At 34.3% G+C, this 121,896-nt stretch overlaps 12 protein-coding genes, 1 long non-coding RNA gene and 1 pseudogene across 15 annotated transcripts; 7 read left to right on the top strand and 7 right to left on the bottom strand.

The window, feature by feature from the left end:
• Positions 1-1,641: 1,641 nt before the first annotated feature.
• On the bottom strand, positions 1,642-3,123 carry LOC112420250 (uncharacterized). The gene is made up of 2 exons (XM_024779003.2): positions 2,523-3,123; positions 1,642-1,709 (listed from the first exon to the last, which is right to left on the bottom strand). The coding sequence occupies exons 1-2, from the start codon at positions 3,121-3,123 to the stop codon at positions 1,642-1,644; spliced, it is 669 nt and encodes a 222-aa protein (XP_024634771.2).
• Positions 3,124-4,879: 1,756 nt separating this feature from the next.
• LOC112419814 (uncharacterized) lies at positions 4,880-6,695 on the bottom strand. The gene is made up of 3 exons (XR_003009874.2): positions 6,578-6,695; positions 6,243-6,427; positions 4,880-5,398 (listed from the first exon to the last, which is right to left on the bottom strand). It is a non-coding gene; the product is annotated as an uncharacterized lncRNA (long non-coding RNA).
• A 2,124-nt stretch (positions 6,696-8,819) lies between these two features.
• On the top strand, positions 8,820-12,099 carry LOC11421651 (putative RING-H2 finger protein ATL21B). The gene is made up of 2 exons (XM_003602173.4): positions 8,820-9,904; positions 11,539-12,099. Exons 1-2 carry the CDS (start codon positions 9,184-9,186, stop codon positions 11,982-11,984), a joined length of 1,167 nt encoding a protein of 388 aa, XP_003602221.1. The 5' UTR covers positions 8,820-9,183; the 3' UTR covers positions 11,985-12,099.
• A 7,382-nt stretch (positions 12,100-19,481) lies between these two features.
• Positions 19,482-24,716, top strand: LOC11425190 (phosphomevalonate kinase, peroxisomal). The gene is made up of 10 exons (XM_003602172.4): positions 19,482-19,722; positions 19,803-19,956; positions 20,033-20,130; positions 20,808-20,917; positions 21,017-21,069; positions 21,405-21,785; positions 22,152-22,256; positions 22,677-22,904; positions 23,347-23,469; positions 24,194-24,716. The coding sequence occupies exons 1-10, from the start codon at positions 19,715-19,717 to the stop codon at positions 24,458-24,460; spliced, it is 1,527 nt and encodes a 508-aa protein (XP_003602220.1). The 5' UTR covers positions 19,482-19,714; the 3' UTR covers positions 24,461-24,716.
• Positions 24,717-25,315: 599 nt separating this feature from the next.
• On the bottom strand, positions 25,316-29,228 carry LOC11441466 (protein PSK SIMULATOR 3). The gene is made up of 2 exons (XM_003602171.4): positions 29,072-29,228; positions 25,316-27,676 (listed from the first exon to the last, which is right to left on the bottom strand). Exon 2 carries the CDS (start codon positions 27,617-27,619, stop codon positions 25,841-25,843), a length of 1,779 nt encoding a protein of 592 aa, XP_003602219.1. The 5' UTR covers positions 27,620-27,676; positions 29,072-29,228; the 3' UTR covers positions 25,316-25,840.
• Positions 27,623-42,701, bottom strand: LOC112420249 (uncharacterized). Its single transcript, XM_039832092.1, is given in 4 exon segments — positions 27,623-27,676; positions 35,664-36,781; positions 36,784-39,122; positions 39,382-42,701. Coding segments are annotated over 4 exon segments (6,831 nt in total).
• A 7,312-nt stretch (positions 42,702-50,013) lies between these two features.
• Positions 50,014-56,244, bottom strand: LOC11443469 (mRNA cap guanine-N7 methyltransferase 2). The gene is made up of 10 exons (XM_003602169.4): positions 56,002-56,244; positions 55,828-55,925; positions 55,667-55,738; positions 54,935-55,044; positions 52,484-52,606; positions 52,295-52,387; positions 51,917-51,985; positions 51,692-51,780; positions 51,481-51,578; positions 50,014-50,444 (listed from the first exon to the last, which is right to left on the bottom strand). Exons 1-10 carry the CDS (start codon positions 56,195-56,197, stop codon positions 50,313-50,315), a joined length of 1,080 nt encoding a protein of 359 aa, XP_003602217.1. The 5' UTR covers positions 56,198-56,244; the 3' UTR covers positions 50,014-50,312.
• A 3,653-nt stretch (positions 56,245-59,897) lies between these two features.
• On the top strand, positions 59,898-65,526 carry LOC11428193 (uncharacterized protein HI_0077). Its single transcript, XM_003602168.4, has 4 exons — positions 59,898-60,145; positions 60,233-60,352; positions 63,071-63,301; positions 65,006-65,526. Exons 1-4 carry the CDS (start codon positions 59,963-59,965, stop codon positions 65,366-65,368), a joined length of 897 nt encoding a protein of 298 aa, XP_003602216.2. The 5' UTR covers positions 59,898-59,962; the 3' UTR covers positions 65,369-65,526.
• A 4,814-nt stretch (positions 65,527-70,340) lies between these two features.
• LOC112420248 (uncharacterized mitochondrial protein AtMg00810-like) lies at positions 70,341-71,642 on the bottom strand. Its single transcript, XM_024779001.1, has one exon. It carries the CDS (start codon positions 71,640-71,642, stop codon positions 70,341-70,343), a length of 1,302 nt encoding a protein of 433 aa, XP_024634769.1.
• Positions 71,643-74,861: 3,219 nt separating this feature from the next.
• Positions 74,862-80,443, top strand: LOC11417417 (spermine synthase). Its single transcript, XM_003602167.3, has 11 exons — positions 74,862-75,021; positions 75,870-76,090; positions 76,196-76,240; positions 76,734-76,810; positions 76,892-77,014; positions 77,409-77,513; positions 77,586-77,658; positions 77,791-77,862; positions 78,911-79,106; positions 79,693-79,822; positions 79,965-80,443. Exons 2-11 carry the CDS (start codon positions 75,901-75,903, stop codon positions 80,028-80,030), a joined length of 1,077 nt encoding a protein of 358 aa, XP_003602215.1. The 5' UTR covers positions 74,862-75,021; positions 75,870-75,900; the 3' UTR covers positions 80,031-80,443.
• Positions 80,444-82,001: 1,558 nt separating this feature from the next.
• LOC11417416 (cyclic nucleotide-gated ion channel 1) lies at positions 82,002-89,991 on the bottom strand. Of its 2 annotated transcripts, none has more exons than XM_024778387.2 (8): positions 89,754-89,991; positions 89,492-89,617; positions 88,559-89,120; positions 88,114-88,326; positions 86,730-87,019; positions 84,810-84,921; positions 83,649-83,885; positions 82,002-82,942 (listed from the first exon to the last, which is right to left on the bottom strand). In XM_024778387.2, the coding sequence occupies exons 2-8, from the start codon at positions 89,518-89,520 to the stop codon at positions 82,244-82,246; spliced, it is 2,142 nt and encodes a 713-aa protein (XP_024634155.1). In that variant the 5' UTR covers positions 89,521-89,617; positions 89,754-89,991; the 3' UTR covers positions 82,002-82,243. The 2 variants fall into 2 exon arrangements, with proteins under 2 accessions (XP_024634155.1, XP_003602214.2); XM_003602166.4 differs by having other exon boundaries at positions 89,492-89,607.
• A 2,498-nt stretch (positions 89,992-92,489) lies between these two features.
• LOC11417415 (dehydrogenase/reductase SDR family member on chromosome X-like) lies at positions 92,490-99,576 on the top strand (annotated as a pseudogene).
• Positions 99,577-100,997: 1,421 nt separating this feature from the next.
• LOC11441465 (probable protein phosphatase 2C 76) lies at positions 100,998-107,332 on the top strand. Of its 2 annotated transcripts, none has more exons than XM_003602164.4 (9): positions 100,998-101,299; positions 101,401-101,668; positions 102,495-102,622; positions 103,435-103,533; positions 103,758-103,916; positions 104,294-104,380; positions 104,924-105,015; positions 106,028-106,102; positions 106,872-107,332. In XM_003602164.4, exons 2-9 carry the CDS (start codon positions 101,406-101,408, stop codon positions 107,061-107,063), a joined length of 1,095 nt encoding a protein of 364 aa, XP_003602212.2. In that variant the 5' UTR covers positions 100,998-101,299; positions 101,401-101,405; the 3' UTR covers positions 107,064-107,332. The 2 variants fall into 2 exon arrangements, with proteins under 2 accessions (XP_003602212.2, XP_024635500.1); XM_024779732.1 differs by having other exon boundaries at positions 101,041-101,299; positions 101,406-101,668.
• A 4,304-nt stretch (positions 107,333-111,636) lies between these two features.
• On the top strand, positions 111,637-116,178 carry LOC25489781 (uncharacterized). The gene is made up of 3 exons (XM_024778517.2): positions 111,637-111,788; positions 111,884-112,015; positions 113,554-116,178. Exon 3 carries the CDS (start codon positions 113,663-113,665, stop codon positions 115,772-115,774), a length of 2,112 nt encoding a protein of 703 aa, XP_024634285.1. The 5' UTR covers positions 111,637-111,788; positions 111,884-112,015; positions 113,554-113,662; the 3' UTR covers positions 115,775-116,178.
• Positions 116,179-121,896: the final 5,718 nt, after the last annotated feature.

Here is a 121,896-nt window from a genome sequence, read left to right as displayed (position 1 = left end):
AGCGGTGAATTTAGATAAGGAATTAGGGTTACATAAGATTAAGGTTTAAAGCTTGGTTTGATTAGGATTATGTCATTAGACTTATCCAACAATCCCAAGACAAGAGAAGTCTACTCACTGACGTTCATCGTAGACAAGGAGAAGAAGAGAGAAAGCATAAAAGTAAATAACAATAAAGTAAAATGAACTTTTATTAGAAAGACAATTGTCACATATTGTATTCCAAGAAAAGATGATTATTTGTGATGGCTAGGTACTCTATTTATAGTACACAATTGACTTAAAATCTAAGCAAGTATATTCCAAGAATATTCCTCGGTAGATTTTGCGCCAAAATAGAATAGCTTGGAGTCCAAGCAAAAGCAGCAAAAGGTCTCTGGAGGGTGGCACGGCCGTGCCAAGGCTAGCACGGGCCGTGCCAGGCTTCTGACTTGTGGGAGATATATTTTGCTTCCCAATCTTCGTATTTTCGTGTCCAATCGGCTCCAAATCCCTTTCTTTTGCTCCAAGACTCAATCCATCCAATATTCTTTCCTGAAATATAATAAATTGCAATTTAAAGTAAACTATCCTAAAAAGGAAATAATACTAATATAAAATTATATAAAATCTAAATAAAACTAAACTAAAAAGCATATTAAAATAGTATATAAATGACTCATCACTTACCGGAAACTTTCCGGTAGGTCACCCATCCCAAAATTGTTTCAAGTCAAGCACGTTTAACCGTGGAGTTCTTATGGAATGATCTACCGAAAAGAAGATGCATCTTGTTGATATATGTAGTACCAAACAATTCTTATAAGCTTCCTTCAACCATGCAGTCTCATACCTGTACGACCTCAGGATCCCTCTCATTCCGATGTGATTCAGTCTTGCCTAGATGCATGCCAGGAGCCGGACCACTCACCACCCTCTTCAGCCTTGGGCGTTACATGCCCACCAATCAGAGGCGTTGCAAACATCAACAACATGAAGCGTACACGGGTCCAACCACTCTATAAAATAGGGGTTCCCTCCTCCCCACTAGTATGATCACACATTACTCAACTCGTATTATATCTATTTACACACACTTTATCTTATTTGGCATCAAATGGTGTTCGCAAGTGCACCATCCTCGTTTGGAGAAAGAGCGTACGACCAAGGACATGGATATCACATTTAGTAATATGAAGACTACATCACTACCTCTGGCGATACATCTCGTGTCTTCGACAAGAACATTAGCGTCCATTGTAGGGTCTCAATAAAATTTGCCTAGACATCGAAATACGATTAGCATGATCGTCACTAAAAGTTGAACTTAGAGCCAACAAAATTGTGATTCCAACATTCAAAATGGCAAATTCAAACGCCCAAATTCACCACTTTTGGGGCAAGCCATTAGAGGCGTGAGTTTTCTTCATCAACGTTCTTTGCCATCAAAGATATGCGAAACAAAAAAGTCTATACACTGTTACACGTCATCATCTTCGTGGCGTGATTGTAATGGACAAACGACATAAAACATTGTGGAAGAGATGAAGGTCCAATTCAAGAAGCTTAAAAAGAAAACAGTGTTAATCAAAAAGAACAAAAAACAGCAAAATCACTCACCCTTAGAAAACGACGATTATAACAATGTTGCATACTCAAATTCTAGAAGCGAGGCATCTCGTCGAGGTGGTCCAAGGCTAAAGAGCACATAGGAAGACGTGAAGTATCTTCTGTTCACACACAAAAAAAAAAATCAACAAAAAATGGATACCAAGACGATTTTGACTTTCGACTATGGAAGAGTGTAACTAAAAGATGGGTTCAAATGAATAGTTCACCTCCTTCAACGCTATGATGAAACTTCAACGAGCATCTGACATTCTTAAGTGCATTTTTTCCATATAGTCTAAAGAGACATGCCCTTTTATGGTTCTCCCACCTTTCAAATAAAACTGTCAGATCATGGAAGCAGTTTGTTGAGATGTTCGTGTCTAAACTCACAACGAGTTTGATAACTCAAAGGAGCTCAACATACCTACCCGACATTAGAAAGAAAATAAACGAATCCTTTATCTCATCCATGGACTGTCTTAACAAAGAAACATCTCAAAGAAAAAATCTAAATTCAATTGTGGTATTACATGCATTGGTGCAGGTCTAAAACCATAACCTTTTGTTGTTGTTAGCTTTAAAAATTGGAATCTTTCCCGATAGGGTTCAAATCTTGGCCGGAGTCTAGCATGTTTTACTAGGTCCAATCATTGTTGGATAATACCTTTCTATTCTATTTATATTTAAAGCAAAAACATCATTTCAATTAATACTAGTTAGCTAGCTAGTTTCTTTTTCCTTGAGAGACACGTAGAATTTTTTTAGGAAATATTTATTCATTGATACACCAATATCTTTGTATAGAGCATCTCGTGTATTTTTATTTTATTTTTTATCACTTAGTCAATATGATTTTTTTTTAAGGAAATATGCTTATAGCATTTCTTTAGATATCAAATCGTTAATACATGTTAGAATATAATAAAAAATACGGAAGCTAGATTCGGAAAGGGATGCCTTTGCTAATTCATGGGCAACTCCATTCGCTTGCCTCCTGTAAAACTCAACATGAGAGTTTGGTAAATAAAGAGAACAATAGTGCCTATTACTATCCATAATGACCTCAAATTTTGTGATATCACCATTGCCTCGGTTAAAATAGTCCGCTACACGCTTCGAATCAACCTCAAAATTCACATTTTGGAGTTGTAGCTCATGAACCCAACGGATAGTGTGATGCAGCCCCAATGCTTCTCCAATATCAACTGAACATAACGGTGTGTGCCACATTGTTTTTGCACGAACAAAGCATCCATCTTCGTCCCTTATACACATACCTACACCCACTTTATTAGTGGAAGATGAGAACGAAGCGACCACGTTACATTTCAGCCGCCCACGCATTGGTTTTTTCCACCTAGTCTCTTCATTACTTCCTACCGTGACCTGTGGTGTATTTGGCAGCATGACAACAGTTGTATTTCCTTGCTGAGATGCCTGCACTTGCTGCTTCTTGTTTGCATTTCTCCAATCCTCAAGGAGATGTTTTGCTCTCTCAATTATACTTCCATTCGACTCTGTTACTTGCTCCATAACTTATTATTCCTACTCTTTCAAATGCTCCACATAATTGTGATTAGTAGCTCAGATTGCACCGCTGAACCATGTTCCAACAGATAAAAAATAATGTCCGGTGCATCATCAAACCTATGCAGAAGCGGTTCTATCACCTGCCATAAACCTGTACTTCTCCAAATCCCAACTGCTGTACAACAGTGGAAAAACATATGATAACAGTCCTCATGAGGGTTGTTACAAAATACACACGACGATGGACATTTAACTCCTCTAGACTACAAGTTCAAACGCACGCGAGTAGGTAAACATTCTCTACACACTCGCCACAACATATTCTTAACCTTAGGTGGAACTTTTAATTTCCAAATTCCACCCCAAAAACCGTTTGTGTGCAAATGCGACATATCTGCGATCTCTTCCACACAAACTCGGTAAGCACTCCTAACCGAATATTGTCCATTTTTCTCCGGTTTCCAAACAAGCTTATCCTCATTCACTTGCAGAAACAAAGGCGTATTCAGAATTTGCTGAGCTGTTCCTGCCTCAAAAATACATATGACAAGTGGTTCATTCCAAGTCTTCACATCTTGATGAATCAAATGTCCTACCGAATAACCTTGATAAGATAAATCATCCGGGGCTGCAGGGGGAACACGCAGTCCCATTCCTATCCAAGGTTCATTGATCATTGAAATGTCATAGCCGCTGCCAATTATCCACCTCGTACCATGCCTAACCACCATTTTCGCACTAAAAATGCTACGCCATACAAAACTAGGATTGTGTCCTAATTTTAGTCAATATGAATTTGTAACGAGCTTTTATCTTTGTCAAACTCTAAAGTTTATGAGATACATCTTCATCTTCATATCATAAACATTGTGATTTCGAATAATAATTAGAGTTTGTGTACGATGGATTAGCTTTTCTTTCTTTATTTCAAGTATTCCATTGATAGACCCCTAAAGTATTGCTAAGTTTCCTTTATATTAGCCTTTACAGGTACGCATTTTATGATCTTGTTACTTAATGGATAGTTTGGAGCTTGACAAGTCTAACAATATATAAACAGCTATGCTATATAGTGCGAAGCTTTACGCACGAAAAACAACGAAACTCTACGTGTACGGTGGGAGAATTATATAATTCTGGATTGGATGGAATAAAGCCAGTATGGGGGTATAAAATTAACTGCCACGTAATGGATTTGTTTTCGCTAGTTTCTCGTTTCGCACTAAGAATCATTTCTCATATATAAAATCATAAGAATCTTCAGCAATAACAAAGGAAAAAAATTTAATAACATTTGCAATAAGTATAACGTCGTGCAAAAGAGAGATCTAATCACGATTCAGCTACTTTAAACCACTTGAATTGGGATAAAACCGCAATGGAACTATTCGAGTAAAAAAAACAGCAATCAAGCTACATAGAAATTGACCATGTTTAAAGGAAATCTTGTGAAAATATTATAGACTATTTTTTGCTCTTGTCACGATTCATCCGTGACATTGACAATTCACCGTTTAATTTCGTTCATTGTACATTTTTTTTCCTCCCTAACTCTCTCTCCAACTTAGTGTATATACAATTGATTCTTGTTAAACATGAGCTCATTATAAATTGATTGATGCCTAGATTCATCGGTATAAAAATAATTATTATTGATTAACCAGAGGTGTACGATAAACTTTATTTATTCAACAAAAATAAATTCAAAGTCATAAATCAATCATTAATATCAAATCAATTAATTATCAATATCGTGTGTACTAATTAACAACACCACTGCAAAGAATATAAAATTTTGTCCTGTAATGTATATGAGATCATACAAAAGTAATCAACATCGATTTTACTCTTTTGTGAAACCTCGATTACATGCTAACAAATTCTTTAGAACCTAATCCAAGATTATCATTTCGATAGAGGCCACTCTCAATATCATTAACAACAATTCCCAAAAAAATAACAATAGTTCCAACAAGTGCATCAACAAAAGCAGCTCCAAAAGAAGTATTAGTTTGTAAAGATTAAATCAGCTCCAACAAGAGAATAACATTGATATGTTCTTGTTTCCTCTTCTCGTGTGTTGCTTCATTGATTCCAAAAGAATTTTGTTGATACCCATCCATTGATTTACCTATCTCTTAGGTAGTACACTTGCCTCAAAAGCTTCTTTTATTGGAAGGTTACATAAGATGTTTTCCATAATCTCATCAGACATTAACCCAATAACCGACATTTCTTGAGTGATGTCTAACAAGACTTGCGAGATAGCAGCAAGACTCTCAAAATTAAAGAAATAAAAAAGGGAATCAGTAAACCCGTAAAACATAGAAAGAAAAAAAGGTGAAAGTTTGTTGAAATGAATCAATAATCTTTATAGTTTGTTCACCACATACATGAATCACACCTTATTACAGCAAAAGTGAGTAAAAAAAACAAGAGAGTGCATTGAAAACAGTGATATTTTTATAGAATTTATGCATCTACATATATTTGATCTATTATTAACGGTGTAACAAGTGGTTGCTTAATCATACCAAAATTTCATTGCTTGTGAAAAAACAATACATGACACAAGGATTGCATTAAAACCATCAACTCGAGGATGACATTAACAACAATAACTGTCCCTGATGTTATTTTCAAAGACTCGAAATGCTATTTTTTAACCTCCAAACGTTATAATAAATTACATTCGTAATTCATTTTAGCAAAAATGATTTTAATTTAATAATTGTGCATCATTAGTTTAAAATTGTCATAAATTCGTATACATATAACACATCATATACCATTGACGAATTCAACAAAAGTGTAAACAACACAGACCCACAGGGGAGACCCTCAGGCCAAGCCACACATAAATATATGATTAAAGTAATTAACAAACAGACGAGACTCTATTTTAAAAAAATGTCAAATAGATAAAATACACAAAAACTTCATCAACCAACTAAATCATGCCATCAAGATATGTTAAAGGTAACTCAAATAAAAAAAGACAGACACTACTTCACGAAACAAAACCACCCAATTCAAAACGAACTACAACAAATCAAAGATACTATATACTAATTTATAATCATTAAAATTTAAGACAAAATCATGTTTTCTTTCATGCATACCATTTTATCATGTTTGATCAAAGAAATCACACCCACCGAAGATTTATTTTGGAGATCATAAAAGTGGACACTAAAACAAATCATAACAGGTAGGTCATCATAGTGCAAGACCACACCAATGATTTCCACTCGACCAATCCTGAAACGATAGTCCATGAATCAAGCTTCGTTGCCTCTTTATAGATCTAGTAGTGAGGAAACAACACAAGATTAGACAATATAAAAGAAGCAAAGAATAAATAAAAATATAATCAATGACAGAATAAGATGAATGTGTTTGATTGAACATATTTGATTTGACCAAAATAAAATCTCAAAGGATGTGTGTCCCTTACATATCAAAACTAATTCAATCATGAGTAATATGTGTGAGCAAATCTATGAATGAAACAAAGAGCATGAATGCAAGCGCCGCTGCTCGTATTGCAAAAGTGAAACTAAAGGCAAATTTATAAGGAGTTCAAATGACGAGGTTTTCACATTAGGTTAAGTTTTGAGCAAGTTATTGTCGGGTACGGCCCAATCCATATTGAAGCCCAAGACAAATTATAAAACAAGGCATTTGAAAGTTTTTTTTTTTTGAAAGCCGGCCTTTTTAAAGTTAGTAGTTATATTTATGTAAAATTTATTTTTGTGATTGGTTGATGATTTTGAATCTATATATTTCTGATGAATAGATAAAGTTTCTTGCATGCCTCTATGACAATTTTATTTAATTGTCATATATTCGTATACATTTTTTTCTCCATATTTAATAAAAAAATTACAGTCGTCAAAGATTTGTTTTGGACATCACAAAAGCGAGCAATATAAAAAATCATAATAGGTAAGTTATAAGAGTGCAAGATCACATCAATGATTTATACTCAATCAATCTTAAAATGACAGTCTATGAATCAAGTTTGGTCGCCTTCCTATAGATATACTAGTAGAGAAGAAACAACACAAGATTGTAAAAAAGGAAAGGAGGATAAAATTAATGGTAGAATAAGATCAATGTCCTTAGATTGAATGTTATATAGAATCGATTTGACTAAAATTATAAATCCAATCATATGACTAATGTGAGCATGTGTATGATCGAGATAAAATCATGCAAGGCCTTCGAGTTTATCCATGTGATGCTTTGTGTATTCTTCTTACAAGAAGAATTTGAGGTTGTTGTTTTAACCTGCTTCACCAATAATGTGAAGGTCTTCCATTTTACCTTGTTGTCTTATTTATTGCGTTTTGGTTTGATCCTCTAACATTGTATTTTTCATCTTTCTTTATAATAAATTATAGCTGCCTCCTAGTTAATCTAAAAGAGACTAGGGTGCATATTACAACTCTAATAAGGTGCGATATAACAAAATCAATTCGATGATCTCTCAATCTTTCTCCATCCATGTTCAAATTTGTTAAAATATACTATTAGAAGGTTCGCGACACTAAAAAAATTCAAAAGCGTGCTTCCGATAATATGTCGTATTTTTAAGGGCAGATCGAGAAATCTTCAACAAATTTAGGGGCTTAAACCAAATAAAATAAAGTAAAATAAGGGCATGCCGTTCCTCTTTACATAGCAGAGGTGATGAGAAATCGATTGACGAATCAATATCAATAGCCTAACAAAAAAAACGATCTGCTTTGAATCTAATTCTTGAAGTCAAACTCTGAAATGTTTTACATAAGTTGGAATTTGTTGGTTATAATTAGAAGAAAACGAGGAAGCATGAGTATTTTTTTTCTACGTATAAAAAGTGCAAGATATATAAATATTATAGGTCTAAATTTAAATATGATTTTAGTTTATCCAATTATAGTGTTTTTTGTTTTAATTTTTGTAAGTTTTTCTGTTTGGATTAGACGTTGTAAATTTTAAAAATGTTGTTTTTGGTCTATGACGTTAGGTTATTGAGACAAATGGCGTGAGCTTATAGAACCATCGTATGACATCAATAATTAAAAATAATAGTTCAAAGATTGAATTAAAAAAAAAAAAAAAAAAACCAAAAAACTCTAATTGCGAAGAGTAAAATCATATTTAAACCAATGTTATAATATGCCCTTAAAAATTGAATATTAATATTATGGTGTACGTAGGGAATTTGTTAAGGAAATAAAAAAAAACTAAATTTTTTTTTTTTTTTTGGTAGATAGACGAAATGGCAAAGCCATTATAAACTCACACACACACAAGTGGAGGTACTGGGGTTCGAACCCCGGTCATGGCATCCGACCTAACAATTTCGGCATTTTGCCAGTTGAGCTAGGACTTCTGGATAAAAAAACTAAATTTTATATTAAAAGAAAAGAATTTGTTTTTTACACTTGTTTTATATTGATGTTAAGGAAATAAAAAAGCTTTTTTTTTTTACACTTGTTTTATATTGGAAAAAAAGTTTTTCTTTTGGTGACAACTAGAGTACCCATGGAAGAATGCTGGGTAATTTACCTCAACCAATACACATTAGCCACATAAGCACATTTTTAAGTGGTATCCATGAACTATCTTGACTCCACCAACAAATTGCTCATTTTCATTGGTTGGTGGGTAAATTACCCACCATTCTTCAAAGGTAATCTAGAAAAAACCTTTTCTTTTACATAATTAAACTCAATATTTGATTATGATTCCTTAACAAATGACATGAAAAATTTATTGATGAGAATAGCATCGGTGCAAGATACATATTGAATATCATTACTTTATCAATTTGAAAGTATACTTCAGAAAAAAGAAGAAATTACGCTTATAAAAGATCGAATACACAAGTATAGTATGATTCCTTAACAAATGTACACTATTGATATTGATGACAATAGTCCTATACATTATAGTATGCAATGTGACGTAGTCCACCACCGCCCCACCACCATATTTGGCAAGATTAATGTCACTATTGGTGACAATACCAAATACCAATAATTTAGACAAACCCAAAATCCGTTGACAAACATGAAGACTCCCAATCCCAAACTCATCCTAATTTGTTTCCTTTTCCTCTTCAACCTTAATCAAACACAAGTAATGTCACTAGCAACCATAGAAACATGCTTAGACACTGTTTGCCACATGAATGAACCACTAATCCGATTCCCGTTCCATATAGAAGAAAAACAAACAAATACATGTGGATACCCTGGGTTCAAAGTATTATGCAATGAAAGTGAAAAAAATCAAACACTCCTTAATCTACCTTATATGGAAAATCTTAGTATCCAAAAAATAAACTATGCCAAACAAGAACTTTTTGTGAATGATCCCAATAACTGTCTCCCAAAACAACTTCTCTCACTCAACCTCTCTACCTCTCCTTTTGATGCCGTTTACTATCAACAATTTACCTTTTTTAACTGTTCATACAACTTGGAATACCTTACCTCTAGGTACAAACCAATAGCTTGTCTTAGTGATTACTCCAAGTACAACGTTTTTGCAACACCTTCACTTACTGTGTTTGTGCACTTGTCGTCTGTCTGTGATTTGGTTGATACCGTTAACGTGCCGGTTCAATCGCCGTTTTTTGATCAAGTGTTGTCGTCTGAACTAAATGATGATCTCCGGTTGTCGTGGAATTCACCGCCATGTGGAAGATGTGAGTCTCATGGTGGACGTTGTGGCTTCAAAAATAACTCTACTTTTGAAATTGCTTGTTACAATGTTCCTTCACGACAAGGTAATATATTACTAAACTTAAACTATCTCCCTCGATGAATATGTAGAGCACGCAAAGTAAATTATCTCCTTTCAACCGATTTTTTTTCCATATGCAAAAGGCTAATGATCAAACTTTTGACCATTTAGACCAATTCATTGTTGGTGGATCAATTTTTATTTTGATTTCTCTCGTTTATCGTTTACATTTATACCTCTTTATTCAACCATGCACCCTCTTTATATTTTTTTCTCTCCCTGCCTTCAATTATGTTCGAAATTTCGTTGTAATTTTTCCTTACCATTTTAATCATATTATTCCTTAGGTTAATCAATTAGCTATCTTAAGGAGAAATAATCCTTATTGTTTAGGTTAGAGTAGGGAGACTATTGGAGACGGAGAGTATAAGCAACTTTTTTTTAAGGGAAGAGTATTAGTAACTTTGGTGAAACTTAAATATTATATTACATTTTTTCCCATGACTTAATTAGATATTATATTATATTTGTAAACTTAAATATATTAAATTTAAAGTTTCGAACAGCTAGAGAAAACAACGAAACTTTTTTTAGAAGATTTTTTAATTTTTGGCAAAAAAAGCATAGATACAAATATATAATTAAAATACTCTTGTGGGAGATGAGTCATGATGAATTTTTTAGTCATATTGGTCCACAAAAACCGTGAATCGCAGACCAATTCTTCAAGAACAACAATTTAATACTACAATGTTGTCCTTTTTGAATTTTTAGCATTTGTCTTTCATAAAAAAAAATAAAAAAAAATTGTCGGCATTTGTCATTTTTATTCTATATATGTAGTAGTCTATGCATAGTTTTAAAACTCGGCTCGGTCATCGACTCGACATAGGTACTGGGTCACTGAGTCGATGGTCGAACCATCGGGTCACTTGTTGAACCGCATGACTGAATCTGATTAAACCGGATGATTCGGTAAGATAACTCGGTGTTTAAATTAAATTTGTATAAGTATTTATTCAAATTAAATCGGATTGAACCGGTGACTCGGTCACTCCAAAAACTAAAATAATAACACAAAATAAAAAATAAATATCTAACAAACATAATTTCATAGACTAATTGTTATGAGCTTTAAATAAAATATTTGAGCTTAATAATTATATATGCTTATATTTTATTTTTAAAATAATTATATATGTTCATGTTTTTGACAAAGATTATATACATATATATGTGAAGTTTTATCAGTCAAAATTTTTTTTTTGAAGGTAATCGCTTTATAGTAGTAAATATTCCGAAAATATGAAATGATGTTTACCCAAAACATATGTTAATATAACTATGTTGAAAGAACATTAAACACAGAAACAATTGGTGCTTCAGGAGTGTTTTCTATAATAAGAGGGTCACATGTTCAGACAAAATTCTAAATCATCAAGCAACCTTTTATTAAATTTTTACATCTTTTCGTTAGATGTCACAAGTCATGACTTAACTTCCCGTAAAAAATAAACATTTTATTTTATGTATGTACTAAACTTATTTTTCTTTGTCAATTTTTCCTCTCTATGGGTTGAGAACTTAGATGGTGCAATTGGATGACATATGATTAATCGATTATAGTTATATTGAATATTGTAAAAGAATGATCGATTAAATTTGAAACATTGACAGGGATTTCCCGTGGTGCAAGTTACGCCATAGCCATATGTGCAGGGGTGCCAGCTTTGTTGTGCTTCGTTTCACTATTAAGTTGGATATGTAGCAAGTTCAGAATTGGTACCCATGGTTGGATTTGGGCACGTGAGACAGTTGCAGATTTTGAGTCTCTTCTTGATCATGAATACACCAACACTTCAGGTCTTGATAAGCCAACAATTGAATCCTACCCAAAAATAGTGATAGGTGATGACATACATTTACCAAAACCTAATGGTAAGACATGTCCAATATGCTTGTCAGAATATATGCCTAAAGAGACGGTGAAAACTATGCCAGAATGTGAACATTGCTTTCATGCACAATGCATTGATGAATGGCTTCCACTGAATGCGTCGTGCCCAATTTGTAGAACTTCTCCTCCAAGGTTACAATCACAAGCGAGAGGTGGTAGTGACTAGTGACTAGTGACCGCAATACTTAATTTACACATGAACCAATTGTTGAGTTAACTTATACTGTAATTTGGATTTGAAATCACCAAATTAGTGTAAATTTTCAAAGAATTGTCATTTACTTGTGCATTCACGTAGGTCATGTTGGTTGACACACATTTTTCTTGAAAATTATTTACTAAATTAATTAAGATGCAATTTCGTTTCCATATCATAAGAGTAAGGTGCATTACCTTACATGCACAAGAGAAGAACAAGGACCTCTTTTTTATTTTATTTTTTAAATCAATATATATTTTCACATATTTTTCTCAATAGAGATAATATGATTCAAGATGCTTCAAACATAAATATAGATGTCACTTCCAACCAAAATTCAATACTTAGTTCGTCAATCAGAGATTAACTTTGGACGTTAGACTCAACCTCCGTTGGTAGAACAAAGACCTATCTGTTAATTTCTCGCATTAAATAAAAAGTTTAATTTACATACCCAAAACTATAATTATAATAACAGATTTTTTTTTCCATTTATTTTGAGAAATAATTAGTATCTCTAGTCTAGTCAAGTAGAGAAGGGAACAGTAAAAAAAGTAGAGAGGGAGTTGATAGAACAAAGTTTTTCATACGTAGAATTCATATTTTTGAATAAAATTTTGCATAAAAATTTATAATATTATAAAACTCTTTCAATAAAAAATTAGAATTTTTGAACAAAACATGAATTAAAAATGATTTTTTATGTCCCGTGAGTATAACTCAATTGACATGGACATTGCTAAAATATGCAAGGGTCATGGTTCGAATCCCGGATACCCCACTTATTCACCTTATAAAAGTGAATTTCTAGCCACTAGTTTACTTGAACAAAAAAATAATATAAATTTTTATATTTTTGCAGTTAAAAATAGGGACAAAAAATGGTGATTGAAAATTTTATAAGGACTTAAAGTCGAAGGAGAGGGACTAAAATGAAAAGTTGATATATTTATAAAGATTAAAAACAAATTTTTACTGCAGCTTCGCTTGTGGGTGGGGGCAGGTTTGGGTGTGAATTTTCTATCCCGACGAGTTTGGGGGCGGGATGGGTACAATGAAGCGGGGGCGCGGTATGCTAAAACCCGTCCCCGCCATGTTGCCATGTCTACAAAATTGTTGTATAAATACCATTTCTCTTATAGTGTTGGTTGAAACCTTGAAGTGTGTTCTTTTCGATTTTTCAAATTCAATTTTCTTCACCGTCAATTTGAATAAGTTAATTTAACTTTATTAAAGAAATAAATATTTGCATTAAAAATATCGTTTTTTACAATTTTAAAACTTTAAATACATAAGTTGTAAGATATTCATACTATATTTTAGTGTGCGGGATATTAGTTAGCATTTTTTAAAAAGATAAAAGAAAAAGGTTAACACTATGTTGCATAGTTTTAAAAATCGGACCGGATATCGACTCGGTCAAGGTACTGGATCATTCGTCGAACCATTGGGTCATTGGTCGAACCGCATGACTGAACTGTATTAAATCAAATGACTCGGTAGTATGAATTGGCCTCTATGACAAATTTGTTCTATGGTTTATTTTTATTGAATCAAATGATTCGGTCTATGCAAATATTCAAGTGTCATGATACCTATAAAATGAAAAATCATAATAGAATAAATTGAACTATTTTTACTCATAAAATAAATTAACATAAGACAAATATAATATATTAATATGTATATGAATTAAGTACTTTCTTTTTTTTGGTACAACACACGGTACAAACAATAAATTGAAGAGTGGATTCTCTTAAAAAAATTAGACAAGAACAATTTAGTTAGTTTTTTTAAAGAGATGATTTAGTGTGTGTTTGGTTCTATGGTGACGAAAATTGATTTTGATTGAATTGACTTTGGTTAAAAGTGATTTGAAGATAAATTGATTTATGTTTGAATACCTTAACATAAAGGTGTCATTTCACATGGGAAAGGTTAATCATTTCCTTCACTTAATCTAATCATTGAATCAACTTTCTCATGGTGGGAAAGGATTAACCTTTCCCATGTGAACACACACCTAACATAAAAGTGATTTGGATACCTTAACATAAAAGTGATTCTTATCAATTCATGGTGTTTGGATAATTTGAATAAAATTGATTTTGAATGTGTAATTACCAAAAAGGGTACCAATACATATATATTAATATTAGATTTGATTTCTATTTTATATAATTATTTAAATTTATTTTGTATTATTAATTTCAATTATTTACAGAAAGAATTGTTTTCACAATTTTTTACGGATTCTTTTAGGAATTATATATATATATATATATATATGAGTCAGGATCTGTTGACACCAAATCTTAATCGTTGATTTCTTTTGATCCAAAGGCTTATATTTATTCATTTAAAATATCATGTAGTATATCTTTTTGAGAATTTCATTTCCTAAATTGTTTCATGGTTTTCTCTCTCAGTATTTGTGATTTCGAGGCATACTTCTATACCTTTTTGTTGTTTCATTCACACTTTTTTTTTTCTTCAATCAATTAGCCTTTTTTTTTTTCTTCAAGAAATCGATCAGCCTAATTTGCAAACATTGTTGTGTTACCTACCATACATGTTCTTTGTTTCTGGAATTTGTTTTATTCTCAACAACATTGTTGTCGACATTTTTGTATCCCATGATTAATTCATCGATTACAACCCTTGCAAGTATTATGTCAAACTATGAAATTGATGGCAATTGAAATCATTAAAAACAGCAAGATATCAAGATTCATTGCATGTGGTATGGATGTATAAAATCAATTGATTTTTAAATTAATTTTGGTGGCCAATTTTTAGAGTACAGAAAAATCACAATTGGGTATGAATCGAAAATCCTTAATTAAAAATTAATTGAATTGGTGGCCTATTTTCAGTATGGAAAAATCACAATTGGGTATGACTTTGAAGGTGCAGGTGAAATTGAGATCAGATTGGTGAGGAGAGTTTATCTTGTTAACATAAGTATCGGCAAAACGAACGAGTATCATGTGGTGAGGAGGAGGAAAGGTTTACTCAAGTTAAATTGTACAAACAATTCAAGGCATTTGGATTAAATAAACCAACGGTTGAGATTTGGTGTCAACGAATCCGTTGACACCTGGTATCAACGAATCCTGACTCTATATATATATATATATATATATATATATATATATATATATATATATATAATAGGTTGATCTAATAAAAGTATTCCAAGAAATCCATAATAAGATAAAAACGGGTTTCGAAACTCAACATTGAAAAAAAATTGAAACTCACCGTAAAATAAAATTGGTAATTGCAGCTCACCAACAAAATTAATCTGAACGTCAACAAAAATAAAATAATAACCTGCTAACTCAGCTAGGAAAACTCCTAAAAAAAGAAAACTCAGCCAGGAAAATTATAAACTCGATGATGGTTGAATGAAATGAAAATAAGGATAAACATGGATATTGGGAGCAGTTATTATTAAAATAACTAATCAAGTTGAATTAATTTCCGGTGTGACCGCAGAAGCTACAAGTACTAGCTTCCATGTGAATCAATTTTAAAGGCTATAATCAATTTGAAAAAGACACATACTACTCACACCCCAAAAAACACAAGTTACACCCCATAATGACTAATATATCCTTTAACTAAAATAAAAATTTCAAATTAATCTAAAATTCTTTCATCCATCGCTTAATCACCGAAACTTGGAAACGTAAACCTAATTCACGTATTCCTCCTTCCAAACACTCACACCATGTTTTTGAAACTTCCAAACCTAATTGACACATAGCTCTTTCTCAAACTTGCGTACACAGAGTCTCTTGAAATCACATAAGTTGTAAATTCATAAACTTAATTTACACTAATCTAAATTGAACATACGTAAGCTTAATTTACATTAACATAGATTGAACGTACGTAAATTGAATTCACGCTAATCTCTTATATACATACGTAAACTGAATTTACATTAACCTAAATTGAGCATAAGTAAACTGAATTTACATTAACCTAGATTAAACATAAGTGAACTAAATTCACACTAACCTCTTATAAACATACGTAAACTTAATTTACGTTAATCTAAATTTAACATACGTAAACTGAATTTACATTAACCTAAATTGAATATACGTAAACTGAATTTACATTTATCTAAATCATATACATACGCAAACTAAATTCACTAACCACTTATATACATATGTAAACTGAATTTACATTAACCTACACTGTAACACCCCATTCCCAAATATAATTTATTTAATAAAATAAACACACATCAGAGTAATTAAATTCAAATTGGGCATGTCACACTTCATTTTCAAAACTCTTAAATAGAAATGTAAAACTATTCAATAAACCTTCATCAATAATGTCATTAATCTGCAGCGGAATATTTATATTTAAGCAACAACGTTAACCGTTTAAACTTCCAAAAACATCTTGGCATAAAAAGCCTCAACCAAAATAATTCATCAACCATAGGGCTACAACAACATTAACCAAAATTTGATACATAGAATGAAAGAAAACAATAAAATCTCATCCCACGTATCAGAGCCCTAGACACTTTGAGTCACCACCTACTACTCAGGATCACCTGCAAGTTACCCATAGGAAGGGCAACGTTTCCAAGCAGAAGGGGTGAGATTCTCAATCAATAAAAATAATATATAAAAACATCAATTGAAAATCTAACACCTTACAATATCAAAGATTATTCAATAAGTATAGTTATTTCATAATCAACAACAATCATCCATAATAGAATTCAAATCAACAAAATGCAACCCATGTTATGACACGACATCCCCATCTAATACTCCTCAATAAATGCAATTATGCATGTGGTACCATAATTCAGGGCCATGACCCACACCGCTGTCGAATGGTTAAAGCATTCTCAGCAGGACCTAAGTCCTCACCGCTCCACACCGCTTTGAACAACTAGTGTTCCACCGCTTTGAACGACAAGGCGTTCCAGAGCCGAAGCTCTCCCACTTTGATGTTTATGCAACTATCCCACCTGTGTATATCTACATACAACTCAACTAATGCATATGTTTCATATGACTTACTACTCCGTAACTCAAACAATTCAGAACATTCACAATTATTTATAATTATGCGCTTACATCAATTTCATTCAATAGTTGTATATTCACTTAATCTTCCTACTCAATTATCTCCAACATTTACTAACACCAATCAATTCGATTGCCAGCTTGTTCTAGTAGGATTCTGATACCTATACTAGGATTATACAAGTTAAAGAGGAAGTTAAAGAACGCTCAGGAAGTCCCCTCATGCACTAAGCAACAGTTCAGAAAAAGGCTGACTAAGGTTCACTTCGCTTAAGCGACGGCTAGTTCGCTTAAGCGACCAGCTTACAGTAGGTTCTGGGTTCAGTTCGCTTACGGGTCGCTCACGGTTCGCTTGAGCGAACTTTGGACAGAATCAAAAATTGGTTTTTCGCTCACGGGGTCGCTTACCATTCGCTTAAGCGAATTCTTGGCAGAACCAAACTTAATTTTCGCTTACCAGTTCGCCCACGGTTCGCTTAAGCGAACGGGTAAAATCGCATTCTGGGCAGCTTGCTTGAATGCTCGCTTAAGCGACGGATTCTTCGCTTAAGCGACCACTCATCTGGGCAGTGTAAAACCTACGGTTTCAGACCTCTTCTCACTCCAAAAACCCCATTTTAATCCCCTGATCACCCGAAATGTTTTCCAACAGATGTTTACAGGTCCTATATACAACTAGGCATTATAAAGAAACACAATTCAGCCATCAACAACAACAATTATAGAATCATTCCACCATCACATAATATCTCATCAATTCATTCAAATCATCCAAAATTCAATCAATTCATGGATTACAGCAACCATATGGATTAAGATTTCATTCTTGACATTAAATTTCAAGAAAACTAACATCATCTTTACTCATTCCATCAGAATCATCATCAATCCCTAATTTTCATCCTATTTTCCAAAACTATTCAATTAGGTCAATTTCAGAAATTATAGATTATGATTATTGAGAGATAGTCTCACCCTTACCTTAGTTTTGCAGAAAGTTAGACAACAAGGATCGATTTCTAGGCTTTCCTCTCTAGCTCTTGCTCTTCTTCTCCCTTTTCCCAAAACTTGTCTGTTGTACGTGAAACTGCTTTCTGACTATTCTTTTTCCTAACTCCCCCAAACTATAACTCCCCCTATTACATTAAACTCCCTTAATTTTTATTAAATTCTAATTAACTCCCTAATTTCTAAAATAATATTAATTTCCACTTATTTTAATTATTATTATAATAAACTATATAATAAAATGCACACACCACATAAATCACCAAAAATCATATAAAATCACATTTGAGACTCCACATAATTCAAAATAAAATAAAATAATAACTAGGGCGTTACATACACCATATACATAAGTAAACTAAATTTACACTAACCACTTATACACATAAGTAAACTGAATTTACATTAACCTAAATTGAACATACGTAAACTGAATTTACACTAACCTCTCATATACATACGTAAACTTAATTTACGCTAACCTCTCATATACATACTCTCATGTACATAAGTAAACTGAATTTACACTAACGTCTCACTATATAAAATGAAATTACAGTTAACAGACGCATATCTCATACCAAAACAAACAATAAACAAATAGAAACTCATCGAAAATGAAATTCATAAAATTCACTAATCTTTATGAATATAGTACAAATTAATGACAAAGATGTTGATTCAGATCTTGGTTGCACATTTATGGTGATTTTTGGATGAAAGGGGGTGAAGGTTCAGAATGATCATAAAAGATGGGTTTTTAGTAATTTACATGAAAAAGACAATTTTGGTATTATTGTAAAATTTTAAATAAATTTAGGTGTAACTAGACTTATATAGGATGAGACTAGCAAGAGTCTTTGAAAAATGGTTACCCAAACACTTGTATTTTTTAATAAACTCACGTTTACCATGTTAAACTCACGTTTGAGGTTTCTAATCGTACAACCTAACGAGTGCTTAATTAGTTTAAAAATTATTGGTTGTATCATGACATGAAGGAGGGTAATGTTGAGATATTTTTATATGTAGGGTTTCTTTTCTTTGGTATAAAGGGGCAAAAGAAACAACTCTAAAAATAAAAAATATCAGCCGCGCTTCATCTTTTCTCCCCCCTCCAATTCTAATTAACAACAGTAATAAGATATGGATTTAAGAATTGGAGCCGTCTCAACGATGTTTAACTGTCTAATTTTTCCTTCTTCTTTCAATTATCTGAAGATGAAGAAAAAATCAGAGTTCAAATATTGAACCGGCCGGTTTGAAGAAACCCCCGGGTCGACGGTTTATTATGGTTTTGGTCGGTTCAACAACCAGACCACCCCGCCGGTTTTAAAAACTATGCTATGTCCTGAATTGTAATTTGGTAGAAAAACAAAAGCGGATTGACATAAATAACTCTGTATCCAAGATCCCAAACAAGTTAAAAAAGACAAGGCAAGTAGTCTACTCCCTCGTTGCATTGGCCACGTGCAACGCGTGTCTATTGATTGAATAGCTGTATTTTCCTGAACAATTGTGAAGCCAAATGCTACATATACAGAACAAGCACCTATCCGTTCATCAACAACAACTACAGTTTCTGTCTGTTATCTGAGTTGAAGAAATATCACAATATCAATGGCCGTGTAAGCTTTCATTCATCTTACTCTTACTCTGTTTGTTGCATTCATTTTAATTATTATTATAATTTTGTATTAACAAACAGGGTGGTTGCTTCTGCTCCTGGGAAGGTGTTAATGACCGGTGGCTACCTAGTTTTAGAGAGACCTAATGCTGGACTTGTTCTTAGTACTAATGCTCGTTTTTATGCTATTGTCAAACCAATCTATCCTCAAACTAAACCTGATTCTTGGGCTTGGGTCTGTACTCCTCCATGTGTATAATTTTCATGATTCGTTTGATATATGTAATTCAATTTCCATGCTTTTCCTTCAGGCTTGGTCAGATGTCAGATTAACATCTCCTCAACTCTCCAGAGAAGCCTTCTATAAATTAGCACTCAAAAATCTTACCATCCAAACTGTTTCCTCAAGGCACGTTTTCTCATTTATCTCAAATTCAGTTCTGGATTTTTAATTTTACACCTCTTTTATTAGCAAGCTTAGGTGGTTTGAGCATGTTGCGAGAAAACTTGTAGATTCTGTAGTAAGGAAAGCGGATCAGATTGACAATAGAGGCAAAGCAAGACATAGAAAAACTATAAGTTAAACTATTAAGAAAGATCTAGAGATTAATGAGTTGGATAAATATATGATAGAACATTATGGTGTAGCTGACCGCACTTAGTGCAATAAGGCTTGGTTGTTGTTGTTGTTGGCAAGGCATATAGAAAGTTTGTTAATAATTGGACTCTTCATACCGTGCTCTCTGTAGTTTCTCACTGTTAGTAGTTTTATCAGCTAGGATTGACTTATTTGAGTCTATATGCTCACATAAGTACTTGTGAGAGTATTTGAGAGACCTTATAGAAACAACTTATGATATGTCTATAAGCTGTTTTCACCTTATTTCCACAACTTCTCCAGGATAGCTTATGAAAACAGCTTACAACTAATATGAAAACAGTTTGACTTTATTTCAATTTTTATAATAAGTTATACATAAGCACTTATATGATAAACACTTCACACTTCTGCTATAAGCACTCAATCAATATGGTTGTCAAAACAGAACTTAGGCGGGGCTTACAGTAATTGGTTTGTTATTTCAGTGAAACAAGGAACCCTTTTGTGGAATATGCTGTGCAATACTCCGTGGCTGCCGCCTATGCAACAGCTGACCAGAATAAAAAGGACTTGTTGCACAAACTACTTTTGCAAGGTAAAAATTGCTATTTCCTCAGCCCTTTTAATTGATTAATTCACGAACGTGTAACAACAACTTCAAACTTCCAATTTCATAAATGGATTGATCGTGCAGGTCTTGACATTACAATTTTGGGTTCCAATGATTTTTATTCTTATAGGAATGAGGTAATTTGCTATTGTTTGTATGAGGAATACTAGCAACACTCACTTTTCAACACAATCTCTAGTACTCACTCTTTTATTGGATGAAATCAAAGTATGTCCCACCACTTTGTGTGGGTTCAATTTTCAAAGAGTAGACCCACAATGATTTAAACCAATAAGAGAGTGAGTATTAGAGAGAGTGTTCAAAAGAGAGTGTTGCTAGCATTGCTCTTGTTTGTATACTTTTTGTACATCATTTTTCTCATCCATTCTCCCTTAATTTTGATGGTTTGAAGATTTCAAATAGCAATTAAAAAATCAGACCATGATATTTGTCTTAATAAATACTTGTGCAGATTGAGAGACACGGACTCCCTTTGACATCAGAATCATTGGCCACCCTTCCGCCTTTTGCCTCCATTTCTTTCAATACTGATGATGCTAATGGAGGGAATTGTAAGCCTGAAGTTGCCAAAACTGGTTTGGGCTCATCTGCAGCAATGACAACCGCTGTAGTTGCTGCTTTACTTCATTACCTCGGTGTCGTAAAGATTTCCTCTTCAAAAGATCGTCAGGAGAGGAAGGATATTGCAGATCTTGATATGGTTCATAAAATAGCACAAACTGCACACTGTATTGCACAAGGGAAAGTGGGTAGTGGGTTTGATGTAAGTTCAGCTGTGTATGGCAGTCACCGCTATGTGCGATTTTCGCCCGAAGTGATTTCTTCCACTCAGGTACTATGCAACAATACTACAATTCTCATAATTCAAGTTCATCATATAAACACACACACACACACACACACGATAGAATCTGTAAATTCAATATAGAACCGGTACTATGCATCCTCCCTTGTTTATATGACCTATATTTGGCTTCTATCTCGAGATTATTGACAGCTATTACCTTTGAATTCTTCAAATTCCCTGGACAAATATGTAACTAATTGTTGCTTTAGCCGCATTATTTTAGTTTACCTGCTATTGATAAAAAACATGTTAGGATTCTTCTGTTTGTTACTCTTACATTGATTGACCATGCATCCTTTCGGGATTCTTAGAAATGTTCCATAAACATCGATGATTTCAACAATTTTGTAGGTTGCAGCTACGGTAGTACCCTTGCCAGAAGTAATCAGTGACATTCTAAAAGGAAATTGGGACCATGACAGGACTGAGTTCTCTTTACCACCTTTGATGACTCTTGTAAGCAGCTTAAACTTTGCGTATTTCATGTTATTATATGTGTTAACATCTCTTGTAATTATTGCTAGAACATTTATTCCCTGCTCTGCTTCCCTTCTTCCCCAAGGAAAACTATATGCCAAACCATAAAGGATTTGAATTTGAATGGTTTGTTCCTATTAGAAATAATTTATGTTAGGACATTATAGTGTCATATAATCTATGTAGCTGATACCACTTAGTGGAAAAAGGCTTTGGTTATTATTTTTGTTGACCTAAGAGACAGATCTATCTTAATTGCTTCTCTTGCAATAATTATCCTAAAATCAAGTTAACTAACCTAATTGTGCAAGTTACAAGTCTACCAGACACAAAGCTTCTTCGATTTTTTAATATAATCTAACTATCTTGATCTCTGCACTAAAATGTTTCTACGTTTAGGTACTGGGAGAACCTGGAACTGGTGGATCATCCACACCATCAATGGTTGGTTCTGTCAAAAAATGGCAAAAGTCTGACCCTCAGAAATCTCTGGAAACATGGAGAAGGTTGTCTGAGGCAAATTCAGCATTGGAAATACAACTGAACTTGTTAAGAAAATTAGCAAAAGAACAATGGGATGCGTATAAATCTGTGATTGATAACTGCAGCATCCTCAGATCAGACAAGGTATTTTCTTGAGATCATTTGTGTTTTGAAAATAAGAGAATTTATTCTTCTTACGCAACTAATGTATATTGGTTGACAGTTCTCACCATTAGACTGAAACAACTTAAACTTTGTCCCAATTATTTTCTTTTCTTTTGCGTTGAGGATTAGACTTCCTCACTTGTTTCTATTGTTTTTTTCATGAAATATGATATCTTTAATTATTAGACTCATACATCTCCTATTACTTTTGATGTGACCTTGGTTTTACACAAAGTTTAGTAGCCATTGGAACCTTAGTTTTCATTTTCAAATTATGAACTTCATAAATAGATGTGTGGTATGATTTTCTTGAGACTGCTCTTTCATGCTGAGAAGTTTTAGCAATCGTTCATATATTGTGTTGTTTCTTCTGGCTTTTCTTCTTTCATGCTGATCTTTGAAATGCAAATTACATAATCAGTGGATAGAACAAGCTTCTGACTCTAACAAGGAAGCAGTTATTAAAGCACTGCTCGGCTCCAAAGAGGCAATGGTGGGGATCAGATATCATATGCGCCTAATGGGTGAGGCTGCAGGTGTTCCGGTAAGTTAACTCAGTAGATGAGCACTTATTTATATGGAATACATGTCGCCCTTATGATATTTTAATTTTGATGAAATTTAGTGATTTTACTTTATTAACAGCACATGAGGTACAACATCTTATCTTGCCATAGAATATGATTGCCAAGCTAAAGTTGGATATTGTTCCAGTCCATAGTGGTTAGGAGTGATTAGGAGGGTTTCCATTTTTCAGTTGGGGTCTTGGATTTGGTTTCATTATAATGAACTTGATATAAAGTTGCCATAATACATGAATAGAGAACTGGAAAAAAGTTACTGATCAAGATTTCTGACATCGTAGAATGCGCTTGATTATTCATTTTGGCTGAGACAATTGACTACCTATGAACCTGCTGTATGGACAGTTTCTTTTTGTACCTTTGATCAGGCCATTTGATAAAGTAACCATAAAAGAAAAAGAAAACTCTGGTTCAGTTAAAAAAAAGACTTGCTTTGTTCTGACTTGTTAGTTATGAACGCCATGGTTCATTCATAAGACCGTTTTTACTGTTCAGATACCATCTACATCGTGTTTATAGAGCCTATTAGCATAAATGCTATACTTACACGGTGTTCAGCTTTTATAATATGTATTGAAGTGTAGTCAGAGTTTTGGTGTTAGAAACTCACATTTACTTTCCTGATTGATCGATCATTTAAACCGTTCATGATTTCAGCAATCTCATAAGTTGCAATGTATACAGATTGAACCAGAATCACAAACACATCTTCTAGATGCTACAATGAACTTGGAAGGAGTATTGTTAGCTGGAGTTCCAGGAGCAGGAGGATATGATGCAGTCTTCGCTGTTACTTTGGGAGATTCGAACAGCAACGTGACGAAAACATGGAGTTCACTTAATGTTCTTGCCATGCTAGTTAAAGAAGATCCTTGTGGAGTTTCATTAGAAAGTGCTGACCCAAGAACCAATGAAATCACATCAGCTGTGTCTTCTATTCATATAGATTAAGTTTATTTTCATCAAAGAAATAAGTCACCACGAAAATATTATGTGGAATGTAGCTTTTAGACTAGGCATTTGTTTCTTTCCGATTTTAGGGGGAAAAATGAGTGGGTTTTTTGTGTTGGTTTTTCGTATTCTCCTCCAATAGTGTTTGGGTTTACAATTGAGCAGAAAATTCTTTGAATAGTGAAGTGCATCATCAAAATTTCAAATGTGTTGTTCCAAGATATTCCTTGCCTTCATCTATCCACTTTTTTTGTGACTCGTGAGTAAGGATCATCTACGTATTTTTTTCTCTCCATTACTAATTTTTTTTTTTAATTAATAAATATTTTGATGTGTATAAAAAAGATTTGGACTTATTTAATTCACACTTTTATTTCTATATTTTCAAAACCCTTCTGATTAGTTTGCGTCTCTTTTCAGATAACAAGGTTGTAATGTTTTCTAATGTCTCTTTTAAAATAGAGAAATGATATTTGTACAACCATTTTTAAACAACTTTTGAAACAACCCTCTCTCTCATACTCACATGTTTTATTCTCTCTCTTCTTTCTCTCTCTATTGTTTTTGTCCGATAAAAAGAGAGAAAAAATGATTGTCACAAAAGTTGTCTAAAATTGATTGTGTAAATATCATTCCTCAAAACAAATTTGTATTGTCAATAAATTATAGCAATTCTTTTATTTGGCTATTAGCATAGTGACCATACAAAATGAAAAAAATACAGAGATAGGGAAGAGGGAAATGTGGTAACCCAGGTCTGAACCCATAAATCCACAAGAAACAATATTTTAAATGGTTGGTTTGCAAGAGCGTCTATGTTTTTCATAGAGCTATTGCTAGTATAGTATAACACAATGACAGAAAGCAGCGTTTCAATCTGTGCAATTGTTGCATAAAAGAGAGAAGATCACGGTACTTAATATCTGTACTATGACAATTTTTTGCCTGACAAATTCAGAAGATATAGATAAATAACCAATTATCATCGTGTGATCGCACTATACAATTTAACATATAATGATGCTGATAGATATGCACACCCTAAACACCATGTAGGAACTCTTCAAACAGGAAGAATGACAACATTGAAAAGAGCCATCCAAGTTCTAGTTCTAATGATTTGAAACTCATCAAAGAGAATCAACAATAAATATTCAAAACCAAGAGAAAAAAAATCCTCGCCAGAAACACATTCTGATACTAAATTACCATGATAATGGGAATGTAGATATTTCTCCCATACTTCAACTATCATTTCAATTTCATTTGTTGATTCAAGAAGACGACTGTTGGTCTATCTCCATGTCCTCATTCCAGTCCCTGGCAAGGAACTGGACTCCTGTGGGAAATGGCCATAACCTTAGCCTTACTGCAAAGTCTTTATATATTCAGATTAAGATATTCATTGCCAACCCTAAAACTGCCGCACTCTGCCAGAGATTTTGCATTGAGCTCCCTGCCATATTTGCAGACATAATTCAGACCCACAAGAAGCTCGGTGATTATTTCTTCTGTCTTTTCTAGATTTGCAAAGTAAAGGGTTTGTACCAGCAGCACATTCGTTCGGGAAACAAAGCTCTGCTGCTCAAAACTCCTCTCAGTTTGCCATCTTATCATGTTATGAGCAAGCGGTGCCAACCATTCCAATATGCTTGACATTGCTTCGTTCCATTCTCCTGCAAGACCTGTGTCAAAGACTGATGCCGATGCCATGGTCTTGGTATATGGCTTTAATTTGGCCTTGAGGGCAATTCTGACACGTCTTGGTAACATGTTGTACAGGTCATCTCTTGCATCGAGACTGATCAAGTGTGGAGAAGCAGCTAGCTTCTCAATCACAATGATAACATTTGCATAGTGAAGTGATAAAGCAGCTGCACCAAGGGTTTCAGGTGGAGGGTTTAATAGCTTGCACAGAGATTTGAAGACTGATTGAGTATGATGAAGTACCTTTGGATTCTGAATCCCACAATGAACGCCACTTGCATTTGAATGGCAGTCAATGACAGAGGAACTGTCCCAAGCCATACATCCTTTGAAAGGTCCAACTTGAGTCATTCGACTATGTCTTGTGTGAGTTTCCTTCCCAGTTATGGCGGCAGAGTGTTTATAAAAGTTCCAAATCTTGCTCATTTTTTTTGTTCTAGTGAGTGGGACTGATTGATGCATGTTCCTTCCGAGGGGACCTGAGTAAAAATTGACATTTGTATGCTTTCCTAAAATTGGGCCTGACTTTGTGGATGAGTCACCAAGGGGACCTGAATGAGAGATGCTGGCTTTATTTGTTCTAACAATTGGACCTGATCTAGCAGTAATAGTATTAAGAGGTCCTGAAGAAAATCTGGCAATATTATTCTGTGATGAGTGGAATGAAGATTGAAATAATGCAGAAACTGATTGACTTCTATAAATGCTATCAGAGTTTAAGACACTCGAGTTATTGGTCCCACCATCATCTACCATCTCTTGAATTCCGAAAACATGGTTGATCTTAGAGAATATTGTGAATAAGGATCTTGCCAAAAGATGTATCGTGTAATCATATGTCCTGTTCCACAGAGAAACATCCCGCAAGTTCTTCACCTCATGCCTTTTCCATGCAACTTTCTTCTGATACTCACTTAGACTCACGCCATCTGACTCATTATTAGGCTTCACTCTTGCAAGAGTTTGCTCCAGATCAACAAGCACCTCCATCTCTTGATACAGACTTGCATTAGTTGATATAAATTTTTCAAACTTTTTAATCTTTTTTTCCATCTTTTTGCAAGTTAATTCCCACCCATATGGATCTGTACCCGTAGTGATAAACCCATAAAAGGTGTTCTCAAAACCTTTCAAAATCGGATCATTGCATTTCTTTGCAAGCCTAGCTACGGACTCGGCCACGTGTGCCATATTCTCAACGATCTCCATACAGATCAACCGTTCAATGAAATGATCATCATCTGAAACAAGCTTTTTTATGCCAATTGAATTTGTGATCTCCTCTTTCAACCTAGATATATGTTTATCACTCAACGATTGCCATAAATTAACCAGCTTGGACATCAAGCTTGCTATTTCAAATGCTAATACTCCAATCACCTCCTTCTCAGAATTAGCATCATGCTTCCGAGGAGTCCTCCACAGACTACGAAACCATGATTCCGCAACCATTGCTTATCTAGGAATGGCAAAAACTATGCTCTTTAAGGTGAATTCTTCATCATAGCTCTGTAATATTCAGCAAATAAAACACAAAATAGGACTGTCAAGAAGGATGTTATACATCTAATATAGACTTCAGATAGCATTCAACCTGTATTAAATGTTTTTAAGATGTTCAGTGTAATATCTCAAAATAATACTAAAGAAGCTATTGCAAATTACTTGCATGGAAGGAGACAAAATGTGTTTATAATGTCAATACATGTTAATAAAAAACAATCTGACATCATATGCTCTATCTTTTTCCCTTTACATTTTGTTCTACGCAGACAGAAGGGGATTGAGAGGGATTGAGTTTGCATTGATTCACTTTGGTATACTGCATACTGGTTAAGTCTTATCTCAGTCTACGACATAGCATCCTATCTGATTCCTATTCTATGGTTCAAATTTATTTTGCATAATAAGCATTTTGAAAGAATTGATAGGTCAGCCTTAGGTGCACTAGGATTATTCGGAAAATTATGGAAAACCAAAATGCTAAAATTTGAAATGAAAGTATTATGGGGATTGATGAATAGGTGATAACATATCAATTATAAATATGGAGGATTAAATTAAATGGAGATACACTGCTCTGAATGTTCTCAATTTTGACTTTAAAAAATAGTTTAAAAGAGTTCTTACACCAAAACATTACATTTGAGAAGGCTTGATTTTATAAAAGAAAATATTCTGCATGTTTCACCTTGCATCAAATCACTAACAATAAACCACTAAAATTGGCTTTGGTAGCTCAAAAAATAAGAGCAAAGACCCAATTTGATCCGTCACAATTTTCTCTCGGCTCAATTTAGCCCCGACAAAAAATAAACCCAAATTAGTGCCTAACATTTTTATATTGAGGACAAATTAGTCTCATCCGAGAATTTCCAGTACAAGCAACAAAAAGTAACAATGCTCACATTTCTCCTAGTTACTCTTTTTGGTTTATCCAAGCTTTGAAATTTCTGATGGATAAAAATGCTTAACTTAGAAGCAACAAGGGAATAAAAATTTTCTTATCTGAAAATCTGGTTCAAGAATATATACTTAAAAAAGAAAGCTACACAACAAAAACCTTAATATTGATCCTATTCTCTGTCTACTCAAATCAAAGTTGAAGGAGACTACATTTTTCTAGCTAAATTGTCCAATAAAATCAAAATTAAAAAAGAAAAAAAAAAGACATAAATCTTAAACCCCAAGAACTAAACCCAAATCACAATCTAACCCAGATTCCAAAACCTTTGCAAAAAACACAAATTTACAAACTTTATGCTGTTGAACATACTTTAAGGACATTTTGGTTAAATGGGTCAAAAAGTTTAGCAGAAAAAACTCAAATCTCAACACCATAAAGTGATTGTAGCAAGCAAAAGGTAAAAAATGTGTGATAAAGCAAAGTAGATGAAAACTCACCGATCAGAGAAAAGCAGAGTAGAAGATGAAGGAAATGGGATTGGAAGGTACAAGCAAGTGTTGGTGCACATGGAAATTGGAATGGAAACAAAGTTGAGAAATTGAAAAGCAGAGAGAGAAAACGAGTGAAAACCAACGACATCCAAAATAATTAATTTTATTTTCAAATTAATAATAATTAATAATACTTCATCAATATTCCACAGCTCATAATATATTTTGTTTTCAAGATTTGAATATTTTATTTGTTATTCTTTCTTTAAAAAAATAGTATTTTTTATTCTTCTTGAGTTTCCACAACTCACTAAAATGTCATTTGAGTAAACCATGTTTTTAATATAGTTGATCAGACATTTATTCAAAAAATATAGTTGATCAAACATTAAATTTGAGTATTTCTCGTGATAAAAATTCGAACATTAAATTGCTATGATGTAGTTTGAAAATTGATCTCTTGTTAGATCAACTTTTTTTACTTGTTACTTGTATAGTTAAATGTTGAATTATAATAACTTAGAATTGTAATATGATCTTGAAGTACAAATTTAACATCTAGCTAAACAATTCTACCTATTAGAGTAAACCAAATTAAGCTTCCTACAAATTCTACCAACAAACCAACCTTAAGAAACCAACTTAATATGATAAACCAGTGAACTATACAATTCGCTAAACCTTCTTGAAATATAACAAGTAATCCAAATGAGATACTTAATTCTCTTCAAACACCTACCATTTTTTTAACATACTTCATGCATAAAATAATGTTGAAGATTTTAGTTGTACAAACTCCAAAAGAAAGGATGTCCTATTGAAGTACCCAAGTTTTTTAAAAGAGAAATGATATTTGAACGATCACTTTTTGACAACTTTTGTGATAATTTTCTCTCTCATACTCACATTATTCTTTTACTTTCTCTCTCTATTGTTTTGATTTTTGTGCAAATACCTAAATTTCTTTGTATAATTTAGTTGTCCAAAAGGTTGTCACAAGAAATGATTGTTCAAATATCATTGCTCTTTTTAAAATAAATACTACAATATAACTTCTATTTTTTTTTTTTTAAGGATATACAACATTTAAGGTTAAAATTCACATTTCTTATACTCGTGAACTTAACTCAATTGGTAAGGACAATGCATTATATATGTAAGATCGGGGTTCATATCCTGACCACCAAAAAAAATCACATTTCTTATTAGATATTGACATTAAAAATTAGTGTGTTACTATCGTAATCTTGAATTTAAAGAGAAATCCAACATTTAAAGTTAAAATTCACATTTCTTTATGCACAAAAGAATTCAATTTTAAAATGGAGTTATCATTTCCATAAATAAATCTAATAAAATAGAGGCCAAAAATAAAATTAAACTTATAAAATATTGTAAATGAATAATGTGTATGCGTTGCACTGGTTTAAAATCTCATTTTCACAAAGAAATTACTATTGTGATGCTCTAAAGATGAACAACTAGAACATTTTTTTTTGTTGAAAAAAACATGATTTTAGTTGAAGATTTTGTTATTCCTATTTAATGCCATATTTAAGAGAGTCTGACAAGGACCATTAATGGAAACAACACGGAATCGTGTCCTTTTACTGATATACCCCTCCTTTATTTCCGCCATCAATCAAAGCCGTTAAAATTAAACTGAAACAACTGTTTTAGATTTGTAGGTAGTAGTGAGAATTTGAGATAAGAAGGAAGATGACGTGGCGTAGGTGATTGTGGAAACTTTGTGGTGCTTTAGGTGTAGAAACATTTTTTTTTGGCAGTAGGTGTAGAAACTTTATTTCAACTCCCTTAAGTTAAAAAATAATAGAGAGAAAAAGAAAGAGATAGAATATAAAAACATGTGAGTATGAGAGAGAAGGTTGTTGTAAAAGTTATCAAAAAATGGTTGTACAAATACCATTTCTCAAAAAATAATTATCACATTATAAGCAAAAATAATTTTGTAAGTTCGTTGAATACCTAATTTATCTAATCTATATATATATAGACATTGTTTTATATATATATATATATATATATATATATATATATATATATATATATATATATATATATATATTGTTTATGTAATGAATCTATTTTTTTATGTTGATGGAAGAGAGTAGTTTAGTTGATAAAGACATAGTAGTATGTAAAGATTAAAGTTTGATTTTTAAATTTTCAATTTATTTAACTTAAGCGGTGAATTTTAATTATAGAATTGATATTGTTAAATTGAATGCACTTATGTGAGTTAATATCATCTTTGTCACTTAGTTTACAAACTAATAGGAATAGAAAATAAGTATATTGGTCCCTGTCGCGCCATTTTTCGGACGTCAAGGCCATTTGATTGACTCTTGACTCACTTTTTATCTCACGACTGAACAAATTTTTTTTTAGGGAAAAAAGTTCCAAACCACCCATTTTGAAAAGATTTAGGGTTCGGGGGTTGGTTATATTTAGGGAAGGTATTAGCACCCTAAATATTCGTAGTACTCTACGAGAACCTCTTGATTTTTATTTAACTTTTTGTGCTTAAACTTGCTTGCTTTTAAAGAGATGAAAATGGAATTGAAAGATGAATTGAAAAGGAAAAAGAAAATTGATTTTAATTGAAGAGACAACAGAAAATTGTTTTTTAGTTGACAATTGAAAAGAAAAAAAAGAAAATTGTTTTTTTAATTGATTTGGAAAGACAAGGTCCTCTGCCTACGTACCCGTGAGGGATCAAAACCTCGTAGTTCGGGGTAGAAATTGACGTTTTGATTTGTTTGGTGTCTTTTATATGTTTTGAGAAAGGTTTTGAAATAAAAAGCCAAATGGCAAATGGGAATTGATTTGTGTTTTTTAGATTGAAGAAAATAGACTTGAAGTTGAATTAGAATTGATTTGAAATTTGATTAAGAAAAATAAAAGAACGATCACTTGATTTGAGAATCAAGGTTTGTAATGAAAAAATATTTTTGTGATTTGTTATTTGAATGTTTTTGTGGTTTTGGAATAAAGATATGAAAATTATATAAGCAGAATGAGAAAAATGAAGTTAAGCTGAATTGTGAAATTATTTTAACATGGACCAGAATATTCTGGAGAATAATTAAGTTAAACAAAAATAAATAAATATTAACATTTAAGTTTGGACCAGAGCACTCTGGATTAACAAAAATATAATATTAACAGTTAATTTAGGACCAGAGCACTCTGGATTAATTTAATTAACAATGACCAGAGCACTCTGGAGAATAATTAATTTAAACAAAAATATAATATTAATAGTTAATATAGGACCAGAGCACTCTGGATTAATTTAATTAACAAGGACCAGATTGTTCTGGAGAATAACTAAATTAAGCAAGAATATCATATTAAGTTAATTTTGGACCAGAGCACTCTGGATTAATTTAATTATTAAGGACCAGATTGTTCTGGAGAATAATTATAATATTAACAGCTAACTGGGGACCAGAGCACTTTGGATTAACAGATAGAGCGAGAATTAAAATGCATGAAAAAGAAATTAGAAAAATGAGATGCTGGGGTGTGTGAGCAGTAAAGGAGGGTGCAGGAAATAAAATGAGGAGGATTGGGCCTTGGGGAACAAATCTCGGCCGTTGATTTGATCAACGGCCTTGATTGGATCTGTTGAAGAAGAGGGGTATAAATACCCATTCTTTCCTTTTTTCTTCATTTTTTCTTTCTTTCTCTCTCTCTTATTTCTTATTTCTAGAGAGAGAGGCTCTGCCTTCTCTCTAGAATTGCTTCATCTTCTCCGACGAGGAGAGGCCACCGGGGGTGGTTCCGGCGCGGTGGCCGGCGAGTTTTCGCGGCGGCGCCACCGCGCCGGAGTTAAAAACTCCTCCTTTTTTTATTTTTTTTTTACCAAAAGATTACCCTTTCCCTTCTCCTTTCTTTTTTGGAAACGTTTTTTTTGAAATGAGGTTTAACGGACCCTAGATCTACAAAAAGGGTTACTACCTTTTTATTGTTTCTTTTTTTTGATCTGGATCTGTGTTGGTTTGTTGATGGTGTTTCACGGTTGGTTTGATTTGAGTTGTGATGGTTCGGTTTTGTGTGAAATTGATTTGGGATTACGGGTTTATAAGGGTGGTGCTGGATTTGTGGATGTTTGAGGTTGAACCTGGCTGATTTGAATGGTTGATTGTGTAGTAAGGTTTTTGATGATTTTGGCCTGAGTTTGTGTGGTTATGGTGATGCGGTTCTGAAAACGGTTCGGATTCAGTTTTGTGAAAGATCTGTTGTTTGCAGTTTTTGCGATTTTAAATTCTGTGTTTTTGTCTGTTGGGCCCCCCCTTCTCTTGGCTGCTTGCGTGTTGCCTTTATAGAGCTTGAGATGAGCAAAAAATTTGTTGCTTGGAGAGGAATATGACAGCCTGTTTTGAGCTGTGTTTGGATATTATCGGACAAAAATTTTGATTTATTTTAGACATTAAAAATAAAATAAAAGGACTAAAAATAAATAAAACAAAAACAAGATAAAATAAAGGTTAAAAAAAAAAATGAATTTAAAGTTAATAAAAGATGGAAATTAAAATTAAATGAAAATTGAGAGAAGAGGGCCCGACTCGGAATCAACTATGAGGTATTTTAAAATACCTCCCTGCCGAAATTTTTGCTCGAAAGGCTGAGACCGGTCGGAGTTAAATGACACGTGTCAGTGCTGTCTTAGGTCAAAAATTAGGGTATGACAGATGCCCCTATTTAAGTTTCTTCGTCCGAAGATTCGAAGATGGAATCTTTGAATTGACAGGTCGAAGAGACTTAAATACAGAGTACACCATTTTTGACCTAAGATGCTATGAATGCATTTGATGCAAGAATGAGTGCATGATGACATAGGTGACTCGACTGGAATGAGAAACAACAATAAGATACCCAACACTCGCTAGAGAAAGGGATCCTGACTCCGCTAGGGGAATGTAGTTTCACTGGGGAAAATGATTGTCTACTACCTGTATGATAGGTGATTGAAATTAACTTGTGACATCACTGGCACAGCTTCACGCCAGGGATGACACTTTGAAATTGATTAGTGACATCACTTGCACGGCTTTACGCCGGGGACGACACTTTTGAAATTGAAATTGAAATGGAAATTGACTAGTGCCATGACTAGAAATGGCTTTACGCCGGGGATGACACTTTTGTATTTGAAATTGAAATTGACTGGAAATAGGTTCAAGTTGTCCCTTTATCAGAAACTTGCCGCTTGAAATTGACTGAAAATAGATTCAAGTTGTCCCTTTGTCAGAAACTTGCCGCTTGAAATTGATTGAAAATAGATTCAAGTTGTCCCTTTGTCAGAAACTTGCCGCTTGAAATTGAATGAAAATAGATTCAAGTTGTCCCTTTGTCAGAAACTTGCCGCTTGAAATTGATTGATTCGTGACATCTCTTGACCAGACACACTGGGGATGACACTTTTGATGTAAATGATGATTACAAGCTGTTCCTTTGTTAGAACTTGCCACTTGACATAATGATGAAACGAGGACCGAACTGAGGGGATATTATCAAACAAAACTTTGTGCGATTGATACAACCATGTACGAATGATGCGATGCATATGTTGTATAAGAATGTATGAAAGTGTTGATGCATGGATGTATGGGTGTATAAATGTATTAACGTCCGAAAGCATGAATGTATTTATTGTATATGGACTCGATGAGACAAGACAAGACTTGGTAAGGTGGAAAGTGGACTGACATCACAGTACTATACACTAGGCAAACTTCCTTGGAGATGACCTCATTGGGGACAAAATATCAAACATATGCCTTATGGGGACAAAACCCATTAAAAGTCTGGAAAAAGTCGCCCTTTGTAAGCTGATACATAATGTTCTTCCATTGACACACTTCCGTCGTTGTGCCCTTCTTTTTTTTTTTTTTTGAATTTTCTCAGTGTCCAATCATGGTTCTCTGGTGGGGTCTAACCATTCTTTGAGGAACGTGCTGACGCATGCTTCCTTCACTCTCAAGTCCTAATATGTACTTGTGCATTTATGCCCCTTTTTTAAAAAGACATGGAAAAAAGTTTTTTTTTTAGAATTCTACTTCGAAATATTATCATCAAACAATGGAAAGAACTTTAAAAATAGAATAAAAGGGGAATTTTAAACAGAAGGGCCATAGGCTCAAATATTATTGATTGAATGACAGCCTGCAGATGGCATGACTTCATGGATTTTTTTTACAAAATTTGAAAAAAAATGGTAATTTTAAAATGGGAAGGTACATTGAATTTCATAACCCCATTCCCCCTTAGAACTCTTGAATTCTACTGCTTTTGATGCTTCAAATTTGGAGATTCTTTGATAGTAGACATGCCCCAAGTGGATTGTGCCTGACTGGACGCAGTTACTTTGTCTTTTTCTTTTTTATCCTTAACTTTTGCATAGACCGCCCTTTCGGGTTTCCAGCCTATCAGGATAATGATTTCTGTTTAATGTCTCTAATTTTTGCTTGAGCCGCCCTTTCGGGTTTTCAGCCCACTGAGACGCTCATTTTTGCCTAAGCCGCCCTTTTCGGGTTTTCGACTTACCGAGCTGTTCTTATAACTTTTAGACAAAGTATTTCTTGACTGCATCTGTGTTCACAGGACGTGGAAGTTCTTCACCATCCATGGTTTGAAGAGTCATGGCACCGCCTGAGTAAGCTTTCTTGACAACATACGGGCCTTCATAGTTAGGCGTCCACTTGCCCCTAGAGTCGGGTTGGAAAGTCAAGATCCTTTTGAGCACAAGATCACCTTCTTTGAATTCACGGGGATGAACTTTCTTGTCAAAAGCCTGCTTCATCCTCTTTTGATACAGCTGACCATGACAAAGAGCAGACATGCGCTTTTCTTCGATCAGATTCAATTGGTCATACCTACTTTGAACCCACTCAGCCTCTGATAATTCAGCCTCCATTAAAACTCGTATTGAAGGAATCTCAACTTCTATGGGAAGTACTGCCTCCATGCCATATACTAAAGAGAAAGGGGTTGCCCCTGTTGATGTGCGTACAGAAGTACGATATCCATGTAATGCAAAGGGAAGCATCTCATGCCAATCTTTATAAGTCACCACCATCTTCTGGATGATCTTCTTTATATTTTTGTTTGCAGCTTCGACAGCACCATTCATCTGAGGTCTGTAAGGCGAAGAATTATGGTGTTCGATCTTGAAATCATCACACAATTCTTTCATCATCTTGTTGTTCAGATTCGTCCCATTATCTGTAATGATCCGGCTAGGGACACCATAGCGGCAAATAATATGATTCTTGATAAACTTGACTACCACCTGCTTGGTCACATTAGCATAAGATGCAGCTTCAACCCATTTGGTGAAATAGTCAATAGCCACTAGAATGAAGCGGTGTCCATTTGAAGCTTTGGGTTCAATTCTTCCAATCATGTCAATGCCCCACATAGAGAATGGCCACGGGGAGGAAAGAACATTGAGTGCAGTCGGCGGCACATGAATCTTATCGGCATAGATTTGACACTTATAACACTTCCTGGCATGCTTGTAACAATCGGCTTCCATTGTCATCCAGTAATAACCTGCTCTCAATATCTTCTTGGCCATTGTATGTCCGCTAGAATGAGTCCCAAAGGATCCTTCGTGTATTTCATGCATCAATAAGTCTGCCTCATGTTTGTCAACACATCTGAGCAACACCATATCGAAGTTTCTTTATATAAAATGTCCCCGTTCAGGAAGAAATTGACAGACAATCTTCTTAGAGTCTTCTTGTCTTTACTGGATGCTCCAAGTGGATACTCTTGCCTTTGAAGGAAACATTTGATATCGTGGAACCATGGCTTGTCATCAACAACTTCTTCAGTGGCGAATACATGAGCGGGTCTCTCAAGACGTCTGATATGGATCAGTGGTACTTCATTCCGACGATTTACTTGGTACATTGAAGACAAAGTAGCCAGAGCATCCGCCATCTGGTTCTCATCACGAGGAATATGGTGTAGCTCGACTTTGTTGAAGAAGGTCAGTAATCGTCTTGCATAGTCTTTGTAGGGAACCAAGCCGGGGTGACGAGTCTCCCATTCTCCTGTGATTTGATTGATTACAAGGGCTGAGTCACCATAAATGTCGAGGTTCTTAATTCTCAGATCGATGGCTTCTTCGATACCCATGATACACGCTTCGTACTCTGCCATGTTGTTTGTACAGTTGAACGTTAGCCTGGCCGTGAAAGGGATGTGTGCACCTTTAGGAGTGACAATGATTGCCCCAATTCCGCTACCATAAGCATTAACAGCTCCGTCGAATATTAGACCCCATTTTGATTCAGGCTCTGGACCTTCCCCGAGTAGCGGTTCGTCACAATCTTTCATCTTCAAATACATAATCTCTTCATCAGGAAAGTCGAACTTGATGGGCTGATAGTCTTCAATTGGTTGGTGAGCCAAGTGATCAGCAAGGATACTGCCTTTGATTGCTTTCTGGGTACGATACTCAATATCATATTCGGATAATAACATCTGCCACCGGGCAATTCTTCCTGTCAAAGCAGGTTTCTCAAAGATGTACTTGATCGGATCCATCTTAGATATCAACCAAGTAGTATGACTAATCATATAGTGACGGAGACGTTTAGCAGCCCAGGCTAGTGCGCAACAAGTCTTCTCGAGCATGGAATAGCGAGATTCACAGTCAGTAAACTTCTTGCTCAAATAATAAATGGCATGCTCCTTTCTTCCAGTTTCGTCTTGTTGTCCGAGCACACAACCCATGGAATCTTCTAGTACAGTCAGGTACATGATTAGTGGTCTTCCTTCAACTGGAGGGATGAGAATCGGAGGTTCTAGTAAGTACGCTTTGATGCTATCAAAAGCTTTCTGGCAATCTTCTGTCCAATCAATCCCTTGATCCTTGCGGAGGAGTTTGAATATCGGCCCACATGTTGCAGTCATATGAGAGATGAAACGGGAGATGTAATTCAGTCGTCCGAGAAACCCCCTTACTTGTTTTTCTGTTTGCGGAGCTGGCATTTCTCTGATGGCTTTGACCTTGTCTGGATCTACTTCAATACCTTTCTGACTAACAATGAAGCCCAGAAGCTTTCCGGATCTAACACCAAAAGTACATTTGTTGGGATTCAGACGAAGTCTGTACTTTCTTAGCCGTTGGAACATCTTTAGCAAATACTCAACATGTTGTTCTTCAGTGATTGACTTGACGATCATGTCATCCACATAAACCTCAATCTCTTTGTGTATCATGTCGTGAAAGATAGTAGTCATACCCCTTTGATAAGTAGCTCCTGCATTGATCAAACCGAACGGCATTACTCTGTAACAGAAAGTGCCCCAAGGTGTGATGAAAGACGTCTTCTCTCTGTCTTCGGGCGCCATCTTGATCTGATTGTAACCGGAGAAACCATCCATGAAGGAGAACACTTTGGATTTTGCAGTGCTGTCAACCAGTACATCAATATGAGGTAATGGAAAATCATCTTTGGGACTAGCTTTGTTAAGGTCACGGTAATCAACACACATTCTGACTTTGCCATCCTTCTTCGGAACAGGCACTATGTTGGCTAGCCATTGAGGGTATTTTGATGTAACGAGGAAACCTGCATCGATCTGTTTCTGCACTTCCTCTTTAATCTTGAGGGCCATATCAGGGCGGGTTCTTCTTAATTTCTGCTTGACCGGCGGACACTCGGGTTTCAAAGGTAAATGGTGTACCACGATATCAGTATCCAGACCCGGCATATCTCGGTACGACCAAGCAAACACATCAACATATTCTTTGAGAAGCTCTATCACTCGCTTCTTGACACTTGCCTCAAGTGATGCCCCAATCTTGATCTCCTTCTTGTCTTCTTCGGTACCCAAGTTGATTGCTTCTAATTCTTCCCCATAGGGCTGAATGATCTTTCTTTCTTGTTCAAGTAGCCGAGAGATTTCGTCGGGAATCTCTTCGTTCTCTTCTTCTTCCGCCTCATACACAGGGAACTCAAAGTTGGGAGAGATCATAGGGTTATGTTGTTCAACGGGTTCATTGGTTTTTAATCTGCATATATGATTGATGATTTTAGAAAATAAGTAAGTGCAGATTTTTAGAAGGTGATTATATTTTTGATTTTTTGTATTACCATTTTTTCTAAAATCATAAAAGAAAACAAGGCGAAAAAGTCGGGAACAAAACGACATTTTTATTTGATTGACGATAAATTCTTGAAGCAAAAAAGCCCTAGATAGATTCACTCTCGCTTGGGGCGGGGCGAAAGGATTTTCTTTAAAAACATAAAAGACGAAACAAAGTGCATTACTTGGATAAATGAGCAATAAAAGGAACATCTACGGCAACCCAATTGTGGCTAGACCCTCCTTGTGTCACAAAGTTTCGTGGCACTCTTTCGGGATTATCTTCAATGATTGCATGAATGAACCCAGAGCTGTGGAAAGTACCTCTGATTGGTTCGACCATGATTTTAGGCTTGGACAAATCAGCTGATGGGCAGAAACCCACTCCTTCTCGGCGCTTGTTCTCTGGCAGTTCTATCAACTTTCCCCAGCTGGGAGAGCCTCCAGCTTGTATCACTTTTTGAGCATCTTTTAGAGAAGAGATAGATGACTCACTCCTCTTGGTATTCTCTTCTTCTATGGCAAGTCCTTGAAAAGATGTCCCTTCAACGCTATCGGCTCCGATGAAGGAGAAAGACGATAAATGACTTACTAATAAAGCTTCTTCACCATTTACCGTTACCAGCTTCCCATTCTTCACAAACTTTAACTTCTGATGCAAGGTAGACGTTACTGCCCCCGCTTCATGAATCCAGGGTCGGCCTAGTAGACAGCTGTAGGATGCTTGGATGTCCATCACTTGAAAAGTAATCTGGAAATCCTGTGGCCCAATTGTAATAGGCAGAAACACCTCTCCGAGAACATTCTTCCTCGAACCATCAAAAGCTTTCACCATTACTCCACTTCGTCTCAAAGGTGTACCCTTGTAAGAAAGCTGATCATAGGTCGTTTTGGCCATTACATTTAACGATGACCCGGTATCTACCAACACATTTGACAAAGCATCAGTCTTGCAGTTCACAGATATATGCAATGCCAAATTATGGTTCCTTCCTTCCTCTGGGAGCTCTTCGTCACTGAAACTCAGATTGTTGCATGCAGTGATATTCCCCACTATTCCATCGAATTGTCTCACAGTCACATCATGGTCTACAAAAGCTTGCTCCAAGACTTTCATCAAAGCTTCCTTATGAGCCTCAGAATTTAGTAACAAAGACATTATGGATATTTTTGACGGAGTCTGCATCAGTTGATCAACCACTTTGTACTCACTTTTCTTTATCAGCTTGAGAATCTCATCAAAATCAGAACATGCCTTGGTCCCGCTAGTCTGACCCACATCTTTGATTGCACCGGAATCTTTAGTCCGAGTTTCTTCCGTTACCGGAGCGTCAACTTTCTTTGGAAACACTATAGGGATAACACGCCCATTCCTCAATACTCTACTATCTTCGGCAATATTTTCCACAGAAGGCAAAGGTGGTATTGGAACTTCACGACCACCTTCTATCATAGTGGCATTGTACTTGTAAGGAATTGCCTTCTCAGAAGTATAAGGTATTGGACCAGGCAAGCAAATCACTAAAGGAGCAGCAACTGACTTCCGACTGTCGTAAAATATCTCCAAAGGCTCTTCAGGAGTTATAACACATACATTGTCACATTTTCTTTCAACAACCAGTTCTCCTTGGTTCAGCAGTCCTTGAATATCATCTTTCACTTTCTGACAACCCCAGGGGTTCAGAAGGCACTCGTTGCAGCCATCATGATCATGTTTAAAGAGGTTTACTTTGCATAACTTGGCATGTAATGGGACCAAAGGTGTTCGGATTTGTTGAACGTCGAGAATATGGTGAGTCTCTTGGCAATCTTCGACCATGTTGACAGTTGCAGCACCATGGTTTGGTAATGGATTGGTTTGAATATTTGGCGCTGAGTCTGTGAAGGTTATCTTCTTTTCTTTGATTAGCCTCTGTACTGCATACTTAGAGGCATAACAACTTTCAATATTATGACCTGGGGCCCCTTGATGGAAATCACAAGTCTGATCAGGTCTGTACCATGTTGGCAGTCTTTCTGGTACTGGAGGAGGAGGCCTGGTTTGAACCAAGTTATTTCTGAGTAATCCTGGAAGTAACTCCGCATAGGTGACGGGAATTGGGTCAAATTGCATTCTTTGTGGTCGAGGTTGTTGTTGTTGATAGGGATGTTGCTGGTATGGTTGTTGGGGATATTGTTGAGGGTGTTGAGGATATTGTGGGAATTGAGACTGGCTATTTGGGGGATGAATAATATTGGCAGCAGGTGTGATGGCAGCAATGTGTTGATAGGTTGGATAAGTTTGCTGAGGCCTTCCTTGGGCCACCATACTGACCTCATGTTCTTTCTTTCTCGGGATGTGGTTGCCATATTTCTTGGTTCCACTGGTAGAAACTCCATCTTTTACTAAACGTCCTTCTCGGACTCCTTCTTCCAACTGCACACCCATGCCAACCATTTCAGCAAAGTTTTTGGGCGTACTTCCGACCATCTTCTCGTAGTAGAACTGACTGAGAGTTTTTAAGAAAAGTTTGGTCATTTCCTTCTCTTCTATACGTGGGCTGACTTGGGCAGCAACATCTCTCCACCGCTGAGCATACTCTTTGAATGTTTCTTTGACCCCCTGAGTCATGGCCTGAAGATCACTTCGGTCTGGAGCCATATCTACATTGTAATTGTATTGTTCCACAAAAGCTTCACACAGATCATGGAAAGTTTGGATCTTTGTTTTGTCCAGATTCATGTACCACTTTGAGGCGGGACTAGCCAAGCTCTCCTGGAAGTAATAAATAAGGACCTGATCGTCCTTAGCATACGCGGACATCCTTCTTGCATACATTGTTAGATGTTCCTCAGGGCAGGAGTTCCCTTTATACTTCTCAAAATCTGGGACCTTGAACTTATGAGGTATCTGGACGTTTGGCACCAAACAGAGGTCATAAGCAGTTTTTCCAAATCTTTCTTTTCCGCGGAGAGCTTTCATCTCACGGTACATCTCATCATACTTCTCTTGTAAATCCTCCACTTGACCATAGGTCTTCATACTCCTTGATTGGAAGATGGGTTCTTCATTTTGTGGAGCAGTGTGAATCATAGGTGCTGAGTAAGTCATGACAACTGGGGGAGCTCTTACAGGAGGCGGAGGGACATGAGTCACCTGATGAGTAGGCATCTGAGCTTCACAAGCAATGGGACGAAGTATTTCGCCAGCAGTAAAAGGCGGGAACCAAGGCACGGAGAGTTGTGGAGCAGAGTGTGTCGGAGTGTCAGCACATATTGTCCATTCAGGGATGGCAGAGGAAGATGCTTCAGCCTGAGTATTGGTGGGAGGTGGAGGAGCTTGTGTTTGTGCATGAATTTGTGCTTGAGCTTGTGCTAGAGCATGAGCTTGAGCCTGAGCCTGAGCTTGCTCTTGGGTCCGCATATCTGCCATCGTCTTCATCATTTCAACCATTTCGTCCATCTTAGTCTGCATGGCTGCCACTTCTTCACGGAGCGCCCGATTCTCTTGCTCGAGAAAATCCATCTTTCTCTTAACAGTTGCACGAGTGTAATGAGTACGAGTAGACTTGTAGTGGATGCGCGGTGCCACCTTTGAAACGAGCTGACCTTTTTATTGGAGAAGAAAATTTGTGTGAGACTTGGATTTGAGACTATGAAATGCAAGATGATGCATGATATGCTTATGCAAAAATAGACACATTTTATTTTTTTATTTTTTTTATCGAAGGACTTATAAAAGCTATTTTGTAAACATTATAAAGAGATAGAGGATAGACTTATAAAGATAATTCCCTTTTTACAAACTGAGCCAAGGGATAGACTCCAAAGTTCATAAAAGAAAGCGAAAACATAAAAGATAAGAACATTTTGGGAAATTCTTGAGCCCCTGAAGTAGACTACTCCTCGGAATCTGAATGCGCGTCCTTGAAAAAGTCCCAACGCTCCTTTGCGCTGATAAATTGTGCGAGCCTTGTGCTCTGAGCTTGGATCTGAGCATCTTTTTTAACTATTTGTTGCTTTTGCTTGCGAATCTCATGATCCTGTTGTTCTATTTTACCACTCATAGTTTCCATCTTGAGCATAGCCTCATCATACTTTCTTTTCCAAATGGCACCTACACAGCTTGACTCGGCCAATTCCTCTTGGCACTCTCCCACCGTTTCAGGAGCCAAGGGTAAGGATGGTACTGGGGTAGTTGAAGATAGGTATCTTGGGAGGTGATAGGGTAGGACCAGACTTGAAGCTCTATTAATGACCCATTGAGTGTGAGATCCTTGTGAAAAATCTGATCTCTTCGCCAATTGGCTTCTGCTAAGTCTGCGAATAGCGCGCCAAGCCTGAACAAATTTTCCTCTCTTGTTTGTGGGATCTTCATGGTTAAAGTAGAATTCACCCTCTAAGTAGATGCTATCCGGTTTAGTTTCCATTGGGCATCCAAACTGACGTTTGGCAAGGATAGGGTTGTAACTGATTCCTCCTTGCATACCGAGAAGGGGTACGTTTGAGTATTCTCCACAACTGACAATGATGTTTCTGAAGTTATGGGTGGCGTGGTACCAGGCTATGTCAGATGGAGTGAGGGTCATGATTCTTTTAGACCAAGAGAGATTTCTTGGATTGGCTTGAAAGGAATGGGTTTGGGGTAAATGAGAGGTAAACCATTTGTATAGTAAAGGTGCACAACCGAGGATAGCCCCACGACCTACCTGGTTCCGATCGTGTATGGAATGGTACATATCGGCTAACAATGTGGGGACAGGGTTCTTTGTGAGGAAGATTTGAATGGCATGGATGTCAACATAATTATCAACATTTGGGAACAGTACAAGGCCGTAAATGAGTAAGGCTAGGATGGAGTAAAAGGCGTTGACATTGTTTACTTCGGCGAAATCAGAGGCTTGCTGGTAAAGGAATTTGGCGGGTAGGCTTGGAAGATTTCCTTTGATGGTGAGTTTTGTTTTTATGAGAGAGGTTTCGAGATGGAGAGCATCTGCAATAGTGGCGGCTTTTGGAATGGGTTCAAGGCCGGTAAATGGTACTTCGTCAAGCACTGGTAGGCCAACTAAGTAGGAGTATTCCTCGAGGGTGGGAGCAAGTTGATAGTCGGGGAAAGTAAAACAATGGTAAGCAGAGTCATAGAATTGGACCAAGGTCTCCAAACATCCTTTCTCAACATTTGTCCAAAGGATACCAAGCAGCCTTCCATGACGATCATGAAAGTCTTCCGGACTGGCTACCTTAACTGCAAGATCCCTTAAGTTCATCAAATCCAATTTCTTGAAAGTGAACTTCCTAGTGTTTCTTCTCTCCATCCCTTTGATATTTACAAAAAAAAAAATTATATAAGCCCTTCGATATTTTGATGAAAGAAGTTTTTATGGATGAATGCATGTATGCATGATTATGCTGTACAAATGGTGAAAACATGGTGAGGTTTTAGGTCCACAATGATGGAGTCAAAGGGTAAACACGTCATTTGGTAAGGACTATGGTCTCATTTGTACCTGTATCACGGGTTCTACCAAGTTCCCAGAGTCTTTAACCGCTTCCGAATGTCATCGGGTTACGGAAATACTTCCGGTCCAACAACGTTCGTAAGAAAGTCTCGTCTGAGTGTAGTATCGCGTATCAACTAGACCAAGACTACTCTTGATTAGCCACCGCACTACGTCCTAAAAGGCCAAGATGGGTAATGGTAACTAAAGGTCCTCAACTTCGACGGTCACTTGAAAATACAATGCCAACACGACTACTCATGCCAACATAAATTAATTCCAAGATTCCTCCATTGAGCGGGGTTACACCACATGAACCAAAACACGAGACTTGACTCTCGGAATGGCACTTTGGTTATACCACCATCTTATCTTATGTTTCCCTCAAGCCCGGGTGTAGGACTTATCTCACCACTCACGTTAAGGAAAAAAGAAAGAAGAAAAGAGAACATATATACCAGTATTTCCATCCTTTATTTTTGTTTTTGTTTTAAGCAAGTTAGAGCACAAAGAATTAAATAAAGCCAAGTTAGGCTCAACCCTCTTAAGTGTCCCCAGTGAAGTCGCCATTTCTGTCGCGCCATTTTTCGGACGTCAAGGCCATTTGATTGACTCTTGACTCACTTTTTATCTCACGACTGAACAAATTTTTTTTTAGGGGAAAAAGTTCCAAACCACCCATTTTGAAAAGATTTAGGGTTCGGGGGTTGGTTATATTTAGGGAAGGTATTAGCACCCTAAATATTCGTAGTACTCTACGAGAACCTCTTGATTTTTATTTAACTTTTTGTGCTTAAACTTGCTTGCTTTTAAAGAGATGAAAATGGAATTGAAAGATGAATTGAAAAGGAAAAAGAAAATTGATTTTAATTGAAGAGACAACAGAAAATTGTTTTTTAGTTGACAATTGAAAAGAAAAAAAAGAAAATTGTTTTTTTAATTGATTTGGAAAGACAAGGTCCTCTGCCTACGTACCCGTGAGGGATCAAAACCTCGTAGTTCGGGGTAGAAATTGACGTTTTGATTTGTTTGGTGTCTTTTATATGTTTTGAGAAAGGTTTTGAAATAAAAAGCCAAATGGCAAATGGGAATTGATTTGTGTTTTTTAGATTGAAGAAAATAGACTTGAAGTTGAATTAGAATTGATTTGAAATTTGATTAAGAAAAATAAAAGAACGATCACTTGATTTGAGAATCAAGGTTTGTAATGAAAAAATATTTTTGTGATTTGTTATTTGAATGTTTTTGTGGTTTTGGAATAAAGATATGAAAATTATATAAGCAGAATGAGAAAAATGAAGTTAAGCTGAATTGTGAAATTATTTTAACATGGACCAGAATATTCTGGAGAATAATTAAGTTAAACAAAAATAAATAAATATTAACATTTAAGTTTGGACCAGAGCACTCTGGATTAACAAAAATATAATATTAACAGTTAATTTAGGACCAGAGCACTCTGGATTAATTTAATTAACAATGACCAGAGCACTCTGGAGAATAATTAATTTAAACAAAAATATAATATTAATAGTTAATATAGGACCAGAGCACTCTGGATTAATTTAATTAACAAGGACCAGATTGTTCTGGAGAATAACTAAATTAAGCAAGAATATCATATTAAGTTAATTTTGGACCAGAGCACTCTGGATTAATTTAATTATTAAGGACCAGATTGTTCTGGAGAATAATTATAATATTAACAGCTAACTGGGGACCAGAGCACTTTGGATTAACAGATAGAGCGAGAATTAAAATGCATGAAAAAGAAATTAGAAAAATGAGATGCTGGGGTGTGTGAGCAGTAAAGGAGGGTGCAGGAAATAAAATGAGGAGGATTGGGCCTTGGGGAACAAATCTCGGCCGTTGATTTGATCAACGGCCTTGATTGGATCTGTTGAAGAAGAGGGGTATAAATACCCATTCTTTCCTTTTTTCTTCATTTTTTCTTTCTTTCTCTCTCTCTTATTTCTTATTTCTAGAGAGAGAGGCTCTGCCTTCTCTCTAGAATTGCTTCATCTTCTCCGACGAGGAGAGGCCACCGGGGGTGGTTCCGGCGCGGTGGCCGGCGAGTTTTCGCGGCGGCGCCACCGCGCCGGAGTTAAAAACTCCTCCTTTTTTTATTTTTTTTTTACCAAAAGATTACCCTTTCCCTTCTCCTTTCTTTTTTGGAAACGTTTTTTTTGAAATGAGGTTTAACGGACCCTAGATCTACAAAAAGGGTTACTACCTTTTTATTGTTTCTTTTTTTTGATCTGGATCTGTGTTGGTTTGTTGATGGTGTTTCACGGTTGGTTTGATTTGAGTTGTGATGGTTCGGTTTTGTGTGAAATTGATTTGGGATTACGGGTTTATAAGGGTGGTGCTGGATTTGTGGATGTTTGAGGTTGAACCTGGCTGATTTGAATGGTTGATTGTGTAGTAAGGTTTTTGATGATTTTGGCCTGAGTTTGTGTGGTTATGGTGATGCGGTTCTGAAAACGGTTCGGATTCAGTTTTGTGAAAGATCTGTTGTTTGCAGTTTTTGCGATTTTAAATTCTGTGTTTTTGTCTGTTGGGCCCCCCCTTCTCTTGGCTGCTTGCGTGTTGCCTTTATAGAGCTTGAGATGAGCAAAAAATTTGTTGCTTGGAGAGGAATATGACAGCCTGTTTTGAGCTGTGTTTGGATATTATCGGACAAAAATTTTGATTTATTTTAGACATTAAAAATAAAATAAAAGGACTAAAAATAAATAAAACAAAAACAAGATAAAATAAAGGTTAAAAAAAAAAATGAATTTAAAGTTAATAAAAGATGGAAATTAAAATTAAATGAAAATTGAGAGAAGAGGGCCCGACTCGGAATCAACTATGAGGTATTTTAAAATACCTCCCTGCCGAAATTTTTGCTCGAAAGGCTGAGACCGGTCGGAGTTAAATGACACGTGTCAGTGCTGTCTTAGGTCAAAAATTAGGGTATGACAGTCCCCGTGAGCATAACTCAGTTGGTAGGGATATGCATTATTATATGCAAAGGTCGGAGTACGAACTCCGAACACCCCACTTCTTTACCTTAAAAAGGATGAATTATAGCCACTAGGCTACTTGACAAAAACAAAAAACTAAGCATACTACAATTAAAATTCCTGTTATCATTTAAGAGTATTATTGAAAATAGATGAAATTCGTGTAAAAAATATCAATTTTTTTTTTTTGATGTAGTTTGTTATTTTGATTCTCTTCATTGTATCAACATCTTTAATGGTCCCTCCATGAGGTTTTATGTTTATGATGTTTCGATTCAAGATATAAAAGAGTTATTGGAGGAAGAAAATGTTACGATGAATCACATCCTCCGAGAAGGGAATCAATGTGCGGATTTTTTGGCCAAATTTGCTGCCTCATCAAACTTTGAGTTTCTTTGTCACGAGTCTCCTTTGGCGGATCTTTTGAATTTTCTTCGGAGTGATGCAGCTGGAACTTTTTATTTGACGGTGTAGCTCTTTTTTTTTTTTTTTTCTGTTTCTTTTGTTTTCTTTTTCTCTTTTGTTTTAGCTTTGTAAAACCAAAAAAAAAGTCGCTTAAAAAAATAAAATAAAAGGAGAGTCAAGCTGGAGAAAGTTGTTTTAAGATATGATAATGCACCATAAACTCAAGCACAACAGTAAATGAAACGGGAATTGGGGGAAGAATGGATTGGAACCTACTACTTTTGTACTTAGTCAAACTCACATGCATGACTGTTATTAGATTTGACCAATTTAAATGTTGTATATTTATCTAGACAAATTCTTATTTATTTAATCAATCATTGCATCAATGAGAGATGGTAAATGAGTGAATAACTCAATGAAAATTAAAAATATAATTAGAACTTGCTTATTAAACAAAATTATCTTTTAGTTTGTACAAAACAATATTCCATTTGTTTCTTTTAAATATTATTATGAGAAACATTAGAGAAGCTTCAAAGACATAATATATTAATTATTACTCTAAAAACTTTAATGTCAACTCTGATCTTGGTAAGTTTTTGAGATCTAACCAAACTATGTAAAAATGTTCAAAAAAAACACATACGACTAAAGTGTGTCAAACAGTCAAAATAGGATAACGTAACCTCTCAATATTCAATATTTACTTCATTTAAATTCTACTAATTGGGAATTGGGACACTTGCTTGGGGGAGAATATCCAAAACAGAAAATTGTGTGACTAAAGAATGCCAAAATAGGATAACTTAACCTCAAAATATTAATTATATGAGAAATTTCTCGAATGATCTAATTAAGCCAGATTACTAAAGTCAATTCTTCAGTCTTGAACTCTATAGCTGGTTGGAAATTGGAATGGAATATTTCTAATAAGGATATTGAAAATGTTCCTGATAATTGACCTTTATTTTTTTCTTTGTAGTTGTGTACGATATTTGGAAAGATCAGAATGATCTTGTTTTTTCTCAGTCTTCTTCCATATGTAACTCTTTGTTCTTCCAATTCCTCAGTCAAGGTAAGGCCATTGATAATGTTTTCACTCTTCATAAGCGCCACTTGATGCCTACCAAGCAAGAGGTGGCAATTAGATGGTTTAAACCTCCTCGTGGTTGGTTTAAAATTAATGTCGATGGTTCTTTTAAAGCAGTGCTACGCGTGTAGACCTTATTTGAGATTTTAATGGTAGATTTGTGAAAGGTTTTTTTTTAGTAGAGTTGGTTGTTGCTAAGTTGTTTGGACTGAACTTTGGACACCAAGGGTTGGTATAAAGCTTACAAAGACTCAAAACCTTCCCTTAATTATTTTTGAGCTAGATTCAGCAGCAGTGGTTAATATGATTCAATCGGGATCTACCTCCAACGTGCCTCTTCAACCTCTCCTCCAAGAGTTCATATATCATCTCCAACTTTCAGATTGGAGAACTTTCATTACTCATGTCTATGGTGAGGTTAATCATTGTGCCAATTGTTTAGCAAATATGGGGCATTGGGTCCCTTCTTTTGATTGAGTTTTAGTTAAGGTTATTCCTCCTCCTTTAAGCATTATCTTAGCTAATGATATAAGGGGCACTACTTTGCCTTGTTTGGTTTCGTAACTTAATTTGATACAATTAAAGGTACTTAAATTTTGATAGGTTTTTTATATCTAAATATCATGAGAAAGAGATTTTGGTAGGGAATTGATGATGTATGAGCATTGTCCTGCTGAAGATAGTTTTTTACCCAAGGGTTATGAGCCAGGAATTTATAAGCTGATAACGCTGGTGATGCTACCCAGCATGTAATTTGCTTGTAAATTTTCTTTTATGGCTTAGGCCCTCTTTATTCAAAATAATAATAATAAATAATATGTTAAACAGTCAAGATAGGATAACCTAACCTCTCAATAATGAGTATTTACTTCATTTTAATTCTACTGTTTGGGACACTGGGTTTGGGAGAGACAAGATCCAAAGAAAATCATGCGACTAAAATATGGCAAAACAGGATAACCTAACCCCTCAATATTGACTACATCTACATGTCAGATAAAACACCTAACCTTAAAAAAAACAAAGGGACGAAGTACGAGCCTAACTTCCACTTTTTTGGGATGCAAGTAAAATATTAACAGCATTAAGCCAATGAAAATAGCTAAACCTATATCTTGATTAAAACAGCCATATCAAAGTGCTTCTGGGAATCGTAGTTCTGCTGGGCCAGGGCCCAATATCCCTTTCTGCTCGCTTATCATGCCCAGCCCAATAGAAGAATCCACTACATGCCCATTTATTTCTTCATCCCACCAACTTGTTCCCTGTAAAAAAAATGTACCATGCAAATGCATGTGAGTACCATCCACAAAATTAAAATAGTTTGGATGCAAAATGATTTAGTTTTTAACTTGTAAAACGATTGAAAAAAATAATTCTGCAAAGCAAAACCCATGAGGTAGAAGCATTTGCACAAAATTAGTACAGTATAATAATTCTATAAAGCCACAGTTAGGTGAATCATAAGCAATTTCAGAATTATCAGTCTTAAAGAAACGAGCTCATTAGTTGATTGCTTTTCCTTGAAGAAAGTTAGTTACATGAAAAAGGGAGGAACCTAAAGTTAACCACTTTGCCTTTTCACTATAATTTAATTTTGATGTAATTTTGTCAAAATTTATCACTTTGGATTCAGGCTTTCTCACCTTTATTCTCTTGAATGACTCAACAATATATTGGAAGGTTTGCTAGTTCATTTACAATTAAACAATATAAAGCGTCACCCACCATGTGAATAACCAAGGTTTTATTTGATTTTCTTCATAATTTTTTTCATATTTTGTTTATAATTGAACTTTTCATTCTTTGAATTGATGTTTTTTGCTGGTATGGCACACTTGCATGCATATGACTCAAATAAAAGCAAGCATTACAGCATGAAAATTCTTACAGATACACAACAAGAGGACAGTAGAATGTATGGGACAAACTGTGGAACCAACACATAATGGTCAGTATTTGGCCAAGAGCAAGATTTTTTTTCTTATGTCCAGTGTAAGAAAGAACCATACCGCAATTCATATATATTTTTTGAGCATGTTGGACAGCTCTTTTCATTAACAAGTCATGTTCAATTGGATTGAGATGCCCAGGCATAAATTTTCAAAACTAAAACCTTTTAGTGCGTGTGCATGGTGGTGGACGCTGTGTTTTAAAATAATGTTAAAAAGCATGTCATATGACTCGTTAAGTGAAAGAACAGAAAAGAAACAGGTACCTGACACATTCTAAGAAAATAAAACCAAAACTGATCAAAATATAAATATAAATTCTTATAAATTCATAATAATCATTAATTACCTCATCGAGATTATAACTAGCATCTTGCAATATTGGAGTTGTAATTGGGGGTGCGATTTCTGGGTCAGGCTTTTGAAATATAAATGTTGTATAGAGACCTGCATTGGAGTAGAAAACCCAATATATGAGCATTCTCGTAAACAATAGCTGGAAGGGAACCGAAGAAACTTGCAAGAAATAACATGGTAAAAAGAAACGATTAATGCATTACCGAGCACGTCATATGATCGAGGAAGAAGTTTACCCCTAGTATCCAAAAGGTTTGGAGCATAGTTTGTAAGCAAGCCTGCTAATTGTGCTCTTAAAGCAACAATCAAGGGAAGTAAATTGAATAAGTCTTGCAATTTGTAAACTCCAAAGTTGTTAATAATGCAAATTATACAATTGAAGAATTTAGCATAGAAGGACAGTATCCTCCAGAGAAGGTGACACTAACCTGTTGTCATCATAAAATTCGGTCAAATTTTGGATCTCCACATACTCAAGACCAGCTTCCCTGGCCAGCCTATGTATTATGAAACATCATACACATGACAGTGAGATCTATTGTACAAATCATGATTGAAGATATGAACCTAAAAGGTAGAAGCAGACGCCCATTCCTTTAGAAATTTAAATTTTACTATTCATATCTAATAAAGTCAATTTCAGCATGTTTGGAATTTCTTTATGAGTGAAATCTAAGCAAAATGAAGCATTTTCATTTAAATCAGATTTGCTTGGTAATTAGAGTGAAATTTATACAGTGCATGCATTAGCACAAACCAGCAGAACTCTCGGTTGTCAATCTTGAGTTTTTAAATAAGAAGGATACCTTATTAAACTTGGAAAATGAACCAGGCAATGAGTTTCAGCTGAGACATCATTGGCGAATTTCAGCTGATACTTCTTTCCAAATAATGGAAACCTGCAAAGGTTAAGGAGATTCAAATGAATAACAATGAACTGTAACTGAAAGCAAAGTATATGCAACATGCAGTTAATACATTATGGAGATGTGTACTTTTCTTCTTCAACTTCAAAAGCAATCGTGTAATTCTCTGTCCGTATGCAGTTGGGAACAATGTTTGGCTTCATACTGCTGCTTCTGTTGTGATAGGATTCAACATTCTTCTGATACTTGGCCCTACACGATGCCAATGTTAACAAAACCAGTACTACCTCCGTTCCTTTTTAATTGTCACATTTTAACATTTTACACAAACCAAGACAATCAATAAATGTTGCTACTTTTGATACAATAATTTCTATTTTTACTTTAATAACCTTATTTATTTAATATCTCATTACATATATTTCTCTCTCCACAATAATAAATAAGGGTAATATTAGTAAAGTAACATTTAATGTTGCATTGAACTATGTAAAGTGACACTTAAATAGGAACAAAAAAATTCTCCAAAAGAGACACTTAAAAAGGAACGGAGGGAGTATATTTCATGTAAGATCTCATTCAGACTTTAAATGAATTCTAGGAGAGTAAATACCCAAGTTGGCCTCGGAAATTGTAAGACTGTATCAAACCCTAGAATTCCAATTTTGGAATATTGTTAATGTATTGGGTATTTACAATAAAAGAAACTATTAAAAAACATTTAGATATTAATGAGTTGGATAGGGATGTGCTATATGATAGAATATTATGATGTCGTTTGATCCATGTAACCAACCCCGCTCAGTCCTACAATTTCAGAAACCAAATTAGGTGTTTACTTGATTTTTGGAAAGAACGATACTGACAAAACTAATAGCGCTCAACTGCAAAAGTGATGTGATGGATGAAATCCATAAGCAGAAAATGGCTAGAAAAAATTACAAGTACAAGAACAAGGAAAATTGTTTAAACACGAGAAGATCATTCTTTCTCTAGTTTTGTACTTAATTTTATGTGGATTTCAACTGAAAACACTGGATAGAAATAGATCTCTATATCATTATAAGAGCATGCCAGAACTCAAATAAATAGATCATCCTGACAAAAGAGGAAAGGAGTATGTGCACCTTTTTTTTTTACCAAAAAGTATGTACACCTTAAAGCCAATCACTAGCATAAAAACCTGAGGGCATGTTTGGATGGAGAGTATTGGAGTGGAGGATTTTTTAGGGTTAAGTCAAATATTTTGGCATACATTTGAGATTTAAAAAAAAAAAAAAAGAATAATATGATAGACAACCAAATAACATTTCAATCACACTTAATTTATTTCTAGAAACATGTCATAACTTCTTTAATTTAGAAAAGAAAAGTAAATCCTGCCCTCCAAAATCTTCCATCCAACATACCGTAAATTTAAGCCGAGGATCAATACAGAGATCAAGTTTGACACTACTTGAACCTTATGGTAATAGCAGTGTAAAACAAGACTGATAAGTGTGAATTTTATGTCATGGTTGGAGGGGTGTTCGCGGATTGGATTGGTTCGGTTTTGGGAGGAAAAACCAACCGATCCAATTACTTCAGTTTTGTTATTTGCTCATCCAATTTGTTTGGTTTTAAAATCAAATCCAATCCAATCCAAATTTTTTCGGTTTGGATTGGATTGGTTTTCGGTTTTCATTGTTGTAAATTTTTTCATTTTCTTTTAAGAAAATATATTATTTTATGACATTTCATAAAAAGGTAAGATTATGAATAAGATGAATAAGTAGAAAATAAAATAGTAGGTTAAGTAAAATAGTTACAAAATCATAAATTAATAATATTTCTTAAAAGAAAGAAAAAAAAAATCAACATTATTAAAGAACAAGTCTAGAAAATAATTACAAGATTGTAAATTAAGGAAACATTTATAAAAATTTCATATAATAATATATATACAAGTATAAATATTTCGGTTTGGATTGGATTGGTTTATACAAAGGGAACCGAAAACCAATCCAATCCATTTAAAATTGCATGTTTTTATTCGGTTTTTTGGTTCGGTTATTGCAGTTTGCATTGGATTGGATTGGACATGAACACCCCTTGGAAGAAGGCAAAAACATAGCTCAAAGGTTACACTAGAAAAGAACTAGTAGAAATTTCACTATGAAAATTAGGTATTCTAATACAGCATCTATCCAAACCCCAATGGAAAACTGAACAAGTGAGACAATGTATTTGCACGTCTATTAGATTCCCCAAGAACTGTTTCTCTTGAGAATAATGGAAATGTTTTTGCTTGCAGAGTAACGATAAAAATACAGAACAATTCAAGAAAATCCAAATTTTCTATCTTTAAGCAAAACTACACAATGTCATGGAAGTAGGTCATTCAAAATGAAATATATATAAGTATAACGACACTTTATTCCATGTAAGTTGTGTCAAATGGGTAGACTCTCCACGAAATTGACAAAAATTTATTTGGACACATATGTCGTGAATTTTCTTCCACCAAAAAAATAAAATAAAACAGAGAGCGTGCAACTAAAAACAGGGGAATAATAGGCCTTTGACAATGAAGTTCCATACCATATAGTAGATGAGTCAGGAGTAATGCCAAGAAAATATCCCCCTGGCTTCAGTAGAGATGACACATTTTGTAGAAGTCTCCGCGCTTTCTCTTCGGTTTCAAAACACAACTGCGTTAGAGATGTTAATCAGAAAAGGAGCAGTAAGCAAATCAGAGGGGACTAATTAAGAGAGGGAAAAGGTGTTCGAAGTGATAATGACAGTAAGCGGAAACTATAATTTACCAAAAGGACTAGAGAGACTGTCTATCTTTGCGTTTACTCTATCCTCTTTTTTAAAGGAGATTTATCAGAGTAAAAACAAGAAGTTAGAAAATAGGATTAAATGCACTTTCGCGCTATGCCATTTGAGCGAATTCTTGTTTACCCCTGAAAAAAAATAGATTCCAACCTTTGTAATTTAAAGATTATTTGCTTTTAGACCTTCATGAAATTTGACTGTACAAAATAGATGATATGATATGACAGCAGGTAAACCAGCATTTGCCCAAATGGTATGTTGTTGAAGTACCTTTAAGCTCGAAATTTGATGCCATGAAGGTCTAAATGAGAGGAATGTTTAGATTAAAAGGTTGGAATCTAACAAAAAATTATAGGGTGAAAACTGGAATTGAGTCAAATTGCAGGGGTTAAAATGCATTTAACACTAGAAAATAAGATACCCTAGATTAGGAGCTAGACAGTAACCAACTAACTGGATGTTAACAGGTAAAAGTAAAAGAAGAGAAAGTACCTGCAAATGCTGCAAACAGCAGACAAAATCAACTGTATTGGTCTTGTCTTCCAAACGAATTTCTATACTTTCCTGTAAAAAAAAAAATAAAAAAAAAAAAGTTGAATTTATAAAACCTTAAAGAGTTAGAAATAGCAGAAGAAAGGAAGAAAAAAACTAACAGTGGAAGGGTCAAGGTGAAAGAAATGGGTAGTGCAAGATTTGTTGTTGTTGTCCCCCAAGGATTGTCGAATTTGTTGAATCGCAGAAGAAGAAACATCTGTGGAAATGAAGCAATAATAATTAATGAAGTAATTGAAGTAGGAGATAAGAAATGAAGAAGAATGCATACATACCTATACCAATGTAGTTGGCAATTTGGGAGTCGAGCCATTTATGAGCATCAGAGGCTTCTCCACAGTACAATTCGCAGACGGTGGCGTATGGGTGAGCGAATATCTTTATCAAAGCCATTTTCGCAAAATCATACAGACGTTGATGGTTTGACATTGACGACGACTCGCTCTTCCCTAATTGACTACTACTACTCATCGTTTTCCCTGATTCTACCTCCGTCTATTAAAACTAAACTAGCTTTTTATACGGGAGAAGAGGTAAAGATATATGTTTGTCTATATGTAGTAATAAAAAATTGGTTTTAGACATACGTTTTCCCTTACATTTTTACCCCTGTCTTCATCTTCTTCTCATAATAAAAACGAGGGTATTTTTGTCCATTCCCATGTCATTTTGCTAATTTGATGACGTGACAGTGATTAAGTTGGTCAAATGACGAAATTTTAAATGATTAAACAATGTAAGGGTAAATTGTCAAGATTAACGATTACAGGAACTAATTTTTAACTGACGCCTAATTGCAAGGACGAAACACATCATTAAACCTAAAAAATTTAACCTATATGTTTGTCTATACCTCAATTCATGCTTTAAATAAGTGTTTTAAATCGTATCTTGTTGTCTCATCAAACACTAAAGTGATACAAAGTATAATAAAGATATTATTTATATTGTTTTATATTTTTAGTTTTAAAATAACTCATTTTCAATCTGTGTTTAAACAATTTATTGAAAACTCAATTTAATCGAACTCGTCTGAGTTGATCAAACAAGTAGCTTATAACATTTAAGTTTGATTAGAAATTTGAAATCTATGATCTTTTTTAACACTCTATAACTCAATTTATGCCTCTGAAAAAATAGAGAAGATGAGAAATTATTCTAAACATAACCATGTTTTTCGAGAAGTTTTTGTTTTAATACACATTCCTATTATCCATTGACTCTCTCAACACAACTTTCGTTTGAAAGCAAAGGTAACGTAACTCTAGAAATCTTTCCATCCATATGCATGTGTTTTGATAAAGTGGGAAGTGATTATGGTTTGGTTTAAGTGAAATTGAGTAATATATTTCTACTATGTTTAGAGAAATAACATCACGTCGATATGGTAGTGTATAACTTTTTAATTACTTGGATTTTATCGAGGAAGAAGGAAGTTACATCCATACTTTCCGACACGATCAATTCAATACTTTTAATCTGTTAAAATTCATTACTAGATTAATAAACCCATATTAGGACTAACAATGGTTATCCATGGACACAAATATTATGATATTCATGTTTATCACGTTGGTTAAATATGATATTTGTAAATATTGCATAACTCCGTGGATAAACTACAAACTTTTACATAAATCCATGATATATATTCTTTTAAACAAATTTCTTCATGTCTCCACCAACTTTACAAAAATACATGGACGTTGTTGACCAAATTTTACGGAGGGGAGGAACTGACACTCATCAGTTTACTCTCCAAAGTGCTTATAATTTGCAGCAAGAAACCTCTTTGGTTGTGGAAGGTGATTCGAATACCTTATGGAGCAGAAGGGTCCCCATCGTATCCATACCTTTATTTGGTTGGTCGCTCATTGAGGATCCTTGGCAACTGTCGTCGCAGCAAATGGGGGGCTGATATTTCCCCTGTTTATATACATCAGCTGGATGCAACCTCCAATTAGTTAGGCTAAGTTTAATTGCGATGTTATTGGAAGTGATATGGTACTCTTGCACAGTGTGCTGATAGATGGATCAAAGCCCACTTCATTAAGATTGGAAAGTGTGATGCTTTTCATGTTGAAATGTGAGACACATACCTAGGTTTGGACATGGAGTGGAGGGAGAACGCCACTCATCTTATAGTGAAGAGCGACTCAAATATTTTTATCGATATGATTAGTGAAAATTGCAATTTTAGTGAGTCAACTTCTACTTTGGTTAGCCATATTTGAAAGCTTTTGAGTTTGAATTGGATAGTCAAAGTTATCCATACCTGGTGTGAAGACAACAAAAATGGATACTGGCTTGCTAATTTTCATCATTTCGATGAATTTTCTAGATTCTCGTATTTTTGAGACTCCCCCTAGTGAACATATTTTATTTGATAACATTTATGAGGCTTGCATATCTATGACAGTTGTTTAATTTCTTAGTTTTCTTTTATCTTTAGATCTTGTTCTCTTTTGCACTCAATTTTTTTATGTGATATTTGTTTTTCCTTCTTTTCTTGGTGAAGTTTGTTTATCCTCTTTTGAAGATGCAACAAAACATTAACAATATATCAATAATATACATTTCACTTTTTTTTTTTTTAAACTAAACCAGGACGATCATACCAATTCACATCAAGTAGGTTTTTTTTTTGTTACAGTGGTAAAAACAGAAACAGAGGAAAAAAAACCCCAAAGGGGAAAACTAAGATCTCAAGAACAAGGTTCTTAAAGCATCTGTCCTCAATAACGGGCGGAGATCGTCAGGAGGATGCGGGTGCGCTAACAGAATATCATCCGAAGAAGCTCCTAGCTTGGCCAGGAAATCTGCACACTAGTTACCTTCGCGAAGAGTGTGGTGTAGCGAAACACTACCCTGAGATAGCAGAATTTTAATTTCATGAATCAGCACTGCATAAACATGATATTTCAAAGAGGCTTCCTTGACGGTTTTGATAGCAAGGAGAGAGTCCGAGTAACACGCCGTAGCAGCAAGTAGGTTTAAATATAGAGTCTCGCTAAGAGGACACCTATTAATGATTCAATGATAGAAATAATTGATAAGTTTTATGTAGAACAAAAGTTTGTAAAAAAAAAATGTAGAACAAAAGTTACTTTTTAAAGTTTCAATACAGGTGGATTCTAGTGTGAGGGGCCAATTAGGTCCCTCACCGGTGGACCACGAAAAAAACACCAATAGATTTGTTCAACCGTTTAGATTTGATTAAAATAAAAATAAGAACATTTGAAACATTCCACATTCTATCTAGCCCTTACCCATCTCTCTTACCGTGTAACTGCCTTCTTTCAAATGGTACTACAAGGATGAATTTTACCAAGTCCATGATCCATATCTTCTCCTTCGTCCATACTACTTTTACTAAAGATGAAAAAACCGTATATGGTACACAGTTGTATCACACACCCACAATCTCAAAGTTATAATAATGGTATTTCCATCCGTATCTTTTTTTTTGTTTGTCATCCATTTATTGCAAGCTTGAAACTATTATTAATGGAATATCCATTTTTCAGATAATCGAATTTTTTTCTTTAACACAATAACAATAATACGAATGTATAATTATTAAAGAAGGATCAAATTAAAATCCGTCCAAATTATATTGCTCTTCTCAATTCACCAATGGTTGATCAATTGAATTTACTCCATAACAATGACTTTGAAAAAACGAAAAGAAAAAGTAGTTTCTTCTTTAAAAAAAATTAAATCAAAGGAAAAATTAATGATTTCTGAAATTTCACCATTAAACATCAAATTTTTTTGTTCAGGGTTCATAATTTGATCTCATATTTTTATGGTTTGAGTGCATGATCATTGGAAGTAAAGATAGCATCTCATTTTGATAGAAGAATTATAGTATAACATAAATGAAAGTCATTTGAGGATAACGTTGAATGTGAAAAGTTAGACATGTTCTCCTTTTAATTTGAATAAATCTGAACCATTTATTTAATCTAATGGTATTTTTTTCGTGGTCCATCGATAAACGATCTAATTAAACCCTCTCCCTATAATCCACCTTCCATACATTATCATTCTCCAAACAAAGTTTATTTTTTAAAGTTTAAAGTTCTTAACAAACGTCTTGAGGGCATTGATAATACATTTCAGTTTCATCCTTCAAAAAAAAAAAAAAAAATACATTTCACTTTCAATTCAGACAATTTTAAAATTTGGACGTAGGAGCTGGATAGAGAAATTTTCATTTTTCAACATATCGAGATGGGGGCTCACGAAGAAACCTTGGTGGAAGCAGCGCTCCGAGTTTTGAACACCGCCGACCCATTCGAGAAGGCGCGACTCGGCGACTCAGTAGCTTCACGGTGGCTCGATGGCACCATCGCCGAACCCTACAACCCTTCCCTCACCCTTCCCATCCCTGATCGCCCCGCAAGGCTCTCCAGTGTCTCTGCACTTTCTTTCCAATAATCCTTTTACTGTGTTCGACGAAATTCCTCACTGACATAAATGGCTTATTTTGTTGTTTTGCAGGTGAAGTTGGTGGCTCCGAGTCTCATGCCGAAGTTGGGTAAAGCAGGAAGCTTGCAAAGCAGGGTGAACATTGTGCATAGTCTTGCTCATATTGAGAGTTGGGCCATTGACCTATCTTGGGTACTCTTTTTTTCACGCCTTGTCTATCTATATATGCTACTTTTTGTCCCGAAAGTACAACTTAGTTGGTACCTGTTAGAACATTGATATGCAAGAGTCTAAAGTTCCAACCCGAGATTCTCTGCACTTAAGTGTGTGAGTCCCTAACACCTAGGTACTTCAAAAAAACAGAAAAATATTTGGGTTATGACCGTGTTCCCGCATTTATATTCTAACAGCCTCGTATTAGTACAGAAATTTGGTGGATCCCATAATTAAAAACCAATAAATTTTATAGAACTCTTCTCTTTTTGTCTCTCTGTCTCCATATGGAAGGATTTTTTTATTTATTTCGAGAGTATCATGTTTGTAAACTGCACATTTCAATGTGGAATTTTCATTTTAAATAAGTTTTGTTGAGGGCTCTGTGCTACACAACAGCAATGGAGCCAGACAAATAGTATAGTATTAAGAGCCTCGCGGCGCATCCATTTGCATGTGGAAGGTGGGTTTTTTTAACCTCTAAATATCATGTGGGATGTATATGATGCGTACAATGCAATATGAAATTTCATCACGTTGATATGAAGTACAAGAGAAAACTTGAGAGAGTACTAGTGTCCCGGAGACCTTAGTTAGCATTTCCGATATTTTTACCGCCAATTATAATAGTTCTGAACTTTTTCTTGCCATTCAATGGTTTTCACTCTGTTTTATCATATGAACTAACAGACATGGATATCCCGAAACTGCTTAAGTATCGATGTCATACATCTATCTGATACCAATATGCATACTGTGCTCGTATCCAACAAGGAGTAGCCTCCATTTTTTAAAAGAAAAATAATAGTTCATACATTTGGGATACAATTTGAAAAGATCCGGCTCCTCTGAAGTGAGCAACTCACTTTAGAGTGTAGATGAACAATATCAACCGTTATTTAATAAATTAAAGGTAGATATATTCAGGTGCATCATAGCAAATCACGAGTTTGTTACAATAACAACCCTTGATTTTCTTACTTTACACTTTTCTCGCTTTAGAGGATCCTTGCCCAATTTGAAAAAAGCTTTCTGTACAGCCTTGTTCTGTACCGAGTTGTGAGCAAAACTAGTGTGCACGCCCCTTTATTAATTCTATGATCTGGTGATACAAAAATTAGAGAGAAATATGGTTCAGATATTAATGCAAATGTACATGTTCTATTTTGATCATGTTGGTGACCGACATCTTGAATTGAAAGAGTTTTCTCTTCCTGAATAGACTTGGGATTATGTTTTCTTGGATCATTAGAATTGACACTGGTAACTGGTTAAGGCAAAATACATCTGTGACATATTTAAAGGGACAGTAATGTATTTTCGACATGGATAAGAGAGATAATGTCTGTTTTTTTTTGGTTACGATCACAAATTCGCAAGGGCTTTTTTGTAAGTCTTGATCTTCATCTAGATATATAGTTATACTTCTCATATACTTATACATTAATTAAAGATATCAATGCCACTTTTCAAATATTGTCATGTCGTAGTAGGCCATATCAATATCTTTAAATTTTAAGAATTTCATGTATCCTCGCATCTGTGTATCATAAGAGTATCATATTAAATATATTTGTAGATGGGCTTCATGGGTTTTATGTGAGGTCTTCATCTTTGCACAAAATAATGAAAAAGAAATCTGACCATTTCATGTTCCCATTTGTTTTTAGCTTATCTCTGTGACGAAGCTATGGGCTCAACATTCTTTGGTGGCAAAAACATGTGATCGCCTCTTGTTTGTCTCTGCACAGTTTTCTATAGTACCTGTCTTCTAGTCTAAATCAGGTGTTCACTGTTCAAAAAAGATTTACTTCTGTAACCCAAGTGCCCTAAAATTTGAGTAAATTGCACTTTTAGGGTGTGTTTGTTACATGGAATGAAAATGTATTCCCAGGATTAACGTTCCTAGGAATGTTAGAGTGGGAATTTTATTCCTAGGAAAGTTTGATAAAAGTGTTTGTTTGATGATTTGAATTCCTGGGAATTCTTTTTTAAAGCCGTGATATAATTTATTAAAATACCCCTACTATGTAAAACATATGTCTCCTCAATTTTCTCTTTATTTTTTTTTTTTGCAAAGCATCGAATAATCAAACTAACGGATTTGATAATTTTAATTTATCATACACCAATTCATCCATGTCTATGTACTGTTACTGATACAATCAGAATCACATGAGTTTTGTTAAGTTCTAATTGAATTATCCACCTTGAGTATTACAGGTGTGTAATTTGTAGCAAAACCTGTGTAAAGACAAGAAGAAAACGTAACACATAAGTAGGTAGAAACGTGGGATGCCATGCGGTTACAAGGGGTAGAAATGAACTTTTGAGATATTAATGGATGTTAACCGCTGGGAATAAGTCATTCCCATCCTTTGTGCTGGGAATAAAAAATGGGAGAATATAGTTAAAAATAATTACCGGGTATAATTAATTCCTTGGAACCTTTTTGTATGCATGTGTACCAAACATTGCAATAAATAGTTCCCATCTTACATTCCCAGGAACTTATTTTGTAGAGGGGAAACAAACGCCCCCTTAGATGTAGATTGTTGAACTAAAATTTAGTTGGCTCTTTTAGCTGTGCATTTGTTATCGTTTGTTTGGAAAACATTTAGTTTTTTCATACAGTTGATGGGCTACTGGCCCTGCTTTATTGGTAAAAGTATTCAGATGTATAATAATTTCTTGCAGGATATTATAGCTCGTTTTGGTAAGCAAGAGGCAATGCCTAGAGAATTCTTTACGGATTTCGTGAAGGTGGCACAGGATGAAGGGAGACACTTCACTCTTCTTGCTGCACGACTTGAGGAGCTAGGTTCTTATTATGGAGCATTACCGGCTCATGATGGTCTTTGGGATTCTGCCACCGCCACTTCCGAGGATTTACTATCACGATTAGCAGTTGAACATTGTGTCCATGAGGTATGTCTTACATTGGTCCTTTCTGCCATTACCACTTTTGGTTGTTTATGGTTTTGCTTTATGTTTATGATGAATTTGATGCAATTAACCTCATTAGATAACTATATCACATTTTATTGAAAATGAAGATTGAATCAAGATAGTTGCTTGTCAGTGCATAATTTATGGTATTTTTTGGGGGTAAGGTGGGAGCGGAGTGCTTAAGCAATTTTTGGGGAAAACACCTTCAGAAGCTCTGATTTAATGAAAAGAAATCATTGTGTTGCATATAGGTTTCTTTTTGTAGTGCTTGAGTGAGATGAGAGTTTGTCCTATCTCATGGGGTCTTGCAGTTTCTAGTATTGGTCAAGTATTTTTCCTTTGGAGAACTGAATAGAGTTAGGTTTTCAAACACAAGTTGCAGTTAAATGTTTTATCAGCAAATTTTGTTTTGTGGTAGCACCATATGGGGTTCTTTAATGTTTGTAGCTGGTGCAAAATATCAAAAAATTTGAAGTAGGAACTCTTGTCTTCGGCAGGACTTAAAAAGGATTTATGGCTTTGTTGTTTTAATGTCATGTGTATTTTCTTCTTTACTCCCCTACCCAATGATGTGATGAGGTGTTTTATCCTTTGGTTATGTATTTTTTCTCCTGCACTGCTAGATAAAAATCAATGAAGAATTCATGAAACAATCAGGTGAAAATAAGGATGTTTCTCTCGTAAAATTTATTTTCTATGTTAGTTTAGTTTAAAAGAATATAAAGTATACTTTTTAGTGAAACTATATAATGTTTCACATATGGTTTGGTGCTAAGTTGGAAAGAAAACCGAGTATAACTATTGAATTAAAAGGGTAACCAGTGCTCTAAAGCTCCAGCCATGACAGGATCTGGGAGGAGTTGGCTTTATTGTGGATATTTTTAGGGTGTGTTTGGATGGTGGGTTTAGGAGGGGAGTGTTTACTTTTCTTTTTTTAAATCAGGGACATTATAAAATGATTTTTAGAAAATTGAGTTAACAACATGATAAATGATCATATAATACTTCAAAAACGCTTGATTTATTTTAAAAAAACATTTTACCTTGTTCATAATTTAAAAAATAAAAGTGAGCCCTCCCCTCCCTTTCCCTCCTAAACCCTCAATCTAAACATACCCTTAAGTTGTTTTGCCTTATATTTGCAAAAGGTTAATTTCACTGCTCAAACCAATGATTTCCTAATCACATAAAAACAACTGCAACTATTGCATCAAGGCTCTTCTTTGAGTGTAATTCAAAGCTGTCTACATGTTTATCAGTGTAAAAAAAAGTTTATTACATGATTACCTTATTGCATGATTACATCATTCAACTGTTTTAACAATTTTGATATTAACATGCTCAACCTCATCAATTGAGGTGAAATACAATTTTGGATTATTGTATAAAAGTAGTTATATATTGGCAATATATCTAAATTAAAATCGATTTATTGTTTATTAGGTCGACAACTAAAATGGAGTAAACATTAACGGTTTCCCTTTTTCTGGCTAATATATTTCCATTTAATTTAGTATTATTGCCATTAGGCTTTGAATCTCTTAGGCTTGCTGCTATGCTGATTTCAGACTAAAGTTATCTGAGAATGGGCTCGTTATCCCCTTTTCCCTCTCACACACATGGTTACACAACATCAATTTGGTATTAATCTAAAATGTACCCCTTGGTTGAGTGCCAATACAGGCCAGAGGACTTGATGTGCTGCCTACAACAATCTCACGTTTCCGCAATGGCGGTGATGATACTACGGCAAATTTACTGGAAAGTGTAGTTTATCCAGAAGAAATTACACATTGTGCTGCTGGAGTCAAATGGTTCAGGTATCTATGCCACAGGTCTAGAAATCCAGCCTCAGATCAAGAAATTTGTGCAGTGGAAAATGGAACAACAACAGGGGGGGATGAAGTGATTTCGAAGTTTCATGCAGTAGTAAGGACATATTTCAGAGGACCGTTAAAACCACCTTTTAATGAGGCTGCTAGAAAAGCTGCTGGATTTGGTCCCGAATGGTATGAACCTCTTGCTGTTAAAGTGCCCAATGCATAATAACAGTTTTAGGCCTTCTATATGCAAAATGTTTGAAGTAATTTTTAAAACAATACTAGTTTAATATATCTAACAACACTTTTACTTACGCACTTTTTTTATATATGGAGTGAATTTAACTTGTAATATTTAACTAAACGTTGCTATTTTATGGTACAGTATTTTTTTTCCCAGTTACAAACAAAACATAAAAATCACGTATATTTAAGAGTAAATGCATCAACTTGCTTAAGTGGTTAATGAGCTTCATCAAAAGAAAAATTGTTTTAAAGAACTTGAGTTTAATTTATGAATAAAACGATTCTTAATCAAACTTTTACTTATATTTCAACCATTTTTTTTATAGAACAATTTTGATCAGATTTTGCTGGTCTTCCATCCAAATTTTGGATTAATAGATCACTTCCCTAGGAATGGGAGGATTAAAAATAAAAAACAAGAACCTCCAACTATATCCTGCTTTTTTTTTTATTTTTTTTATTTATTTTTTTATCATTATCATCATCTAAAGTTTGGATTTTAGGCCATCCACCTAACAGCATCAGGTGCAGTTTATAACTTTTCAGTAATCCAATTATTTTGGACGAAAAAGAAATTTAAATGACTTTCCAATCATCTAAAGTATATTATTTAATGGCAAGAAAATACATAAACCAACTTTCTCTTACCACCACAAAAGGCAACTCCATCGTTACGTTCTTAACTAAGACCACGAATAAGAACAATTTTAATCTTTCGGATGATTGGAATTGTGTGACATGGAAGACCTTATGAAATGGTTCATTGTCTATGGAATAGTATTTCTTACTTTTAATTAATGAATGAACTGGTGCCACGTATAATAAACCTATTTTTTTAAACAGTTAGAATAAATTCTTTTTTATTTTATGCAATAGATTCTCACTTGAAGTTGACATTTTGAGTTTTATGTAACATATTTTTTAGATTAAATATATTGAAACACGTATTATTTTACGTTCAATTTAATTTTAATTAAAAACAATTTTCTCTTGGCCCAAAAAGACAGGCTTCTTCAAAAGACGCACGATAATTTAAATCAATCCAACCAACGTTTCAAATATTTGAAAAGAAACTTTATTTTTGGGACATTATTGTTGAAATTCAGAAACCTTTAATTTCTTTTTTTGAGACATTACCATGTCCTTAAAAAGAAAAAGAACAATTATATGAGACGTACATTAATATTCCTGTTTTGTACTCATCCGATAAACCGACATCTTAGCTGCTTTACACATCTGGAATATTGCAAGCCATATACTACAAAGTAGTTCTTGACTCCTCTACAGATTATGAAATCTGTTCTTGGTGGTGGTAAATGGTTTGGGATATTTCTTGCACCGAATTATGTTTTTCACGTGTTGCATGTGTTCAGTTAATCAAATAAAAAACCAATAATGTATTGATTAAGTGGTAGATGGTGGTCCCCGTAAACTTAGCTCAGTTGGTAGGGACATTGCAGATATTGCATAATTTATGCAGGGTTCGGGGTTCAAACCCCGGACACCCCGCTTCTCCACATTTAATTGTGTGAGTTCTAGCCACTAAGCTACTAGACCAACAAAAAAAAAAAAGTGGTATATCATGTGAGTTTTTTAAGCGTGTGGTCAAAACTTTCATCTCCAACTCTTGTCTGTGAAAAAGATTCAATTGAAAGAGGAGAACATACATTCTGCATCCACTAGTTATTCGACAGAGTTTTTTGCTAATTAACAAGGAAAACTTGAGCTCCGTAAATGAACGGTGAAATTGATCCTTTCAGAATAGTCGATTCTTGAATCAAATACCGATTTTATTTTATTAAAAAAAAAATGAAATTTCATCACGAGAACACCAAGCCGTAGACAAACAACATAAATGGTAGTTGATGCAATTTTGTAACGATAAAAACACAAATATCCATTTAAAACAATATTAATTAATTTACCCAATAAAAAATAATATAATACATTGTCTAAAAATACAGTTAATATAAAAATGATATTAAATAATTAAATACAGACCCAAAGAAAATATTTTCTTGAAAATAAATCTTTTTTGGAAAAAGTCAATAAACATATATAAATTAAAATAGTATATATTCAAAACAAATTAAAATAGTATATACTCAAAACATCGACACTGAGTGTCAAAAATGTAAAATGTTTGATGTATACTTATATGTGTGTATACACATTGATAGATATAGGTAGATGAAAGAAAGTGACGTAATGTTTTTTTTTTTTTTGAAAGAAAAGTGACATAATGTATTAATGATGTGTTGTAAAAAGAGAAAGATAAAAGTAAAATTAGGTGTTAGAATAGAAGGAATATAAAGGAATGAGATTTTTTGATATAAAGGGAATAAGGCTCACTAACATACCACATGTGAGTTAAAAAAGTCTCAACTCTCATCTAATGACAACAGAGAATATGACCACACCACTACAATAAAATAAGTCATTACAACGAAACCCCTTTTTTAAAAGCACAAAACCACTTTAAAGGAAGACTAATGATATATGAATATCATTTTGGTACAACTAACAACTCTTTTGCAATTTTTTAATATATTTTTAATAATTTTGATTTGCGTGCTTCTCACATTATCAAGTCATCAATGTCACCAACCATAATGTCACCCAAATATTATGGCATTATCAAAGGGTGTTGCGTAGGGATGGCAATGGGTACTCAATGGATAGGATACTATAGTACCCATCCCCATACCCTCATTTGTAAAAAATGTCTGTACCCGAGTCCGTACCCTCGTGGGCAACAACTTTAGTGCCCTTCCCTACACCCTATGAGCACCTAAGTGCCCATACCCGCACGCATTACCCACACTTTCTCTATGAAAAGACAATAAAAAACATCACAATTGAAATAAAACTATGATCCAAAATTATTTAAATCAACTAATAAAATAGTATGAATCGTAGTATTTAGCCAAATAAAAAACATCCAAAATATCCCTCAAAAATTAAAATAAATACATTCAAATAATCGTAGTATTTAGGTTTAAACTTAAATAGCTTAGATTTTATGTTTAGATTTAAACTTGAATAGCTAAATAAATTAAATAATTGTACACCAAAAACAAATAAAGTATTTATTATATTATATAAATTTGTACATGCGGGTTGCGGGGCTGGGTAGTATAGTACCTTTACCCGTGTCCATACCCATTAAAATTTGCGAGTAATTACGCTACCCGTGCCCATACCCATGAAAGTGGGGTTTTATCCTACCTATTGTGGATATTTTTTGCGGGTGCCCATCAGGTCTGAGTCCAATTGTCATCCCTGGTGTTGCATTAGTTGTTCAATTTTGATTGTACATATAACACAACTCTTAAAAGAAAAGAGAGTGCATTCAAAATTCTACATCTCGCGAAGTTGACCTTAGTTAAAAGACTCTCGTTTAAAAATCATTGGCTAAGGTGGTGCATATATTGCACCCTAAACTATACAATGTTGCGAGGTTAGAAAAACTTCAACTAATATACATTTTTAATGACCCCAAATCAACTATCACTCGCATTTTTTTCTCAAACATTAGCCAAAAAATAAACATGTTCCAACACCATTTGTTTCAAAAAAAATAATTACCTCCTCCATCTCAACCCAATCCTCTCCAACACCCCACTAAAGTTTTAGATGAATGCCTCCGGAGCACTATTTAAACATTTTAAAGTAAGTAATTATTCTTTAAAAATATTCAACTTTTTAATTTATAATGCAATAATTACACAAACCTTTATAAATATTTACCATTTAAAATTTTTAACCGGTGCCTCAGAAATGTTAGTTAACATTTCCCATATTTTTACCCGACACTAAACCAAATCATCCACCGAATATCTTGTACCGTATCTTATTTTTCTCTTCTAACCAATTTGTCTCCATACCGCATAAGAACTACGACTTTTTGAAAAATTATATGTTTTATGAAACCTCTTTGAACCTTTCCTTTTGAAAAAAAGTGAGTGTGATGTCATTCTTTTATTTTAGAGAAGTTTTGATGTCAGTTAGGATATTGTTAAATTAAATAAACAGTAGTCAGATGAGCTTAACTCAGTCGGTATGAGCAATACATACAAGGTGGCCATCACCAAAAAAATTAAATAAATAATATAACATATAGTTCTTTCTCGCAACATAAAAGTAAAGAGGATGATGTGCTTTAATTTGAAAGAAAAATGTCGAATGTGTCACTTAATCAAATATTTGACAATAAATAACCAAAAAGTCAAAACAGCTTTTTGAAAGAAAAACTAGATTCGATGATTGTCTTTTTATTAATCTGAAGACATTGGTGTCAAATATTTGGTGTCGATATTGTATAGACAAAATTAATTTAAAAATTAAATTTCTTTTAAATTAATTTAATATAAAATAATATTTTATTAAATATATGTATTGCATGTTCACCTAATATTCATCTTATTTCTGTTTACAATAGTTTGTTTTTTTCTTGACTAAATTAGTTTAATTTGTTAAAGAGAAAAAGAAACACGCTATCAATATAATTTGCCCCAATACAGGCTAGACGGTAGGATAGTTTGGCCTATTTCCAACTCCTGTGTGTATAAAATAGAGATATTATGAGTGTTTTTATAAGAAAAAAAATAAAAGTTCATTAATAACATGATAAAGAGAAATTAAAAGAATTAGAAGAAGAAAAATAATAAATAGTAAAATGTATGATTGGCAAAAAATTATTAACGTCCCATTGTATCGTAAAGTGAGTTATAGTTTGTATTGGAAAGGCAAAAGCATTCTCATTGATCAATTGCTTAGAGTTAAATTACATAGGCTAGTGTTTATATATAGATAAACACAGTTGACAAAATAACTCCGTAGTAAAACTATTAATGACAGAATTAACTCTAATAAAAAACTTATTAACTTGCTAGTAAAAACCAGTTGACTTCTAACTCTATAGCTGTGAGTTAATCTCCTAACACCCCCCCTCAAGCTGGAGAGTGAATGTTCATCACTCCGAGCTTGGAGTGAAGCTTGCAAAAAGTTGCAGATTCAAGAGCTTTGGTGAAAAAATCAGCTAACTGATTTGCAGAACTAATAGGAAGAAGATGGAATAAGCCAGCCTGAAGTTGTTGCCGTACAACATGACAATCGATATCAATATGCTTTGTTCTTTCATGAAAAGTGGGATTTAAAGCAATATGTCTTGCAGACTGACTATCACAATAAAGAAGAGATGGTTGAATGAAAGAGATTTGAAGATCTTGAAGAAGATAAGTGAGCCACTGAAGTTCACAAGTGGTTGATGCAAGTGCACGATATTCAGCTTCCGAAGAGGACCGTGAAACTGTGGTTTGCTTCTTAGAACGCCACGAGACCAAGGATGAACCAAGAAATATGCAAAATCCAATAATGGAGCGTCGTGTGGTCAAGCACGAAGCCCAATCAGAATCACTAAAAGCTTTGAGCTGAAGAGAGGATTCTGTTGGAAAAAACAATCCTTGTGCAGGTGCACTTTTAATGTATCTCAAGATTCTCATGGCAGCTTCATAATGATGAATGGTAGGATGTTGCATAAACTGACTAAGTTGTTGAACAACAAAACTTATGTCAGGTCTTGTATTTGTGAGATACAATAATTTTCCAATGATGCGACGATAAGCAGTAGGATCATGAGGTGGAGCAGAACTGTCATATAAAAGCTTGGAATCATGAACCATAGGAGTTGAACATTGCTTAGCAGCAAGCAAACCAGTATCGGAAAGGATATCTAATGCATATTTCCGTTGACAAAGATGAATTCCTTTGCGGGAACGTGACACTTCTAGGTCCATAAAATATTTTAAATCACCAAGATCTTTAACTTTGAATGTATCATGCAGAAATTTCTTGACATATTCAATACTACTGAGGGAATTTCCCGTAAGTATAACATCGTCGACATAAACCAGTAGGGCTGTGAAAGAACCATTTTGAGATTTGGTAAATAAGGAATGATCATATTCTGAATGTTTGAAACCAATAGAAACTAGAGCATTTGACAATTTTGAGAACCATTGTCTACTTGCTTGACGTAGACCATATAAGGACTTTTGCAATCGACAAACTTGATTGGAAAATTCTGGTTGAAGCCCTGGTGGAAGTTTCATATATATTTCTTCATTTAAATCACCATGTAGAAAAGCATTATCCACATCGAGTTGTTTAAGGAACCAACCGTGTGCAGCTGCAATAGCAAGTAACAAACGCATAGCTCTGATACCATATTGGAAAGGCAAAAGCATTCTCATTGATCAATTGCTTAGAGTTAAATTACATAGGCTAGTGTTTATATATAGATAAACACAGTTGACAAAATAATTCTGTAATAAAATTATTAATGACAGAATTAACTCTAATAAAAAACTTATTAACTTGCTAGTAAAAACCAGTTGACTTCTAACTCTATAGCTGTGAGTTAATCTCCTAACAGTTTGTGTCAATTTTTTTTTAAAGTGCCTTGTAATTCGAGAATGATAAAATATTTTAAGTCTAGAGATTTTTAGACTGAATTTTAAAGGCTAACATATCCTTTAAAGACATATGTTAAGGTTTCCAAAAAAAAAAGGGTATTGAGGACAATTAAATTTTAATCTTTTGAGAAATATATTAGCGCAATTTTTAATATAAAATTCCTATCTTTGATATTTTAACGTATGTCGTTAAACATTTTTCTTATGTAATTTAGTTAATTTATTAATGGTCACTTATTATTTCGAGCACAAGTACATTAAATTTGTATTTGTATCCTTTAAGTGTCAGATAGTTAACATATTAATTGATTTTGCTTATAGATGTTCATTAATATACATGCCTCGTGCTCGATACCAATTTTATCCACAAATATCCGTGTGTAATAATTTTTCCCATGTCCTAGGTTTGTGTTTTTTTTTACATGAGAAAAGGAAAAAAAATAAGGAAAAATAAATTACGTCCTTACAAAGGACACCCCAAGAGCATCAACTAGTAAAGAGGCTTGTATTTCCATTAGTAGCTCCCAATTAGAGGATATACGTTACGTTCTTACGTCCTTAGAAGGAGGATTTTGAAGCACAATTAAAGGATCTACGTCAATAGCTCCCAACTTTACTAGCACATCTGCACAAGCATTCCCTTCGCGAAAGGTGTGATGAAGAGATAATGTTCAATCTATTTTCATGAAATCTCTAATAATCTCGGGCTCATTAGCATAATGTTGAAACTGAGATATTCCTTCTGTGACAAGTTGAACCATGTTCAAGGAATCTGAGAAACACATTACTTTCCTAAATTCAGTATGCCAACACAGTTTGATTCCCACCAAAAGCGCTTGTATTTCCGCATGGAGAATATTGGACAAACCTACACTTCCATAGAAACCAAATTGAAATGTCCCATCATGGTTATGCACCAAGCCACCAAACCCCGTCTTCCCTAGATTAGTAAAAGCACTTCCATCTACATTGAGAATCATGTCATCCTCATCCTCTTTATTCCAACACACCTCACAAATTGTTCGATGGGAGGTTGGATTTCAAAACGTCTGCTTGGAAACCTGTAGTTGAGTAAAGTTAGATGTTATGATGTGGTACTTCACATGAGTTATTCCCTTAAAAATAAATTTGTTGCGAGAGATCCAAATATTCCACGTTATCAATAGAGCTAAGATACCCACTCCATCCACTAAGGTTATGAGGATCTTTGAAGTATTGTCTAGACCAGCCTTCTCACACATTGCTTGAACATCCCTAAACTCATAGTCAGTCAAAATTTCAACTGAGCGACATAACATTAGACAATGAACAATAGTTTCATCTTCATTGCAGAAAGGGCAAGTAGTCGTTAAAAGGACTCTTCGATGACACACAATACTTTTAGTTGGAGAGACTTGTGGCATGTTGCCATAAGAGAAATTGCAAACTAGCTGAGAGATGTAACTTCCAAATCCACTACCAAGATCCTTGAGAAATTTCATTATGATGTTGAGATAAAAGCCAAGTATAACCACTTTTTGCATTATATTGCCCATTCAGACTAGCAGTCCAAATCCAAGTATCCTTCGAGGAATCAACAAAACAAGGAAATATCTGTTGGATGGATGTAGTAATATTAAGTGGCAACAAAGTATGTAAATTTACAACATTACAAACCTCGTCATCCCACATGTCTCTGATCTTCAGACAAATATCAGCTGGAGCAATATCTTGGACCACTTCACATAAAGGTTGCTTCAAAATTCAAGGTTGGAACCAAATATTTGTCTTTTTATTTAAGAAGCTTTTGATTAAGTAATCTTCAAATCATGAGGGACATATAATGTAAAAATCACCCATTCTAATCATAAAATTTCCAAAGTATGGGTTTAAACATTTTACTTAAGGAGACAAAATCTCTGCATTATCGTTTGGATCAATCAATTATTTATTGGTCTAGTTATACATCTCGAAAAAATAAAATATAAAAGAGTAGTGGTGGGATTTATATATTGGAGTGATTTTAATCTACACTCCTTTCACTTTTACGGTGAAACTCTTTAAAATTACAATAAATAAAATAATTAATAAAATTATTGATCCCTATAGAAATATCAAATATTATTTTTAATTTCTAACAATGACACTTCAAATATTTTCTATTAGCATTTTTTCTTGTTTTTGAGTTAATTCATGTTTTTTTTTTTTTTTTTTTTTTTTAAATTGTAAGTTATATTTCAGCTAGTAGTGGATGGCTTTTTCAAAATGTTGAAGGAAAATGGATTAGTGGTTTATCTCGTAACTTGAGTAAATGTAACGCGTATTTAGCAGAGATTTTGAGAGTTTTTAATGGTCTCCAAATTGTTAGAGAGAGAGGTTTTGCGAAGGTTGAGTTGCATGTTGATTTGAGTGTGGTGGTGCATACCCTGCAAACAACTTAGGATGGAAGTGTTGTTGGTTGGCGTCTCATTCAAGAAATTCGCCGGTTGCTTGCTCTGGAGTGGGACGTGAAGATCTGTCATTCTTACCGTGAGACGAATTCGTGTGCAGACGCTCTTTCAAACATGGGTTGTGAGTTATGCCTGTGTTGCATGTGTATGACTAGTGTCCAGCTAGACTTAGTTCTCTGGTGTTAGCTTATGTTATGTGGATAGCGACTCCTAGAGTCGTCTCTGTCTAGTTTTCTCTTTTTCCGGGCTTAGGCCCCTTTGTTTCAAAAAATAAAATAAAATAAATATACGTAGAACAATTAAATCTATTTAAGTCTAAATAAAATCAAAACAAATGAATGTTGACTCGTCTTTAACGTCGTCGTTCAATTTTCAACGTGATAACACCTTTAATGAGTGATATGTAGACAATCGATAGCTCAACTTATCTAAATTTTTTTTTCTTCTTTTTTTGACAGAATCTAATTTTTTCTTCTTCTTCGTAAAAAACAAATAAAAATAGAAAACATGAATGACTTAATATTTTATTGGTGGGCATTAAAGCTTAATTTAATAGAGTTTAATGGAATCCCGTTTTCATGTGGAGAGAGAATAAAAATCTTATAAATTGATACATAGAGACTCCATTTTTGTTCCCAGAAGAAGCAAGCAGATAACTGTGAGAGAGAGAGAGAGAGAGTCGTTGCGTTTGTATCAACAACACTCTCACCGATATTCACACCAGACAGGTTTCTCTTCACTCCTTTTCTTCTTGTTTTTTTTTTTCTTCGTGCATATCCTAAACCCTAGTAGTTGCGCTCAATAAACGCGCACCTAGATTAATTAATATTACAAAAATTGTGTTTTTCGATGCTTCGCTATCACATGTTGATGCTTTTCTGATTATTCAGTTAATATCATGTTATTATTATTATTGTTGTTGTTACTAAGAATATTAAGAGAATACCCTGTTTTGTTTTCTTATTTGATTTATCAACACTCATGGAATGATCCACGCTACAATTGCCCATGATTTATTATTGTTTTATAGAAATTGATTTCATGCATGCTGCAGACTGATTTCTGCTTTTATATTATTGTTTAATTAATTTCATGCATGTTATTATATACTTTTATTTGAGGGAATGTTATTATATACTATTATGTATAGAATCCCTAAAAAAAAAGTATAGAATTGTAATTTTCCCCCCTTTTTCTGGTGGCTTGTTTTCTTCAATCACTTTTATTTTATATTTTAGGTTCTGTACTCTTTGTCAGTGACTAAAACTATAAACTTTAATTTATAAAGCTAAATAAATTAAAAAATAAATGCAATGCTTTTAAGCTTTGCTAAACTGGGTTTATGATTTTGTATAAGTAGATACTTTGCTTGAAATTTAAATGTGATTTTTTTTTTTGGGTGTTGTTATTTTCTTCTTCCCTTTATTCTCTGCTCTGTTATTTGGGTTTTGTGAGTATTGATTTTTGATTTCTGAGCTCATGTCTAAGGGAAAGGCGTCATTTTTTGTTCTTTGAGATTTTAATTATCATTGTTTAATTTTTTTTTTTGGTGACAACTGGTGTATTAATTATATAGAGACTGGAGCCAGTGAAGAAAAGGGTCATTTATGGGGGACGCCGTAGAAAGAGGTTTGGAATGCCAGAAGACTATGGATGGGAAGGCGAGTAACGGGAATGGTTTGGAGAAGGAGATTCCTTCATGTTGTTTGAAAGCCATGGCTTCAGCCCCTGAGTTGGAGGCCAATTGTCACTCTACCGTTGTTTCTGGGTGGTTCTCAGCATCTCAAACTTGCTCTGGTCATTATCAGCTTTTTAATTTTGTATTCATCCATATATTCCCACTTCCATTCCATTCGACTAACAACAATCTTTTGTTTCATTATGTGGCATATTTTTTTACAGAAAAATCAGAGGAAGTTCTTTATTTCAACAATCCAATGTGGCCAGGTGACTGTTATTTTGTACATGCAATTGTTTTTGCTTCATGTATTATTGCCTTGTAACTTTGGAGTGTGTGCTTTTTTTTCTTTCTGATGTTTGATAACTGAAATTGCAAATGTTTTTACTATTAAAGACAATCATATTCTTATTTTTCTTTATGACTTTCTTGTTTATTGTAAAATAAAATTTGATACAATTGGGCCTTCATGGAGAAGGATGAATTTGGGGGTGGGGGTTACAAAAGTTATTTTATGTCTTTGAAAATAACTCTTGGCCAGAGAGGATAAACTAAATGTTTGATCTTACCGTATCAAACTTCTTTGTTAATCCTTTTCGAGAAACATCCTTTTTTCTATTCCCTCGTCAAATTGATGATGTTATTTGTGAACTTCATATTGTGGTAACATACATTTTGAAATGCTCTCACTTTGTTGCCAAGTATGTCATTTTTGTGTGTATATGGCGTCTACTGATGGTTTTGGTGTGTGTCTATCATTAGGAGAAGCCCATTCAATCAAAGTAGAGAAGAAATTATTCCAAGAAAAGTCATTGTACCAAGAGGTCTTGGTTTTTGAGGTTTGGCATCTTCTTCCTATATTGTTCTCTTCAATTCTATTTATAAATGAGAAGTGATTAACACTTATCTTCTTTTTACAGTCATTAACATATGGGAAAGTTCTCGTACTTGATGGGATTGTTCAGTTGACTGAGAAGGATGAATGTGCTTACCAGGAGATGATAGCTCATCTTCCCCTCTGTTCCATTCCGTCCCCCAAAAATGTAAAGTCTTTTGATCTGATGATCAGCGTATTGGTATTGGGTCTCAATTTATATTGTGTCTTCTTATTGAACAAAATATTGAAGTACTGTTGGTTTCAATTCAAAAATACAGTTCTCTATTATCACTTAGGGGAAATGATACTGCAGAACTACGTACATCCTTTGATATTCAGCAGTCTCAATGTCGCTTCTTCCTGCTCTATTCTTTAATATTTTGGCGATCTTATCATCTTGACAATGTATTGGTTATGGCTCCGATGCTCTTATGTGTATGGAGGAAAGCATTTGAGACTGACTAAAATTTGAAAGGATTGAATTCAATTCATTTTTATTATGCCTTTTTTCCCATACTGTTTTCACCGTCTGCTAAATAATTTTTATGTTGCTAATTCAGGTTTTAGTTGTTGGTGGTGGAGATGGTGGGGTTCTAAGGGAAGTATCCCGCCACAGCTCTGTGGAGCATATTGATATATGTGAGATAGATAAGATGGTTATTGATGTAAGTTATGACTTATTTTAATATAACTCATTTCATTAATGAAATGAACTTATTGCAATGGTTATTTTGTAGGTTTCTAGGAAGTTTTTTCCAGAGTTAGCTGTTGGGTTTGACGATCCTCGTGTACACTTGCATGTTGGTGATGGTATATATGTTTGATGCTAGTCTCATTTTTAAGTTTGTTATCGTGCCAACTATGGCTTTAATTTACTGATTACAAACTATTAAGGCTTTGTAAGCTTATTCACTTAATACTCTTCCCACCCATTTTTGCTAGCTATTGAATTTCTTAAACGTGCACCTGAAGGGAGGTATGACGCCGTAATTGTTGATTCCTCAGATCCTGTGGGTGAGTAATTTAAATTCAAAATGGTCTGTCCAATTTGTTCAGTAAATAATGCACATTATTGGAATTAGCACTGAACATAGCATATGTTATTTTGAAATGAAAAAGTCGTGTTTTGAGGAGGATCTATATCTTCTCACTAGTATGGAAATTGCTTAACTAGATCATTGACCCGAACCCTTGCATCTCAATCTAACACACTTGTCGAAGTTGTGGGTTTTAGATAAAAAAAAGGAAGAAATAGTAAAAGCTTGAATATTGTGATAATAGTTTGATGGTGACTTTCTACAAAGACTAGATACTAATTCATATTTATAGGGAAACAAGACTCTTAATCCTAAATAAATAGATAAATCAGAAAACAAACATAATAATATCTAAGTAATATAAGAGATAATCTAAGATACTCTAAAATTATAAAGTGGTCTAATGAGATAAACTAAGGTACTGCAATATGATATAGAGATACTATTAGATATTGAAGGAGTTTGAAAGAGGAGGTCCCAGGTTCGATCCCCTGAAACTAACATAACTAACTTCCAACACTTCTAACATTTGCCCATCAAAGACAATAAAGATACTGCAATATAATATAATATTAGATATTTCTAATATTCTACACCACTGTTCATATCAGGTCTGTTCTTTACTTTGTGTCAGTTTAGCCTTCATTTATGAGAAAATTTCAGTGATGACTTTAGATTGTTTCATTGGTATGATTGATCATCTGTGTCACATACAATTTTGATTTGAATTTTATTGAAAAACGTGATTTCTTTCATATTGTTTTGTTGGCTGCTGGTATAGTGCTTGACTATCTATGTGTCACATCTACATTACATATAAATCAGATTTGATTTTTATTCAAAACCTTCGTTTTCCTCCAATTTTCACTGAATTTTCGTTCCTAAAATATTTATATTGAACTATCCGCTAAACTGAAACTGATCAGCAACTTATTAATTTCATGTAATGTTAAGCAGAATTAGATTCTTCCTTTGTTGGTTGGTTATTTTTATCAACAACTCACGATATCACTTTTGTAATTTAGGTCCTGCCCAGGAACTTGTAGAGAAACCATTTTTTGAGACTATATCTAAGGCATTAAGACCCGGTGGAGTTCTTTGTAATATGGCAGAAAGTATGTGGCTTCATACACACCTTATTCAAGACATGCTCTCCATTTGTCGAGAAACATTTAAAGGTTCTGTACATTATGCATGGGCAAGTGTTCCAACATATCCAAGGTAGAGTTACACTATTCAAACTGCTGGTAAATTAGTATTTGATTCTACTTTGAAGTTCCTTTGATTTTACTTTTAAAAAATTTCTATTTTCCAAGTTTTCTGTTTCTACATGTTGTGAGAGTAAGGGTAATTTTTCTTACAGTGGGACACTTTAACCCCATGATAAAGTTAATCCCACTGATGGATCTTCAGTAATTGTTGGTCCCACAAAATTTATGATTATGGTTGGTGTGTTGCTGGAAAAATTCATAGGAATCATGAAACTTTCATTTTCCATTTATTGAAAATATTACAAATCTGTAGATAAAAAAGTTAAAATTTAGGCTGTTGATCCTAGCCTTTTTGGTTTGTGTCACGTTGCATTAGTGTGCTTAAACGCTGTGGTAGGTTTTCACATCACCTTCTTGAGAGGATTCACTTTGTTATAATGGAATTTTTGGTTTAAGAAAGCCTGAGATTTTTAATTGCCTAGTTTGGCATCAACTGATCTGTGCCTTGACAATTACTGAACATGATTGTAATTTTGGTTCATCTTGATGGCATTGGTAAATTATATGATGCATAGTATTCCTTTCTTGGTATGCAGTGGTGTGATAGGGTTTCTTCTATGCTCAACAGAGGGGCCACATGTTGATTTTGTGAACCCCATCAATCCCATTGAGAAGTTAGAAGGTGCTGATAAGCATCGGAGGAATCTTAGGTTCTATAACTCAGAGGTAAGTATATGGTCCATATATTGCATTTACTTATTTAACTTTATTTATTGGTTCAAATTTTGCAGCAAAATATCAGGCATTTAAGTGCAAATATCAGAATCCCTACATGCAAGAAAGATCTTACGACCCTTTTCTTATGCAGATACATACAGCTGCTTTTGCACTGCCTGCATTTCTGAAGAATGAGGTGAGGTTGCTCCGTCAGTAGCAATGCTTGCTTACGTATTGTACCACTAGTCATCTGGGGAAATAGATTATTGTGGGAGAAATAGGTACCAGGTGTGATTATTTATGTCATCCGATTCCGTCTGTGAACCCATTTAAGCCTCGTTGAACTCTGGGCTATTGAATGGCCTTGTCTCTAGTTTACAATATTATTAGCCTCTTTTTGTGGTTGCGTTTAAGCTTGAAAGCACGCATTACCAGTTATTAATGTATTAAAATAATTTGGGATGCAGAGTGTGGATTTTAACAAATATAATTTTGCATTTTGTCAAAATAAAATAAAATTTCACATAGGAAGTGTGTTTATATGGCTTTTGTGAATCTGTAATATGGGATAGTGGCTGAGTTGGATGAGAATTTGGTTGAGTTTGCGGTGTTTATTACCGTTGGTACAAACTGTTGCTTTGGGGCTTTGAGCTAGTGAGTCACTATCTAGCTTTTAATTTTTTTAATTGTTTCTTTTTTTTGTTTTAATTTGTTATTTTTTTATTCAAATGATCCATTGGATAAAAAATAAACAATAAAAAGTGATCCATTGGATCTTTAAAATCAATTGGATGGACTAGATCCATCCATATTGTTTAATGGATGGATTGGATACAATCCATTAAAAATAAAAAATGTTTTATGGATGGATTGGATGGATTTTGTAGTGGATGGATCGGATGGATATGGATTTCATGGATCTAATTGCCACCCCTACTAGTGACCATGGAACTTTGTCACATTTGAAGATGAAAGTGGGAAGGGAAGAGTAAAAAGTAAATTTCATCGATGTATTATGCTGAATTACAAAGTAGTTATGATGGTGAGTGTAAAATCTATGGTTTTATTTGACAAAAGTAGCAGACGAGTAAGCAATGGTAAATAAAGCTATCATAACTGTCTAATACATCTTAAACATCTATAGACGATGGTGGACAAATTCATTAATATTTCCAGCAAAAATAATCCATGAAATTCCTTTGTTATTCGAGATGTTTAATATGTTAATGCTAACAACAAGCTATCAACTAATACACTCTTTTTGTATCGGATTCCAATGATTTGGTGAGACCTATATAGTGTTTAAATATGCGTTAGAGTGTGTTGGTAACACTCAACATTTTGCACTAAATGCGTAGTATCTTTGTTAACTCGAACAATAGATGATCTTTCAATATACTATACTACTACACATTTTTTAATTATTTAAACAATTAAATTATATTTTTAAATATCCATACCATTCATCCAAAATTTTAAAATGGATTTCACTGATTGAGGCAAAAGAACCGTTGCCATGCAAAGCCACTATTGAGAGTTTGAAATTGAATACTCTCATTCTGTACCAATTATACACGACCTTTCGACAAGAAGTTTTGGTATTTGTGTAACTGCTTCATGTACACAGACAATATTTATACTCTTAGGAGCCTCCTAACAATATTGTGAAACTTAATGTGGACGAGGCCAATAACTCCTTTAACAACCTGAAGCTAGCTAGTCTTGATTAGTTAATTGGATCATTGTTCCCTGAATTACATGCAATCTCTTATGGTTTGATTGTAACTTGAGCAATGGTACATGATCCTCCAATTGATAGAGGATTTGATGATATTTTAATTTATCAAATGATTAAATCATACTTTCTTATTAGTTTTGAAACTAATTTAAAAAACTATTGTTATTTCAATATAACTTTCATTGATAATTCTAAGTGAAAATGACTAGTATGTAATTACATGTTTCATTTAATTAAAATTGCAATGTAAAAGTATCATTTTCTTTTCTTTTCTTTTCTTACAGCACAAGGCATCCATCTCCATTGATTACATTGCAATAGTGTAATCTGGTACCTTTTTTTTTTTGTTTTTTTTTGAAAGAGGTACTGGTACCGTTATTCATTTTACATTTGCTCTAGTCCCGTTTTGGACTTCAGCATCACAAAGTGTGAAAAACAGACTAAAAAATATATACTTATTCCGCACCAGTTTCATTTGAAATCATTTTAGCAACAATCATATACGTGTATATACAACTTAATAATCAATGCTTTTATACACATTCTATATTTTACGCTAACTTCAAAAATAAAATAAATAACAAAACTGACATCTTGGTCTTCCTATGAAAATTTCATTTTAATTTTTCAGTTGCGACAACCCTTTTCTTTTCTTTTCTTACAGCACAAGGCATCCATCTCCATTGATTACACTATTGCTCTTCAGCAGTAAAATCTGGTTCAGTAGGCTTCTGGAGCATCATGGGAGGTAGTCTCTCCGGCACCCTGGGCTTCCTTGAGCCATTTTTACGTATGGCTCTAAGGACATTTGCAGCAAATCTTGAAGCATATATTGTGGCACCTAGGCTAGGTGAACTACCACCTTCCTTGGCCAATGCATCTTGGAGCCTATTCTCCTCTTCCCTTAGAGACTCTTCGAGCTTCTTTTTACAATACCGCCTCCACGCTGCTTGTATGAAACATGCAGCCCATGTACGCCATTGTTGCGAGTAAAATCTAAAAGTGTGGCGAAGCTGCTTACTGTGAAGGCGCCGAAATTGAGATGCAACAAACTTCAAATCCTCAGCTTTTAGAGCAAATGCTTCCACTTCTGAAAGAGTTTGGACAGTCCTGGTTGAGATGGGAAGGTTGGATGCAGAACGAGGATCTAATGCCCATGTGAGAAGCTCCTCTCCACAGAAGTCACCAGCCTTGAGGTATTCAGAGTTGAAGAAACCTGTTCTTCCACCGTTTGTTGTCACGGTCAACAATTTTCCGCGCATTATGAAGAGCATCTCATCAACAGGATCTCCTTCGCGAACAATGCAGCTTTCTTTCGTGTAAAGTACTGGTTTGAGACAGTCACACACTGCATCCAAAAGTTGTTCATCCATCTTCTCAAATATTGGCACCTGAAAGATAAAAAGAGTTATTAATATTATATGGAAAATCAACTATAGCTTCAAAGCTTCCAATAGCAACGGTGATTGGTTTATTTTTCAAGGATTGTCTTAAACCAATCATATTTTGAATACCCATGATTCTCCACCAGGAAGCATGGCATTCATGCACAAACTAATTTTAAAATAACTTCAACATGACTAATATCAATCATCTCTCATAGTAATTACAATAGAAGACAGAAACTTCATGACCACCAATGAAAAACATGATCAGCACTAATTCAAAAGAGGTAAAATGTATATATGCAGAACATGTTCAAACAAATGACATGGGAGAGAAACAAAAAGAATTGCATAAAAATATATGCTACGGTGCATGTATGTTATTCACTTATTTATTCTACATGTCCTAGAAGCAGAAATCCAATTTTTTTTAAAAAAAAATGTACAACCAATATTTGTTATTAGTTTTGTGCATGCAAATACAGTGTAACATAACTTCCTAACTAATATATATTCTATTAAATGCTCCAGCACCAAACAAAATAAATTATGGACAGATATATTCAGCAAAGAAATTCACAACCACTATAATCACAGATAGATAAAAGAATTTTTCAGAATGAGATAACTTAAAGAAGCAAAGATCATTGAAAAGTAAAATAACTCCTGTATTAAAACAAGTTAAAAAGACAGGAATCATGGAGAAACATACCCTCATCAGCAAAGCCAAGCAGAGATGACGCTTGATGTCCCTTCTTAAATCCTTGGGAAGATTTCGGATCAAATTGTCTTCATCAACACCTCTAGTTTCTTGCCATTTGTATTGCTCATGTCGTCTGATTCTTTCTCTCAAGTGGTCAGGGAGTAGTCGATGCGACATCCACTGTTCTGCATCTCTCCTTTTCACTCTCATCTCCTCCAATCTTGTAGTTGTTGACTGTAAATATGTCTGTTTTGGAAGAAAAATGAAGTATAATGAATTGAATTGTCGAGGAGAATAACCCAATAATAGAATGGTCCGGGTGTCAAACTATTTTTCGAGCAATAATGTCAATGTAAATAAATGAGGAACAGGATTGTATTTAAAAGATGATAGGAAAAAATAGAAATATTTATGGAAGTGGAAGATGATTAGGAACATATGTTTGCACGTAAGCAGCAATTCCCATACATAGAGAATTACAAGAACTTAATAAACACGAATTCACTGGTTCACCCTATTCTAGGAAACACTTGCATAGGCAAGGCAATCAACATCACTAGAAAAAAATCAAATGTATGCATTTTCCTTAGAAGGCCCGAAATATAAGACTATTATTACCACACCCCAGGTCATAATACAACAATGATCACTACTTCCCCAGGACAGCCCCAGAAAATAGTTCCTCAAGAGCTTTTCATCCACTCCCCAAAAAGAGGACCAACACAATGGTGGGACAATTAAAGCCCTAGTTTTAGACACACTGGCAAAGGTCGAACCTAAAAGCACATACTGATATTTATGAAGCAAAAAGACCACACATGATGGCAAAAAGGCCCAACTCCTCTCAAAGCTAGTTTTAGGTCTCACTCATCATTGGGCCTGGCCTGGCCCTGCTCAATAAGTACATCAAAATTCAATACTGAACATTCCCACTGTAATTGTAGCAAGTGCTCTAATACCAAAAATATGATGTCCTTTTTCGTGAGAGTCTCCCAAAGGGAAAATCAAATTAAATAGCAATAAAACCAGCAAATATTAACAAAAAGGGACAGATCTCAGGAGGAATATATAATACTGGAAACCAATTTATTCCAAAATCAACAAATAGTACCAGCTTGAATTCTTGTATGATTAAATAAACATTATACATAATAGATATTCAGTACCAACCTGCATATTTCCAATGAGGAATGCAAATAATACCAAACCAGCAATGGAAATGAAAATTGCAAAGCAGATTTCCCAAACAAAGGTACTTGTTGCCAGGTTCTGACCAAGAGAACTGCAATAAAAAGGATCCCCCACAAGAGGGTGGAGGAATATTTAAAGAATGTTAGACAGTAACTTGTATAAATACTCAAAATCAAGATTTAAAAAATACTATGGGGAGATTTGTTTCATGACATGCAAAAATATTCCCAGAAAAGTGACCTTGGGATGTGAAGTTTCCATATTTGGTTCAAGTGTTTCTTTAATAAAAAAAAATCCCTGGGTATTATTGATTCCCCATCATGTAATTTACTCACGTTTTCCTTACTTTTCTTTCTATGTTAATGGGTGGAATTGTATATTTCCATAAAAGTTCTTAGAATTTGGGGTTGAGGCCTAATTCAGCCCCACAAACTAGCTTGTAAGGTGAACTCGGCCCATGCAGTCAAGCCTCATAATCACTACTTTAAGCCATATCTATAGACAATGTTGGATTAGACACACACCTTCACTTGCACTACTTAAGCCATATCTCTACGTGATCTAAGACTAAACACACACCCCTCACACTCAACACAATGAAGGTGCTAGGAGTTGTAATTAAGGAAATGAAGCCAAAATTTCCGCAATTAAGGCGACTAGGGGCAGACCACAATTAACGTAATTTTCCATCAACCCCGTCATGCCCAAGCTATGGGCCTGGTGTCACAATGCAAGTGACCCAATATTAGATCTATCTATGACATTACTTAATACTACCTCCGTCCCTAATTATAAGACCCTTTTGAGAATTTTTTTCGTCCCTTTTTGTAAGACCCTTTTGTTATTTCCAACTACATTAATTATTTCTTTATCAACATACCCTTATTTACTTCCCATATTTTTCTTCAATCAACAATAAATACTATGTTGAAAATATAAACCAACTCTATCTCTTAAAGGATATAATTGTAAAAACAATAGTAATTACAAACAAATTTAATACTACAATCAACTTTCTTAATTCTCATGATTTTATCAAAAGGCTCTTATAATTAGAGGGACGGAGGCAATACCATCTTATAATTTGGACTTATGATCCATCTCAACCCCACAACACTGAATTATAAGGTGAGAAATGACTGAGGCTTATAAGCACTACTCAAGTTATATCGCTAGGTGATGTAGGACTAAACACCTCCCAGTCTCCTCGCAAGCATCATAAGGTGGATGTGAGGAGGCAATGAAGGCAATCAAAAGTTGACGCAATTAAGGCAGCTTGAGACACACCGTAATTAAGGTGGCTTTCCAAGAGGAATAGAAGTTACTTTCAAACTCAACAAATAAAACTGAATAATTGTTTTATGTATATTGTAATTAGGACAGTTTTTATTGTATCAAAGCCTGCCTTGGATTTATTATTGCTAAGATCTATAATTATTATTATTATACCACATTATTATTATTATTATTATTATTATTATTATTATTATTATTTTCTATTAGTGAACTAATTAAAATTTGAGAAATTTTCTAGAAAAAATTATGTGCTTCACAAAAATATGTGAATTGTACTTGGGAAGGAAAAAAACGGATTACAGTATTCCCAAGAACATAATTCCTGATTGAAACAAATGCCCATGTTAACGTGAACATATACAGCTCTGAAATTGACATTTGACTAGCAGACCCCCAATTTTCCCTCTTCATTGAGGCGGTAAATATTTCAAAAACTTAAGCCAAAGCCATTTTCCTCTTCTTTGAACCAAATCACAATTACACTCATAGTTCACATCAACTTGGTAAAGTGGCCACAAAAATCATAAACATGTTGCAGCATATGATTAATTAATAATCCAAATAACCAATAGCATATATTAATAAAGAGTCAATGAAGCAAACCTCAAATTCTTTAGGCCCCACCAAAAACAATAAAAGAATTTTTGTGGGAAGTCCATTGACCCCACAACTCCAGATTGAAGGGCATCAAGGAAAATTCCAAAATCAAAGAGTTTTTTATCTGGATTCTGTATTGGGCATGAAGCATTCAGGAATGTTGTAATTGTGCTCAAACCATGATGATCATCACAATACAATTCTGCCTTTATACACGTGGTATTTTTTTGACAAGCCCTTTGCCAGCATGTGGTTTCTCTTTCTATAGAAAACAAGTACCAAAAGGCACCAAGAACCTAGAAAGAAGTAAATCAGCAATTAGAAAGATAGGAAGATGATATATTTTTGAATTTTCACATTTTATTTTATTTTTAAAAGCCAGATCATATAATTTTTTTTAATTTTCATTAATAAGAGCACTTTTATTAAAAAATACAACAATTATGAAGGATTTAAATATGCTACATTTGGAACCAACATAAAATGACGTGGACCTGAGAATGTGAAACAACATCTACATCAGACGCATGTGCTTAATATGTGTATCTGTGTGTGTCAAACAAAAGTGTCTAGCGTTATGTCCAATGAACACACGACTCCTTTAATTTCAAAGTGTTTGCGTCATGGTGACCTTCAGCAAGATTTTTATTAGGAGATATAAAGTGGGTGTGAGAAAATTGATTCAGCTCGTTAGACATGATTAGGAAAAGAAATGAAAATTAATTCATAACATGACCTGATGTATATCATCTGCAAAGAAAAGGTCCAAAATATCACTTTTGCACACAACTAAAACATGAAAACCTTCCCCCTCCCAATCCACCTCTTATAGCTTTGTAGAATTTACTAAAGGTTATCATATAATAATTCGTCATACAGAGACCCCGTGTAGATTAATTTTTTAACCAATATTCCAATATCTGTATCAAGTACTAAAATCAGGTATGTAATGTACAACTCAATACTACAATATATTTTGGTTAATTTTAACCAATACTCTATTATCTGTATCAACTCAGATAAGACACTTATAATGAGACGGAGGGAGTAATGTACATCTCAGTCATGTAAATTGTACAGTTGGGATCATAAGCCATGTGTGTCCACATAGTCACCACAAGAGAAAATATACGTGGCTAACAAAATTTACTTGTTTAATCTAGTGATCAGGAAAAATGAAATTTAGTGTATTAGATAAAATAAAACTGCAATTATTAGATACGCTTCAAATTTAAAACCATATTTAAAAAAAAAAAAAAAAAAGTAAGGAAAAATAACAATGAATTCGGAAATAAAAAAACCCATGTAAGTAACTAAGTATAGCTAAAAAATACTTTTTAATAAATATGCAAATGAAAAAACAAAAATAAATAATGCAGCATAAACATACATGACTTGCAAGCATGTAAAGAAAGAGATTAAATGCAGCTCCAGCCCATGCTGTTTCAGTGAGAATGCCAGAGGTCCTTGTAACCTCTTTATATAGTGGAGCTATTCGTATAAACCGTGGCACATATTGGAAGAATACAATAAATTTCAGCAAGTTTTTCGTGTTCAGTGATTCTGAGCCTGTCATCTTCGGAATGATAAATAGAATAACCACCTAGCAATGTAAGAGCAAGTTTTGAGTCAAAATAAGCTTACTAAAAGAATCCGACCGTGTAAACTTGTCAATCTAAGCACATAAAACACTTAAGAAATTAAACATGGAGGGTTGAACTTATCGACTAATTACCTATTTACATTACATGATGAATTTGCCAACACGTTATGATATTGATATTGGATTTCAATGCAATAACTAAATAAATCAAGGACAGAAGAGTTTTCCGTACCTGTGGGAGGGGAAGAACGGCAAGAATGTCAACTAAGAAATATGATGACATATATCTCTTTGCTATTGCCCAAGCATCTTGAACCAACACACCTCTTCCAAATACTCGAGAAGAGGGAGCAATAAATCCAGTACGAAATTGAAAAATGATATGAATAATATAAAAAATGTCGGAGAAAGACCTTAAAACAGTTGCCGTAGTTTCCATTTTTTTGTCCCGTGAAAGACATTTCTTGCCATCATCAATCACAGGGATATAGAAGAACAAAGGATCAATCGATACAGCAATAAGACACGATAACACAAATATCTTGTTCCATTTTTGAAGAAAAGGACCCTGAGGATCAAGAATTTTATTTCTAGAACTAAAACATCTAGTAAGAGCACTGCTTTGTGAAAAAGATTTGAAAGGTTTTTTTGCAAATCCCTTTATCCTCTCAGAACTAGACTCAAATCCCCTTTGAAACTTGTTTGAAACTGATTTCAGTGTAGTTTTAATTCTCCCTGACTGCGTTACGTGAATTATTCCGGGAGAGTTAACCTCTGAACTCCAGTCCTGAAATCTAAACATCATATAAAAAACAACATAATCTCAGCCCATGATAAACCATTCGGTGAAGACACATCCAAACACAAACGTGGATTAAGTAATAAAACCTATGAAGCATTGACATAGACACTCACACGACACTAACACTGACAAGTTGATGCCGGTAGTAATTTAAGAAAATGATGACACAGTTGAATGTAATCACACGTGTCTGTGTCTGTGTCTTCGGACACTGGACACGCGATCAGAAGTGTTGGTACTATCTAATACATAGAATAAAGTTTGACAAAGTCAATGGGAAGCACAAGATACTTGCTTCCATTGACAATAACAAAATTACTTGTAAATAATTAAATTTAAGGCAGGTAGAAAATAGTAACTAACCTAACAAATTTATCTTGATGAAAAGTCATGATCGTGAGAAAGTTGAAAAGCAAGACAAAACACAATGAATCCGTGTCTTGTAATAATCTTAGAAAACAGTATCCTTCTTCATGAACCTGTCAAAACCTACAACAAGTCAATAGAGATTGATTTTATGAATTAGTCAACCAAAATAGTAATTAATAAAAATTAAATGAGAAATAGAAATGAAGTAAAAATCAACGGTAGATGAAAATGAATGAGAGGAGTTATGAGAAGGTACCAATTCATGAGAAATAAGTGAAGTAATGAAAGGAAAAAAGCATAGATAGGATTGATGATGATGATGAAGGAAGAAGAATTGAAGTGAAAGAGAAGGTTCGTGGAAGGTGTTATTATTTACAGAGAGATAGCGACGGAGAAAGATATATGTAGAGAGAGAGAGAGAGAGAGAGTTTGCGTTTTTTGTGTTGCGTTTCTTTGCGGTTGAACAAGTTGAATACTGCTTGAGAGACAGTCATAGACAGAGAGAAAGAGAAGAAAGTCCTCTCTGTCGCGGGTCCCACCACCCTCAATCAATTATTATATTTATATTAAAAACAGGGGTGCAAATAGCAAACCTAGTGTGATTTGGGCCTCAAATTGAATACCCAAGTTTCTCATTCGATAATTTATTTTCCCAGCCTCCTCACTTCTTACGCTCTCTGAAATTTCAAAATGACTTGTAAGATGTTGGATTATATAATTCGAAATAAGGTTTTCTTCTGTATATTGTTTGTGAAAATTTTACAATCTAAAAAAATAAATACTTCACATTTTATAACCTGAACACTCCTCGTACACCATACTTTAAAACATATATATGAGATGTAATTATAAAATTCGAAGTGTTTGTATGTTTATTATAAATTTGAACACCCTCTTCTGCCAAAAAATAATACGAAAAACAGATTCATATTAGATAATCTAAAATGTATTAGCATATAAATTTCTTTTTGTGACATGTATAGCCAATTTAAGAATAATACTGACCATTCTAACCAGCTACTTCAATATCCAGTTGATAATTATATTTTATTATATCCTTAAACTTGAATTACACTTGCATAAGTAATATTCTAAGCTACTCAATCTTTTGCCAAGTACCCAATTTACAAAATTGGAGGTGAAAGATCACATAATCCTGGGAGTTTTCAAAGAGACGAAGGAGGCGAGTGTTTGAGATAAGAGAATGAGAAAGTTCCATTCATTAAAAAAAATAGAGAACTATGACTTGTATCTTTTTGTGAATAGGAGAAGTGAACTTTTAAAAACAAGAGTATTGTTAGCAACACTCTCTCCAATACTCAATCTCTTATTTGATTAAATCATTGTGGGTCTGCACTTTGAAAATTAAACCCACACAAAATAGTGTGATATACATCGATTTAATCCAATAAATGAGTGAGTGCTAGAGAGTGTTGAATAATGAGTGTTGCTAGCATTTTTCTAAAAGGCTTAATACATCATTTGGTCCCTTAACTTATTTTTGGTTTTCAATTTGGTCCCCTAACTATAAAATGTCTCAATTTGGTCCCATAAACCTTACACCGTTTACTATTTTGGTCCTCTCCGTTAGTATTTTGCAAAATCTGTTAACTTTTTGCCACATGTCATTTAAAATTGGTGATCAACGGTTGGATTTAAAAAGCACACTTGGCATACCGTGGACTCACAACATATGATAACTTCCATCTTCATCTTCTTCCATCTTCATCTTCATATAACCTTCATAAAAGAAATCCAATTTGTTTTAAAAATCCAAATTTTTTCCTTTAAAAAATTCATCATTTCAACTTCATCAAAAATCATATAATCAAATCCTTAAATATATTGTCATCTTCTTTTCTCTTCATCTTCACTTTCTCTCTCTAAAAGCTCTCTCACAAACAAAACAACGCTGTTTCTTTCTTTCTCTGTTTCTTCTGGAAAAAAAATTGTTGAATTGAACCATACCCATTTTCCATTTCCTTGATCTGCATCATTTTCATACTCATACACTTTGAATTATGTAGTTTTGAAGCTATGAAGGTAACAATGTGAGGTAAAGTTTTCACCTTTTTGCAATGGTGGCTGCCATTTCTGAAAACACATTAACCTCTTCAAGATCCGACATCAACAACAATAACAACAATAATGGTGTGTTACCCAGGAGAAAAGGTAGACAAATTTCTTATACTTGTCTCCTTCACCTTGATCTTCTTCAACAATAACAACAAGATCTTCATCAACAACAACAACGGTGTCTTCTTCAAGAAGATTTGCTTCACCAATTTTGTCACGTTCAACAAATTCACCATCTTCAATACCAATTGATGTTCATTAACTTGCATGTGCCAATGAATGCAATTACCCATGTGAGAGATGTTAAAATCAGCTCTCGTTTTCTCAAAATCTCAATGGTGTGCGAAGTGCTTTCTTCCTCCACTAGTGAAATCCAAATGCTGATTATCTTGTTCCTACAATTTTGTACATATTTTGCCTACTGACATTGAAATGGATTATATGGATTTGATAATATGAAGTTGAAGTTGATTAGGTTTAAGGATTTTATTTAAGGATTTGATTATATAATTTTTGATGAAGTTGAAATGATGGATTTTTCAATGAAGGTTATATGAAGATAAAGATGGAGGAAGATGAAGATGGAAGTTATCATACATTGTGAGTCCACGGTATGCCATGTGTGTTTTTTAAATCCAACCGTTGATTACCAATATTAAATGACATGTGGCAAAGAGTTAACAGATATTGCAAAATAGTAACGGAGAGGACCAAAATAGTAAACGTCGTAAGATTTATGGAACCAAATTGAGACACTTTATAGTTAGGGGACCAAATTGAAAACCAAAAATAAGTTAAGGGACCAAACGATGTATTAAGCCTTTCTAAAAACAATGTGATGATGCAAGTCAATTGAATCATGCAATTACATAAAATAAGTGTGAATCGATTCATTCAATCTTTAAAAAAAAAAATATAAAAAAAAATAGACGTGAATCGATTCACAAGGCTGCAAGGAGAAAGTCTTCCTTGATCACAGTCTGTCTCACGGATACAACACATCAATTTTGAGCATAACTAATAAAACCTGCACACCAGCATGGCATTAAAAAAAAAAAAATTGAATTGTGAACCGCTTCCCCTCCCTCCCTCCTTCGGCAACACTGTAGCAACAATAACTCGTCACCTCCACACTTTTTCCTCCGACCTCAATTCATTGTCTTCCGTTACCACCACCACTACCAACGACCTGAAATCTGAATCCACTCTTTCGCCACCATCCTTCCCACGCACATCTCCCCCTCCACCTACTCAACCCTCTTAACGACCCTCACCTCACCGTTTGCAAAGTCGACTCTTAGCTCTCTTCTCCGCCGAAGCCAAATCATGTGTCGGTAAACCTCTTGGTAGATTTTGGTAGTGGCGATAACTGGTTCTCCATTGACCTGCGGCGGAGTTGAGGCAGCGCTCGCCGAAATCGATTGAAGAAGACAGAGAAAGGGGCTTCTGATTCATTAAATGACACATGTCATTTTTATTTGTTGTGCCTAAAATTGATATGTTATATCATTGACCAAGGAAAGGAAGACTTTCTAAATTGCAACCACAAAGGAAACAAGGAGAAGCATTTCCACCTCTCTTCCACCTACCAAACCACTCAACACTCGTCACCACCGGCATTAACGCCAAGCCGCATCAACACCTCCATATGATTTCGTCATCACCATCTTGTGAAAGAAGTGAAGCAGTTTACTGTCCAGAACCGGCGTCCAGCAACTCCTTCGAAACTGATTGCAGTGTTCAGAGTTAAACGGAATTGGCTTGAACGATGGCGCATGTGGGAAATCCAGCATGTAAGTGTTCAATTGTTTTTCTCAAGAAAAAGACAGATGACACAATATAATGCTTAAGATTGATCCAACGGTTCACATGATTTGAAAGTGAGGTGCCTTAAATTCAGGTAATGCCGATCCCAATTAATTGGGCCCAAACCGTAGAGAATCCATCATCAAACATTCCACCGTATATACTGACTATTTTATTCTGAAGCATTCAAAGTGTCATATTTTCCTTCTTCTTCCCTTAACTGACTTCCATCATGAACCCAACCTGAATATTAAGAACCAAAATTCATTATTTCTCTCTCACACACACAAACAAAATGGGAATGATTAATTTGATAAAGGATTTATTACAGTCTCTCTATTTCCTATGCTCGATTCAAAATGACGTTGCTATGGACTTTTTCGGTTGCATTTTCTAATTACCAATTGTTTAAGGATTCGCTCTTTTCTCACAAAATCGTATCCTACCCAAGGTCTTCACCTTCCACTTATCCTAATAAGCCCGTTTGCGTCATCACCGGTGTAAGTTCTTTTTTCTTCCCTCTCTTGCAAATTTCATCATTCATTATTATTACTTATGTGAATTCTATCATTTTTTCTGTGTAGGCAACTTCTGGCTTGGGATTATCTACTGCATGCAAGCTTTCTAAGGAAGGATATGTTGTTGTTATTGGTAATTCTTTATTCTTTTTGCTAATCTCGCAATAAATGCTAAAATACCTTATCTTTTAACTCCTTTTATATGCTAATTAACAATCAATATTTTCTACAACCTCATTTATTTCTAAGTGCATGCTTCGATTCACTGCAAAATTGATCAAATTACGCTGCCACTGTGATTATATGAAGCTCTAAACTGTAGTTTTTGTCCAAATCCCGTGATTATGTCAATCTCACCGTCAATTTAGACATGCACTAATTGAAAGTGGATCTATGTATCATCGAAGCTTCAGTTTAAGTGTGTGTTTGATACGTGTTGGTGTCTGACACTTGTGAGTTGTGACTGAAATACAATCACTTCTATTTTGTCAAATTTCTATGGTGTCTATGCATTGGTGTCAGTGTTGTGTTGTGTCGTGTCTGATGTATGTGTCTATATTGGTGCTTCATTAAGTTGGCTAGGTTATTTAGTGGGATTGTATGTGTTCAAAAGACTATTTGAAAAAATGTTTTGCTACCTGCTAGCATTTTTCTTCTAGTCTAAGCAATGTATACCTAAGATTCCTGTTGTGGATTGATGCAGTGGGAAGATCAGAGCAGTTGTTGTCAGAGGTATTTTTCTATATTAGTTATAAGCATCATGGTAATGATGATTCCATGCATTGTGAATATCTTAATTGAAGTTGAAGTAAATGTCACTAGAAGGGGGGTTGAATAGTGACCCTTTAAAAATTTCTCTGTAATACTAAAATAAACAAAACAGAAAGTAAAGAGTAGGGTTTAAGAGAGATCACACATAGAAGTTATCCTGGTTCCCCCAATATGGGTTAGTCCAGTCCCCACAAATTTTGAGATTATCCACTAGTTCTTGGGAGTTTCTTCCTCCTCTTTGCAATGTGCAAAACAATATGTATTCTCTAAGCCTCACCAGGCTTACACTAACTCTCGAGCTCTCGCTGAGCTTGAGGCTATACAACTATGTATTCTCTTAGCCTCACCAGGCTTACACCACTGATATTATTAGCTTCAGTAAGCTTACAGTATCACTCAAGATTTTACAGGCTTGAGGATATACAATCAAAATGAGATTTGATGTTTGGATCTAATTACAACTTTCAAACTACTAAGAGAATGAGAGATTGTAGTTTGTAATACTCTTAGAAAGATGATCCGAAAATATGATTGAGTTCTGTAAGAGTATTTTTGATATTGAGATTGATTGATGAATTTATTGCTTGTGTGTAGGCTTGTGATTGTATTGGAAATTCATGCTTTCTTTGTTGAGAGAAAGCTTATATTTATAGCCAGCCTTCATCCTTCAATATCTGCAGCTATTCATTCTTGTGTAAACGCCCTTGATGTTGATAGGAATTGCAAAACTGCCATTGTCCCATTCTTTTGTACGTTGAGTTTGAGCTTGCCAGCCTCGGCCTCAACTTTTAACACTAAGAGCTTGAGCTTGAAATGGACCAGGAGCGTGTGTGAACAATGAAAAGTACATGAACAGTAAAAAGATATTTTCTCTTTACTACTGTTTCTATCTTGTTCTCCAAGATGCATCATTGTCATTGTCCTTGCAATGCTTTGTCTCCAAGACACCATTAATAAATCATATTAGCATCCTTGGTCACCAAGTCTTGTTACTTTATGATTTTTTGCTTGCTTGCTCATCAAGATACACAATAGGGCTTATGTCATCATCCTTGTCTTTTCCAAATGATTAGCACATGATTGAAACAAAATATTTGTTCATTTTCCCTTGCATGTGCGCATGGCATTTCCTTTGTGATGCTTTATGGATTAAATCATTTAATTAACCTTTCTTGATTAATAATGAATCATATTCTTCTCGAAAGCTTGAGCATAAACATCAAAGGATACATGGCTTTAACAATGTGTGAGAATTGGACTTTCCTATCCTTAATAAAATTCACTCAAGAGCACACATTAAATAACCAAATAAAATTATAATCTTAATTTTAATACAAGAGTTTGTTTATCATTTAAAAACAATTTCAAAGGGATTTTTGCTTCAACATTAATTGTGTTCTTCCCGTTGTTTGATAGACCATAACAAAGATTAAAGGTTGGAATGAGGATGCCCACCTCAAAGCTTTTTAGGCTGACCTTTCGTCGGTTGAGTCAATTATAAAGTTCAGTACTTCCTTGCGGCAGTGGCTTTTGGATTCTGATTTGCACTGCTCGGTACAGATACTAATAAACAATGCTGGAATACTTGCCACATCTCTTAGAGTCACAGCTGAGGGCTACGATCAGTAATTACTTCTTTTTTTTTTCCTAATCTTCTGTGCTAGTGGTTAACATAATTCTATCTTTATCGTTGGAACTTCCATGCTCATGGTTGCCTTGCATAAAACAATAAAAGATACATAAGACACACTTTCAAATAATAATACTTTCCTGATGTGCATACTTTATTTATGCTTTAGGGATACGGTAATAGGTATTAAATTAATTAAATGTCAACTTTTGAGACGGCGTTGATTTGCATGACATGATCACCAGGAACTTTATGGAACTGATACTTGAGAGACATAGTTAGAAGCGTTTGTATGCACAATGGATGCATTTTTATGGGATCCTTTGATGCAAGATTATTTATCTGGTTTATATCTGCTCCATGTTTGTTTACTGTCCTAGTTTCGAAATTAGTAGTTACTCTTAAAATCCAACGATATTTTCCACTCTTTCTCCCAGGATGATCGGCACAAATTATATCGGCCCATTTGTTATGACCAAGCTTCTATTACCACTTCTTGAAAGCAGTCATGTATCTTCCAAAATTGTTAATGTAACATCATTTACTCACCGAGCTGGTAGGATAATCATTTTAGTCCTTACTTTTTGATTTATATTATTGTCTAGTGATCCTACTCTTTGGGTTTTACTGTTTTCCATAAAATACTTATTGATTTTCTCTACAATGGCACACTCCAATAGAACCTTCTCAAGCTCTTTTCTTCAGTTACTAATATGCAGGTTGATGAGGGAACTGTATATGGGAAGAAATTTTTAAAATCAAAACAATACCCATATGCTCAGATCTACGAGTATTCAAAATGTAAGCTTTATATTCTGAATGAACTTATACAGATTACACTGTATCTTTCGCCCTAATTCCTAACTAGCATGTATTTTTGTTGAAGTATGTCTACTTCTCTTCTCGTATGAGCTCCACCGACAGCTTTGCCAGATGGGTAAATCTCATCAGATATTTGTTAAGTATGTTTACCAAATCAACTTTTATTTCCTTTTGCCATCTTTTTTCCAAGTGTTGTGTGTTTTTATAAATATAGGTTATTTGTTTTTGTATAGGCTTCCACGACTTTCCTACAAATTATTGTTTCCCAAGTTCTTTTCTGCACACCCATGGGCTCTTGCTCAACTTTTATTTCCTTTTGCCATCTTTTTTCCAAGTGTTGTGTGTTTTTATAAATATAGGTTATTTGTTTTTGTATAGGCTTCCACGACTTTCCTACAAATTATTGTTTCCCAAGTTCTTTTCTGCACACCCATGGGCTCTTGCTTTTGGCAAATGTATATGCCAACCTGAACATATAACGTATTGTCTGTCGATCTCATGCCAAACTTGTAATTCTCATATAGTTCTGAACTTTCAATTAAAGTCTGAGATATGTTATTGTTGAAATTTGGGGCCTAACTCAACCTTACAAAACCGGCTTGTAAGGTGTGAGGGCCTCCTCTTTATAAACTCTTCTCAAGAGTGCTATCTATCCGATGTGGGACTAAATCCACCCCCTCAAAGCCAACACAATGAAGGTGTTGGAGGCTGCAATGAAGGCTAACCAAAGGTCGCAATTAAGGCGACTAGGGGCGGGCCGCAATTAAGGCGGAATTTCCAACAGTTATGCACCCCTCTCTTGTTAAGGATGCAACGAAGCTACTATCACAATCTTTGTCTCCCAACAAGTAGCATACTCCGCCCCTGAAGCTACAACTACCTAATTATCCAATGAGTTTGAAGGAAAATTGTTGCAACTCTTATGAAAAAAGTGCGAGCGGATACACTCTTATGAAAACTCACTTGTGCACTTGTGGTTGGGTTTAACCTATTGTTGCATAAATAGCACCAATGAGAGTGACTTTAGGTTTGAGCTAGTGTTGCAACTCGCAAGGAAAAAAAAAACATGAATAAAAATTTGCAAGAAAAAGAGAGCCTTGCAAAATATTTTATGCTTTGTAGATAAAGCTTTATTATATTTCTGGTTAATAACCATGGGTTTTACTCCTCTTTTAGTATTCATTTTTTTTGTATTGCTATGCATCAGTGTTGCAAATCCTAGAGTTGTACAAACAAACATCATGCGAGAAGTTCCAGCAAGCCTGTCTTGGGTAGCATTCTTTGTACTGAAGCGTCTACGCCTATTGGAATCCTCTGAGTGTGGGAATGATTCCATTATTGATGCCGCTCTTGTTCCGCCTGTGAGTACTTTTTTAGCAGTCTTTGTTGATATCTGTTTTACATTTTTACTGCATGCATTGATGTTTCAAAATGACCGTCTACCAACTAACCTGCTTATTACCATCAATTGTAGTCATATCTAAGGTTTCATCTGATGCAATATCTAATGTCTGATGCCTTATCCTTCTGCGTCGGTAATTCATCTTGAACTAACCCAAGGAAACAACATATTGGTCAATTATTTACATAAATACATTAAGCCTGCACACACACAAATCAGCAGTCAGCTGAAATGAATGAAAGTAGCAACAAATACACTCATGAAATTAAATTTATTGTAAAATATTAGATTAATATATATGATTTTTTCCTCGTGTTTTTGTGCTGCTAAAAATGTTCCGATGTATGACTAAAACAGTTTAATATTAAAAAACAATTATACACTTTTTTGGGTAGAAAAATATAGGCTTAAATGCACTTTTCGTCCCTCTATTTTAACTGAAACATGATTTTCGTCTCTCCATTATAAATTCAGGATTTTAGTCCCTTAGTTTCACAAGTTTGAGGATTTTTTTTTCACAACCTAGTTGCGAGCTTATTCTTTATGACTTGTCATTTTCATTAATGATGTGGAATTACATTTGATGATTTGACATTATTAACTTGGACCTTTTGAATAATTGATCTATACAAATAGTTATCCTCGATCACTGGTATTTCTTACAAATTAGTCTCGAGTCTTGACTGGAGCCAATGAGTTCAAAATGTTAATAAGCTTACATTTTTTTCAGGGAACATCAGGAGCTTACTTTTTTTGGGGGAAAGGTAGAACTATAAATTCTTCAGCACTTTCACAAGACGCCAAATTAGCACATGAGCTTTGGGAAACTACATCCAATTTGCTATCAGTGACCCCCTTTGGTAATTAATAACAGAAACAGTTTTTGACATTGGATTGTATGTCATGTTGTGTAATACAAAGAATAGCGGAACTTACACTCTGAAACATGGGTACTTGTAAAACGATGAAGTACCTGTAAAATTTGTGGTTTTCTCTTATTGATTAATATAATAATATATGTTAATATAATACTTTCTAATTTTTGTGCTTTTGAGTTTCTTTGTTGTTGTAATCAACCCTACTTTTTTACTTTTTAGACTTTCATTGTGATGTTCTTGTTGTGAATTGAAGAATTTAACTCTTTTATGCTTTATATTATAAAGCAAATCTCATTTTTTTTTTACTGACGTACCCGTACCTTACTATTTTCTTTTAATATTTAAATTGTCGTATTCACATACCTACGTTTACTATACCTATCACATACACGATGTAGACTAATAAGTGGTAATTCCTCTTGTTTTTAATATAAGCAAAAAAATATATGTGTAGACTGATAGTGGTAATCCCTCTTGTTTTTAATATAAGCAAAAATATATGTATTTGGTCTAAATTTAGATCAAATACACATATATCCAAAATCAATCTTACACCCTTCTAAATCAATTTTGGCTTCTTTAAATGCAAAGGGAATGATAGAAGTCATGAATCTCAAAACATACCACAACTTTAAGAAAAAGGGGAACATTTAAAATGAAATTATTTCCATGTGCTTGTTTCATAAGATTGTTCTCTCTTGATACCATTCAAGATTATTTCCGTGTCGGTAAGTTGTCATATTTAAACTCTTAAAAATTGGTATATTGGAGCCCTAAAAATTTAAGATTTATTGATATCATTAAGTTTAAAATTTGGAGGCCCTTAATAATTTCTATTTAATGTTTTTTCGGAGGATTTGAGCCCTCAAAATTGTGACCCTATGTCATGGTTCATAGACAATTCATCAGACATGCATATCTTCTTAGTAAAAGTATACAATTAGTGTGAAACATTCATCAATTTATCCAATAATTAATCTTCTGCTGAATAACTTGCCTAACCAACTTTAGTGATCCACCTCTTTCTTCATATTTTTTCGTCTTCAAATTGTAGAACTAGAGACTCTAAAGAAGTTAGAGTTCAAATCCAAACTAATCAACATAATATTGATTTTTATACATGTTACATCATTTTAATTATTAAAAATTATTTTTTGGGTACATACTACACCATTTATTTACTAATTTTGAAACCAATAATTTGTCATTTCATTTCCCCTAATTTTTGTTGTCGTTTCATTAAATGATGTCATGTAATATAATCATATATTTAACACTTGATTTATTTGGTAAGCGATCTCTTTTACAAAAATAAAGTAATTTTAATTTTCTCAAAAGATAATTTTATCATCCAATGCGATGTGATATTATTTATTTGTACGATGGGTTAGTCGTATGATTTTTTTTTTGGTCTTAGATGAAGTGGTAATCCGCTGAAAATAAACTCACACAGTGAGGTCCCGGGTTCGAACCTGGATCATGACGTCCGGCCTTACAATTTTGGCATTTGCCAGTTGAGCTAGGACTTCTAGACGGGTTAGTCGTATGATTATTTACATACAAATAATACTCGACTCGTTTCACGCTACACGTTGTTATTATTGTTAAAAAAGAAATATTACTATTAACTCTGTTGTTCTCACAAGTGTCCTCCACCCTCATCTCATTCTCATCTCATCTATCCATTTTAGATTCAAACAAACAGTTTTTTGATTGATTGATTCTACAAAAAACAAAATTCAGTTATCAAGATGCGTCTTTAACATTCATCACCTTCACATTTCTTTCTTTTTTTCCTTTTCAATTAGATCACAATACATACTCATTATTTCTTAATCATTTAATTAACATTTCTTAATCTCGTGTTTCGAATGCATCGTTACGTCTTTTGAATCGAATGTGAGTAACGATTCAACACCGATCTTATTAATTTTCGCATTTTCTCATTCAATTATTTTTGATGTGATGTAGTAAATAGTAATTTTTGTGTATGATTCTAGGGTAGATGGTATGCGGAATTTTGATTCGAGCTGGAATTTTCACCAAGAGATTGTTGCCATTCAATTACGTTCGGAGGAAGTGTTTGCAAAGAGTTGTTGTTTTTCATTCACAATTTGTTGCGAATCGCGTGTTTAGGAATAAGTACATAGGGATGATGGTTGATACAGGTTCTATGTCAACAAGGGCTGGACCCTCTGTGGAGGATACTGTGTCCCACAAAGAGGATGATTCTGCTCGTTCTGGTTTTGTTACTGGTGGATGCAAGAGGTTGATTGATGTTATTTTCATCATTTACTTGCTTGATTTTAAATATGGAAAATGTATGTGCTTGCTATGTTCGTCCAGGATAATTGTTTGATCCTCTCATCTTTGTTGCCGAGATAGTAAAGTAGCATGCTTTTTACTTTTTACATTAGATTTTTATCTTGGGTCGAACTGATATTTATAAAACTGGCTTATAAGGTGATCGGTATAACTCTTGTTAAGCTTTATCTCTTTTCCATGTGGTACTTGAGTTTTTCGTAACATTTATATCTCCATTTGGTCATTGTAAATCCAGGATCAAAGTATTGGCTATTGGGGTTGTAGTCTATAATGTTGTGCGTGTTTGGGTTGTTGTAGCTTGTAAGATTTTTTTTTGGAAAGAATCAATTTTCCAATTATTGATTTTGGAAATATCTGTTTTCTTCTTGGGGTTCTTATCTCGGAGGTTTGGTTATTTCTAAGGATTATTTTTTATTTTTTTACCATATGGGGTTAAAAATGGAGGGATTATTCATGGATCAGTTTTGTTTGTAAGATTGCATCAAAAGTTCATTTTTTTCCATGTTTTTACTCATCCCCATGAAAACGATTTTGATTTAAATGAGGTGATTAGAGTCAATACTACAACCATAGCCCTTCCCACTAGATCGAGTCAGATACATGATATTCATTTCTACTCTTAGGACAAAATTCCAATAGATGTGATATTTTAGTAGGGGCATACAGTGGAAGAATGGTTGTGTGGTTGGATTTGTGTTGTACTTTATGCTTTTTTCCTATCTATATTGTGATCAAGTTGTGCTTATGTCGCTGAATTTTTAATTGGCAGTGAAGATGAAAGACTTAGCTGTGGGTATTCAAGCTTTAGGGGGAAGAGAGTGACCATGGAGGATTTCTATGATATTAAGACATCAACCATTGATGGCCGATCAGTGTGCTTATTTGGAATATTTGATGGTAAAAATTTCCGGCCTCATTGCCTACATATATTACTAATGGCAACTTATTATTTAGTTTTTGGCCCCCAGCAAAGAAAAAATAGGAGAAAAGTGTAACATCCGAGTGTTCATAGCATTTAATATTATACCAAAACAGTTCGTGAGTTATACATGTTTGTGGTTGTATGTCATGTTCCTGTGGTGTAAATCTTAAGCAGAAAAGCTTGCTTTAAACTCTAAAAGTCATTTGCCTATGTTGATATTTCAAAGAAAAATCAAAACAATAATGACAGAAATAAAGTGAAAAAATAAAGCAAATATCCTAAATCAGTTTTGATCTTTCTCTAACTAACCGTGTCTTTATGAAGCCTTCGTAGCTAATAGAGACATGCTGTTTCATGTTTGAACATAGTCCCCATGAGCTTTCAACAAAATGTATTGATTCTAGCTGAAAATTCAGATGTGAAATTGCTAAATCTGGAAACGTTTCCCTGACATGCCTGCTTCTTGAATTAAGTTCCACCAAATCCTCAACGCCCTTTCCTCATATTTTATTTTCCATTTTTTAATGCACGGAAAGGACTAACATTGCAAATATTCAGAGGTTAAGCAGTTTGATTTTTGACATTGAATGTTGAAGCTAACACGATTTTATTTGCCTACGGTGAAATGGGTTATGGATATTTTAGCTTAATGAAACTAAGGAAGAAAATATGACATTAGCTGCTATTTGGGGTGCATTTTTATCTGTTTGCAGATGTCAATGATCATAAAGGTCATCTGTTCTGTTGCCTTGAGAATTTCTAAATGAGTTTTTAATATTCCATGCAGGTCATGGTGGTTCTCGCGCTGCTGAGTATTTGAAGGATCATCTTTTTGAGAATCTCATGAAGCATCCGAAGTTTTTGACGGATACCAAATTGGCTATAAGTGTGTTTGAATTTCACTTATTATTTCTTGTAATATTGAAGACATGTCACTTTTTACCATTTGTTGATACTTTCTTGTAAAATCTGACATCATCCGAACCATTTGAGTATGCATTTATTGTGTTAGTCCTATTTCATTCAAGGAGTCTAGGGTTGGTTCATGGAGTGCTATTCATTTTTCACTGTCTTATATGTGCATGTTTATTAACTTAAGTAACCTTGCAGGTGAAACATATCAGCAGACGGATGCTGAGTTTTTGAACTCTGAAAAAGATAATTTCCGGGACGACGGTTCTACTGCTTCAACCGCTGTTTTGGTTGATAACCGTCTTTATGTTGCTAATGTTGGAGATTCTAGAACTGTTATATCAAAAGCTGGAAAAGGTGGCATTTAGATTACCTACTATATTTTGATTTCTTCATGTTGCATTTCTTGTCTAACCCACTAACAATATTGGCAGTGGTTAACTCGTAGCATATTTATTAAGTTTAAGCAAAGTTTCTTTTCTTAAAAACGAATTCATATAGTGATATGATTACCAGAGAAAACTTGTAATGTGAAATACAATATTAGTGTAGAATATAAATATAACTACATAAGAGATCACTTGGAAATTAAAGCATTTCTAACAAGACTAGGGTTTCCTTGTCTGCTCTTTGGGTTCTTGCATTCTGATTTTTCTTACTTACTTTCATTTAAATGCATTTTGAGAACTATAGTATGTACAGACTTCTTAAACTTGAGATTTTGTTTTTGACAGCAATTGCTCTCTCTGAAGATCATAAACCTAATAGAAGTGATGAACGGAAGAGAATTGAGAATGCTGGGGGTGTTGTCATGTGGGCAGGTATCTTGGTTTTTATGTTGAGAATTTACTACTCTAGATGGTTCTATTATTGATAATATGTTTTTGGTGCATTTGTGCAAGATACAATGGGGTTGTTTTGAAATCTGATGTGTATCAATTTATCATTGGTCGAAGATGAGGTTTGAAGTTTTTTGATGTTGACATCGGAAGTTTGTGCAGGTTTTTGTTGACATAATAACATGCATGAAGTATTATCTTCTGGCTGATCGATACGTTGTTAAGAAGTGTGAAAAATTTGAACCAAAAAAGTGTAAACTGCGTAATTTGTAAACGTGTTTCTAGCTTATATGTCTTTAGATGTTCAATGTTTTGTGATACAAAGTAACAATGAGAATAGGCGTGCAGTATTTTGACATTTCATTGATGTATGCATCTGTGTTCTCAACTTATGTTAGATTGGAATAACATACTCCATATATCTCTGCCTTGAAATTCTCTGTCCATCCAAGGGATGTATTTGATTTAGAAATGAGACGAGTAGCTTAGGGAAAATATATTCACTTGTGTTTATCTGCTGGTCAGGTACTTGGAGAGTTGGAGGGGTGCTAGCAATGTCCCGTGCATTTGGCAACCGTATGCTGAAGCCATTTGTTGTAGCAGAACCTGAAATCCAGGTGATCCTTGATTACCTTGTGTGGCATAATAAAAGTTATGCAATCTATTGCTTGATTGTATGGTCAAGCTAGAGATCATTTTCTCTGCATGGATACCAAATCCTAACAGTGAATGTAGCTAATGTCTCTTAACAGTGAGAACAGTGTAGTATTTTTGTAATTAAAAGTAAAAACAGGAAATGAAAATATAAGTATTTATAAATATAGTGTGGGGTTGAGGACTTGAGAATTTTGCAACTGGGAAGAAGTGACAAGTGAGAGAAAGAAGTGAAGTTATCACAGCTAATGAGAGTAGAGAAAATCGCTATCGCTCCAGTTCCAGCACATGTGTGTATGATCTATTTAGCTGAAATTGTGTGGTTATTTAAGAAGATAATATTAGTTTTATATAAATTTTTATTGGGTAAGGCTTGGTTGTTGTATATAATTTTTTATCGGACCACCGTTTTAACATTGAAACTATAGGAATTGGGTAATTCGGTCTGTGAAATTAATGAATTTTCAAAATGATCCATTATCGTACTAGTCTTTTTTATTGCTCAATTTAGTCCTTCAAATTATCTTAAATGGACTCGTGATAAAAAAAATAAAAAATCAGGGATCAGTTTGAAATTTCGTAATTTCGGACCAAATTAACTGATCCCTACTATATTAGGGGTTAAATATACAATTTACTAGTTTTTTTTAGATCCATGTGGATTTTATCCATATTTGTGGGAACTTCAAAACATTTTGTCATGTAAGTAATAGTTTCAAATACTTTTTTGTAAGCCATGTCCCCTAGTATAGGAATTGAGATTGAATATTTTATTTGCAGCAATTTCTGTTGCCCTCCCTACTTTAGCAAGAAAACAATTAGACTATCCATTTTCCGTTGATGATGCAGAAGGCCTTAACTTATATTTCCATGATGTGGATAATCTTAAAGAGACATCATCTGTGTTCTGAACAATTGCATGTTGAATTATTGTATTATGTTGACATTCTGCTTTATTTCCTCGTATATTTTCAGGACCAGGAGATAGATGAAGAAACTGAGGTGCTTGTTCTTGCAAGTGATGGACTCTGGGATGTAGTACAGAATGAGGTAAGATCGGTCTTCCTTCTCAGCCCTGCATTGCTTGTTGCTTTCACATAATCAGGCAGGAGTTGTTTGTCATTAGTAACAAATACAATTGGTAAAATAAAAAAGAAACGATAATGAGCATGAAGATGTATATTTCAGCTGGTGGAATGCCGTGTTTTCACACTTTTAGAACCTAATCCTATCATCAAATCCCCCATGTAATATTTAACGATTATATCGTTTAAGGGAAGTGAAAGAAAGGACTGCCTGATCACATTGTTTTGTTTAGCATATAAGATGGGACGTGGAAATTAATAGATGGGTACATGTGGGTTTGGGGAGTCTGATAATGAACTATTTACTCGTTATTTTGGCCACTTCTTTTTAACTAATGTGCGGCAATCCCTTGAAAGTAGAAGGAGATGGGTCGCTTCCCTTGCCTGTTGGTACCTAGTTTATGGAAATTAGGATTCTGTCTTGTCATCCTTTAAACCTTTTTTTTTTTTTTTGCAACCAAACTTGTTTGTTTTTATTGATATGGGACATTGGTTGGAAGTTACCAATACTTTAAATGAAGATGAAGATAAGTACTCAACAGTCTTGGACCATTAACCGCAATTTATTGTGTCGGCAAACTGGCATGATTTATTTTTAGACCAAATAAAATGTGTTTTTTTTTTTTTTCCTTCTGTGCTAGAGTGAAATATTTTGTTTAAATTGCTATGTTGTGTTTATTTGTCTCTTTGGTGCTTGGGTATTTATTTCTTTCACTTTGCCATCCTTTTATCAGGATGCTGTTTCTCTTGCACGCGCGGAAGAGGGAGCTGAGGCAGCTGCTCGTAAGTTAACGGAAGCCGCTTTTAATCGTGGTAGTGCAGATAACATTACTTGTATTGTGGTACGATTCAATCATGAAAAAAGACACGCAGCTAATCCTGATAAAGCTAGTACAGCTAGCAGTCAGCATGAGCAGAGACAATGAAAAGCACACGAACATGTGCTTGATTTATTGAGGGAAGAGTCTGCACATGCATGATGGCTGACCTGTGCATGTCAAACAACTGATAATTTGTTTATTCATCCGTTTTGTAATGTAAGTCACTCTTGTATTGTGATCATTTATGGATTCATGCTCTTTCTAAAACTTATTATGGTGTTTGCTATAAATAAGTTTATGGCTTGTAGAGGCTCCAGTTTGGTATTTTTGTTTTGTATCTAATAAATTCAACGTGCATCTTTTTGCGTTATTCATCTTTTGTTCTTGTTTACGCAATTGAATTCAGCAAAATCACATAAAGAATTGTACATGTACGAGAAAAGAAAGAACAAAAAATACAAAATAAAAAATAAATAAAAATATTTATACTTTATCACTCTTACCATTCAAAAAAGTATTTTACCATTCGTATTAAAGTTGGAAATTCCTTTTTGGTATTGAAAAAAGGGAATTATTAACAAATGTCCTTAGAGCACTTGATACGAAGTCTAGTGAGGAAACTTATTAAACTCATCAATTTATTTTTTATTTTTATTTTTTCTTATTCAAACTCATCACTTATTTTTATTTTTGTCTTAACAATTGTTACCATGACCCTTAAGAAAATTAGCATCGTTTATCTTGCACAAATAATGTAAATCTCTCCATTTAAATAATGTAAATCTATAAATGGATTGTATTATTTTGTTATAGATTTACTTCTTTTAAAATGAAAAATCTATTTAAATGGAAAAGTGATGAGTTACAATTGTAGTATAATTGATGAGTTACGATTGTAGTATGCTTAATGCATAAATAATGTACTCCATCTTGTTATAAATATAAAATGTCTTTTTTTCTTTTAAAATTTATTAAATAACTAATGTATTTGTTTTATATTATAGACAAGATACATTAAAAATTATTCAAAGAACTTGAAAAAAATAATATTCTTTTAAATAGTAAATCCTAGACCCATAGTTTGTGCGACTTCCTCTGCCTTGCAGATTTGGTGGAAACTAATCATTGGAGCATGAAAACACAGACATCAGAATTATCTTTTACCAAGGCCAGCAAATTACACAAAAATTCAGCTGTAAACACTTGCTAGAAATGGCGCAGTCAAGCTCTTTCGAGTTTAATGGTAAGCAACTAAGCAAGTAAATAAAAAAGTATATACTACCGTCAGATTTATTCACAACAATTGAGTATTGAATGGCAATGCATGTAGCTTGACAATGCCTAGAAGTTGAAAGGCTTTATGAATTTTTATTTTTTTTGGTGAAGAAAGGCTTTATGAATAAAAAGGAATGTTTGACACCCACTTAGGTCTAGTGATCGAGACGGGTAGCATAAGAAAAACAAATAATCTGAAATTCTGTTAAAAGATACCTGCAACTTAAATTGAGTTGGATGAGTCATGTTGTATTGGTGACTCTTTATTGATATAATTAGGAAACATTTGCATCAACTTGGTTTGAGTGCTCCTTCACAAACTTGTGTTGCATTGTGTTTCATGGCAATTATGGGTGATTTGCGGATTAATCATCCTGAAAAACAATGCAAGAAAAAGATAAACATTATATGCATAGAAAATAATATTAAAATGGCTATGAAATTAAAAAATGACATTTATAAATCTAAGATATATACTTTGTTTTACAATTTTTATAAGAAGTAAGTTTTGTCATGTTTTTTTTAGTAGTGATATATGTACACTTCTTTGGTACAACTTTTATGACAACTTTAGTTTTCTCTCTTTTGATTGGTCAAAAATAATAGAGAGAATAAGAAGATAATGTGAGTTTGAGAGAGAAAGTTGTCAAAAAATTATTAGAAAATGGTTGTACAAATATCATTTTTTTATTTTATAGTGATATACACTTTTGGGAGTCTTTTTTAATGTCTGAATTCAAATCAAACAAACACGACCATTATTTATTGATTTTGGGATATCATTTTGATGTCATTTGAAACTAATCACTTGAGATTCAGATTAAAGCGTCACATTTTATTAATATTTATTTTATTCTGTATTATATTAACAATGTTATCATAAAAAAATGATATACATATGTGTATTTTTATAATTATTTATTAATTCATTTTTTCAAAAAAAAATAATTATTTATTAATTCGTTGTAGTTTATTTATGTATTTATTTATTTTAGTAGTATAAAATTTCTAGAATGTTTGAAAATAAAATTTTATTTCCAAATTTTCAAAAAAAAATTTCTTAATTTCTGAAAATACATGATCGAATAAATAAACAACTAGTTAGTTAATTATCGATTTTGTTTGATACATCTGTTAACAATATTTAAAAAAAGAATAAGAGACTTTTTTTTTAAGGAAGAATAAGAGACTTTTTATTGACTTCTTCATTCTTGCAATTATACTCTTAACTAAATTCACATATAAAATATTGTTTGTGTCTTTGAAAAAAAATGAATATGATAGGTTACAATCTAAAAGTCATAAATATCTATACTTATGATTTGATTTAATTTTATTTAAAGAATGTAAAATGAAGTATATTTCTCCAAAAATAATTCATAAAAATACATCCAGTACAATGTGTACTCAAGGCAGATCAAAGTTCAACATTTTGGCATAAAAAATAAAGAACCAAAAAAGAGCAAAAAAATAAAGAACCAAAAAAGAGCAAAATGCTAAACATAAAAATACATGAATTATCCAATGCCTAGAAACAATAAGGGACCAAGTCACCAATTATGATAACTAGAAGCAAAAGTAGCGTTATTAGCTTTCAGTCATCAAAAGGAATAATCTTTTCCAAAAGTTGAACAATTGAATATTCCTTATTATTAAAAAAATCTTATTATGTTCTTTCCAGATTTCCCACACGCAGTGTTGCACCGCGTTTTAGAATCACCTATTACATTACCAAATTGGCTAAAGTGATATGTGATATCGGCTTGATCAACCCAGATGTTCCCAACCAATTTCGAACAAGATACCAAAGGGAGCAAAAACAATGGCAACCTAAAAACAAATGAGTAGTCATTTATGGTTCAACGCAACCACTCACGCAAAGTCGTAAGTCATTATGTAAAATACCACGACGAGTTAAATTATCTTTAGTTGTCAGACTATTATGGAAGAGTCACCACGAAAACACTAACACCTTCAAGGGAACATGTTTAAGGCAAGATATATTTGGAATCGATGAAACATGACCTGGAGTGTAGCTAGTAAGAAACAAGTATGCGCACCACCAACTGTGTATCCACCAACTAAATCCAACTTCCAAAGTCGTTGATCCTTATGTTCAACCTGCAAAGTTATATTTTGAAGTAAAATCCTACAGTCTCCTACCAAATTCTCCTCCATATCAGCAACCGACGACCACTTATGCTCAGACAAATCAAACAACCTACGAAATCTATCTCGTAACGACAACTCACCCAACCAACAATCCGTCCAAAAAAAAGTGCTTTCCCCATTCCTAACCTCCCAACTAATATTGTCCTCAAACCATCCTCCCATCGTGAGTCTGACATCATTTCGAACCCGAACCATCTCCCTCCACCAAGCAGACCCATCCCTACCTCTGTCTTTCAACCTCGCCTCTTCCACTCCATACCTCGCCTCCAAGACTCTAAACCACAACCATGTTCTATCCACCAACAACCTCTAACACCACTTACCCAACAAAGCAACATTGAACTCCCAAATCCTCTTTACCCCCAAACCACCAACCTCCTTCCCCATACAAATAGAACCCCAATCCACCTAAGAAACTTTCCTATTCCCCACCCCCCCAAAAAAAAAAAAAAATTAATTGAAAAAAAAATTAACAGAGGAAATGATACATGAGGGAGCCTTGAAGAAGGAAATGGTGTAAACAGGGAGAGATGACATGACAGACTTAAGGAGTACATGACGACCTCCAAGGACAAATTCCTGAATTTCCAACCGGAGAGTCCCGACTTTGTTCTATGCATTAGTGGATCCCAAAACTTCAGCCGACGCGCATCACTGCCTATAGGCAGCCCTAAATACATAAATGGTAACCTTCCAACTCGACAGTTCATTACCTTAGATGCTTAACTCAACCAAAAATCACTGACATTCGCCCCAACCAACTCACTTTTATGAAAATTGACCATTAAACCTGATAGTGCTTCATAAAGGAGAAGAACGACGGGCATTGCTTGCACATTGGCCCAAGACTTCTCACCCAAAAACAAAGTATCATGAGCGAATTAAAGATGGAAAACAACAACAGGCTTGGTCAACCCCATATAATAACCTAAAAACAAATTACTTGCTACCATACCCGACAACCTTCCATCTAAATTATAATTTCATAATAAAAAATATTCATAATCTACTTATCTTAATGCAATAAAAAAAATAGACGAAAGTGTCTATCTAAACGTTAATTTCTTACACACAAAATATATAAAAACCGAATCAAACCAAACCGAAACAACTTACCTTTCATGGGAACAAAAAATGCAAGACCATGGTTAAAATTTAACCCTAGTTAAGTTAATGGGTCCCAATCCATTATAAAAAGGTGCATTTGGCTTAAGATTAAAAAAAAAAAAAAACTTAAGACAAGAAAAATAAAATCATTACCAACAGCAAAGCAAAGTAGTAAAATTGGGGGAAAATAGATTCTTCACCACTTTGACAGATGGGTCACTGTATATCGTGACCGTCTTCTCAGATTCAAATTCCAAACTCTTTCTCTCCAATTAGGTAATTCCATTTTGCTCATAATTTCCACTCTACGAAAAATTTCGTGCTAATTTTTTCTTTGCTAACACTTTTCGTTTGATTTCAAACTCGCGCAGGTTTTAGGGTTTTTATTTTTTGAAGATTTTCAAGCTCAATTGTGCTTTCTGTTGTTCGTTTCGAATTCTTCAGCTACTGTAGATCTATGGCGGGATTCTGTTAACTTTGAAATTCGTGTCATAAAATCACAGGTTGATTTCCGAACACTTCGCATTCCGTTAACCTTTTTTCTTATTTTAAGATTTTTGTAAGAATTTCGAATATTTTTGCGTTGTGTGAATTTCATGTATCAATTGGATCATTTTTTATTTTTTTTTGGTTTGTGTAGTAGTTTAAATTTTTTTATTTGTTTTTGATTTTGATGATTCAAATTTTGTGATTTTGATTTGTGATTAGTTCATTCGAGCTAATTGATCATGGAATACGCTATTTTTTTAATTATGTTGTGTTAGTGTATGTAGTTTGGAAACGAATAGTTGATTACTGAATGTTGTTTATTTATGATGTTATTATGATTATGAAACTGGAGAAGGTGCTGTTAGTTGCATTTTGGTTTGGCAAACAAGTTATAACTATATGATTTGTGGCAGTTTGCAGTTCATTTTTATGTCGACTTTGTGGAAGAAAAAGTAAATAAACTTATAATCTAAAATAGCGCGTTTCTGAGCATGTTGAACTCGGTCTTATTTTAAGTGTTGGTAAAAACTTGGTATGAGGAGAATTGAAGTATTGGAAATATGTTTTGGTTATGTGGACGGATTTTGTATGAGTATTCGAGTAGGATATTATTGTATATGTGGTTTGTCTTATTGCTATACCTTAAGGTTTGTTTGGATGGGAGGACTTATTTTTCTTTGATTATCAAATATATTTCAAATTATGGACTTCACCGTCCAAAGCCCTCCTCTCTAAACTCTTCAAAATCCAATTCCCAAGCATACCCTATACAGTGTTGTCAAATCTCAGCCATGGCGGATATCGGTGGCGTTTTTTGGCTTTCTGCCATGTGGCCAATTTTGGGATGGATGGTGATGCCACGGCATCATACATCGGACATGGTGGCGCTATATGTCAGCCGGTATGGCGGGTTTTTAACTCTCTGCCATGGTCGGCCATCGACAACACTGACCCTATGATTTGCCTGTAAAAAAACTCATGTTTACTTTCTGCTCTTTAAAAGTGTACTTGATTATTTGATTAGGCGTTGTAACTATATATGTCAGTGCTACATCAGTTCTATGCATTGATAGGCTGACTTAATTGCAAAATCTGTTTCTACATAAGTTCCACTTGAACTATAATTAAGGATCCAGGATTTCTTGATAGAAAACAAGTGCTGACATTAGTATTGTTATTCCTGTATATCTTGTTTCCATGAAATCACATCAGAATCAGGCCTTGCTAGAGATCATGTCCTAATCTTGTAATTGGGCAACATTTACACTTTAATTAATAACACGTCACTCTTTGACACACATAACATATGTTGTTTCATACAGGTGCCAATAGAAATTCTTTATGATACTCGATGCAAGAGACCCCATGTTAAACTGAATATTCTTACAAGTTGCTCACATAATTTCAGAATTTATAGTCTTTTTCTGTAATAGCTTTGAATATTGATGTGATGCATACTTTGAAAAGCTGGTTTGCTTATAATTGTTGCCCATCACACCTAAATCTCTAGAGTTTTAGTGGTAAATCTCAGTTTGTTTCTCTGTTGGTTCAGGTACAAGGGGTTTCCTCAAGCAAAGGTGGCTTGCTATAAAGTCCAATCTTCGTGTTTAAATCATTTGTCTTTTAGCTAAGTGTGGGGGAAAATATATCAAAAGCTGGAAATGATGGAGTGCAACAAAGATGAGGCAGTCAGGGCTAAAGAAATAGCGGAGAGGAAATTTTCTGAAAGGGAATATATTGGTGCAAAGAAGTTTGCTATCAAGGCTAAAAATTTGTATGCTGATTTGGAGGATATTTCCCAGTTTTTGACTACTATTGATATTTATATATCTGCTGAGAACAAAGTAAGTGGAGAAATGGATTGGTATGGTATACTTGGAGTGAGTCCCTTTGCTGATGAAGAGACTGTTAGAAAGCAGTACAGGAAACTGGCTCTCACCCTTCATCCTGACAAAAACAAGTCTTTAGGTGCAGAGGGTGCATTTCAGCTGGTTTCAGAGGCATGGAGTTTGTTATCAGATAAGACCAAGAGACTAGAATATAACCAGAAGAGGAGTTTGAAAGGCTTCCAACATACTACTCCAAACCGTGCTGGGCATCCATCAAATGTACCTAGTTCAAATGGTTATTATCATTTTAAGAAGAATGCAACTTCAAATGTGAGGACTGGGAATCATAATGCTCGGGCTCCTGCCACTTCTGCCCCTCCACAGAAAAAGGCTGAAACCTTTTGGACTATCTGTAATAAGTGCAGGACACATTATGAATATCTCAGAATTTATTTGAATCACACTCTTCTATGTCCCAACTGTAATGAAGCTTTTGTGGCCATAGAGAGGAGTCCTCCTCCCAATGTTTTTAAGCCATCAAGTTTGCCCTCCCATCAACAGCACCAGAATTCACGACGTCATCCTGGAAGTAATAATTCAAACCTTCAGTGGGGTTCCCACTCCAGAATGGCTGGTTTTGGTAGCGCCGATGGATCGTCGTCTGTGGCCGCTCAAGCTGCAAGTGTCGTGCAAAAGGCAAGTGAGAAAGTGAAGAGAGAAGGAGCACCATCAATTGCTGAATGGGAGAGGATTCAAATGTCTAAGAAAGCTGATGGTTCTATGAAGAAAAGGAAGGTAGATGATATTCACGTTAATGGCTATCCAGGATATACGGCAAATCATTTTGCTACGGGATCTGGAGCAGCAGGTTTGGGCAGTTTCTCTGGATCAGGAAAGGCTAACTTGGAAAAAGAAAGGACCTATGGTTTTTCAGGTCTTGGAGGCAAACATTACAGCATACGAGAGTTGTCATTGTTTGAGTTACGAAACATGTTGATGGATAAGGCACGGAATGAAATTAGTAAAAAACTTGAAGAATTGAGGTTAATGGCTGAAGCTAAGATTGCCAACAAGAATAAGAGACAGAAAAACATATTCAATGACAAAACAAGTGGTTCAGAGAAGTATGGAGAGTCCAATGTTAATGGTAACAAGCATTTTTCTATTGATTCTTTACCTGTCACATCTGATGGTACAGTTAAGAGCCAAGCCTATGTTACAATCAATGTTCCAGATCCTGATTTTCACAATTTTGACCTGGATAGAGCTGAAAGTTCCTTTGCAGAGGACCAGGTCTGGGCTGCTTATGACGATGATGATGGAATGCCTAGATATTATGCTAGAATTCACAAGGTGATCTCCACAAAGCCATTTAGAATGCGGATTAGTTGGCTTAACTCTCGAAGCAACAGTGAATTGGGCCCAATAGATTGGGTAGGTTCTGGTTTTTATAAAACTTGTGGGGATTTCAGGACTGGCAAGCATGAAGTATCTGAATCATTAAATTCATTTTCACACAAGGTTAGGTGGACAAAAGGCACCAGAGGAGTTGTCCGCATCTTTCCAGGTAAGGGGGAAGTCTGGGCACTTTATAGAAACTGGTCTCCTGATTGGAATGAACATACTCCAGATGAAGTGATACACAAGTATGACATGGTGGAAGTACTTGATGATTTCAGTGAAGAGCAAGGTATATTAGTTACTCCCCTTGTTAAGTTTCCTGGCTTTAGGACAGTATTTCGAAGGCACCAGGACCAGAATGAGGTTAGGAGGATTCCTAAAGAGGAGATGTTTCGATTCTCTCATCAGGTTCCTAATCACTTGCTCAGTGGCCAGGAAGCTCATAACGCTCCAATAGGTTGCCGAGAGTTGGATCCAGCAGCTACACCTTTAGACCTCCTTCAGATAGCAACAGAAGCTAATGAGGCAGCAGGTAATGTTTAGAAAACCTGAGTAAGACACATAACCTAAAGTTCAGTTCTACTGAAGAACATGCATTTTGAATAGGAGAGAGGATGCTTCAAAACCTTATAAAGCAGAAATGTTCAAATGAGGATGGCAAACAAAAAATGGGACAGTAGATGATAATGCACAACATCGTGTGACTGTTTATGCAATAGGCCTGGGAAATTAAAATTAAAATTTGATGAAATACACCCCCTCTTACTCCACATTTTGATTTTGTAAGCCTGACCCAGATAATCTCTAGTGTCTTTTGGTTTTTTGTTGTATAATTTTAAGACATGTTATTCCTAGACTATATATGGATGTCCATACTCATGGTGAACACAGTTATTATTATTCATCAATCTGCAAGCAAGATGATTGATTATACTGTTCTTCTTGGATTTTATGCCTTCCCTGTTTGGTTATTTGCTTTTCCAGTTTATGGAGATGCCTTTACTTGCGTCTGATTCATTTGCTTTTCCAGTTTTTGAAGTAATTCCTTTATAATATGAAGCGAAAATAGCATTTTTTTTTTAAAAAGTTAAAAAATTATCTCTATTATCAGTATCCAAATATTATTTTTAAAAAGTTTTTAAACAAATGTACTTGTTCCTGTGTGATCTACGCTGGGTCTTATTATGTCTCTGAGTTTGTTTTGAAGATGAACTAAGTATAAAAAATTCGCTTGGCAAGGAATCTATCTTGATGGGCAATGTTGATTATATACTCAACCAATGGTGGACTAATCCTTCCTAGCGGTTGATTATTTTTCAGTTTTTACTTTTTATTTTTGTGGATTTTTGACATTACAAGTTTTGGTAGTGGGCCTTTATGTTATTTTTGGGGATTTGTAGGCATTGTTTTTTTGTAGATGTGATATTTCACTTTGATTAATATTTACGAGTTTGTTTGAAAATGAAATTTGAATAAAAAACTTTTTTGACAACGAATCTATCTTGGTTTACATTGTTGATTATGCACTCAATCAGCGGTGAACTGATTCTCTAAAGTTTGATGGATTGTTTTCAATTTTTTCTTTTTTCTGTGTGTATTTTTTGATGTCACAACTTTTTGGTGGTGCGCGACTATGTTAGTTTGGGGGCTTTGTTGTTTTTTCATGGATTGGATACTTCACTTTGAAATAACTAATAAGTATTAGCCAAAGAATCTATCTTGGTGGACATTGTTGATTTTGCACTCAATTAATGGTGGACTATTCCTTTAGATGAGTGTGGTTGATCATTTTACGGTTTTTCTCTTTCTTTGTTTTTGTGGATTTTCGATGTTACAAGTTTGGGAATTGCTCTTCTCCCTTTTGTTTTTGTTCATTCCCGTCCTATGTGAGTTAACTCGCGTTGAAAATGCACCTATGTGAGTTAATTCACATTGAAAATACACCTACAAAAATTAACTTACGTTCGACTTTTTTTTTTTTTTTTTTTTTTTTATGGAAATGAACAATTCTGAATGGTAGCAGAGCAATTCTCTGCAAGTTTTTGGTGATGGGCAATTATGTTAGTTTGTGGACTTGATGTTCTTTCGTAGATGGACTACTTCACTTTAACCGGCGTCTACATGTTTATTTGAAGATGAAATGAGTATAAAAAACTCGCTTGGCAAGGAATCTATCTTGTTGAACATTGCTGACTATTCACTCGATCAATGGTGAACTAATCCTATAGAATGTGGTTTGATTGTTTTTCGGTTTTATCTTTCCTTTTTCCCGGATTTTTGAAGTTACAAGTTTTGGTGGTGCGTAATCATGTTAGTTTGGGGGCTGTTTTTTTTTTTTTTAGATGAGATACTTCACTTTGACCAATGTCTACAAGTTTATTTAAAGATGAAATGAGTATAAAAAACCCGTATGACAAGGAATATATCTTGTTGGACATTGCTTATTATTCACTTGATCAATGGTGAACTAATCCTATAGAATGTGGTTGATTGTTTTTCAGTTTCATATTTTTATTCTTCTGGATTTTCGAAGTTACAAGTTTTGGTGGTGCACAATTATGTTAGTTTGGGGGCTTTGTTGATTTTTGTAGATGAGATATTTTACTTTGACTAATGCCTATGAGTTTGTTTGAAGTTGAAATTAGAATAAAAAACTCATTTAGTAAGGAATCTATCTTGGTGGAACTTGTTGATTATGCAATAATTCAGTTGTGGACTAATCCTTTAGAGCATGATTAATTTTTTTTTCCTTAATTTTTTCTTTCTTTGGTTTTGTGGATTTTTTATTTGAAGTTTTGTTGGTCGACTATTATGTTAGTTTGGGGGATTTGTTATTTTTTCGTAGATGATGTACTTCACTTCGACTTTGTATATTTTTTTTTCTTTATCTTTCTATCTTTTGTATATCTTGTGTTTAGACAATGGTAATACTATTATTTTGATCTTTTCCAGAAACAATAAAATCACATGGTTGAATCGTAATATTCGGCAATACAATGTCATTTGAAGTATGAGCTCTCCTTTATGGTATTAGGTTGACTCGTAGTATAGATCTCTCTCATGTTGTCTTTGAAACACACTCTTCTTTGACAATTTTTGCTATTTTTAGAAGATCTCGATGTTCTAGCCTCGATGTGGACGGTTCCCCGGGCTCCCCTCGCTGTCCTAACAGTGGTATCAGAGCGCCGGTTCGACGAAGAGTACGACCGGCAGCCGGTCGTTGTGCAGAAAGCAGCAACGACGGTACAAGCAGAGCAAGTGGCTCCTTGTGCAAGAACGGCGATACAGGCAAAGTAAAGAGCTTCCACTTGAAGGGAGAGCATGATGAATAGATGACTCACACTTAAGGGGGAGTGTTGTTGTGTGCAAGTGTGAGTTATCCCACATCGGATACAATAGTAAAGGTTGAATACCTTATAAGTAAGAGGACCCATAAACCCATTGCCTTAAGGTTTTGGGTAAGAATGTGGCGTCTCTCTCGCTTGTGTGGTTGTTCTAGCCTCGATGTGGGCGGTCCCCCCGAGCTCCCCCAGTGACCCAATAGTGGTATCATAGCCCCATTCGACGAAGGGTAAGATCGAGGCAGCCAGTCCGTCTGCGCATAAAGCAGCAACAGCGGTACAAAGCAGTGTCGGTCCGTTTGCGGAGAAACTATGAACGGCGATACGCTTTCGCTTGAAGGGGAGCATGATGAATTGATGGACTAAAAAACCCATAACCTTAAGGTTTTGGGTAAGAGTGTGGCGTCTCTTTTGCTTGTGCGGTTGTTCTAGCCTCAATGTGGACGGTCCCCCAGACTCCCCTCGCTGACCCAACATATCTATCTCTACATAACACATTTATCCTCTCTTAAAAGAGGTTCTTACTCTTCTTCACATTTTTGATTTGCAATGTTTTTTTCTCATTGATTCGAGAAGCAAATTGTTGCAAACTTGTTGGCTTATTAGATTTATTTGTGTTGTCCATTATCCAGCAAACATCATACAAGATGAGAGAGAGAGTAATTTTTTGAATAAAAATAAAATGATATTTTAGATAGTTTATTCTTTGAACAAAAATTGTCTCGTATTTAGTGAGATTGAAATTTTAATTGTCTATTGTCTTCTTCCACATTTTGTCTAGTTTCGCGAATAGTTTTAAAATTAAACACAGTACGATTAAAGTTGTGATGTTCAATCCTTTACTTTTCACCAAATAATACACATCATAAGAGTCTATCTCTTCTCCACCTAATGTATTGATATAGAGCATTTTCCATTAAAAGAATAAAAGCATCAATTTTTTTCGATGATGCAGTATCAAAAATTTAAATTAGTCTTAAGAATGATCCTAGTGATATAATACTAAACAAAAATTGAAACATTTTTCATGATCTACATAGTCATTGCCTAACATTGTCGTTTATTTGCTAAGATCTTTGTATTTTCAATAAATATATATTTGGACGCAACTATTACCATTGTATTTATAATTTGGGACGGAGCCACCCCCAGCTAGCCTGGGCGCTAGTCCAGACTCAGCTTCTACTTTCTTTGTAGCAAACTCAACCATTATTAGAACTTCTCGCTTTTCCTACGGATTTACTTGCGGATATTTGTGTAAAATTCCTCCAAAAACACATTTCCTGCGGATTTTGCCAATGATTTAGGTTCTCAGGTGAGGTAATACCTTAGGATTTTTGGATCCGCAGGAAATGTGCAATTATCCGCAGGAAGGAAATAACGTTTTGCGATAATTTTTTTGTCCAACTCTAAAAATTTCTTGCTCCGCCGTTGTTTACAATGGTATTGTTCATAAGTGTAATAAAAAATTGGAAGTGCTCGTAGTTACAAACTTTCACTCAAGATATTTATTTTTAAAAAATTAAAATATTTTTATTTTTAATTATTGTTCATCATTAAAGTTCTCAAAATAATTTTCTCTTAAATTTCCTGAAAACATAAGCACCATCAAGACCAAGTTCAACGGTCCAAGTGTTTGTGGTGGCAGTAATTTTCTCCACCCCTAAAATAGTAAAACGTCTTTGGGATGTACACATGTAAAAGACAAAAAATGTGTGCCTTTGCAAAGTATATATATTTGCAGATAAAACATGTTACAACCTACACATCCAAAAAAAAAAAAAAGTGTGGAATTTTACAAAACATTTTTTCTTCTGTGATTGCTCATTCAATTCCATGAAAATGAAAGAGCTTATCGAAAACTAGTTTTTGGTAGTGTATTTTTACAATTTTAAGCATATAATAGTGAAGATATATAAGTAATATGTTTATTTAATATTAAACTTTTTTCAATTAAGGTAACAAAGGTAAAATTAAAAGGAAAAAAAAAGTAAACTATAAGATACTTGAATTAATTTATCAACAAGGTTCCTCTAGCTTATTCCATCCTAAACAACTTCGCTTCTCATTTTTCCTTCACAAATTGTTTCTCTTTTTACGTGCTACCCAAACTTTAGACCAATAAACAGACATACAAAGGCAACACAATCTATCGTTCTTGATTCTCTATTTTAATTTTTTCTGCACTAATTAATTGGATTCTCTATTGAATATATATAAACTTATGAAACTGCCCTATATTCCTTTAGGGCAAGTGTTTGATCAACATTTATAACACTATCATGAATGAATTGTTGAATAATGAGGCATAGCAATAGTTCCACACAGATTTCATTAATTCTCAACTTATGAGAATCTTATGTAACAAAAAAAAACTTATGAGAATCTTTTTTCACAATCTCTCCATTGAAAATGAAACTATATTATGTGAATGTGGAAGTTATTTCTTGTACACTTCGTAATATTTTAATAAACATTAGATTACATATATTCTCTATCATATATATTCCCGAAATTGTACTTAGACACACCCTAAGCTAAGAAACAAATTACCCTGGCATTGTAGTCAAGAAGACTATTCCTTTGAAATATTATTAAAAGCTGTCTCTTGTTCAAAGACATTTTTGCAGAAACCATCTGCACAAGACAGAGAATCGTGGATTATATAATTACTATAGCTATATGATATGAAATTGCATGCATATGAAGTCATTGACAATATATGCAAGTTATTACTAATAAAATTGGTGGAGGAAGGTTCATGGAAAATCTTGAATGGGTCAAATTCAATGACTTGGAAGAAAAAAGAAAGAAAGGTTCGTTTAATTTGCATGAAAATCCAAATTATTCCAATTGAGTACTACTACTAAATTGTTCATTGTTTCCAAACATGAGCAACAAAAGTTAGCAAGCTCTTTATTTTACTAGCACTAGCTTATTATTTTAACCAAGTCTATGAGTGTGACCCAGCCTTGTAGGGCTGTTTGGGTAAATAAATTCACTGCTAAATTAAATGAAGGTGTTGACTCCATTCACCGACTCTGAATTCTTGCATGATTCAAAAGACCACTCTCATTCTCTTTTTTGACTGACATTAGAGTTCATGCATGTGGTTCTTCTATTGCATTTCCTCAATTATATTGGACACATATACTCTCAATTATTTGCGTTTTAGTAATTCTTTCTTGGACCCAATTATATTTACTCCAATTATTTGTGTCTCTCATTTGAAATGTGTATACTTTTTGACATATAAATATTCTAAAGAGTAACTTCATTTGTTATTTGTCCATCATATACTTGGATCTATATTAGCGTCAGCTA

This window comes from Medicago truncatula, chromosome 3 (assembly GCF_003473485.1).
Source record: "Medicago truncatula cultivar Jemalong A17 chromosome 3, MtrunA17r5.0-ANR, whole genome shotgun sequence".
Lineage (NCBI taxonomy): Eukaryota > Viridiplantae > Streptophyta > Magnoliopsida > Fabales > Fabaceae > Medicago > Medicago truncatula.
This window is presented reverse-complemented; position numbering and strand designations above follow the sequence as displayed.

Bases quoted from the DNA above. Each gene is read 5' to 3' on its own strand.
- LOC25489781 (XM_024778517.2), top strand. From the start codon at position 113,663: ATGATGGAGTGCAACAAAGATGAGGCAGTCAGGGCTAAAGAAATAGCG.
- LOC11428193 (XM_003602168.4), top strand. From the start codon at position 59,963: ATGGGGGCTCACGAAGAAACCTTGGTGGAAGCAGCGCTCCGAGTTTTG. The intron at 60,353-63,070 runs GTACTCTTTTTT...AATTTCTTGCAG, and splicing joins GGGCCATTGACCTATCTTGG to GATATTATAGCTCGTTTTGG. The intron at 63,302-65,005 runs GTATGTCTTACA...GTGCCAATACAG, and splicing joins TTGAACATTGTGTCCATGAG to GCCAGAGGACTTGATGTGCT.
- LOC11441465 (XM_003602164.4), top strand. From the start codon at position 101,406: ATGGTATGCGGAATTTTGATTCGAGCTGGAATTTTCACCAAGAGATTG. The intron at 102,623-103,434 runs GTAAAAATTTCC...TATTCCATGCAG, and splicing joins CTTATTTGGAATATTTGATG to GTCATGGTGGTTCTCGCGCT. The intron at 104,381-104,923 runs GTATCTTGGTTT...TCTGCTGGTCAG, and splicing joins GGGTGTTGTCATGTGGGCAG to GTACTTGGAGAGTTGGAGGG.
- LOC11417416 (XM_024778387.2), bottom strand. From the start codon at position 89,520: ATGACTTTTCATCAAGATAAATTTGTTAG. The intron at 88,327-88,558 runs GTACGGAAAACT...TTACATTGCTAG, and splicing joins CCGTTCTTCCCCTCCCACAG to GTGGTTATTCTATTTATCAT. The intron at 84,922-86,729 runs GTTTGCTTCATT...TTTTTATTGCAG, and splicing joins TGGGGCCTAAAGAATTTGAG to TTCTCTTGGTCAGAACCTGG.
- LOC11441466 (XM_003602171.4), bottom strand. From the start codon at position 27,619: ATGGTTGCGGAATCATGGTTTCGTAGTCTGTGGAGGACTCCTCGGAAG.
- LOC11425190 (XM_003602172.4), top strand. The intron at 20,918-21,016 runs GTAAAAATTGCT...TTGATCGTGCAG, and splicing joins GCACAAACTACTTTTGCAAG to GTCTTGACATTACAATTTTG. The intron at 23,470-24,193 runs GTAAGTTAACTC...CAATGTATACAG, and splicing joins GTGAGGCTGCAGGTGTTCCG to ATTGAACCAGAATCACAAAC.
- LOC11421651 (XM_003602173.4), top strand. From the start codon at position 9,184: ATGAAGACTCCCAATCCCAAACTCATCCTAATTTGTTTCCTTTTCCTC. The intron at 9,905-11,538 runs GTAATATATTAC...AAACATTGACAG, and splicing joins CAATGTTCCTTCACGACAAG to GGATTTCCCGTGGTGCAAGT.
- LOC112420248 (XM_024779001.1), bottom strand. From the start codon at position 71,642: ATGAGAATGCTTTTGCCTTTCCAATATGGTATCAGAGCTATGCGTTTG.
- LOC112420250 (XM_024779003.2), bottom strand. From the start codon at position 3,123: ATGGAGCAAGTAACAGAGTCGAATGGAAGTATAATTGAGAGAGCAAAA. The intron at 1,710-2,522 runs GTATTTTTTATT...GTGTGTGAACAG, and splicing joins CCTTTCCGAATCTAGCTTCC to AAGATACTTCACGTCTTCCT.
- LOC11417417 (XM_003602167.3), top strand. From the start codon at position 75,901: ATGGGGGACGCCGTAGAAAGAGGTTTGGAATGCCAGAAGACTATGGAT. The intron at 76,241-76,733 runs GTGACTGTTATT...GTCTATCATTAG, and splicing joins CAACAATCCAATGTGGCCAG to GAGAAGCCCATTCAATCAAA. The intron at 77,863-78,910 runs GTGAGTAATTTA...TTTGTAATTTAG, and splicing joins TGATTCCTCAGATCCTGTGG to GTCCTGCCCAGGAACTTGTA.
- LOC11443469 (XM_003602169.4), bottom strand. From the start codon at position 56,197: ATGAGTAGTAGTAGTCAATTAGGGAAGAGCGAGTCGTCGTCAATGTCA. The intron at 52,607-54,934 runs GTATGGAACTTC...GGCATCGTGTAG, and splicing joins CCTGACTCATCTACTATATG to GGCCAAGTATCAGAAGAATG. The intron at 50,445-51,480 runs GTAATTAATGAT...TTTTTTTTACAG, and splicing joins CTAGTTATAATCTCGATGAG to GGAACAAGTTGGTGGGATGA.